General features: G+C 45.2%; 1 protein-coding gene across 4 annotated transcripts; it reads left to right on the forward strand.

Moving 5' to 3' along the window:
* Positions 1–20827: 20827 nt before the first annotated feature.
* On the forward strand, positions 20828–114802 carry LOC118785533 (FERM, ARHGEF and pleckstrin domain-containing protein 1-like). 4 transcript variants are annotated; one of them, XM_036540254.1, is made up of 27 exons: positions 20828–21010; positions 31671–31863; positions 74452–74556; positions 75506–75548; positions 76708–76786; positions 81454–81551; positions 83214–83328; positions 86264–86411; positions 87302–87397; positions 88510–88676; positions 89114–89182; positions 89763–89838; positions 90421–90640; positions 97578–97765; positions 98386–98475; positions 99933–100066; positions 102422–102503; positions 102974–103211; positions 104448–104578; positions 105113–105181; positions 105814–105903; positions 107845–107927; positions 108411–108523; positions 109195–109358; positions 111818–111925; positions 112312–112463; positions 112901–114802. In XM_036540254.1, the coding sequence occupies exons 2-27, from the start codon at positions 31693–31695 to the stop codon at positions 112980–112982; spliced, it is 3111 nt and encodes a 1036-aa protein (XP_036396147.1). In that variant the 5' UTR covers positions 20828–21010; positions 31671–31692; the 3' UTR covers positions 112983–114802. The 4 variants fall into 4 exon arrangements, with proteins under 4 accessions (XP_036396147.1, XP_036396150.1, XP_036396148.1 ...); XM_036540257.1 differs by having other exon boundaries at positions 97578–97753; XM_036540255.1 differs by having other exon boundaries at positions 90424–90640.
* The last annotated feature ends 10145 nt before the right edge of the window (positions 114803–124947 follow it).

The raw sequence follows: 124947 nt of genomic DNA on the forward strand, positions 1-124947 counted from the left end.
TAGCTGGCTGAGAGATTTCTTTTTTGAGAAACCTCTGGTAACTCGCTCACATTTTTTACCTACTTTGTAGCCCTCTCTTCCCAGTCCTAACGGCCTGTTCAGTATCTTACAAAGTTCAGAGATTTTGCAGCTGAAGACATTGAGGAAATGGTATCAGGTCTCCTACATTACATTATATTCATTTAGCAGACATTCTTATCCAGAGCAACTTCCAGCACAATAAAACATACCCAGTAGATGTAGCCCTGATACTTGGCCTATTTAGCTCCTGAAAGTAAAGTTTGCAACACATGGCCCAGTAATAACTAATCTACTGGACTGTCTGCTATTGTGCCACTAGAACTGAAAATGGCACTGAAAATAAAAAGTAAACTCAGATTTCTTTTTAAAAAGTCTAACTTTTCTCCAGGTACGCTAGATAATTATCACCATGTCCTTACCCCTTCCTTTCTGACGATATTGATGAAGATATTAGAAAAAGTTGTTGCTAAAGTTCTCTGGCAGCTTGCTCAAAAGCAATTTCAGAAGAAATTTCAGTCTGGGTTTCTGTCAGGCCATTGCACTAAGACTCCCTGTGTGTCTGTAATGATCCCCATCTAGCTACAGACACTACCCTGTTGTCTGTTCTTGTTGTGTTGGATCTTTCTGCAGCTTCCAACACTATAAATCATCACATCTTGCTGTAGACTCCAGTCACACGTGGGTTTGTGACATGTTGGACGTCCACGGAATGGTTTGCTTCATGCCTTTCCCGTCACGTCTTCTTCACCTCCACAGATGTCATTAAATCAGCACAAAGAGTGTTCATCGTTCAGTCATTCTCAGGGTTCCATGAGGATAATAAATGCATCTCAGTGCGTACATGTTACGTTACCATTGGTCTACATCATTGGGAAGCATAATCTGGGCTCCTCTCCTGTACTGATGATATGCAAATCAATGTAACATTTTCTGATTAAACTGACATGGCGGTACCTGCGCTTACAGAGGGCCCAGCAGGGTTGATGGATGGCAGCAGATCAGCTGAAGCTTACCCCTGATAAAACAGAGATACTGCAGGGATCTGTCACAATCGGAGGTGTTTAAACTAATTTCTGAAGGAAAACCAATTTCATTATCTCCCCATATAATGACTTTGGGTGTTATTTGTGACTTTTTTTTCGTGCTATACACCAGCTGTAGTTGATAGTGAAATAGCTGATAGTGAAAATGAAATAACTGATAGTGAAAACGGCCTTCTATTGTTAATATCACAACACTTATCCTACTTGTGAGCAGGAAGGGAATGGAGGTGCTGGTTCATTACTAAATAATGTCCTGTCTGGATGTCTTTGCTTACTGGATTACCAAATAGTACTTTAAAAGGTTGCAGCTTGTTTCAAATGTAGCTGCCAGGTTATTTATTCACAAATGTCTGAACACATCACCCCTGTTTTGAGATTGCTGCATCAGCTGAACATCATATTTGAAGCAAAAGATACAGCATTCCTCGATTATTTAAATGTTTTCCAAATATGTAAGTACTGACATATGTCTCTGAAACCACTGTGTATAGATACGCACTTTGTCGTGTTCTTTATATGTTAAGAAGAAACTAACCAGATGACTTTGCGAAAGACAAAGCCAAACAAATGTACATGAAAACAGAAACCTACACACAGTGAATGAATGAAACTAGGACACACACCAGTTGTAATCCCACCTTCACAACACAGAGTATAATTATCACTCAAGATTTTTAGGAGACCCTGGATGATCATAACGTTATACGCCAGGTCACTGTGTTCAAAACCACCCCCGAGTTCATTTTAGGGGAATAACACTCGTCGGCTTCTCCGCTTTGCCTCTTCGTGAAAGTTCGTTTTGCCAGATTAAATATGAGCGGCTGACCTTTCCCGGCTTCTATTTACAGCAGGTCGGAGCGAGGCGCATTTGCATATGTGGACGCGGGTGAGGCGGGAGGAGTCATGGAGCTGACAGCGTGTAAAGTGTGGACACAGCGTTCGTTGCCTGTGGAGCTGTAAACACGGGGGTGTGAGACGGAGGTGAGACCTGCAGACATACAGCTGCCGCGGCAGTCCGGGGGCTCATCTCACCATGCTCACATACCCCTCCAAAAAAAAAAAAAACTGTCAAAAGACTGCCAAGGTTCATCCGGCTGTACCTTTTTGGGATTTTATTTGAATTTTAAAAACATAACACCAATGGATGCAGTTTGGGCATTGTTACTCTTGACTGGCTAGTAGAGTGAACTGGAATTGGAAAGGAAATCACACACCATTTACCATATGGCCCTCTCAGCAATGACATCAGCGGTAACTCCGAGCCTAACCTTTCTGTATGCACTTTTGGGAGTCACTCTGGATAAGAGCATGTGCTGAAGGATTAAATGTAATGTAATTTAAATGTAGGATCTGTTTCACTGCACAGAAATGCTTTTAGTACATGACATTCCTCCTCCCTAATTAACAGGTGATAAATGGGAAAAAAGGGAAGTGTTTTTATCTACACATGAGCCTTTAAAACGTGCAGATGGCTGCTCTGAACCATTAACCCTTTAACTCTGTAACAGAATACAGATCGTAACGTTTTAGTCGACATAGTGTAAAGTCCAGATCCATAGCTGTCTGTCTCCAGTCCTCAGAATGCATTGCGAAACTGTCTGACCTGAATTTGCCTGTTAATGCATACTGACTAAATGGCCATGGATTCAAATTCAGCACACTAAGACTCAAACCAACTTGGTATACACATGCAACAGAAGACCTCAACAACTTAGCTTCGGGGTGTTTTTGTGATCAGAAATGTTATTTCAAAGAACAAATTAACATCATTTGCAGAAAATCTATGTGGAGAAGTAGCTTCTACATTTGGTGTGTTTGCTTGAATGACAGCATAGAATAATTTCCATCATAATTTATTAAAAAAAAAAACAACACAAGGGATATGCTTGTGTTGCAAAGACCAAAGGAGTGTACCATAATAAATCACAGAGAAAAAAACATAAGTGTGAAAGAAGACGCTTTTAAAGGGTGCAGCATTGTAGGGTGATTCACAGAATAAACATTCTTGGCATTTTGTCTGGAATAAAGAAATAACTAGCACAGCTACCATGGATAACATGGATATGGACTAGATTCTCTGACATTCATGACCCAAAAAAATCACTCCGAATTTTTTTTCCCTCTGAGCCATTGGGCTATAATGGGGAGACAGAAAATGATGTTGGTACTGAAGAGCAGGCGTGCTGTCTTGCAGCATGCTGCCAGACTCCTTACGGACCGAGGGTATTATGGTTTTGTGCCAGCACTGCTTTGAAGACTCCTTCCTGAGCTTGACAACCTTTCATTCATCTGGGGAGTCCTCATCACACAGTAACACATGCACGGATGAGACTGACACTGCTAACCACATGCACAGAGAGATTAGAAGTCTGTGTGCTGCCATCCTGTGAGTGATTGCTTTTCTCCTTCACATTCCACCATCCGCCCTCCCCCCACACATGCATACAGCTACGTTCACACATTTTCTTCTCAAGCAAAGAACAAGAAGGCAGATGACTGATTCGTGCAGGGCACAAAGACATGGATTTCGGTTTATGATAAGCAGAACGGTGATTATGTTTGCCGTGTTGTTTACCGTAATCAGAATCTTCAGCAGTAGGATCGGCCCAGTCGAGCATTAAGTAGCTGGCAACACTTCACAACACTTCAGAAGAAAAAAATGAAATTGCATTTCATTTAAATGGTCATATCACCATAACACTTGAAAATAATGGTTAAGCTCATTCGATCTTTAATCACCACGATCACCTACAGTACAGTAGATGCATAAAAAAGTCATTAACCGTAAACCGTCTTACAAGTTGATACAAATATGCTCCAATGCCTAGTCAGGGAAAATGACCTCAGCGCTCCGAAGAAAAGTTTGGCGACCACTTGGCACAGGAGCTTGTTTTGACTCGGGTTAGTTCAGTTAAATAACACCTGAAGTTTTGCATTCAGTTGCCATGGGACCATGGGGATAACTTCCAGTTTTCCTCACTGACATTTTAGGGGGTTTGCTTGTTTTGTTTTCTACCTCTTGAGAGCAAATTGGCTATGCATTTTAATATCTACACCTGTAATGAATTCAGCAGATATTTCTCACTTCTTTTGGTTATATCCACTTCTGCTTGTGTTATTTATATTAGGTTTGACCTGGGAAGTAGTCTGGGAAAATCTGTTTGCTTTTGTGACGTTATATCAAATAAAGTTTGTTTTGGTATAATACACATTAGAATTCAGAGAAAAAAAGTTATAGGACAGAAAGAATAAATGAAAATAAAACAAAAAAAGTTTTACTCCATTTACAAGTAATATATATGTATATAGTTTACAAATCTGCAAATCCCACTCTACAACATATGGAAATAGTTTATTTACCTAAAACTGTGTTCCAGAACACCACTGTATTAATTTTCATTAGAAGTGTTTTTCTTCAATATTCTTCAGTATTGAAATCTCACTGACTAAAACATCTATTTGATATTGTAGTTTATTGACATTTATTCCGTAGAAAGACAGGAAATTTATTCCATGGCAATGCATTCTTCTTCCTGTTGTAGAGCCATATGCATTTTGATTGACGGCCACCCTTTTTCTTAGTATATGGCCAACTTAAAGTTGAAGTCAAAATGCAGTTTGAAGTCTGATGCCTGGATGGAACCGAGTCAACATACAGCTTGTGTCCTATGAATTAGTACATTAAAGCTCAAAGTATAAAGTATAAAAATGATTCCTGTTAAAAACACCAAGTCCACCAAACTATGACATTGGCAGTCAAGCTGTCATTCAAACAGTTAAATATGTATTAGTTACTGTGGGTGTACACATAATGACTAATGAGCTCTTGTAGAAAAACTATGAAAAGTGCTCTGTCTGGGTGAGAAACCACAACCAAGACAACGCATTTCTGGCTGGGAGAAGACACTGAGTGTAGCAGTGATTGAAATGCCAAATTGCCCAATTTGTACTCAACTGAAACAAGAGCTGTGCTCTCACTTCAAGAGATGGTCTTTTCACACCATTTAAAGAACATCAGCACCCCAGTGTAGGGGAGACATATGTACTCTCAGAAATCCCATTTCATTGATCATCTGAAATTGATGCATTTGCCGTTTGATGCAAATGCCATTTGTTATGCATTTCCAAAAAATGCAGTTATATTAACCCAGTAGTGTATTTACGTGGATATGCCCAAGCTCCTCCAAGCCAGCAAAGTTTGTTATATGATTTTACCTGAAGCCCATCTTTAAAATGGCATTTGGAGTTCACTGGAGCAAACAGCAGCCATAGCGCTCTCTGTCAGTCCAAGTCATTTACATTTACATTTATTTATTTAGCAGACGCTTTTATCCAAAGCGAACATTTAAACAGTCTAGTGAAACATTAAACAGTGTGGTGCATGTGCATTCAACTCAATGACTGAAATCTTAAAAAATGCAGAAAAATGTGAGGTCTCTTATCCTCAGACCCTGGCACATCATACTCTTTGGCAAAGCAACACACATTTACACTGGCATGTTCCAATACATTAAATATTACTCAGAACAGCCCCAAGGGTACAGGCCTGTAATTTATGTGAGCTTTTATCCGGGAAGGATAAATGTAACTGCATATCGACATCATGGGGCTAACAGTCAAAATATAGGTCAGTTGTTTTTGTGATTGTTCTAATTTATCTGGAGTTGAATGAAATTGTAATAAGAAGTAGGAAGAATTGCAGTAATTTTGTCCAGTATTCTTGCATTTTCTTTCAGCCCTGTTAACTTCAAAAGTATGTTTTTGCTGTTATGTTTATTGTCAGGGTTTCTGCTGCTGCTGGTTCCCAGACTGACCAACAGGTGGCCTCATAACTTCCTGTCAGGGGTCCGAGCTGCTGTTTCCTAACACCACCACCAGATGGCCTCACTTCCTGTTTGTTCCCTGTCTCGTTTAGTAAAAGTTTTCCACCTGTGTTGATTAGTTATTGTTGTCACCTATGTTGTCTGTTATTTAAGCCCTGCACTTTCCCTGCCTTGCTGCTCAGTCTTGAGTTGCCATGTTTTTATGTATGTACTCTTGTACCAAGCCTGCTTTTGCTTCTTAAGCCTTTGTGTCTAAGTCATTTGTGTGTTTTAATTCACCCTGTTCCTTGTAATGGTTTATAGTCAACAAAGGATATACTGTGTAAATTAATCAGTCCAACCAGAAGGTGACCTAAATTGTATCTCCATACAATTTATTTATTGCTCAGAAGTTTCCTGCTCCTTCTGCGGTACTATTATAACTAGCCTTTAACTAGCGAAAATATGTATTGCCATATTTGCTTGTATGTTACCAGATAAGTTATACATTCTAAGTGTTGTTTTAATGTTTGCCTCCCATTCTCAGAATCCAGTAACCAAACTCCTGCCTCTGAATTTTGGCCCTCCCATATTACCAAAAATAAGGTCACATGAAAACAGGGGCAAAATGGTCAGCGTTACTAACCGGCTATCTAGTCTTAACTGCCATATGACTGTTGCAAATTTCACTTGCCTGTGCCTCATTGGTATCTGTTTATGATCCAAATTTTCAGATGGACTTTATTTTTTTCTTATTTCTCACACGATCTGATCTACAATTGATTTTGAAACATTTACATCAGATTTCATTTCCTCAGGTTTCATGGAACTGCTTCAGCATCAGAAGCTTGTGCACCACTGAGTACTGTATTACATGTAATAAGTCAGCCCGAATGTATTTTTATTAGAGGATTACTTGATTCTTACAAGTGGAGTTGCATTAATACAGGAATGATTCTATCCAAGTGATTTTGTTCCCTATATGTGCTTGAACCTCATATCAGTATTTCTTATAAGTGGAATAAAATGTACAAAATTTTTTAAGTGTAAAAGTATAAAGGTGTATCTAATTTATCTGAATTTGTCCTGGTATTTAAAGTAGTAAATTTTCCTAGAAATCATGAACTTTTTTTCATATAGCTCAGTACAGCAAATTTCAGTCCTTGCTTTTTTTTCTGTTTTTAATTTCATTTTTCCAGAGGCAAAGTCATATCTCTAAATTTTGAGGAGAGAGACATAATGACTGTGTCAAATAACAATCATAAAAAAAATCTGCATTGACATGTATGCTGTATGTGATCATCGTGATTTAATGAGCTACTGTGTGTGTGTGTGTGTGTGTGTGTGTGTGTGTGTGCGTGTGTGTGTGTGTGTGTGTATGTATGTGTGTGTTTAGAAGACCTCTGCTTTTTAAAGCGATTAAAGATTTGATTAATTATCTTAAGAGACCTGGGATGAGAGGAACACCCTGCTCAGTTGTGCTTTGCTCTTTGCCTTTCAGTACATCATTAAAAACAACAAAAAAACGTTGACTTGCTTCAGTATCTACTCCTTTCTGTTCTGCAGAAAAGAGGGGTGGTTGCGATTGAATATTGCTAGGAAAAAAAGAAAACATTTCCAACTGCTGTTTTTCCTATTAACCCCAGACCTGCTTTCTAAAGCAGTGGGTCACAGAGGATGCAGTGCATGTTAAGGATTTATGAACATTAACAGTGTGCTGAAATAAAATTTGAATAGGTCCTCATTGTGGGAAAGAGGCATACATTAGCGCACAACAGACTGGTAATTTCACTAATGACCATCATAAAAATGTGAGACTGTCATATTCGAACAATTTGGTGAAAATTCAAACAATTTTGAAGCAAGTTATTCAAATGGAAAGAGGAGCTCTTTGAAGATTTCATTATTTAATATAGCTCCAATTTCAGCAAGTTGGTGAATGCTGGCAGTGAAAAATGAATGGGCTATCTAATGAAATAAAGAGGGTGAGCACTTATTGAGGGTTTTCAGGGAACGCCTCATCTCTCCTAGTGTATCTCACTGGTCTTCTGGGAATTTGAGGTATAATAGTGTCCTTCACCAGTCAGAGAGGACTTTATCTTATTTGTGGAGTTTATTTCAAGACAGCAGGGGTCTAGTATGCTCTCTCTCTCTCTCTCTCTCTCTCTCTCTCTCTCGCTCCCCCTCTTTCTCTTGCTCTCTCTCTCTCTCGCTGTGTGTGTGTGCGTGTGTCTGTGTGTGTGTGTGTGTGTGTGTGTATGTGTGTGTGCTCCTCTTTCTGGCAGTCCCTATTTGAAAAACCAACCTTACTACAGAAACATTTTTAGGTACAAGAATAGAAGATTTTTCAAGAAAAGAAGCAAAAGAAGCAAGACAAAGCCAACAGTTATCTCTCAAAAAAACCCAACAAAGGTTTAGTCAAATCTCAGTAAAAGGTTTCAAAGAATATGTTTGAGGTATAAAGGTGGTGACTACTTAAGAACTAGAGCCTATTTTAATTCTTTGTGGATATTCTTAAGGAGCACTAAACCTCAGGCTAACAAAAACATGATTATGCCACAGCAGTGTGCCAGAACCTAAGAATGTCATTCCCTACTTTACCACGTATAAACAATGGTTTTAAATTAATTGATTGAAAGTAATTTGGGCTAAATTTAATATAAATGCCAGCCTTGAAAAGGTTTAAAATAATACCTGCATACAGAAAGAATAAAAACCTGTCAAGTCTTTGTTTCATACTAATTTACACACAGCCTTCACCAAAACAAGTTCACAGTAAATTATTATAATGGTACGGACGCCCCCGTGTGGTGAAAAATTTACCAACAAACTAAAACTTGCATGCTATGGAACTTTACATTGGAGAAACAAAGCAAGACTTGACACATTAACGATATTTCCAAAAATTAATCAAAAACTAATTTAAGGGAAAGAGAAAGGGACTGAAAGATGGCAGATTGTTTCAATACTATTATTCCCCGTGGTTTAAATGAAAGATAAATGAAAAAGCTAAGAACCTGACAGGTAGAATTACATGGGGTCAGAAATGCGCTTAGCCCTTAGCGCTTAGGCTCTACAGCGAGTACTTATGCATGCTGCGTGTACATCTTTCAGATGTTTTCAAAAGTGTGGTAGAAAGGTCTGATGTTTTTCAAGCCGTTGTCCTATTTCGGATGTATTGTGAAATCTGACTCAATGTAATTATCTGATTGGAGGGAAACGCTGCATCGTCGGATTCGGTTTCCTACTTTACGATAGAACCTGAGTTCATTAACTCCGATTTACTTTAGATTGGAGGGACACCCCAGAACATTTTTGCTAAAATCCTAGGAGATGTTTTCTTCTGTATTAAAATACTATGCTTTCTATTATAGCTAGCAGCTAGGCGATAATGCTATCAATTTAAAATAAGTTTTTTTCATCCAATGCTTAAATCTTACCTTAAACCCTTAAATCTTAAATCTAAACCCGTACCAAAAACCTTAACCCCCGTAAACAACACAGTCCTCGTTGATCGAACATAGGGGTGAGGTTAGCCACGTGGCGCAAGGATCTGTGAAAAGTAAGTGTGTTGTCATGCGTAGTTTATTAGTTGTCTGGTATATTGGACTTATTCCCATGCCACAAATTCCCACGAACACGGCTATGAGCTTGCATCTGCGCTCTGCGAGTATTCAACGATCAGAGGCGCCCTCTACACCGTTCTGATTTGGACCGCAAGAATAATTTATGTTATTATTACAAGAACTATGCTAATCTGAAACTTAAGTGAAGCTTCCTATCACGGAAAATCAGTGTTAAAGTTCGGGCGACGGGTAAGGTCTGCTACAGGACATGATTAAAACGATTTAGTTTTAACGATTGATGACAAAGTTCATTCTCCATTGGTTGATATGTTCATTAAAGTTGGGTGCAGGTACTTTTTTGGTCGCTAGAGGTAGCCGAATGACCGTCTGCTGAAGTATCGTAGGAAAATACCGGACTTGGTTCAAGCCCACCCACAGAGCAGTATAGCAAATAAACGAAATTGTCGGTTGTGATTTTTCTTTTTCCTCTCAAGCTCTTTCATCCTCCATAAATAACTTGTCTTTAACGATTTATTTTTAATCATTTTTATGCTGAGGTGACGACAACTGTTACCACCACAGCCTGCCCTTGGCCCCAGACGCAGGTTACAGAACCACAGACAACTCTTCGGCCTTTCGTCAACGTGCACGTTTGGGACTAGGCAAGGGTGCATGGCTAAGAAGGTGCTCCCCTATTTATTTGGGAATGGGAGCAGGGGAAAGGGACTTGTTCAAGCACAGTCTTGGGGAGAGGGGAGCATTGTGCGGTAACTGGGGCAGGTGCTTCACTATCTTCATGCACGTATTGGCAGGGGAGCAGTCCCATTTCAAGAGTGTCTCATTTGGATCCCACATTTTGTATATGGATAATAGCTCATGGGTCAGGTCATAGAACAGATTAAAAGAAATTTTCTCTCTTTTTGAGTTCTTCATTGGGCAGCACCCCTTGTGGCCTGAAATTATTTTTGTGCCCACAGCAAATGTGCATAGAAATAGCTATTATTATTATATCTTAATAGATTTCAATGCACTGATAACCAATCATGTAATCATTTTAATTGCATGATTAAATTAAATGGTTAATCATTTAATTTAATCATGCAATTAAAATGATTACATGATTGGTTATCAGTGCATTGAAATCTATTAAGACATTTAGCTAGCTAGTTAGCAACCTGGCATCAGTGAAGCGCAGGAAACCTTACACTGTGATTTTAATGTAGTCTTTAGTCTTTAAAAATGCATCCATCTACCCTTGTTCTGAAGACATTTACAATAATTCTATTCTAACTATACTAGTAAGTGAGCTGAGTAAACTCTTGCCATGGTACAAAAGATTATGCACACATATAATCTACATGTGTTCACGTTGTCTGACATCTTTCTTATATGGTTTTCTCTGCTGTTTTACATTATATATTTGTATTTCACTATAAAACACACTATCATATTTTAAGGAATTTATATTGCACTGTACTAGGAAAATATGGCTTGCAGTAACTTCTATTACAACTACTCCAATATCATTTTGAAAGAAATGCATTTCCTGTTTTGAAAATTATGTATTTATGGGCTGAACTCTTCTGACAGTGATTTCTCAAATGGGTAGTGTACCCTGTGGCCTGACATTTAAATTTATGTTTAGCCATTTAGCAGATGCTGTTATCTAGAGCAACTTACAAAGGCACATACAGAAAGGTTACGCGAAGAGTTGAGACGATACTAAATCATGTGTCACAATCCGATGGTAGGATTCATTGCATAACATGCCATGTGTTTGTGCTGCGGTATGAATTCTCAGACTATGAGGTTAGTTGAACTAAGATGCAGTTTGAACAGATGAGTTTTCAGTCTGTAGCAGAAGATGGTCAGCGATTGGCAAGTTCTGACTGTTGTGGGGAGTTCATTCTATCACTTGGGGTCCGGGGTAGGGATTTGTATGCCCATGTATCCAGACATTTGTGCACCCATGTTGCCAGTGATGTGAGATTAAACCCTCAACTGATGAAGTTATGACTGATGATTCCATTCATAAATAGCAGAACACAAATACAGATTGCCTACATTAGGGCCTTGACCCAGATTACATTGCATTACATTCAGCAGACACTTTTATCCACGGTGACTTCCAGCACAAGAGAAGTGTATTCATTCAAATTAAATGAGCACTGTTAGACCAAGCTAACAACACTCCCAGACCGCTGAGTGTGAGCACAACACTGGTACAAGTTAACCTATGGTAACTGAAATTAGACAGCCTGGAAACAAAGGGAAGCCAAGTATATGCACTACCATATATCACAGTCACTTGATCGCAGTATCCATAACACATTGCAGTACTACACGTAAAATAAGCTGCAAGTATTACCAATAGCAGGTGTTGGGGGTTGGGAGGTGGAACCGAGATGCACTTTGAAGTGGGTGGGTCTTCTTCGGTCTGCATTGGAAGATGGCCAGTGATTCTGCTGTCCTGACCCCTGAGGAAAGTTCATTCCACCAACAAAGGACCAGCACAGACAGGCGTCGTGGCTGAGGGGAGCCATTCCATCAGCGAGGAACAGTCAGTTGCCCCAAGGTTGCGGAGTGTAGTGATCTGGCTGGCACATACAGTTATGATTGATTATCATAATATCCAAGCATTTATGCCAGTTTGCTCACAGAGGGTTACAATGATGTTTCTCAGGTACTGCCCAGGCCCAGTCCTTGTAGTCGTGAGATATCTGGGTGAATACTGAGGTCCAGGAGTGGCTAGATGTTTTCCAGAGAGAACAGAGGGCACAGACTCAGGCCAGGCTCACGGGTCCTGTGAGACACATGAACAGGCTGCTGCTCTGTCTCAGTGCACTGTCTTCAGATAGATAGTGTAGTAGCCAACATTGATCTGTGTTTGATTCTGTAAAGTTCTCACAGGAAGAAGAATAAGTTTGTCTTTAATGTTGTGTCTCCCATGGGTAAATAATTAGTGCTGCTATGGTCACTGACTTTTCCCTATATGGTGTGAATAACATTTTTTTATTCCCTGGAGACATGCTCCTTTTCTTTTATCTAGGAACTTACAGTCTATAGTCTGGTTCATTAAAATTTCCAATATACCAGGATGGTAGCCAAGCTGCAGACATACAGTCTTGCACTTTTGTCTGTAAGCTTCCTAGAACCAGTGACTTAAAATTTTGAGACCATGTCTTTGCCACGCTCCAGAATTTAATATAACATTTATCAGAGTGATTGTTTTTTTATAATCTTATTCCTGTAACAGCTCATCACTCTGCTTCAAATACCACCTTCAAGACTGTTCTTAAATTTGGATGCTAGATAATGTTTATCCCCAGGTCAGCTCTTGTGAAAAAGCTTACCACTCATTATGACCTTTATATCCAGGTTTAACTGAAACCTGGCTCAGGCCTGATGAGTTTTTTTGCACTCTGTGGAGAACACTTCTCAAAAAAATGAACAAAAAAAACAATAATTAACTTAAAAACCACAAAGAAAACCAGCCTGTGCAAACAGTCTCACTGAAAAAAGAGCCCACAGCTCTCCAGCCACACACCTGTATTTAATAAGCCTTTAATTAGGCAGGTGTGGCTCATTAATCAATGGGCTGGGTTACATAGACAAAGACCATTATCACTTCAAACGGAATGGAATTGATCAATGTGTTCAGTTATATAAGGCTGAAAATGGCAAGACGGTAATCCTTAGACATTCAACAAGTGACACTTATCAAACTTTTTTTGGGGAAAGGTGAAAGTTCTCCTTCACACAATCAGTGGGGCTGCCCCATGAGCTACTCACATTTCTGGAACTTTCTGGTAGGGGTGGGCCTTTCTGGTAGGGGTGGTGGTGTTGCAGTTATTCATGAGTCTACCCCTTCTGTAATGCCTAAATATAGCAGCAAATTCACTTCTTGAAATTCTTGTCTCCTCTTCACATTGCTTTGTTTCAGTGAACATTTACAGAGACCCCTGACCTTTCTAGTGTTTTTCATTCTGAATTTGCTGTCTAACATGTGGCTGGGCTTACTCCCTGTCAAATCACACTTCAGGTCTAGTCTTATCATATGACAATGAGGTTATGAATCTCACCATTGCTCCCCATGACACTTTCTTTTTACCTTTGAATCTAAACTGTCATGGCCCATTAAGTCTAGAACCTAGGTTTTTCATACGCTGTTCTTTCAACTCCACTAATGCAGAAAAGTTCAGAAACAAGCTCCCAGAGGCAGGGCCGTGAGAAGTATGGCTGTAGCAGCACCCCCTGTTGGAAAAGGCAGACATCGCAGCACTCTCTGCCAGATACAAAAACAATAAACATATTAAAACATTTTAAATCATTCTCCTGCTGTTATTTACCTAAGAATTTAATGCTTGAGGAAGTTTTGAGAAATAATTAGCAATATTACTAATTATTAATTATTAAAATAACGCCAAGCATCGTGGTCAACAGACGTCACGTAGCCTAGTCATCCAGTAGCTAGTAATGTTGCATCATTCAAGGTAGCTAGCTATCACAATGGCACAGAAACTGGCAGATACTTTTGCTTCAAAAATGTATTTGGCTATGTTGTTGTGTGCTGTGAGAAAATGGGCTTTTGGACCGGTTAAAATATTGTGTGTATTTGGATATGCTCTTGTCTACTGTGTGCAATAGGCTTATGGACCTGTTTAAGTATGCGTATGCTATTTGTGTGTTTTTGTCCGCTGTGTGGGTGTGTGCACCCGATGTCTGCGCCCTGTCACAGAGCCAGAGGTTTAAATAATGTAATGTAATGTAATGTATTTGTGCTGTTAAAATATTGTGCGTATGTGGATATGTTCTTGTCCACTGTGCGCGACAGCCTTTTGGACCTGTTTAACTATGTCTTGGCTATTTGTATGTTCTTATCTGCTGTGTGCAACGGGGTCTAGTAGTTGCTACTACATACGTTTGATCCATATTACAGTAGCATATGTTACATTAGAATGTGACACTATGAATGGAATTTTCACCAAAAAAGCTTTCACTCAGACTTGTTAAAATAAAAATTAATTTATGTGTATGAAGTAGCCTATAGCCTATTCATCGCAAAATGCTAATCTTAATACCCCACCCCCCAGGCTGGACATGCAAAAAAAGCACCTCCCACTACAGCACCCCCTCTTCCCACGGCCCTGCCCAGAGGCCCTCTTAAGTATCAGTTCCAGCTGATCCAATGACACAGTGATTAAATTACATCCTGAGACATACTTTTGATGAATTTTCTCCTCTTAAAAGGCAAAAATGCAGCCAAAAGAAGCTTGCAGGCTGGTACTACTAAACCAATACTATCCAACGCGTGTCCTTGAAAAAGCTTCTAGGAAATGGAAATTGTGGCATTCAGGCATTCAACAAAATTATTACAATAAATTATGAATGTTTTTTACCCCTTTTCAAGGTCCCCCTATTTTTCCAATTTAATTGCACAGAACAAAAATAATCCAAACTTTCTTTTCAATACAGTTTCCAAATGAAAATCAGTTGGAGAATAGTTATCCTATAAACTGCAGAAGTGATGACTTCTATAGTTTTTTTAAGATGTCTGAAAAGATAAAAATGATCAGAGTCCAGATTATAAAACTAGATTCAACTAAAAGTAATTCTGCCTTATGTAATTTCACACACAGACACTCTATCCAAAATTCTTGAGAAAGCTGTTGCACAGCAAATGACTGCATTCTTGAAATTGATAATGAAAATTATGTTGTCCAACAAGCACTCCAGTGAGGTTTCCAATCACTTTACAGTATTGAATCGCTGTGTGTTAAAGTGCTAAATTGTTCACTAATCTCATCACAATATGGTTCTGTCTCTATTCTGATGCTATTGACATGTGCTGACTTTGTTGCTGTTGCCAATTAAATTTTACTAAATAGTCAGGAAATTCTTGTTGGTTTTCATTGACAGGCTCTCTTGGTTTCAATCATATCACTAAATATCGATTTCTGCAATCAGAGACAGAACTGTTTCACCAATCTTAGGTTAAGTATGGTGTTACACAACTCCACTTCTCTCTTTATATATGCCACCTCTTGGTGACATTATTCATAAGCATGGTTTGAACTTTCATTGCTGTGCTGACGCTACACAGCTGTATTTGTCAATGAAGCCAGGTGAACCGCAGCACCTCTTGGCTAGAAGCATGCATTACAGAAAGAAAGGCTTGGCTAACTGCTAATATCCTGCTCCACTGATAAACCTGAAATGCTGATATTGGGTCCCAAAACCATCACCCTGTCTGATCTTGAATTTGGACAGTTACTCTGCTGCACCAAGCTAAACATTTGCAGAGCAGCTTTCTTTCAATTAAGGAGCATCACCAGAACCACACAATTTCTATCAGTGAATGATGCAGAAAAGCTGATCCATGCTTGTATCTCATTGAGACTGGATTACTGCAATGCCCTATTTTTTGGCTGCTACAAAACCTCTTTGAAGCCTTTTTTAATGCATGCAGAATATGGCTGCACGCTTTCTAACTAGAACAAAAAGATTTGAGCATACCTCTCCTGTATTGGTGTCTCCGCTGGCTCTCTGTCAAGTACCGGGCCAATTTCAAGGTGCTTCCAATTTCCAATTTCAACCTTCAAAGCTCTCCATGATCTTTTACCTTCTTATCTCACAGAGCTGCTCCTGTATTTTTAGCCCACATGTCTGCTCTGTTCTCAACATGCTTGCTGTTCGGTTGTTCTTAACATCACCAAGTGATAAACTCTTCTGCGACAGAACCACACTCATGTCGAATGATCCGCCCAAGCACATAAAGGATCTCAGTCACAATATTTAAGTACGGGCTAAAAACTCACCGATTTAGTCTGTGCTACCATGAGCTGTAGTCTATATGTGGTCAGACAGCCACAGCCCTAGTGCTGCAGACCTTCCTTAATGTCATTCCTCATTGTTCAGCCACTGTGAAAGCCACCTGACTCTGATGGGCTGGGTTGATTTGAGTCCTCCTTCATGAGTGCACACATTCTCCACTTCTCTCCCAGTGGTTATGCTGCTGTAGCTTGTAACAGGTGAGCATATGTGTCCATGATGCTGCCTCTGAGCTTTTTTGTCTGTTATTGCTCTTAAAAACTGTGGTGGGTGTGCTTTAACTGTATGTATGCATTGTCTGCTGCCATCCAAAATACCCCTGGGGCATTGCCCAGAATTCCCTTCTGATGATTGACATACACGTAATTAGTGATGTTCTTTGTGAATTGTTGAAAGACACAAAGAAATGAAATGAAACAAGTGTAATCAGCTTTATTTGCATACAGATAGAATTTTCCCAGTGAAATGTATATGCATATCACAAATTAATTATTCACAAATACCCACTGCCCACTGTTTACATTTGCTTGCCAGCACAGTTAAGTGCATTTTCATGCAGGGGTAGGCGGTTTGTGAATTGCATATATTTTTCCTGACTCTTACACTTGCATATGTCATGACAATCCAGACTCGAAGCATGACAGCAGCAGTGGGTAGCCAGATATGCCTTGGACAGCATTGATCTCTGGTACATCCCTAGTGCAAATAACAGCTGATGCTTTCAGCTGTGATCCTTTTCCTTGGTTAGTCCGCAGAAGTCTTATTCAAGAACACTGGAAGAGGCTCACTGAAGAACCTGAAGACAGAGGATCAGATTGGGTGTAAGAGGCTCTCTGGCTGAAAGTACAGAACCAAAGAGAGAACAGAAAATACAACCATGAGTGTGTCACCTCTTCAAATGCTCAAATTTCAAACAACAAAACAGATGTTCAAGCTATCTTGGGTCTTCACACTTATTGGGACAAAGTGACAGAGAGCAAAGCAATTCATTTAAGTCACCATGATCAGCAGCTACAACCTCTGAGTCAAGAAATGCTACCAGTCTTTAACACTACGACAACTTCAAGACCACAATTAACCAAATGCCTTCACCTTTAAAGTCATGCTATTCTTCAATCAGAGGAGAAGACCTTCCAGATGAGAACGATATGATATGGATTCCAAAGAACTGATACTGTTGAAGCAATGTGTTAAACCCAGAATCATGAATGTACAGAAATGAAGGACCCAATATGTAGAAAGAAGAGACTTGAAATAGTCTTGTCTGTGAGCTTGATGCATGAGGCCATGAGTGGAATTCATGACTTAGAAGAACATCAATGACAAGGGAGAACACCTCAACTCTCAAGACAAATATTCTTCTGGCCGGGTCTGGAGAGAAATGTGAAAAAGTACATCTGTTACTGTAAAAGGAGTGTCCATGCAAAGACCACAACCTGCAACGTAGGCACCACTGGAAAGTATTAAGACCGTTGGTTCCAAGGAACTGATCTGCATTGATTTTTGGTCATCTGTAGAAAAACACAAGAGTTCTGCTAAGTCTAAGTTGTAAGATGGCTCACGATTTCCCATGCAGAGGTCAAAGTAAACATAATGCCAAAAAATTGTTGGACAACATCTATGTGTGTGGCTTCCAAGGGAGAATGAGGGTGGAAAATTGAAATCAAATTGATCTCAACTGCTGCAATTATCTGGAGTTACACACCACTGTTCATCATCATATGGGCAATGGGGAAACCAAGAAGTGTAATATAACTTTTGGTGTTACCACTAAAAGCCAGTGAAGATTGTCTATAGGATAACATTTGCCTGTATTGAAACCATCACTGCAAATTCTCAAAAACCCCTTTGTGACAGACTTTAGTTCTCATTCAAAGACACTCCTCTCAGACTTGACCGAGGCAGCCAACATTGCACAGGAACAGGCCGGTGAAGAACAACGGCAAACAAGACAGTGAAGGGGCATCACTCAATGAGGGAGATTGAGTGTTTCTGGTAAACAAAGGAGAAAGCAGTAAAAGAAAGCTGGCTCTAGCTAACAAATGGGAAGCAGGGGTGTATACAGTGATTGCTGAAAATGCTCAGATTCCCATCTATAGGATCTCAGATTGACCAGTGAACACAAGGGTGGTATACAAGAATTTACTTTTATGTGTCACATCCTTACCTGTTGAGATGTCCCTCAGATGAATCTCATGAAATCCTTTCTGAAAAAGGAACTTTGTGGACCTTTGACGATCATGCAAGATCTTGTCAGTGACCTGGAAAGGGAGACTGCTTTGGATCATACAAGCTCTTATCTCATCTTGATCTGGGCAGAATAAAGACGACCTTGCAGTGACCCTGGCAGTGACCTTGTAGGGCAAATCCATTGAAGATTCAGAGGACTCTCTTTTCTTGGACTAACACGTGAGTCGATTGGACTGTGGATAAGGGACAAGCTGGACAAACACCAAATGACTAGCTTTGACATCTCAAGATCAATCCAAAATTCCTTCTGATTCAAACAGTCCACTCATTGATCCATAGTTGGCCCACATGACTTATTATGACAGTGTTCAGTTGTCCTAACCCAGACAGGAATCAATTGGTCTGGATCCAGTTGTAACAAGGGCAGGAAGGGTGATGAGGTCACTGAATTAACTGACAGAAAAAAAAAAATTAACTGGTTCAGAGACCTTTCACACTGTGTACTAATGAGGTGGTCAATGGGGAAGAGTATATCATTAACACATGATGAATTATTTTCTGTTTTTTTATAAACAATGCATGAAATTATGTATGAAACTCTAATAATATAAATGAGAATAGCCATCCTATTTTGTCTTTACAAGAAAATATTTCTGTTTATTTGTTAAGGTGTATAATGTTACATGAAAAACCCTGAATGACACTAATATCATTAGCATCTAAGTTAGCACTACAGTTGTTTTTTGTGACCTTGTGGCCTCTTTGTTTGCTGATGATACCAGGTATACAGAAGTATACTACAACTACCTCTTTGCTTGTCATCCTGCCTGTGGCATCAAACCCACACAACTAATCCAGAATGCAGCTGCACATCTTCTCTACAAACGTCCCTAAATGCAGTCAAGTTATACCCCTCCTCGTCTCACTTCATTGGCTTCCTGTTACCACTCGCACCAAGTTCAAACCTTTGGTGCTGGCATACAGGACAATGAATGGGACAGCCCCCTCATACCTACAATCAATCTTCAAACGTATGTTCTTCCAAAATCACTGCACTCTGCAGCCATGTCCCACCTTGACAGGGTCTCTCCTCTCAGCCACGATCCCTGTCTGTACTGGTCCCTCATTGGTGGAATGATCTCCCCACAGGGGTCAGAGCAGTGGAAACAGTGGCCATCTTCCAACTCAGACTGAAGACCCCCCCCCCCTCCTCAGACTGAATCTTGGTTCCACCTTGATCCCCACCCCCATAACACCTGCTACTTGTATTACTTGCTGTTTTATTTAATGTTTAAAATCACAATGTGTTTTGGATTTTGTGATCTACTGACTGATGTATGGTAGTATAGTTGGCTTCCCTTGTCTACTCAGGTTTCACAAGTTAACTTATGGTAGGGCTTGAATAGTATTACTCTCACACTCACTGGTCTGGCAGTGTTGTTAACCTGGTCTGACACTTGCTCATTCAGCTTGAATGCACACACTTCTGTTCTTGTGCTGGATGTTGCTCTGGATAAGAACACCCACTAAATGCAATGTAATGTAATGCAATGTAAGTAGATAAAATGTTTGACATTGACATACATTTAAATAAGCCAGCTAGCAACAGTAGTCAGCAAGATGATGTTGGTGAAATACAGTTAAATGCAATGATGTGAAGTTTGTCTAATAGTTCATCTATTTATATACGTTCTAAAATGTTTATCATATTACTATTCAATCAACTATACAATTAACTGAGTTGGGTAAACTCCATTCGAAATACAATGGTTATCCACACTTAAGAGAAAACACATACAGGTGGTGTCAAATGTCAGATGAGATTTGAATTTCACTTTACAATCGATTGTTACACTGTATGTTAATGCATTTATATTACACTGAAAGTAATAATACTGTTATATTGTCCTGAAAAGAATTTATGTATTATGTTTTGTTTTGAAAATTGTATCTTTATAGGCAGAACTCAATTAACTGACTGAAAAATTTCTCAGAACGGGCAGTGTATTCTGTGGTATGAGATTCTTCATTTTTGTGCCAATGTTACCCGTGACTAATGAATAAACGCTTATCTGGAAAAAAAAAAAGAAAGAAAGAAAGAAAACACGGTTGATGATTCCGTCCACAAGTGGCAGAACACAACGCACCCATACATTCAGGAAGACCGGCTGCATGTGGACGTAGGCGCATGTCCAACAGCAGAAATGGAGGAGAGCGGAGTATTCTTCCTAAGTAGCCACTAGATGGTGCGGTGCGCCTTATTTCCTCCGTCGAATAAAACAGCTTCCAGTAGGTGCAGTGCCAATTACAATGGCTGGAGGCAGTGTGCCTCCCTTATTGTTAGGGTAACAAACTCGATGTGGATCTGCCGCTAGTTTCAATGTAATCCTGTATTCACAGGCAGTCGGTCCGACATGGCGACGATGAAGAAGCCTCGCTTTGCAACAAGCCGCATCTGATTTGCCGAGCGTTGCGACTGAAATTCGCGAGGGGGGAAAACTGTGTAACAACCCCGGGGAAATTTACACGTGGAAGATTTGCAGATTTTTCATTAAAGGTAAGGGAATCGACGCGGCGGATATTGCTGTTCCCAAGACAGCCGAGTACAAGTTGTTTGAGAGAACGATTAGTGCTAAGTCTTTGATCTGCAACTACCTGGGATTGCTCTCTATAGCGACCTTGCCGGTAATTGTAAATAATCGCTTTTGAAAGGGGTCGCTTCACTGCGTGGTTGGCATGTGATATGATACTATGATTGCCAATGTGTGTGTAGTTTCAGGAAAGCAAGGTGACCGTATTTTGCCGGTTCAAATTCCATTTAACGCGTAGCCATTCTGAACCACAAAATAGATTACCATAAAACGAAAGCGGCAAAGCAAACGAGGCACTTTGAATTCACGTCAATCGCAGGGATCACTAGGGTAAGTAAAAAGTCCGCAAAATGTGCGGTTGTATTCAAGCTAGGGAGACGTGACATGTCTTCTGGAAGGAGACATGCAGCTATAGACAGCAGATTAGCTCAAACCGCGTCAGTTTTTACTACTGTCTTACACTAACATGTCATTTTTTACCGCGTAAACCAAGACATTCAGGATTGAAAATAGCTCAAGTGAAGTATTAGCAGTTGTAGCTGGTACGGCTGCATCAGGTCGTTTGACGTTGTATCGGCAACGCCATGCGCGTCAGTGGGCAGTATTACAACCTCAGGTAAACGATTTGACACTGATAGTATGACTGTCCGTGACTGTAATGTAGAATATTAGTCGTTTTTCTTTACTATAGGTTATACGGCACACATAATATGTCTCTACACTTAAGTGGGTGTTACATGCTGAATATGAATAGCAATCTGAAATGCAGCGCCCGCCCTACGTGTAAGAAAGTTCCCAGCTTGCATGCAGAATAGTCTGTCCAGATAGTAACCTTGCAGATACATCTGTTACCACGCCGGTTTACTCTAGCCTACTGACATGTTAACGGGGGGATTACTCTGCTAACCTATATCCCAAGAAGGCGTTACTTAAAATATCCGCCGCATTTAGATTTTGTCGGTGTCTCCGGCCACTGTATTTCACTGGAGGTTACATATTCCTGGAAATTGCACGGATTTGGATACGTGGTTGGGGGAATTGTATCCAGTCAGTTGCGCAAGGTGATCCGAAAACATCGGCGTAGTCCATGTTTCTTTACCACAATATGACAATGTCATATATGTAGTATATGTATTCGCTTATACTAAGCGTGAAATGTGTTGTTTTGTGGTTACTATACCTAGTAATTCTTGGCTGGTGGGGACAGAAACAGGCTGTTTACGAGCTGCTTGTTATATTTTGGCGGCATTCACCGACATTTCCCCGTTACTGTTAAGTGTTATCACTGAAATAATTTCGTCGAAACGCAGTAAAGAATGCATAAACGAATGGGTGTTTTCACAGTAGTATTTCAACGTCCTGGTTTGCATGGAGGGGAACCCTAGGGTCGAAGGGTCAATTTCTCGTCACCATGGGGACAGTCCACTGTCTTCCTGGTTTCAGAAGTCCAAGTGATTTACATAGTGAGATAAAAATCCGTGCTACTGACCTTAAGCTAATGATCAGTTAAACTTATTTGATATTCAAATAGAATTTCGTATCATTTTATATGCACGTTGGCGAGATCTAATGTGCGGCTGAAATAAATCCATATATGTAGCCTAGTCATCAAAATAAACAATTTATTAAAATAATTAACGGGAACCAAATTCCCGGCTGAAAATGTCCTGGCCAACTCTTGGTGTGTGGTACCTGTGAATGTATAACGCACAGCTGAATTAGAAGATAGCTAGGAACATGAAACAATGGTGGTCGCACATTGTAATGTATAACCTGCTGTATGCAAGTGTAATGACATTTTGTAGTGCTTTTACGTCGAATATATTACGTCGTATACCCAGTCCATGGTCCTTCTCTTTAATGTTGATTAAATCATTTTAGCAGCTGCTTCTTTTGGTTCAGTTTCTCACAGCATTTAGACTGTGTGGATTAACCACAATGTTGTGCAAGAGATGTAAAAGCTCTCTAAATTTATTCACTTCTAAAATATTACAACATGTTGATCCGCAGAATTTGGGCCTGAAAGTCTGAGTGCTATTGCACTCACTCTTGTCCTGAGCTGCATCTGAAACTTATTGGATTAACCATGTGGACAGATCTTGTTCTTGTGTGCAGGACAGTTTGCCATTAGTTGTTTAATGTGTTGCCCCCTCAGTGGGATTGTTTAAACAGAGGAGACATTACTATTGCAATACTAGTACAGTTAAAGTGAGTTCCTGTACTGTGTTAATTTCAGTTTAAGCCTGAATTTCACTGGGTGGCAGTTTATGTTGGAGACATATAAGGATGTATTTCCTCCTTTTTATGTGTTTATGATCCACTGTTAATGAATAAATCCCTGGGGTTGTGTTGAATGATTTGAAATGGCTTACAGAGGAAGCAACATAATACTCTGAATTCTTTCTGCTGAAGAATTGTGAATGAATTCATGGCCATGGGAATGGCGAGACTTGGTGTGAGCAAAAGGGACAGGTTCAATATGCTGAGATTAAAAAGCATTCTGGCTGGAGAATGGAATTCCACTTAGTAACGGATAACCTAATGTGTTCCCGATTTATAGTGTAGTGCTTGGTTCTGTTTTGAATATGAAAAATGCTCAAAGTATTTGTCTTCTGTGTGGTTTTTTTTTTTTTTTTGGAAAACCACAGCAGAACTCGCCAGTGCTTTGGGCCAGATTTAAATCTTTCTCTTTCCTCACTGGAAAGAAAAACAGACCTTCCACATGTTGATGAGGAGTTTGCACTTTTGGGGGAAAAAAATGGGGGAAACAAGTGAAAAGTCGATTAGTATGTCATCCGTTTGGGATACTGCGTTAACTCCATGCTGACAGTGTGCACTAGTCGCTGTAGGGCTGCATTTTCTTCTTCCATTTGCACATTTGCATGTTGTTTCATGACAACAATGGCCGTCTGTCAGGCAATGGTGTCGGTGTGCTGGTGGGGTGTGTCCGCTTTGGCTAAACCTGGGTGAGGACGGGCATGGCCCCGAAACTGAACACGTCTCGCGGAGGCTGCAGGCTGCAGGACCCCCCCCCCCCCCCCTTTCCCGGAGACCTTCAGCTGGCCGCAATCAAAGCCAGCTGTGTAATTTGTAAGCGTGTGCCTTTTGTGGGGCTCGGCACTGAGGGAGCCTGTGCACGCCTGCTCCACAGTGGAGTCTGTGTTCCGACCTAAATGCCTAGCTCTCCCCGCACTCCCAGGCAGGCCAGGTCAAAGGCAGGTTAAAGCTCCAAAGTGAACAGAGAGCTGGGACGGACTCCCGCAAAGCTGGCCGGCCCTGCTCCTGGCTCCTGCTCCCTGTTTCAGATGTGGAATTCTGACCTGTGAGCTCTGGCCTTTCCCATTCAGCTGTCTCCCCTCTTTCTCTGCCAGATCTTCCCCCAGAATCCCCCCTCTAAAAACTATGGCGGAGACAGGATGGAGGCTTAACTGCCCAGTGCCAGCCTTCTGAGTGTTGGAGACATACTAGTGGATCCGCTTATTCATGAGCTGGGGGGGGGGCATGAAAGGCTGAGCATTGCCCAAAATAAATCTCTACCTTTGGACGGGTCCGCTCGCGCGTCAGCCAAGGTTTCCCGCGCTCTTTTGTCTTCAGCGAGCTGAAAGCTATGCGGTCCAGGTGCCAGGGAAATCAGCGGGTTGAAGCCGCTGGAAAAGAGGCCAGGCCGCACGGACAGGCCCAGGCCCTGCGCGAAGCAGGAGTGCCCCCATCGGATCCTCACTACGCCGGGAAGTGAGGCGGCGTGCCAGCTGCTTTGACGGGGGCGCTGCTCGCCCTTTATTTATTTTTATTTTATTTTTTTTTGGAAGAGCTGTTTGCCCGCCGGGTTCCAGCAAATTATCTCATCATCATCTCATCACCTCATCATTGCTGTGAAAGAACAGCCTAATCTGTTACAGCACATTTAACGCAGGTGCTGCTCTTGTGTTTGATGCCGGGACTCGTCGCAAACGCTAAATATTTAGGGTTGTTTTCACGGAATAAGACGCTTCCGCTCACGTTGGAGCAGAATCGATTTGCGCCCTCTTTGGATCAGGGTGCCTTTTGTCCCCATTAGGAAATGGACTGGTGGCGATGGAGAATTGAGTTTTTCATGAGCAAGACATGACCGTTTACCTGAGTGCTTTTAATAGACTGTTAGACTACGCTCTCTAAATATAGATGTCATGCTCATGCTTACAGATAATTAAAGGTCATCTTTGATCTCTCGGGATTTAGGGGGTACTGAGCATTTATTGATCATGCTTGTAAGGACCACCTGCTTGCTATGTTCAGCTAAACACTTTCCCTGTGTTTCATTTACACGTGCTTGGCTTTTAACTTAATTTGAACAAAGTAACAGTTAAATTCAAAATTTTATTATATGTGTGTGTGCATGTGTGCTTATTTGGTCAATGGTCATAGTTGTATCAAAAGTAAACACTGCGAGTAAATGTTAGGAAGCAGTTGAAAGCACTGCGCTGCAATGATCATGGTTAATACCCTCAAGCACAGTTCAGTCAAGCCCGTGTGAGTGAGTTTGGATTGCATGCTACTGCTGTTACAGGGGCGAGTGGAACAGGTTAGGGAGAGCACCAAAGACGCCATACCTCTCTCCATGTCTCCCATGAAGACTTCCGTATCAGTTAGCAATCAGTATTCCAGACTTCTTTGCCAGCATTTACTGAATTTGGTCGATGGCCAGGAAGACTAACCCAGAAAAGCAGAGCAGCGGGCCACAAAGGAGCAGTCGACAGGGTGACCAATGTGCTTCGTCCTCTTTTTGGAGGCAGAGAGAGGCCGTTCTGGTGATCTTCCTCTTCTCCCCACCTGCAGCTCGAGCATGGGTTCAGAACGAAGGGTGGTGTTTAACTGAAGCTTCAGTGCGCTCTTTGTGTTTATTAGTTGCTGATCAACTGGGTGGTTGGGAAACCTGCACAAACACCTAAGGACTGAGCTGTCACCCTTCCACATTTCACTTTCATTAGAAGTCTGACTGCAATCAAATGCAGGCTGAAGAATTTTCATGGGAAGTGACACTCACTAGAAGATAAAAGCCGACCTACTGTAAATGCAGCACGACGAGTGGAACGTGTATATATATTTCTGCCTCAGGCACATTACCATGTAAAGGTTGTGTTCACAGTCAAAATGGTACAGTAGTTGTACAGGAAATGATAAAGGTGTTGATTCTAGCCAAGGAGTGTCTTCCTGTCTTCCTCTTTAATCTGAAATGGCAAGTTTTTCTATCTGTCACAGAGGCTTTCTGTGATAAACATTGGAGGCGGTTTTTGTTGAGGGTTATTTTTCTCTGGAGAGCACTGAGTTTAAATGAGCTGTTAAACAACTCACGTTCGTGTTTAGGAAGGCAGATCTCAAAATTTAGGATTAATTAAAGACATAATTTGTTCTGTTGTAACAATGTAGTTGGTTGAGAGAAATAACGTTTTAGTACGCCTCATATTACAAACAGAAGTTATTGGCACTGGCGTGTATTTTTAATCTCTCGTAAGTTTTTACTAAATCTCTGAGGACAGTTTCTCATCTGCATTCATTTCAGGGTAAATAGCTCTGTACAGTCTGTGTGGAGGACAGCGGGCTGGGTATAAATTTAGCAAACCATTAATTGTGGAGGTGTATGTGTGTAGCAGGTTGTTGCTTTTTTTTCCCACAGACTTATTTTCGTGTTCGTCTCACTGACCTGGTTTACCTGGTTTCCAGAGGGAAGGGCACAGAGAGGATATTAAGGTGGTCACAGTGGAGGTCATTGTGATGGGCCTTTTACATAGTACTTTGATTCACTTTAGTGAGCCAGTCCCATTGGTGTACCTTAGTAGATCTATGGGTTTCATGTAAACCAGGGCAGTTTGTCCGGTGTATGTGAAACCCATAGGTGTACCAGGGAATAATGATCTTGGAGCACTTGGAGGTGACCCACTGTGCAAGCTTGCTTATGTCATTTGATACTAAGCAGAAAGTGCTCCCGCACGAAGTTTGACACACAAAGGATTGTGAGTACTTAGCTGTCAGAGATGAGCAAGTTTTTGGAACATATAAAGTTAGGGGAAACATAAATGGCTTGTAAAAACAGGTGCATTGTATGCGGTGTGATATTAGAGTGCCACTATGGTGGTTAAGGAACACAGCTTGGTGCACAAAGCTTGCAGGGTCCCTTCCCAGATGTAGATGCACTATTTATGTTCCCTTGAGCAAGGAATCTGACCTTAATAGCTCTGAATTGCTCTCTGAAATGCCGGTGGAAATGTTGTGTCTGTTTGTTATTCACAGTGCATTAGTGAAATGCATTATAGTAGTTGTAACACTGGGGGTGTCTTTGTCGTGTCATCTGTAATGGAGGTTTGTTGTGAAAAGTGGCACGTAGTTGCTAGCAGTGAAAGTCCTGATGAGGCTAGAGGGTGTCCCAGAGCATCACTTAATCCGCAGCAGGGTGACGGGAACAGTGATCGATTTGGTGTCGCAGCCAGAGATTTGTGATCTGGAACTAGGATTGGGAGAGGAATTAAAAGACCTCTTTTTGTATTTATTCAGTGAAAAGCCCGAGGGCCTGGACAGAGAGGTTGAGAGAGTGTTTTTCCTCTACCTCTCTGTCTGTGCAAGGGAACATGTCTGCTCTCGGTAAGCTGGAGGCCTCGGCCTACCTGCCCATTTACTGGAACCTGCAGGGAGGGAGTGCCGTTTTCCCACAATGCCCCTGGCGCTGCATGCAGGTGTGGGTTTTTAAAAGCCATTTGCTCAAGTTGAGGTGAGCCATTACGGGAACTGTTCAAGAACACCGGTTGTGATGTGTTGAATATTCAGCGTGCGTGCCCAATGCGCCGATCTCACATTTATGCTGTAAACAGACGGCTTTATTTCCTGGTCAGGCCTGATAAAGGAGGCAGACAAAGGCCAGATGACTGCGCATTGTGGCAATCACTCGCTCAGCGCCGTCCCACATGCGCTCTTTTATCACCATAATCAATGCTTTCATTTTCAAAGGAGGCAGATACTGACAGGCTGGAACATACTGTCACTGTGTGAGAGCCTGTTTGTATTTAGATGTGCTGCTGTCCTGCTGGTGTGTGTTTATTTCACACCAGCCCATTAACAGCAGTGGCTAGTTCTTAGCGCTGCACATAGCACACTCACTGGTTCGCAGTGTCCTCCTCGTTTTGCGTTAGCGTTAGCATCTGTTGCATGCATTCCTTCAACTGCATTTGACTCATCGCCTCTAAACGTAATCATTATCGATATGGAATAGGTTTTGCGGGGTGGTGATGGGGACAGTCTCCAAAGTGATATCCCGCAGTGGCTACCACTGCACACTGTGTCAAAAGAGGCGTAATTGAAGAAACTCGCAGCAGCGTCCCAATGTCTGTGCTTCACTTTTTAGTCGGATGGTCAAAGTCCCAAGGGGGCTTGGCTTCTTTTTTGCCTGCTGTCTCTTAGTCCCCCAATGCACTACTCCCTGGTTTAATGAATACATTAATTTGTATGCATTTGTCAAATTGTAGTTGCCATGAAATATTTCCCAAGTGTAGGGCACAAGTGTGATCTTACTCTTAACTGAGTGATGGCTATGCTAAATAAATCATTATGAACAGAAGCTGGAGAAAAATCAACACACACACAGTTCTGATGTTTAGTCAGCAGGGTTTGTATGGGTAAAATACCAAGGCCTGTAGAAATAGTACATTTCCAGAATTTAGATTCTTTTGAGTTGAGTGACACAATCCAACAGAGTATTGGATTTCTGCGAAAGTCTATTCACTTAGTTTAGACATCAGCTCTCTTTTGGCATTCAGCTTCACTCTTGCCTGCAACATTGAGCAAGCCTAATATCTTGGGAGGGCCAGAACAGTAAATCTCACATTAAGCACGCAAGTCTTTGAAGGGTTCTGCTGACTCTCGACGTTTTTTGGATGGGGGAGTTGAATTCCCCTCACTATGAGGTTCTGGGATTCTTGTTCCACTGTTTTTCCTCAGTATGCGAGATGGCATTTGTGACTCTGAGCAGGCCGCTGCCACCCCCCCCGAAACACCCCCACTCTCAAAGGCCCTCACTGTTGCCATGAAGGTTCCCGGGATGACATCACCACCATGGAATGTGTAGTAAACACTGTGATCTTCTACCAGCCCGCTGGAGGGGCTGGGTCATCCCACAGGGAATGATTCTGCTGCAAGGCCAGCCGGCGGGCGCTACCTGGGTGCACTCTGAGGTTATGTTGCAGTCTCCGTGTCACGGCCAGAGGCGGTGTGGCAAGCGCAAGCCTGAACAAGCCCAGTGGGCAGTGAGGAACCTGAGGAAATTCCCACATGTTCACAGAATTTATTTTTATTGGTTTCTTCCCTGTTTCTAGAGGGCTCGACTGTTGACATGATGCGTTTTCCAGATTCTGAAAAGCCTTTGTACAATCCCTGTTCTGTCCAGTCGATTGCATTTCCAGTCTGGGCTCATTTGGAAAGAGAGGAGGCTGGATGTTATTGATTTTGTAGCTGCTGTTGGTGCTGCTGCTGCCTGGACGCTCATCTCTAAGGCTGTTCTGTTGCCTGCTGCAAAGCAGATATCGACACGTTGTCAAAAAGTGGCCTGGAGTTTGAAAGCTAGTTTAAGAGAGTTCAACTTTCTCCTCCTTTGTAACATCTCACTATAAAAATAAAACTTTCACCTCAGACACTTGACAGAAAGTTCCCTGACTCTGGAAAAATTACCTTCAGCGTTCAACTGTTGAAGGCCTGCCCTGGCTGCAGTTTCTGCTGTGGCAGATGTTTTGTAATTGCTTGTGATTAGTAATTACAGAACAATTGTTTCTAATTGTAGTGATTTGAGTTCTATTTTACGCTTCATTGTTAATGCTAAAACTGAACATTCAGCAAATTATCTGTTACTTCATTAAATTGACCGTGAACTGCTGTAAGTCTGCTGATCCATTATTTTTTAGACTAGATTCCAAAATATTTTGTCTGTTAATGTTTATATGTAAGTGATAAGTGATTTAGATAAGTTAGGTAAATGTTTTTGAAGATTTTTTGGCTAAAATTCAAAACCAGCAAGGGGTTGTCTTGGTCTGGCATGAAGCTATAAGTATTCATCTTATTATTTTTATCTATCCCTGTAGCCACAAGTCAGAGGCAACGCTATGGTAATGTTTTGGAGCCCTTTCACATTTGACATTAAGGATCCGGCCTGTCACCATCTAATATTTTATTTAGTTGCAAAACTAGTCGTTTGCTGCCACTTGCTGTATTGACATGCGGGTTGATTGCCCCGGCGGTGCAGTAAACAATGTTTCTTCGGGTTAAGTTGAGGGGCAGTGTGCTATGGAAGGACCTCTTGCCTCATCATAGTTCATAGTCCAACCATTAGCAACCAGTGTAACTGGTAGTTAGGTAGATAGCTGTTAAAATGGTCTGACAGATTTCGATATGTTTCTGCATTAATAATCAGTAGTTCTCTCCTGTCGGTATTGGAAAAATGAGATGAAGAAATGAGGGATGGTGGACTATGCCTTGCCCACAATGGTCTTTCTAGCTCCCAATGGGCTTTCATTTGAGGGGGGTTTCACATCAGCAATGAGTGACTGTGTTCTGAGCTCAAAAGGATAAGCATTTGAACTCTGTGGGTTAGATGTGAAAGGGCTCCCCAGATGATTTGGTGCCTACTCACTGTCACGTGGGTCTTTGCCACACCCCCTTTGCTGGGGAAAAGAGTTGTGCTTCTTTTCACTCCTCTGGCTTTTATTCTGAAATTGCACTCTTTCCTTTCATATCAAGCTCTCTTTGTGCCACAGATAATTTTGTCCACAGATCCAGGAATAGATGCCCCTTCCCTAGCTTTCATGGCATCCTAATTGTCTCTGAGATATGGCCTAGCTCTTTTTCGGTCTAGATTCTCAAATTGCCATGGCAACAGTCCTTCTGTGCAGTAAATAGGCCGTCACTGGCAGCATTTCTGAGCCCCACCTCTCTTTAGATGCTCGTTTGTGAAACTCGGTCCAGCACCTTGGAAATCAATCAAGGTGACAAATTAACAAAGGCTGAATTAATTGCGCCTCCCAACGGTAACATTCCTACCAACTGGTTTGTTGAGAGTGAAACTGTTTCCATTCCTAATGATGTAGAATTGCAAAAGCGCCAGCTGGTCTCTCCCACTTCTGGGTTTTGATTTTTCCCTGCTTTGTAATCCAGCCAGCCTCTGTTTCGTGTACATCTCAGATGAAAAGAGGTCTACCTTTCCTTCTGTCAGGGGTTCAGTTTGGTCTCCTGTGGCCAATTGACTTGGATCCGAAGCAGTCACATGGTTTCTCATGAAAATGTCATGTCTGGCAGGGAAGCTTGGACATCAAAAGGCGTCTGCAATCAGCATTGCATATGACCTTCATGTAATCAAAATAGTGATTGGCATGCAGCGACCGGGAAATAAGAGCTCATTAAATGTGAATGTTCTCCATTATCTTGGACAAACAAGAAGTAGCAAAACTAATCCGGTGTAACTAGAGCTGCAGTGATTGTTCAGTGATTGCTCGAATGCATTGATCGACAGAATCGTGAATGTTTGGATCGTCGCAGTCAGAGATGAAGGAGGGAGGGAGAGTGTGGATGTCTCTGTCCGTGTCTCTACTGACCGTGTCTCCTCCCCCGCCGCAGAGACGAGGCCGCCAGAGGGACAATGGCGGAGCCGGAGCCGAGATCGAGCGCCGGCCAGCGGCTGGGCGCTCAGGAGAGCTTTGGGATCAGCACCCTGGACCCGGGACACAGGCTGCCTGCCATGCCCCCGGGCCGACACGTCTCCGTCAGGGTCCACATGCTGGACGACACCGAGGAGGTCTTTGACATTTCGGTGAGTCTCACTTTGACGCCCTTGGGGGGGGGGGGGGGGGGGGGGGGTTGGTGCTGGTGCTGGTGCTGTGAGCGTGGTTGTGACTCGCATGGAGTCAAGATGGTGATTGGAAGGCAGTGAGTATGAAATGAAGGGCGCGCCCCAAGCAAACCAGAATGGAATTTCATCCTTTTAAAAGACACCCTCCACCACCACCCTCCCTCCACCACCAGCAAAAAAAAAAAGTAAAAAAGTTTTTGAAAGCATGAACTGAACTGCAAAAGGAAAAAGAGATAAAAAGACAAATTGAGCTTGGCTAATGCAGGGCTCTGTCATTGCGTTTATCTCCTTCCTTGCTATAAGGAGGGAATTTTATGCCGACGGCAGCCTGTTGTTACGGGAAACTGGTTGGCATGGCAACCGAATTAAACTTCAAGGTGCTCCTTGCATGAATGGGCCCAAAGAGCGATTAGTCTAATTGTGTAAGAATGCCGGGCACCCCGGCTCGAATGGCTTTTAATTTCATCTCCGGGCAGGGAGGTGTCAGGAGGGATGGAGAGGAGCGACCTGCGGTTTCTTTTGGTGAAGGACGCACAGTAGACAGGCCTGTTGCTGTGTGTTTTTTTTTTTTTTTTTTCCCTTGTATTAGCCGAGATTACCTTCTGGTCACATGGTCACTACAGGTCTGAATCACCTGTGCCCGTAGCAGGCTTGCAGGGCCTCTCGCCCGTTCATGCTGCTGATGTCATTGCCTTATCTGCTGTCAGCGCATTAGCTGAAGATGATCTCCCAAAGTGCTCAATGGCACACGTGTACGTCACAGGCTGCTGGGGAGGGAAGGTGTGAGGGCAGACCCGGCGGGGGGGGGTGGGGGGGGGTGGGGGGGCGCTCCTAGAGTTTGTCGTGGCCTCGCTCCAGATTGTATCTGTTTGGCTTCTGTTGGTGACCTGTGTGCTTGCTGTCCTGCTGTGCGCTCAGTGTGACCTGAGCCGTGAACTTGGAACTTTGGGCGGAATAGTGAGTGGTTACCATGGCACCAATGACTCTGGGTAGGAGAGATCCACCTGAATAAATCATGGCCAATAATGGGAGCTTCAGCGTGTTTGCTGCTACTTGATTACACTGCCTGTCTAACCAGCTTTTGAACAAAAATTTCTGTCCATCTATGATCGCTCCTTGAAGCGGTTAAAAAGCTGATATTTTACAGTGTTTCTCTCACAGTGTCATACTTCCATAATCACACATAGCCAACAAGCACACCAGCTGCTGAATTGCTGCATGTGAAAGCTAGCATATTAAGTGAACACTTTGGGGACTGTTAAGTGGTAAAAGATGAGGGGATCGGGGAATTGTTGTGAATTAGCAGGGACATTAACAAAGCAACAGGTTTTTTTTTCCACTGTGGCCTGGGAAGTGGTAAATGCACTGCAGGGAGTCAGGGAGCACAATGAACAGAATGGAGTCCATATTTCTCAGGATTTAAAGGTCTGTTTGGGCATGATGGCTTATCTGAAAGAGGCTGGGGACTTCCTGAAAGCCCCTGCACTCTGTGGCTGTGAGAGGGCCTGGCGAGCTCAGCTGTAGGACCGGGTAGTCAGTGGCAAGCCCTTGCCATCGAATGTGTGCGGGGGTTATGTTTATGCATTGGTCTGCCGATTTGATGCAAATAATGGGGTTGAGCATTGCACGGTCACGCTCCTGCTTATGTGCCTGAACTACTTCACCCTCACTCATCAGCTCACTCTCTTAGGTCAAACAAGCTAAATTTACTGTCTATCCCACGTACCCGCCTAAAGACCCGTGGCAATTGGGCTTTCGAGGCCCTTGCACCTAAACTATGGAATGCTCTGCCCACACCCTTAAGGTCTGCTGATTCTGTGGATTCTTTTAAAAGGCAGCTAAAGACACATCTGTTTAGACAGGCGTTTGTGTAATTTGTATACACCAGGTCTGCATTTTATGTATTTATTGTGTATTGTGTATTTTTTATTATGTATTGTGTTTTTTAGTTTTTAGCTTTGTTCTTTTTAAACACGTGGCTTGGGTGGTCATTTCGTCTTCTGTGTTTTTCTCTCTTATATTGTTTAATGTTCTTGTAAAGCACTTTGTGACTTATGTCTATAGCTCTGAAAAGAGCTATACAAATAAATTTTACTTACTTACTTGACTGAAAGAGTGAAGAGTGGATTTACGCCTGTAGTCAATAGCATTGTTTCAATGCACACATCATCTTTAAATTTACATATGACACCAGCCCACCTATACGCTGAAGAAGGTCTGTGACGGAAACAAGTTTGCTGTGTCTGTTTGTCTCATCTTAAAACCAGTAAGGTCTGTGTGACGGCAACAAGTTTGCTATATCTAGTAGTCTCATCTTAAAACCAGTAATATAATGTTTTCTTAAATACAAATAAATTTTCCCAGTTGTTGTGGGAGTGTATGTTGTTTCCATGAGATGTGTTACTAGATCTATTTTGCATGTGTGCATCCCAGTAAGCTTTAAATAAACCGCTAAAGAATGAGCTCTTTCCATTCTGCAGACACCTTCTGAATGTGCCGTCACACCCGTGTCGGCAAACTGACCCGCGGTGTCACTGTTCGCTGAAATATACATGGAGGACGAAGGGCGATCCTCTGACTGCTGAATATTTCAGCTCGTCACCTTGGAGGCATTCCGCCGACGGTTAAATCCACCCCCCTCCTCCACACACACACACACACACACACACACACACCCCTCAGCGGAAGAACTGGAATGCCTGCTTTAGTGCTGACGTGTTGGAGCAGGGCCCATCAGCTGCCCCGCCACCGTTTGGGCTTTACGTGCTCCCGTTCGTAAAAGTAAAGAAGAGCGTCCCGATTCATTTTCGGCTGCTGGCCTCCTTCTCCCCACAGAGCGCTTTGGTTGCACTCAAGGCGGAGAGGCAACGGCCGTTGGCGTCACTGGTTTTAATTGAAAGCACCTTTGCTTTTTTTGTGCCACAGCCGGTGTCAGCAATTTGCTGAGAGTAATTGATGGCATTGTTATGACACTTGTGGGACTGGCAGAGAGCTGAGAGTCAAAGAGCTTCCAGATAAGAAAGGGTGGGTGACGATCTGTCAGATCGCAAGAGACGCGCCGTTTGATCAAGCCGTCATTAAAATTTTGATTCTTACATTCTTGTACTGCTTGCAACAAAGGAATTGTCACAGAGCACTTTCACGGAATGTGTTAGAGAGAGACCGTGGAAGGATAGGAGCAGTGATATTGTGACAGAGAACCAATCACCTGAGTGGTGTCAATAGAACCTGTCACCTAACTTTAATAACTTTAATAATCTCCACACTTTCAGGAAAATAAGTGATGAGATGAGATGTTTGTCTGTCTCTTGGGGTGATGGGAATGGTTTTTGTTAGCTGTTCTGTACTGTGTCTGAGACATTCTCTGACTCAGACATCATTTTGGAGAGTACCATTTGGCCTAAATACAAGGTGGTTCTGATTATAATGTACCGCCCCCCTTCCCCTTACAAAGAAGGGAACTACGGAAAAAGCAAATGAGTTTTCTTACTCACCATAGAAGGCATCAGCAGTGCCTTGTGTTTGGGGCAGTACGGTCATAGCAAATTTCCCTTATTGGTTCAGTCCTCTCCAGCATTCTGCATGAGGCTGGTAGCTACTGATCCCAGTGCCTTTGCGTTATTTTCGTAAAAGGAGATTGGTTGTCAGCATTAAAATAACCAGGTGTAGGAACACTGGACCAAAGAAGTAATGTATTTTTAAATGTGTCTTCCTCAAAAAAGGCCACTGATATCATTGTACATGCCATTTATGTTGATGTTAGATTTTTGGTCACACTTTATGTGAAGCATAACTTCACAAGACCCTTGTAAAACATGCATAATTCCATTATGAGCATGAAAGCATTACTGTATGAAGCATTCATAAGCCACTACATGACTGACACAGAGCAATATATCGAATGTTATGTAAAAAAAAAAAAAAATATTAAATCACGGGCATGACAGCATGTGCTATAAATACTGTAAGCCATCAGACATGCCAACATTTACTACTAGCTGTTTTATAAAATAATGTCTTGCTCGTGCAGAAGTTATGTTTTGTGAAGATCTTATGGAGTTACACTTCTTATAAAGCCTGATGCACAATTTAACCTTTACTATCTTACCAGTGGTTAAGTGTGCAGTGGAAATCTTTTGCATCAGAAATAACATTACCACACCCACTCTTGAGGAATTCAGAACTATTCTAGCCATTTTCCAACGAGTCTCTTCTCTGTCAGCCAAAGCTGAATTTAAGATCAAAGTGGTTTGTCACTCTAGTTAACTGCTGTGCTGTTGTCTAGCCAAGCCATAGATGGATACTGTTCAGGCAATAAAAGGGGAAAAAAAATCTAACGTAAGATGGATGAAAGATTTTGCTTTTTCTCTTGGGACTCTGGGGAGTGTAGTTGCAGTTGAGGGAAATCATAAATGTGTAAACAAAGCCCTCTGGGTCTTCAAAGTGTTGCTGTCTTAACCAGGCCTGCTTTTCCCTGAGATAACACGTAAAGAAGGGCTGTGCTCCGTTGAATTAATGTCACTGCGGGATAAAGAAACCATACTGTTTGGCTCAGTTTCTCTTGTCAGAATGTCAAAAATCATTATTATTTTTTATTAGCGTAGTGTACACTCTCACATGGAGATTTTCGCATTCTTTACGTTTTTTTCATGTTAATGTTCCTTTATACAGCTGGAAGTTTCACTTTATGTATAAAGGTGAAATCTCTTGCTCAACTGCATAACTGCATTGGGCATCAAACCTGCAACTTTAGGGTTACAAGTGTGGCTCCTGAGCCACTATCTGAACAGTTGTATATCCAGTTGAAGTAAGTTGTGCCTACTAAAAGAGGCAAGGAGCTGCACTGTGAGGGTTGTTCAGCCATATGGTCCTGTGGGCTATGTTTGGAAAACACGTCAAATATGGACAACAAGTAATGCCGTCTGTGCTTCCTCTGTGGTTTCTTCTGCATTCCCTCAGTGTTGTGGAAGTTCAGCGGGCCCTGGGACACTTTGTGTCCTACTGCTGTTTCGTGAAGTGCTCTGTGGGGTTAAGCAGGAACCGGAAGTTTGTGTGATTCTGCTGGGAACCAAAACCTACTGATGCGGTCTACACGTGGTCCTTCCTGCCTGGAATGGGTGGGTGAGTGAGGGAGTGAGGGAGTGACTCAGCACATGAAGGCAAGTGAAAGAGAGAGACAGAAAGTGGGAGTAAAATGGAGACATATGTTGGGAGATGGAGGGACACAGAGAGAGAGAGAGAGGCAGGTTTGGGGAATTGGAGAAGAAAAGACTTCCTTATATGGAGGCTTGAAGAACACATCTAGTAGCTGGTGGAGTGCGGCCGCCACTGTCCCGTATTGCTGGGATGAATTTGGCAGGTGCCCAGCTCCAGTCTTTTAAGCTGGGTTCACACAGCTAACGGGGGCTGGAGAAAGACTTCCTGTGAAAACCTTGCAGCTTCTCCCTTAGGGAGCCACTCTGTTGCTGCTTTTCCCAGTGGACACTGCAAGTACTCATCTTTTACAGCAGAGCAAAATTCTTTGAGACTGTCTGTTTAAAAAAGAGAAAGAAAGCACAGCTTCATGTTATAAATATAAGTGACCTTTTGTACGAGATTAATTTCATATCTTCGGGATAAAGTGAATCATTCCTGCACGTTGACACTATTCTTGTTTGCACTTGTTTTTGACTCATTTAGCACTGAATGCAGAGTGTCTTTTTCATTATTTTTTTATCCTGCTGCAGTTTTGTCCTGAAGGAACAGGATCTTCTGTAATTGAAGAAAAGCCGATTCCCTACTGTGGAAAATTTTTAGAACAGAATCTCCTTTTGCAAGTTGCTCTAAAAAATTCTTGGAACTTTGCTTTAGTGCCATTTTGGTTATCTTTGCATCTTGGAGACAAGTTGACAAGCCTGCGAGTCCCTCTTCAACCCCAGCAGACCAGCCAATTCTGAAAGAGTTTCAGACAAGCATGTGACTCCAGAACCTTCCAATTTCACATCTCCCCACCAGACAGCTTGAAAATGCGTCAGACTGTGAGGGATAAGGCTGAAGGCGGTGCTGATCATGTAGCGCTACTCAGCGGGTGTGCGCTTGAGGTGCTTGCGGTGTCGCTGTGCGGCTTTGTTTTGGCTTCTTAAAAGGTGGAATGTTTGGGGGGGAGGTCACTAACCAGAGTGTGAGGGGGTGGGGTTCTGCTCGGGGGGGTGGGGGGGGGGGGTACTTGTACTTTGTGTGATCTGTGTGGGATTAGGGTGGGCTAGCGGTCTGACCGCTCGAATGACGCTCATGTCACAGTCGGCTTGTAAACATTCTGCACTGGATCAGATACCAGACTCCAGGCTCGCAGATGGCAAAACCAGCCAAAGGAACCCCCGTTTTGGATTCCCAAGGCAGAGTACATTTTTGTGTCTGTCTGGGTGTAGACCTTTGAAAGTGATACAGCTGCGGGGGGTGTGTGCTCAGCCTTGCTGAATAGAGCGCGGGGCTTCGGGGTCGTGGCGGGGTGACGGCTTTACACGCTCCCATCTCAGGGGTCGCTCAAATCTCAGGGACTGACACTCGATAGCAGTCCGGACAGATCTTTGATCCTCTCCCCTCGCTGCGATCCCGGGCGCCCGGTGAGGGAGGTCTTGGGACTTTAAAACCAACAACACTTCATCTTGAGAGAAATTCTCTGCTGAAAGCGCAGCCATTGTGAAATATTTCATTGAAATTCACTCCGTTGACTGCAAAGGCTTCATAGATGAATGACCCTTAAATCCAGGCGACCGAGGCAGAGCTGCAGCTCTGTAATTCCATACGTATCAAAATGGATTACTGGTGTGTGATTGAAAGGCCTCAGAAATCAGTCTCTCAGCTAATTCTGGTCTGATATTGAGGGATATATGCTTTCAGGTGCGTATGTGAAAAATTCCCCTAATTCAGAAATGCTTATAAAGAGCGTGGTGAAATCTAAGCCAAGATTCAGTCTAACAACCATTCAACTTGTCCTTTAAGTAGCATTTTTTTTTTCTGTCACCACGCATTTTAATCTGTTTCATTGACCTTTTAACATGACTTTTGGCCTAATTAGGCTCAAAGCACATTTCGGGTGGGTCATCCTGGGGCCTGTATTTGATGCATGCACCCTCACAGAGAAGTGTCCCTGGGCCTGCCGCAGCACTGGGTAGACACAACATTGTCAAGGTTATGTAATGGCTTTGCGGGGACAAAGGCAGTGTTGCGGCTGCCTGCAGAAGGCAGCTCTGCCAGGCTACCTGGTGGCTTTTTGGGACTGAGGGTAGCGTCGTGACAGCCTGTAGAGGACCGCTCTCCTATTGGGTGGAAGGGACGTGCAGGGGGCGAGGAGAGGCACGTTTTTACCTCCAATTTACTCTTTCGCTTCCCTCAGACTTATTTCTGCAGGAAAAAAAGAATGACAGAAAGGCTTGATTTTGTTGTTGGGTTAAATCTCGAAAAGAACGCCAGGTTGATATTGTTCTAAGGGGTTCTCAGAAGGGGGTCTTTTCTTTGCGGAAAGGGAAAAACAAGGGGGGTGCCCCCTATATCTGGGTCAGGATGATTGAGGTCTGTGAGAACTGCGGAGGGGAAATTGCTTGTGCGTATGTGTGCACAGGCGTGTGTTTGTGTGTGTGCCTGTGGGGGTGGGTTTGCTTTTTGTTTTGTGCTTGTATTGCAGACTGGGAGCAACATGTTTTGATGTCTGCGACAGGAACACGTGTAACCCTTTCAGCTTGCTGCACGCAGACTGAGACATGAAGGAATCATTACCGGTGTGGTGTCTGTGCTGCTTTATTGAAAATGTACACGCTTCCTGCTGTGAGGCAATAATGAAATTCTCTCAGCATGTACAGTACCGCGCGCCATGTGCAGACTGTATTGATTCAGTGGCTGGTTCATTGATTATCTCATCAGCAAACAGAAATGAAATGGAAGAATTGTAATTATTATTATGAATATTTTCTCTGTGAGGATTTGAGGAAAGACAGATTTGGAACGGGGCTTAAAAATGTGTCCCCTTGCTCTGATAAAGCTGTCATGCATTTTCACCTTGGAAAAATACTCTTGCATGCCGAAAGCCCTGAAAGTAGGTTGCCTGAAACCTCAGCTGTTATTTCAGATAGCTGTTTGTGAAGCAGGTAGTCCAAACAAAATGAGATTAAACCAGTGAAAGATGCAATGTCACTCAACATGAAACTTGAATGAGGTCTTGTGTAGACCCTCTTTTATCAGAATACATTGATGTGAATGCACAGAAAGAAAATATGTGCTCCCCCAGTCTCCCATGAACTCAGTCAATGCAGTTTCATCTCCGCACAATTTGTAGTTGTAAAGTCCGTGGTCAGTGCACTTCTAACTACATTAGTATTGTTTTCACAGTCCTCTCTGCGGGCACTGGTTTCTGCTGTCTGTGTCTCAAAAAGAAAAGAGTTTAATGCTGTCATTGTGGGACCCCAAAGTGATTTTTAATTGTAATAAACCAAGGCTGCACACTGCTGTCATTTCATGGGTCCTGGTTTGGAGCCATCCAGTCTCGGTCATTTGCCAGACCTGGAAAGTCAGAAGTCAGTGCATGGGGTTTCCTTCATACACTGTAAGTGACATAATTAGTCCCCTGTGTTCTTTGAAGGTAGAAAGAGGCTCCCACACATACACTTGCACAGTCCACAGGAGTCCCCTCAGAGGGCAGACTGTTAGCCTCTGACAAGACCAGACATGCTCGTTTCTGACCCCCAGTGTAATTAGACAGACCTTTGTCTGATGTAATTGTCTCTGAAAATGGTGTGCATTTAAGTTGAGTGTTTTGTTTATCTCAGGCCTTGAGAGATGTGTCAAAGAAGGGGGGGGGGGATTTGGTGGTGCCTGGACACAGTGGTTACGTCCTTGATAGTGAGTGTGTGAGGGTCTCTGTGACCACAATGTAATGATAAAGAAAATATTAATTTTTGTGATAAATATCAAATAAAATTGTTCATGCCAAAAACAATTTGGCGTGAATGCTCTGAGTGGTGTGTCTGATCATAGTGAATTCAGCTCAGTGGCTTTAGTTTCCTGTTCATTCCACTTGCCCTTTTAAAGATTTGTTTTGCCATATTGAATGCATTGTTCTGTATTTCATTTTGAGTGCACCAGCCAAATGAATAAATGATGTTTCTCTGTACTGGTTATCACAAATAAAGCACTCCAGTCTAAATTACTGGAGATTGTATCCTCTAGAGACACTATTTATTGTGCTTGACCCTGGCCCTCTACCTTGGCTCTAATTAATGCCCCCTTCCAAGCTGTCAATCAAAGCAATCAGACCTAAAATACAGCCCTATGCTTCTCTGTCAAGTATGTAACTAACTCCACATGTCCAGTAGAATTTAAAACCAAATCCAGCCATGTTTGTAATGTTTTGTCTTGTATTCACTGTTTAAGCTTGCTCTCTGGAACATTGCTTTAATTGCCTGAGGAGGAAGCCCTAGTGTTGATTTTCTAAATCCATTATAGTGCTGTTCGAATGCGGCGGACACAGCTGAACATCTGTGGGCTGTGGTCGTGCGTAACCCTGGAGTTATCCTTATTGCTGGAATCATTATGAAGCCAAAATTGAATCTGTCAGCTAGCGGCCTCCCTTTTGCATGCGAAGGCTTATTAATTTTGGAGGAAGGAACAGAGCCTAAATACTCTCATAATTGGTTGCAGATTTGCCAATTAAAAAAGGGAGGTTGCCCATACCAGGTCGCCTAAAGGTCAGTCAGGACAGCAGATGACTCTTGTTTGCGCGGTTATGGATCTTTCCGTGGGCCCCGCCATTGGCACGGACATCAAAACCAGACCCATGTTGTTGAATGACCTTCCGCTTCAAAGCAGGCTTGTTTATTTAGCTTTCTACACACGAACGTAAAGGCTAATAGCTTTTGGATTTGTTTTATTTTCCGTGGGGCCTGTCAGCTCTTTCCCTTCTTATTGCGTCCTCCGTGTGAAACGGGGCTTGATGTGTAGTGAGAAACAAATCCCTCCTCACCTCTCTACACATGTCAGAACAGACTTGCTTTCTTGGCAGATTTATGTACGAACAATTAAGCCTCCGCCACTGGGGCTGCCGCTCAGGTCTTTGAGAGTGAAGAGGGTGCTCTTTATTCACTGGTCATATGCTTAATGTTGGGGAGCTGTGGCCTTTCTTAATCAAGATAAAGCCATATTCCAGTGTCTGCTTTCCAATCCACAAATTGAAAAAGCTTTCTGTCCTATTTGTAAAGTGATTCATGTTGAGCAGCTCTTTGTCTGGGAGTATTTAGGCTCTGTTCCTTGTTATTCTTTTTTTAAGCCACATGATTGTTTTCCCTCTGCATTCTTCTAAAGGTCAGTCTGTTAAAAAAAAAAAAATTAATCCATATTTCAAAAATATTTGGTTGCAGGCCGGCGCTCCCAGGCTGAGATTCACTCCTGATCCTCACTCACACGTCATTTTAACGCCCGTCTGATGGAAAGGAAGACAGCTTTTTCCTTTCAGCAGTTATCGTAGATGGCAGAACCTCTTTCTCAGTGTAGATTGTGCTGTAGTGGCTCAAAATCTTTTTCCGCTTCCAGGCGCTCACCTTTCCAGGCGCATCACCGAAGCTGATGTGAGATTGGGCCGATCAAGACAGAAGCCCCACGGGAAAGAAAGACTGGCCGTCACCCCCCCCAAAAAAAAGCCTTCTGCCCCAAATAGTTCAGCTGGTGGGATCATGTTTACATGATATGATTTAATGTGATTGCATGTTTGTGGCAGCCTCTTTTGGCTGTGAGGGGAAAACAAATTCAATAATGAGGAGTGGGGTGACCCTCCTTTGCCTACGGTGTGACACACAAGGCTGTTTGGGAGAAGTCTGCTTTCATTATTTATTAGCATTATTTGCTTAGCACACAGTCTCATCCAGAGCGGCTTGCGCGGTTTACACGTATTCCATTTATACAGCTGGATGTTTGCCGAAGCAATTCTGCGTATTTGCTTAAGCGCACTCGCAGCAGTGGGAATCAAACTGGCAGTTTTTGCGTTACAAAGCTGGATGCTTAACCTCTACGCCGTGCTGTTTTTCATTCAGGGCCTGTGAGGTGCAGTTAGGTGACGGACAGGCGGTCCACCTCTCGTTCGGTTTGCCGGGAGCGTATGCTGGCACTGTGCCACGCACAGCTTTTGGTGCTTTGGAGCGATGCGGGACCGATTCTGAGTTTGGGCACTGCTGGCTTCTGGGACGTGCTGTCACCCCATGTGACCTACTTACCGCACCAGAGCTGCAGACTATTCCACACAGTTTCACAGTCTTTCACAGTGCCCATGCAAACATGACTGTCTCTCCAGACCTTCACATAATCTTTCACAGTGCTTTGGAAATCTGTTCGTAATAATGTATTTTTGATGAACAGGCTTCAGCCAGGTCTAACAGTCAGTGTACGCCTGAAGCCTGCTTGTGCTCTTGACTATATCATATATCTGTCTATGTATGGTATTTGGGTTTTCTTCTCGGTCTCTTAGCAACCAGGCCTCAAAGCAAGGGGAAAAACCAGACACACGCCACCCATTTCAACATTAAGTGGATGTGTAATTAAAATGAATTAGCCTGTTCATTTTGACTGCATAGAAGATGGGATTTTAGCTTTTGCATAAAATGGTATTAAACATGTGATTTGAACTTTAGCATGCAAGGCTTTTTTTTTTCAATTTCCATGGAGACTTTGTGTCAATGTTTGATGTTTATTCTACCATATCTGCCATTTTGATTGGGAGAAAATAATTCAGTGCTGAAGATCCAAACAGGCGATTACTATATACTGCGTAGTGATGTTTGAGTATCTGAATTTCAAATGTTATTCTTATATTGAAATATTTTTTTTATTTGGAATGCCTCACATGAAGATTTATTTTCCTTGGTACATGCCTAGACTCAGTGTTCTCATAGAGTCCCTTTTTTGTCACTGGGCTGAACCTGTGGCAAAACTGTATAGCGTGCTTACAATTTCTCAAAAAGGAACTTTATCAGAATCCAAATTTGGGGAGAATATCCCTGGTCTGTGAGAGAGCTCGAGGCCAGCCTATTGGATGTGTTCCATGGATCCTCTGCACGTCCTGGTATGAATACCAGGAACAAGTTGGAAGCAGGGGGGAGCTGGTGGTGTTTTTTTTGGGGGGGTGGGGTTTGGTTGTGGGGGGGGGTGGTGTGAGCTGGCAACCTGTGACAGTTCCACTGGGAGCAGATGTGACATGAATGGCCTGTACCCCTCCCCCCGCCACCCCTCCTCTCTTCACAATGGCCCTTAATATAATTCAACATTTCAGGTATCGTCGAGAGGATTGTGCTTTTTTTCACCAGAATGATAATACCTCATCCATTAGGCACCTTAGTGACATTTTAATGGATGATTACATTTCTTTCCACATCAATGTTGAAAGGGTACAAAAGCTTCTTGTTCTTGCCAGGAGAGCGGCCTTGGTGGCAGTGATTTGGATCACAGGGGCTGCAGTGTTGTTTTGGCTCCGAGTCTTGGTTAGTTTGGCTTCATTCACCCAGCCTTCCATGTAGCTGCTGACTGCATAAACTGTGAAGTGTGTAACGACCACCCCAGGGAGGAATATTGGCCATTACCCCCTTGTCCTGTAAGTAATGAGGAACGTGCACTGCACACTGATGGGAAAGGTTAATCACCTGCCACCTTCGATTTGTCAGTCTTCATGTATACATTATCTCAGTTTGGAGCGCAGTTACCACCAGGCGTGTTGTGGGCCGACCGCACGGCTGGTTAGGGAGGCCAGGTCCCAGATTCCAGCTGTAAGTCCCACCGTATCCTAACCTTTTCCCTTACCCGCAGACTGCGCTGGTTTGTACAAAAGACCCATCACGCAAGTCGCATAGGGATCACCGCATGCAAATTTTCCCAATGTTAATGCAGGGAAAAGCTCATTTTTCACCAAATCCGAAATGCATAATACATAAGCTTATTTCATGAATGCACTAATCACACAGAGAGACCATACAGCGAGAGGGAAGCCGCTGTCGCTGGGAGATAATCCTTCGAGCAGACACAGCGTCCGGTCAATCTCCTGGCCCCTGCGTTTGCGGATCAATATGTAAAAAGGCGAATTTAAGACCCATGGGTCACATTTGTGTCTTGTGTATTATAAGCTGTATCAGTTTAATCTGTAGGGTTTATTCCTGTTTTTTTTTATCATGGCTCCTGGATGTAGTTCATTTTGTATTTAGTGCTATGAGAAGCAATAAGCCCTTTACAGTGGATTTTTATTGCCCTGATGTTGAGGTCAGTGTTTATGATGTCACAACATTAGTTGTTATGATGTCATTCATGGGTAGCACTGTGTCTCCCTGGCCAGGCAGTGTTCTCCTGTCCCTGTTCCATTTCAGGTGATGTAATCTTATCATATTTTTCTCACTCTCTGTAGCAGCTCACAGCAGGTCCCAGTGCATGAAGGCTACACCAGGCGCCTTAGCGGGCGAATTCTTAAACCACCATCCCAAAGCAACCAGATTCCCCCAAAATGTATATCTTTTTCCACTTTCCCTGAGTTGTTTTTTCTCACTTTTCTCAATTGTCCTTGACAGTAAATGTGCTCCAGCTTTTTTTTTTTTCCGAGCCGTGCTGGGCTGAGGAAGCGCAGACGAGTGGATTAGAGGCGGCGCGGTTGTGAAATCAGGAAAGTAGGGCAGCGGTGTGGCAGGGTGGCTAAGGAACTGGGCGTGCGACCAGAAGGCTGTCAGGTGGGAAGCCGCTGCTGTACCCTCAGGCGAGGCGCTTAACCTGAATTACCTCAGCAAATATCCGGCTATATAAATGGATCGTGTGTAAAACGCACCTTACGTAAGCCGAGATAAGGTTGCCTGAGCAAATAAATAATAAGTTAGGCACCTATTTTCCTCTGCACCTAGCAGCTCTTCCCTGGTTTTTGATGGCAGTGCTCTGCGGTGGCAACTGACACCTGGTCCTTTCCGATTATCAGGAAAATTTGCACTGTCAGACCCGCAATCTGTAACCGCACAGCAACGTCTGAAGTTTCATCAAAGAAAATGTTAACCTCACTCGAGATCAGAGAAAGTCCGATGTGTCTTAACTGGATCCAATTGAATTTCATCCTAAATGAATTCATGTTCTCTTTTTTTTTTCATATTATATTCATGGTTTAGATGGCTATCCCTATTTCTGGCAACAGTGGATTTTAATAACATCTATCTAAAATCAGACCAGACGGCAAATTTCTTTTTCTTATTTGAAGCTCCCTGGACTTCATGATAAGGATCTGTAATAAATAGAGTTGCATTATCTATAAGAGGCGACCTATTGCAAGCATGTATGTATGTAATTTCACCACATGCACACACACACACACACACACACACACACACACATACTACACACATCCATACATATACACAGACTCCCACTCAGGTACATAGGACACACACAAGCACAAACATGTGTTCATGCATACACGCGCACACAAACATGTAGGCAGTGAAACTTGTATACATACAGGTACTCACACGAATGCGCACACAGAACCCGAGCCTAATGGCTTTGTAAATGAGCCACCTGATCACCCACCGATCCTCCACCCAAAATGTGCAATCGCTCGCTGGAATGGAAAGCAATTATGGCATTAACTGGTTCTTGTGAGCTTTTTTGGTCATGATGAATGGTAATGGGGTCCCAGTTCGCTGGTGGCTTAATGAACGGAATTATGATATAGAAAATGTGAGCTCCGTCACCGAGGGCCTCCATCGTTGCCTCGTTCGCCTGCTCCAAGCCAGCTCTGACACACCGAGCGGGAGAGAGGGGTGTAGCTGTGGACAGAGAGACGTCTCGAGAAGGGCACGTGTCAACTGGTGTCAACCATTCTGTCCACAGGTGGGTCATGCCTGACCATAGCCCACACCCAAGCTCTAACCCTGACCCAGTGCTTAACCGCAACTCTGACCTGAATGTTACACAAGTATGTCCCAATCATACCAACCTGAGCCCAGCCTCACTTGAAAACTGTGCCTTCATAGTAAAGCTGCTAATGCGGATGGGCTTGTTTCCTTGTTCATCAGCTGACTGGAAGGAACGTTAAGTCTGTTGACAGGACGGCTTGCCCGTTTTTGCTCAGATCTGCACATTTTTGTTGGACAGTGGCCCTCGTTAGCCTGAGCCGCTGTCTGAAAGCCCGGGCTGGCGACAGGACGCGCCCGCACCCCTTCCACCCCACCCTCACCTCCTCCTCCACTCTTCCCAGCAGCACGCAGACCTATTTATTATAATTAAGAAGTAAGTGTGTGCGGTCTAACAATCCAATTCAGCCACCCCGGGTTCCATTATACTGGAATAAATGTGGCAGTGTGTAGTCCCAGGCCAGCTGGCTTATTTGTCATAGTTTAGTCTTTTATACAGAGTCTATAATAATGATGTGAACAAAGTAGCCTGTCTAGGAATGACTAAGAAAGAGAGAAACACATGAAAGGATGGGTGATGTGCGACGATGATGTGATGTGGGTGAAGTATTTTTGGGGAACTATCGGATAATGTCAGACAAAATTCAGCCTTTGCCTTTTTTTGCCCCATTTTTCCTCCTCTGTCATGTTGACTAATAACCTGAATCAAAGTCTTCCCACCCACATCCTCAATCTCATTTGTTGTCACTAGCTGACATGGGCCTGATCAACAGCTAGGAGGAATTATTACCAGAGGGTTGCTTTAGTGCTTTAGTGCTGGAGTCTGTACCTGTCTGGTCATTTTTTGTTGGGAAATTTTATTCTTGCACATTTTCTCTTTGGTTTAAAATGACGACTCTTACCTTATGAAGATTTCCTGAAATCATGGCTCTCTTCAAAATTCCCCCTTTCTGAAGATCCTATGTGTAGCCACCTCCCCTGGCTGGTTGCCAGGTTACACCAGAAAATGGCAACTGTTCTGTTTCCTGATTGCAATTGTCATTCACTGACACTCCCTGCTGAACTGGAGCATATGAATTCTACCTGGCCTGGTGGCCAACAGCAACAGCAAACCATGTGGCTGCTCCTCTCGCTCAGCATTGTCTCAGTTTGCCCTTGTCCATAGCAGCTGCACTCAGTGCTGGGTGACTGGACTGCCTGATGAGAACGGGCCGAAAGTGTGTCCATAGAAGGCAATGCAGGGCTGTAAAGTGACCAAATGAGTTGTGTGTTGTTGCCTTGAGCCAAGAATCATAGATTCAGATTGCTCAGGCAGTAATATTACATTACATTATTACATACTAACATTACATTACCTTACATTTGCTTAGCAGACATTCTTAGCCAGCTGAGCCGGTGAGTTTTTAGGTAATCTGTTTTGACTCTTGGATATTCCTGAGGGTATGACAGCAGTGCCCCTCCCCCCGGACTGAAACATGTAGAATTTATAGCATTTTCTTATAAATGAGGGATCTAAAAGACTAAAGGTACATAGGTCAGGGAAGACAATAAAGTCCTGGCGGTGTGGTTTATATGCTGGGTTTTGTCCCAGTCACTCACCCTGGATTAACTGGTCCAGTTAGTTACTGTGTTGCATTCATATCAATTAATTTCCCCCAAAATACTCTAGTAAAATATTTCACTGTGGGGCACGCTTGCAACATTTAGCTGTAGTGCAAAAATAAAAAAAGCATAAATGAGTAAAATTATTGGCCTTGTTTAAAAAATTATGAGCAGATGGTGAAGCGAAAACCAGCATACACACCAGCCTGCCCAGATCTGAGTAATGGTCCTCCAGGAACAGAGTTTGACTGGCCTTCTAAGAGCGGAGTTTGACATGCTGCCTCTAGAGCAGTTGTATCCACTGTTGGTCCTAGAATCCCATAATCCTGTGGGTTTTAGACTTTCACCAACCATCTGCTTGACACCAGGACAAACAGGGGATGAATGCCCCTGTACAACCAGTGTGTCCAACTGACCAGTAAAGGCCTTTGTGGGGATCACCATCAGAACCATTTGGATCTCATAGAGTACTGTGGAGCAGTACTGTGGAGTTGAGTCGGGTATGCACAGCACAGTGTATGGTTTGACCATAGACTCCCTGGTTTGACCACAGTGGAGCATTTCAGAGCTTGGTTAGTATTTTAGCTGTGAGGTGGGGTCAGCTTTAATGGCTGCTGGATTATGTGGTCAGGCCAAGCAGCCTGTATTGCCAACTTGGAAATTTTGTCACCAGATCTACAGACTTGTAGCACAAACAAATGATGTTCACATACATTTTAAATGCTGGCTACTCAAAGAAAATGAGCATCTTTTGTGCTGTCATACCAGAGTCCCCCAAAATGAAGGCAGTGCAGAGAAAATAGGTTACTCCAGATAACCTCTATCTGCTAGAGACTTGACTCCCCAAAAAAAAAAAGCAACTTGTGGAGGGTGACCCAGCAAGTTGTTTGCAGTGAAGATTTTGCAACCAAGAGCAAACCTGTCACAATCTAGTGCACCCCCCCCCCCCCCCACGCCATGTTTCCGCCGTGCTGCTCTTTTTCAGGCCATCCCAGCGAGGGAGGGCAGCACCCCTAATCAGGGGACAGCTTGGTTTACCGCGGTACATCCTGGACAGGCGGCAGCGCAGGAAACAGGAGACGCCACACTCAGCATGATTGGGTATCAGTGCTGTCCCCCCCCCACATGACAAACCCCAGCCTCTCTTTGCTTTAAAAAAAGATGTCTTAGGTCAGGTAAATTTCTGTAGATAACCTTTATAATATCCTGTTTTCTTCACCCTCTTGGAATGTTATTCTGGGTCTTTTCCACACGTTGTTTTCCCCCATCTTTTAATTGTGTCCTTGTTTGCTCTCTCGTTTCATTGTACCTTCATTTAGCAGTGCTGTTTCCCCGCACTGCACAGCCAGCTGTAATGGGCTGCAGTCTTCAGGACTTAGCTGGTATACATCTAAGGCTGTTAATATGCCAGGGTCAAATGCACGCCGATGGTGACTGTGATTAATAGCTCTGTGGCCATTTATCATTACATTTTCCATTTGCATTTTTCTTTCTTCTTTCTGTAACAATATTAATATTGCTTAAGTGACCCCTGTCTCACTGTGTTTATAAACTCAACCCCATGGTCATAGGTTATGGATCTGAAGCTAAAGCTAAAGAATGCATTGACAAGCTAGTATGTCAGTCTTTTGAACTTTTGAACTCCATCTCAGAAGGGAGTGCGTGTAGCAGTGGTGGCTGTACACACATGGGTTTATGCACATTAAAGTGAGGAGTTGTGTATTACATCATGGCACATATCTTGGCCTTTTTGAGCAGAGATATGAGTAGCGTAGTGATATGAGGATGTGTAGTGACCTGAAGAACACAGCAGTACTCAGCCCTTATGACAAACATTCCGAGCTGCTGAGCTACTGCAGGCCGGTATGATTTATATGGTATTGATTGGGTGACTGAATGTTAATGCCAGATAGAGTGATTGGGTGATTGTAACTCATGATAAGGCACGCATTACCCAGACAACCTGCTCTGGGTGGGGGGGGGGGGGGGGGTGTTAGGGATGGTGGTGGAGGGAGGGGGTCTTCACTCTTCAAACATTCCATATTCATGCTTCAGATTGGATTTTTTTATATCTGTCTTAGGTTGGGATTTTGCTTCAGTTTTATGTTTAATTCATGTACCTTGTGAAGTGGCGCAAACGGGAGGCATCGGACACGAGCGCGGTGACGATCAGCCTTGGCTTTGCAGCATCTTCCCTCCGCAGGTGCGCTTCACTCTTCGCTTCCTCTTACAGTGATCCGGAGGAGTGAACCGCGGCGCCATTCGCACGCCTCTAGGGCTCTCGCATTCCTTATTAGCCTCTGCGGGAAAGCGGGCCACTCTCTAAGCGAGGAGTTAGGATTCCTGCACTCCGCCGTTTCTTTCCATCTACAGCACGTATAACCTGTAGCTCCCTCTGGCCTGGCATTGAACACACAGTTTTGTTTGCTCTTGAGGAGCGCTCTGCAGACATGCCTGAATGAGTGTGTGCGTGCTTACATGCTCTGTGTATGTGGGGGGGGGTATATGAATGTATATGTGTGCGCATGCGTTTGTGTGGGTAAGCGTGTGTGTGCATGCATTCATGCAGTGTTCGTATGTATGCGCAGTCACATATACGCCTCATCCGTACGTGTGTATTTTGGCAGGCTCCATATGTAAATTCCGCCCTTCCAATCCGTCCGCCGGTTGCTATGGTGATGGAGAAGGACGTGTCTCAGGGTTCTGTCTCCGGGTAGCCCCTCTCCGGAGCTGTGTCTTCCACTAACATTAGCTGGAGGAGTCTGGCCAGTGGGGGCAAAGCGGGCTTTATTGTACCTCTGCAGTGTTTCGCCACACCGGATAAAAAAAAGAGCTGAGATTTGGCTCCATTACGAACCGATTATGCATAACCCGCCTGGAATACACAGCAGGCGACCCCTGTGTCATTTATTGCTTTTCAATTGCCTCATCCAAGAGAAGTGCCTCCCGGTATTTACAGGCGTTTCACTCTTTGTCTTCTTGGCGGGTTTGTTTGACCCAGTTTCACTCAAGAAAAGCATTGTTTTCTGGATCTGGGGGGTACCCCCTTTGTTAGTTCAGCTTCTAGAGAGCTCCAACACATGAGCTCCAATACATGAGTGAGTTGATCTTCTTGGAGGGGAATGTTTTTGTTGTATGAACACAGTATGACATTACAGTGAGGTGCTTTACTCAAGACGGCTCTATTCGGAACTGTCTGTGTCTCAAGCGTGAGAATTCGTTGTTTTATCGTTCCTAGATAGTCAGCGGGAATTTAATATTAAGGACCGAAAACTAATCCATTAGCCCTCTGCCACTGCAGTGAAATATTTTATTCAGGCAAATGATATTTTGGACCCCTTTCACCCCTCATTAATTCTTTGTCTCTGTTGAGTAGATTCTTTTGAGATGCACATCAGAGCTCCACAGTTTGTATCTGTGCAGAATTATTCATAAGCCATAAATTACTTTGCAGCTACGACTCTTATCTGCAAAACTCATATGCCTACCGAAGAAATTAGCTGCTGATGAAAGACGTGAAGCTAACTGGTTATGGTTTGGTTACAAAAGCTGTGATTGTGTACATTGTGAGTGTCACTTGGTAGAGCGCTGGATTCTCAGGTTATCTTGATGCCTCGGTGCTTTTTCTTCCCCTTGTCTGTTTTGTAAACACTTTAGCTGCTCGTTGCTAGCAAGCGGTTCTGAAAGGAATGTGGAGGACAACAAATCTCTTCAAAACTCTCAGAGGGATGCTGCGTTCTCTGTAGTTTCTTTTCATGGAGGCTTGAGGATAAGCACGCATCACTACACACTGGGGTGGGCTCTTGAACAGAGTGATCACAGCATTCCTGTCTCATTTTGATGATGTCATTGAAGTACTACTCTCCTCCTGGAAATATTAGACTAGACAGCCGTTTGTGCAAGTTGTCTGTGTTTTCACAGTTTTACAGGAGTCTTTTGAAGAAAAAGAGGACATGTGTCTGTGGGCTTCTGAGGTGTTCCAGATGTAATTCTGTAAATCTGGCATGTGCTGTGGTCATGTGACTCCTCAGAAGCTTAACTGTCATATTTCCTCAATAGACAAGGTTTTCTGAGGACGTCTGATACTCAACAGCCCCCCATGTTTTCTCAGGTATTTAAATGCCTCTTCTTTTCCTGTTAGCTGAAGAGCTTGGAGAACATGGGTTTCATTGGGAAGTTATAAAGGAAAACATTCTTGCTTAAGGCAGATGTTTCCATCATAGTGTAACCTCAGTGTAACAGCATAATGTAACCTTCAACCTTTGTGGTTAGCTGTAATTGGCTGTGGAGATGTCCAGCAATATCTAGCTGCACCAGCTACTTTTTCCTGAAGGGCGCACACTGTCTCAACCTGAAAGTGGTGATAATACCTTTAAACGTGAACGATAGGTTGTAACAAGCCAGTAAAAGACAGTCTGCACTACATAACTCTGTGTATCATGGGCCACATAAAGGCACATAATGCTGGAATGAGCCCGCAGTAAAAGAAGCGGTCCTGCGATAGGCTGTGTCGAACCGAAGGCCAGGCTCCCAGCCCCTTACTTCATGCTTTCGGTATATAGCGCAGGTACTCATAGCAACAGCATGCCTGTGTTTTATGCGATGCTGAGCACGATCGCATGCACATCCCAGCGTACTCATGCACCATTGTGTCCATCGATGCCGCGGCAATGCTGTTCCTATGGAAACCGGGCGCAGACTCTTCTTGGCTTATCTCCTCCAGAGGGACGTGCTCCGCTGTCTTGTGTGAGGCGTCATTATATAGGGTTCGGTTCCCAAAGATCTAAACAGGAATTTGAAATGCAGGTTTTTTTTAAGGGACTTGTTCATTTCTGCGGAATCATATTTTCACAAAGTCAGATCCTCGTTTGATCGTTTTTTTTTTTTTCGAGGCGAGCACAGGAGCTGCTCTCCTTAATTGGGGTCTGTTCCTGGGTCTCTCGGCTCCTGGTACAAGCGCGCGGCGCTCCCTTTGAACCCGGCACCCTAACGAGCCCATTACAGGCTAATCGCTGCCACGTGCGCTAATGGCCGCGCCGCTGAGCAACAGCTGGGAGCCTCCGCCCCCACCTGGCCCTCGGAGCGGCGGTGGCTCCGGGTAGCCCTCAGCCGAGTGACGCGGTGACATGCGTCGTTATCTCCCCCGTGGATCGTTCAGGTCCGTGGCTCCGTCGCCATTGTGTTAGTGCTCAGTGTGCCTCTTGCCCCAGGGGCTCATGGGGCAGCCATCCGCTGAAATGAGTTAACATAAGGACCAGGTAAGAATCTATGAGGATAGTAAGTGTATTTTAACGACAAAAACGATCATGTGAAAAAACAGCACCGTTACTGAAACTCTTCTTGTAAATCGTTAACTTCATAATCGACATACGTAACCCGTAATCAACCAAGGATATAGAAAAAACTATGAATAAAATAATTACTTTCTTAGTTTGAGGTACCAGCAAGCTGAAATTGAAACATGAGGTGTGTGTGTATATACTTTACCCCTCGTGATAATAACAGTCTGCTTCTCCATCTTTTTCTTCCCAGGCAATTGTGTTTCAGAATGATGAGGATTCAACGTGCACAGCAAAAAGTAGTCACAGCTAACCACATTTGAATATCAATCTCAGTGGCGCTATTGATCTGACAGGGGAGGGGAAATGGCAGTTTTCTTGTTTCCTTGTATGTGTGGCAGGTTTGTGTTTCCTTGTCCAAATGCTGTGGATTGTCCAGGTTGAATAGTATGGCCCTCTGTAATTGAGGCCTGCCATTGTGCCGTGCTCATGATGCGTCAGGGGGAACACTAGCACCGGTGGAGTGGTCCTTTAATATTTTTAACTTCTTCCGTTTCAGAAATTGGAACCTCTTGCATTTGGTGTCCACTGTTAACTGAAGATGTTGAGTTGAGACATTTTGCATTGCTCTTTTTACATTATTTATGTGCTTAACAGCAGCCCCATCACCCAGGGTGGCTCTGCTTACCTTACACTTTTCGCATGACACAGACAAATGTTTTGACGAAGCAATTTAAGTTAAACAGCTTGCGCAAAGTTGCTTACTGCAATGCCCTGTTGGGGAATTGAACATGAATCCCTCTGGTTACGAGTGTATTTTTATGAAGCACTCCACTCTGCCTCGGGCATGCTCCAAAGTTAAGGGGAGTAGTCCTGCAGCATATTGACACTCTGTTAACTATTGGTTTAACTTAGTTTTGCCCAACATTCCTGTGTGCACAGCTGTTCTGTTGCACGGGTCCTTTCCTCAGCCTTGACTGCGCTGTGTCCCAGCACAAGGCTCCTCTGTTGTAGGGGGAACTGGCACAGACCAGTGTACCCCGATGGCATGGATTTTCTCTTAGATCGTTTCATAGGGATTTAGGCAGGCTAGTTTCTTCGCTTTGGAGAGGAGCATCAAAACATAAGCCTGTTACCCAGTCTCTATTGCCCAGAGCCCTTGCCCCCCACCCCCAACACACACACTCACACTTATGAAGCAGTGGTAATCCCCACCCCCCCCCACACCACACACAACCCCCTCCCCACCTTCACCAGCAGCACTATCTCTACCTTTTTAAAATTCGAGCTGTCTGCCATCCTCTGGGCTGCGGCACTCTCTTATCGTGATCTGTCGCCCGTCACAATAAAATCCCTTCACTATTTCAGACATCAAGACTGTTTTTTTTTTTTTCTTTTTTTTTTTTTTTTTGAGAGGAGATGCAAATGTAACCGTCTGAGAATTCCCCCCCTATCAGGAGTGGCATATGCATATTTATTCAGCTTTCTTCATCATAAAAAATGCTCAGCCACGTCTGCTCAGAAACCCTGATTACAGGAGCTCTCTAGAGGCTCCAACCCCCCTCCCCACCTTCATGTCTCTATCCGTCGCACGCAGCAGGAGGGCGGCCATAAAAAGATCAGACCGTTTTGAAAAGTTTCTTGATGGTTTTTCCGTATGCCACTTTTGCTGTCGTATTTACCGCCAGTGAATCTCAAAATGTTACGTGGTGCCACTCCTTTGAGGTGGCGCGATGGGTTAATTCGATCATCTCTTTCTGATGGGTTAGAGGAGAGTTCCAGTTACAGCATTTCCCTACGGCTCTGACTCATCCTCCGTCCGATCCTTCCCCGCTCAGGGCTGTAATTGAGTTTGGAGGCCCGTGGACCCAGGGATACAAGAGGTCAAGACTGATTCTGGTTCAGTGCTGTTGTGTGTGTGTCTCTGGACAGCAGGCACAGAAAGAATGGCATCTTTCCTCCAATTAAAAAAGTGTTACGAGGCCTCCCATGTGTCTCAACTGGTAAAGGCGCTTGCTCTGAGCGCAGGCTGAGCCCTACAGCCCAGAGGTTGTGCGTTTGAGTCTGCTCTGTGTCATTAGCTGAGAGCAATCAGGGGTCACTGGAGCGGAATATAATTGGCTCCATTCTGCTGGTTTGTGTCTCCCGGGGTTTCTTGTCATGCCACTCTTAATCGTCCTCTAGGGACTCGTCAGGAGTTATTCAGTAGTCTTCAGTGAGAGATGCTCCTATCCTCCAGTCGGTGTTGCCTGTTCCGATTGTGCTCTATGCAGATAGAGCCGATTGCACTCATCGCTGTTCAGTGCTCCAGCTGACTGTACAAGCATACAGTTGACGATTCCAAAGTCAGGGTAAAAAAAGGAGGTACAAAAATGTTGCATGAGTTGTGAAGGAGAACAAACGGTGACAGCTAAAAGTGTTATTTGGCCGGATGCACCAGACCTGCCAGGATCCTGGACGTTCCGTTTCAGAGGAGCCCTGGTTTTTCTCAGTGAGCCTTCCTTTGAGTGATATGCTTTTAGGGAGCCGAGCACCTCCTTTGTGATGGCTTCCTGTCCCCCCAGCCCTGCTTTGAGACCCAAAATAAATAGTTTTATAGCCTGTAATGTCATAAGAAAAGTCATTTCACTGACTGTTACACAAACGGAAACGATTCCACAATGGATATTGTAGCATCGGTGGATTGTGGCGCTGGATTAGACTGTTGAATCATTGTGTTAGAAGCTCAGGGCCATGGCCTGCTCCAGACTCTTACCCACATGTGTGAATGGCCACAGTGGTCTCAGGCATGTGATGTCACAGGTTGCCAGACACGGCTGTTGTGCCTGGCCGTCGATGAGTCAAACTGCAGCCACAGGATGTTGCAAGCGTTGTTCCATAAAGCCAGCTCCTGCTCCAGAAAAGGGGAGCTCTGCTGTTGTTGGTTACCTTTCAGCGGACTGAGTGAGAGCGGAAAGCATAACTGTATTGTTACTATTCTTTTGAGAAATACTTTTTTAAAAATTTGAAATGGATTGTCACGCTCTAAGGGTGTTCACACATGTTTGAGGTCGCATTTGGTGTTGCCTCAAGCGCTTCTGTGTGATCTTTACCTTTGAATGCTTCCTGTCAAGAAGCGGCAAGAGCAAACAAGGATTTATCCATCTATTTGCCTTTATTTAATGCTGCAGGTAATGCATCACGTAGCCCATTGCAGTGTACTACAAGTTTTGGTGTTGCTCTCAATTATGGAAAGAAATCAAGTGAAATGGAACCAGCATAATTCCCTTTTCTCAGTACCACACAGACACAAACAAAGACAGTGAGGGGGGGCAACAGTGTGTCTGCATGATGTGTTGATGGTGGTGACTGGGTAGAGGTTGTGTTCTGATTTTAATCAGGTTATATTGGAGTTACTCCACATTACCACTGCCACCACCCCTGGCAGTCAGTCTCTAGGCAACCCCAACGCTGGTGCCTACAGGGGCGCCTTCCAAACCCAAGCGTGACATAGCGGAGGAGGCTCCCCCCTGGGTCCCTGTCTTTGGTCAGTTCATTTCAGAGGAGGGAGGATAAAGAGCGGAGAGAGAGAGGGAGCGGTGGAATGTGTCACTGGGCTTTACAGAAGATGAAAGTCTGCTCTTTCCAGGCAGGGACCTCCCTATGCATTCCTGGCTTCTGGGCCGCTCTTTGAATACGAGTGATGTCACTGGAGCCAGAGGACGTGTGCCGTGGCTGCATTAAATGTCAGCTCGGGACGTAATTACCGAGTGCGTGTTCGGAGTGGCGCTTCCATGCGCTCGAGACGTCGCTTCTCCCAGAACCCGGGTGTACCCGCGGTGACCGTGCGAGTCACGGCGACCGCATTCCGATCAACATGCAGTCCTTGTAATTACAACTGCTTGGATTTTTTTGGTGCTATTTCAATATTGGGAGAAATATTTCTCTTCCCATAAATCTGCCACTTCAGCTTGATGAGTTTCTGAGAGAATGCGGAGAGATGTACACAGGACAGACTTGTTTTCTTGGGGGAATTCTGGGTAATTACCAACCGCAGCTGCGTGGTGTACTCTGACCCTGTATTGCTAACGATTTAGGATAAACTATTATCATTCCTCGGGCTTAAAATTCGTTCAGACTTGTGTCAAGGGATTTTAAAAAATAAACCCCTTGTCAAGTTACCATGGTTACTTGTTTGGCCATTTCTTAGGGTGTTGCTGGGGCAAATGCATGAAGGTTTGTTCGGTGACGTCAAAGCAGAGCAGACTATTATTGCTCATTGTCCCGTAATGCTGTCACAATTATCTAACAACAATTAACAGTAAATTACTTAAATACAAAGAGAGATTGCTTTTACCCAGAATTGGTGATAGAGTGGGTCACTAAAGTGGGTCACTTGGGTAACTAAACAAGGATGCAAAGCAGGAGCACAAATTAGATTGTACTCAGATTTGATAAAAAGTCTTCATTTCAGTAGTTGTACTATGGAGGGTGTGTGGAGAAATATGTTGGGCATTTGTTAGGTGCTCTGAGGACCAGTGAGAAAACAATTCCTCATTCTGGCGATGGCAACACTGTTACGTTGCCAACAGAACCTTCATATATCACCATATGAGTGTTGAAATGGTGTTATGATGTCACAAAAACCAAAATTCTGCTTTCAGTAAGGAGACTAAAGCACTGGAAGGCAACCCTACATTACCAGAGGGGCAGCAATATGTTATGCCCAAGAAAAAACAAATATGAATGTCCACCCCCATGCTGTAGGATCAGTTTGGGGAATGCTTGCGGTCTCTACAAGTACCACCACCCAGTATCACCCAGTGCTTCATGCCAAATCTAGTCTGAAATCAGCTAGTCCAGTTGGGCTGAATTTCAGGTCTTGCACATGGCCTACACACGTGAGGTCATCACAGACTGAAGATGTCTCCATTTGTGCTCCATTTGTACGCATGAATATTTCAAACACATTGCAGCAGCAAGATGCTCTGTGTTGCCTGCTGGCATTTAAATGCAGGTCTCCATGGGTCAGTGTATTCTGAAAGGTTCTGTACCAAGGAAGTGCCTCTGTATTTTCATTGTCAGAATGAAAAATGTCTTAATCATACCAGGTTGAGAACCAAAACAAATTGTATTATCGTTCATTTGCATAACAGACATCCTTGCCTATTTATATGTACGTATACACACACACATACACACACACACACACACACACACACACACACACACACACACAGTTACCTATATCTACACACTTACATTTATCCTTTAATGAATCTCCATTGCAAATCAGTTTGCTCTCTGCATTTCCACTAATCTGTACAACCTTTTTGAGCACCTAGTTTATTTTCTTCTTCTTAATACCTGCCAAAGTAATGCAGGTTGATTTCCTGAAGGTGTACACCAGTGTCCCTACCGGGGTGTGATGTCAAGCTTCTTTACCACCTGCTGGCTTGGCCACCTCAGTGGCAGACGGAAGAAAAAGAGAGAGAGAGCGTGCGAGAGGGAAGGAGAGGGAAATTAAATAGGACCAAAATGAAGAAGTAGTATCTAATGACAGAACCAATGCTGTTTTTTGTCAGTTTACCGAGGCGTAACACTGCTTGTGTCACGGTTAAATTCATGAGCCTTTTGGAGACCTGAAATAATTTGGGACTAAAACTAATAACATAATTTTGAATGAGGACAGCAATAGCAGTGTTTGTCAGTGCTCCATTAATACCCCTTTCCCACTGTAGAACCTGAATCAGTCTGGATCGGTATACCCCTTTCCCACTGTGGAACCTGAATCAGTCTGGATTGGTATACCCCTTTCCCACTGTGGAACCTGAATCAGTCTGGATTGGTATACCCCTTTCCCACTGTGGAACCTGAATCAATCTGGACCGGTATACCCCTTTTCCACTGTAGAACCTGAATCAGTCTGGATCGGTATACCCCTTTCCCACTGTGGAACCTGAATCAATCTGGATCGGTATACCCCTTTCCCACTGTAGAACCTGAATCAGTCTGGATCGGTATACCCCTTTCCCACTGTAGAACCTGAATCAGTCTGGATTGGTATACCCCTTTCCCACTGTAGAACCTGAATCAGTCTGGATCGGTATACCCCTTTCCCACTGTGGAACCTGAATCAGTCTGGATCGGTATACCCCTTTCCCACTGTGGAACCTGAATCAGTCTGGATTGGTATACCCCTTTCCCACTGTGGAACCTGAATCAGTCTGGATCGGTATACCCCTTTCCCACTGTAGAACCTGAATCAGTCTGGATCGGTATACCCCTTTCCCACTGTAGAACCTGAATTTTTGTTTATGTGCATTTAAAATGTGCCAGCCTGATATCCTGTGAAGTGGAATGATGTTTAATACATGCGTAGCTCAGCTACATGCTACATGTTAGGCCTCCCTTATCCAACACTGCCTGAGTGTAACTGAAAATAGCTGAAAGGATTTTATCGGTAAAAGGCACTGTATGACCCAGTGTCTATCTGTGGAGATGAATGGGAGAGTCTGGCTTCAACAACCCCATCATGGGTGGAGCTACCAGTGCGCTGTCAATCACTGACTTGTGTGAGCCAATCAAAGTGATTGGTTCAGATGATTGAGTCATAGCTCCGTGATTTCAGAGTGCATTTCAGGGGAGTGGCGCACTCTGAGTGGATATGTGGGGTGGAGCCCTTCACAGAGGAGGCTTGTGGGTGAAGACAGGCTGAGGATGCTGACAGTGTAGATGATTCATCAGTGGAGCTCAGAACCCTCCTACGTGCGGATGGGGTGGAGCTGTGTGGGTGTACTGCACCTACCCTTTCACTCAGCTGACTCACTGGTGATGTCGTCATACTCTCCCCGGGCACGCTCAGCGCGGCAGTCTGAGAGGGTGGAGGCTGTGAGTTCAGCAGATGCCCTCAAGTCAAACCCATGGAGACCCATCCTCCCATTAATTAATGTTTACTTATGAGAGCGATAGCAATACTTCTAAACTAATTATAATCTTCTATCATTTTCTAGCAGTCGCACCAGAGAATGTTTCGCCCTTCTGCGTACCTGTCAGTCAAACACTTTCATGCACCCTGTCTCTGCAATGACCTCTGAAACAGTGATTTGTTATAGATGTGTTTCATCATTGCCAATAAAAAAAAGAACTCTTGCCCTGAAAACAATCCCAATGGCAGCTGCTGTTATCCTTCATGGTCATTTTCATAGTTATTGTTATGACTCATGAGAGGCTCAGTTTGTTTTTGCTGGGGTTTTCAGAGTTATTGTTTTCTGGGCCTCTTCTCCAAACCAAATTCCCTATGATTGAGATTTGAGTCTCGCACCCAGGGCAGATGGAAGCGGATTCACCACTCGCTTGTATCTGGAGTGTGGGGAATGTTGGCGCGAAACCCAGAGCCGTATTTCTGTCGGCAGGCCTGTCCCGCATTGACCGAAACCACTGTTTACATCTCAGCATCTCGGGTCAGGCTGTACGAGGACTGTCAGGGTAGAACGCGATCTGAGAAGCAGGGCGGAAACACTGCAATCCGTCCTCATCTTTATTTTGAAACATGCTGTACATCTTGATAAAACCGTGGCTCTGGCTGACACACGCAGGTGCTAACTATGCAGAGAATCCATACGTGTTTACAGATCCCGCTAACAGACATGCATATTGCCAGTGTGTTCCACTGCTCATATTTTATTCTACAGTATGGTGTTTACTGGGAAAGTATGAGGTAACAATTTGAACTTACTGGTAAATATTTTAAGAAACGCTGTTTAAACTAATGAGTAATTACTTGGCAATATCAATATTGCTGTGAAGTTTTCATAAGGGAACTGCTTGGCAACAAATGGTGATTATTGCAACTAATTCCTATGCAACAAATGAATAACTGCGTGGTAAGATCATCACTGTTATTGGTAATTACTGACTGTCTACACATCAGCAAGAATACTCGGTTTGCATTCTTACCAAGTAATTATCCGTAATTCAGCAGGTAAGCTTAATTAAACTAATATATACCCAAATGGTAACATTATTTCTGTTACCAGCAATTATTTTCCACAAAATACCTTATAATTATCTGAGCAAAATGTTTCTAATGCTGTATCAGGTAATTTCCATGAAAACTCTATATATATGTGTGCATGTGTGTTTATGGCAGCACACTTATTTCCACAGTACATATTTTAGTAATTAGTGATTTACTGCATTTCAGTATCATGCAACAATTGTACTACTAACTGCCATTTTTCTGCGATACTTACTGTACTTTTACTCTTAGCTGGTAAGTTCAAATAGTTTCTTTTCAATAGGTACTTACCAGGTAAAGTGTAACCAAAAACTCGTATGACTAACCTGCTAAGACTATGAAATGATTTTGATGGACAATTCAAGTGTTTATGGGGATAAAAACAACACAAAAGGGTGTCGCCAGGCAGCACGCTTGGTCTGTGCCCCTGTTCCATGGTTCTGCCCCCGTGTACCCAAAATAGTTTACTGGTTAAACTGTCAACAGGTATTAGATCCACGCAGATTCAACTCTGGAGCCTCAGTTTATGTTTCGGCACATAGAGCTGGTGGCTTGGAGCAGAACAGGCTGTTTTCACGAAACGTGTCTGCAGGTGTGGACACGTCCCGCATCGTTTCACCTCGTGTAACTTGACCCTTGACCCCAGGGCAGCTGGGTTTCTGCACAAATGAGGCGTGTTGTTGTGGCTCTGCTTGCCAGGGTTTGTTATCAGTGAGCCCTCTGTTCCACACTTCATGTGGTAGGGTATAAAAAGCAGGAAGTTAGGTTACAGTTGACCTTAATCCCCTGTTTCAGGAAGTCAGAGGACTTATTAAGTCCTTTTTGCAAATGCAAAAGTCTGTTGCGTAATTTGTCTTTTTTTTCCTCTGAAGTCCATATTCAGCAGATCGGTGCATCTGAGAGGTTTTTTTCTGATTAAACCTTATTAGTTCAGTGGGTGATTAATAACAAAACTTGGAAAGAATGAAGGAAGAAAGGTTTAAAGGGAAATACTTCTGTGAACATTTGTGCAGCAGTGGTGTCAAACATTACTGATTTGTCAGAATTTAACTTCTTATTCATCTCAGTGTTTTTTTTGGGGGGGACAAACTATGTGTGGATATCTAAAGGGGACAAAACAGCCATTTTGACAACCCCGTTTGACCTTTAAATTTTCAGAGCACCAAAATCTGAAAATCACATTGCCTGTGAAATTTAATTTTCCATTTTTACAGTGCACCGCTGCTCCGCGCTATGTGTGCCGTGTAAATTAATCATGTCAGCTGCCCTGAAGAGAGGTTATTTCTGCAACATTTTAAGTCAGAGTTCAGTCTGGTTGAACAGTCTGACGCTTACCTCAGCTCGGTGCATGCGGTACGTTCCCTCAGTTAAACAGGCGGGTTACTTTACTGAAGTTTGTGGGCGGTGAGGTGGAAAGCCGATACTGGCGCTCGTCAGGATGTCTCCACTGCTTGCACCAGTGTTGGCCACAAAACTCTTCTAGTCATGTCTTCTCACTGCAAAGGATGCATTTGTGACCCAGAATCAATGTTCTGACAAAATTTAAAGGTGGTGTAAGTTTGACTCACTCTGTGGAAACAACAGTAGCAATCTCTATGATTATTAATATTATTATTATTATTATTATTATTATTATAATAATAATGATAACAATAATGTTGTAACAGTTATAGTAAAACACGGTACAGATTTCAGGGACTTCAGCAATCGTGTGCTGTTGCACTGCCCCCAGCTGTTATCCTGTAATGAAATTAAGTGATGATAAATTGACGGATTCACAGGGGGGAAACGTGTTTCTCTCACCTTGCAGTTGCAATAACCGCGGCGCTCTTGAGCGGCGTCACGTTATTCCATTACGCTTCATTTGCAGCTGATGTAATTAAGCAGGTTTCTGAGACCAGGAGGACCCGCGATGACAGATGCAGCGCTTTAATGGAGACGAACACATATAATAATGAGGCGGCTCTGAATCTAATCAACAGGCAAGCGTGTGCGCGCACGCCGGCATAGACGGACAGGCGTGCACACACACACACACACACACACACACACACACACGCACACACGAACGTATAGACACACCTTCCTGTGCAGGCATGCACGCATTCACAGATGTACAGACAGCCATAATGACACACAGGCAAACACACACAGAAACATACACCTGCAGGCAGAAACAAGCACACACACAGACACACACATAGACTTACACGCCACACACACACACACACAGACTCATGTGCGCGCACGCAGTCTGTCCCTCAGTTAAGGACACTGCTCAGATCCTGCCGAACTGCATCACAGTGTGTCCTTGTCACAGGCACAAGCGTGTGTTTACCTTTAAGTAATTAACATTCTTCCTCAATTTACTTTCTTCCAGGACAATTTTCATCGTAGCTGTGGGCCATCTGTTTCATATCTGGTAGTGGGCAATGGCATTCAGTGCCGGAGCGGTGCACGTTACCCAGAGAGCAGTTCATATTTCTTCTGAGGACTTTAAACAAGCTGCAGGTCCGGCAGCAACAGCAGCAGTAGCTTTTCACAGGCCGGCATGCCTTCTATTGCGGAATGTAGTGTGCACTTTGGTGATTAGGCTGTACCCACCGCAGCACTTTCTCACCTTAGAAAAACACGGTCTGGCAGAGGGCTAGAAACCTCCCACCTCCCTCTCTGTGTAATGACTGCACTGTGTATTAACACAGCCGCCAGTGACAACCAACAGAAATCTTGGCCTCACTGTTGTTTTATTTACATAAAGATCTAATGTTGAATATTGCACCTGCCTTCTAAGTTTTCTGGTGTAGGAACAGGCAGCACTCAGAAATAGGAGATGAGAATGAGATTTTTTTTTTTTTTTGGGAGTTGGGGGGTAGGGGCAGAAACTTTACTGTTGACTGGGTTTTGCCTTACCATGTTTTTATGCAACTGCTTCAGTGGGAAGCAATTTAATCTCTGACTATTGGGTATAACAGTCAATAGAAACATTATGCAAAAGCTCTTGTTTTGGCCAGTCTCAGGCCACGCTCTTCCAGTTTTTCCATGGTGCCAGGTCCGTGTAATGTTCTGGTCTGTTGTAGGGGAAGGTTTTTACATTTTTAAAATGGATTAGTAAAGTGGATTAGTACAGAAGCTATTTCAAGTTGTGTTCTGTCAGCAGAATAAGAGGGCATTGGTGGGAAATTAGTTCAAGGTAAATTTCATGCTGACACGAGGAAGTATTTTTCTTATTAATGCGCAGACACGAAATGGAAGCAGGGACACTCAGAGTGCTCGAGGCTCGGCTTGACACCGTGCTACTGTAAGATGCACTTTAGACTGCTGGCAAAGCGGCAGGCTTAGATGGGAGTAGAGTGGCCAGCTCTCATCATTAAATTTTATGCCTTTATGCTGTAAATCTGTTACCGCTTGGCACAAAGATCCAGCTGGTTAACACTGGATGTTTTTCAACAGGAAATGACCTTGCTCTTTTTTCCCCCCACTACGCTCTTAAACCTCATACAGATTCTTACCTCGTCAGTTGGATGTGATGAAAGCATCCATTTGGTGATCCTTGCTCGGCACCACAGAGCAAGAAGCCTGTTCTTTCCCAAGTTCTACTCATTTGCCCCCTCCTCTCACATCTCACCCTCCTCATTCTTCTACATTGTAATTTGGTGACTTAGAGGCTTCCAAACACTGATGCAACTCAAGTAATCAATTGGTGACCTCATGGTCAAATACTCAGGAAATCAAATGTCGTGTCTCATCCCTAATTCTAGTGTGGTGTGGATGTTCAGGCTAAAGGGCCTGTGTTGTAAGGTTCAAATTCCCAGGTGGGGCACTGTTGTGCCCTTGATCAAGGTACTTAACCTGAGGTGCCTCAGTAATTGTCAATCAATCAATAAAATTTTATTTGTTATATGGTATCTTTAAGTTGAATTGTCAATAAGCTCTGAACATTGGAGCAAAGCCTGATTCGCTGACCCTGAGTAAAGGCAGTTGAGAGACTCCTAGAAAGCAGTGGGAAAGGAAATAAAGAGTGAAATGGTAACACATGAAGACTAGTGAATTCATCAGTGTCCAACGCTTCAGTCCAGACAGCAGTAGATAGCCGGAGGGATGGCTGTGATTGCTAGCTGTATAAATTGATAGTGTGTTAAAATGTAAGCTCTGTAGGTCACCCTGGATGAGGCTGACTGCTAAGGAAATAAATAATCCATGCCATGTGGCATTTTGGCTTTTTGTGTGACTATATTATGGTCTGCACCAGGCTTCTTTACAAGCATGGGATGGATGCTTTGCCAGTTTGGTTACAGAGGAATAGCCCTCATCACCTCCTTCCAGGATGACACTCTGATCATGCTGAAGTTTGCATCCATGAGCCAAGAACATGCATAAGATCAGCATATGCGTTTAACACCCTAGAAGAGCAGTGCTTGGAGAAAGAACCATTCACCAGGGGAACTGAAAGGTCTGATTGTCAGTGGTGAAAGTATCCACGTGTCCACTCAACTAATACAGTATGTTGCCTGGCAACCACATAATCACTGCAGTGCGTGTGATGGAAGGGTATTTTTATTCTGTGCAGTGTGCTATCGGTGATGAAGATCGCAAAGCACTAGACCTGCGTGCACTAGTCCTGACAAGCAGACTCGGCGGTCAAGATACAGATTACTCATAATTTCACTTCAAATATTTTGTAAAAGAGCAGGTCTTAATTTCTCCTAATATCTAATACATGGCAAAATTATCATAGCATCAATTATCAATACCTGTATGTCTATATATGTATGTGTGTATGTATGTATGTACATGTAAATTGTAAGTATATACACACACTGATATTGATGATATATGTATATGTGCAAACACATATTTGTCATGTCCATAGTTTTGCAGGTTTTATCCTGAAACACACATTAGATGTGCACCTGGCATTATTTTTATTGATGCTTTTGTATCAACGTTTTTTTGTATTTGCATTATAAAAATATAGAATAGATTATTCTGAGAAAACCTTCATTTAAGAAAACAACTGAAGCATGACCTAGCATGGAGTTGATTGAGCTGTACAATTAGTGTACTGATTGATTGCCATGACTCGAGTGTATATTATATGTGAAGCAGGACTGAAGTCCCCTGGAGACATTACTGAGGGAAGAAAAGGATCATGGGAATGTTGGCGGCACATAGTCTTTCCTCAGCTTCTCCCCTCACAGCAGTGCAGTATCTGTGGCACTAGACCTCGGTGGACCTTATTCACTTCAGCACTTCTCAAGAATTCTCAGGTAGATCAATTTCCTTTTGTACAGGTAACCTCCTCCTGTTGAGGTTCCATTAATGGGGAAAGTGTTTTTTTTTTTTTTGTTTGAGTTGGGAGGTTATTTTTAGCAGTAGGCTTGTTCTGTGTCCTCAGACACAGAGGAGTTCTGTGCTTGACAGCTGTCGGTTATCCCTCTGTGTGGTACTGAAGCAGATACTCAGTTTCCTGGGGAGCAAGCAGTCTCGACAGACATGTGTGTCAGTAGTAGCTGTCATCGAGAACGAGTTTTCGATCTTCTGAAGTCTCATTTCTGTGGCGTGTCTCCGTCTCTTCTCATGGGAGGTGAGAGGAGCTTATGGTGACTGCCAGTTAAAGGCTGTCAGGAAAAAAATAAGCTACCGTGAGGTGTTATTCTCTCCTATATTACACCTGTAGGACTGAATATACCTAGAGGATTATAAACACAGGCATAAGTTATAGGTAGAGCTCACCCTAGTGGCCAATTAATAGCATTGAAATTAATTGCCCCTGAACTACAGCGTGACAAATGCATGAATCATTTTTCCTCAGCTCTACTGCACAAATGTAGTGTAGTTCATAGCCGCATCTACTGCAGGGGAAATCAAAGCTGTTTTGACATCTTGACTGTAACTGTACAAAAACCCTTCTATTTGCTTAGTGTCGCTCGCAAACTGTAAAAAGATTTCTCTTCGGGACAACCTGAGTTTATTATTAAGAGACGATCCGCTCATTGTCTTTTGAAGCGGCGCTCGGAGCCCTCCAGATTCTGGTTGAATAAAAAAAAGGGCGACGCAATGGGTTGTCTGGCTGGAGCGGCGCTCGCTGTTTGGAGTGACAGTAATCCCCGGCTCGCCGAACAGCGGTGGGAAACCGTTTGAGCCGAGCAGCAGGAGGCTGGAATTTTGAGAGAAGTTGAAAAAGAGGTAGAAAGGAGGAGGAAAGCACCATTTGGGCACTTTTTTTTTTTAAGACTTAAGGGGTCTTTGGGCCCTCAGTCACAGTTTATCTGAAGCCTCAAAGCCAGTGGCTTTAATAGACTCCAGCAGCGAGCTTCCCTCACAGAGGCACTGTAAAGCAGCCCCGCGGCTGATGAATGCCGCCGGTCTCCCGCTGTTGTTTACTCCCGGAGGACTTTTTCCCCTTATAATAACGAGCTTACCGTAACCCCTGCTCCCAAGCCAAAAGGGCCCCAGCCTTTCTCACAGTCAGAGCCATTATGGGATGTAGCGAAGACCTGTTTTTTTTTTTTTCCTGGACGTTTCATCAGGAGAATGGCAAGTTCATTGAAATTCCGCTGAAACGCATTAGTCACAACACTAAATAACACAGGCACGTATACGTTCATGTAAACTGAATGCAGCTCACACACACATACATATAAAACGGATGCAGTGAATACACACTCAACACATATCATGCAAACGCACATACACGTACAATGCAAAAACAGCACACGCAAAGCAAGCACAGTGTACACACAGGCACACACACACCATACGCATAATACACATACAACAAACATGATGCACACACACCGTCAGTGATTGTTGGGGTTTGGGTTTGCTGCAAATGAACATGCCCTTATCAGTATTGGGGTCACCTCAGACCCGGCTGCTGTAGCTGTAGCGGTAGCGGCTCTGTACAGAGCAGGCCGCTGATGACGGTTTCAGTAATAGAGGGAAGCACTCCACTTTGTCAAGTGCTCTGCTGTTTACTGTTCCGCAGTACGATGGTGGGAGCAGGATACTTAATTATGCTCCCTGTCAAATCAATACATTTCCTGTCACCCGCTATGCATTCACTATGGGCACAAGTGAAGGTGAGGCATTCTGAGTGTGTGTGTGTGTGTGTGTGTGTGTGTGTGTGTGTGTGTGTGAGTGTGGAGCTTATGGGAGCTTATGGTCTAGCTGCCAGTTATTTGTTTGAGGTTATGACATGGAGGCTGGCCCTTGTTTTCCCATATGAAATCTAGATGACCTTCACCACCTCCACTTCAGATTAATTTAATTACTTATGCAGACCATTTCTGATTTCCTCAGACCCCCTTCCCACGCATACACACACGCAATCACACACACATATGCACACACACATCATACACACCACGGCGGGGGTGGGGGGGTCTCAGGTGGTGGCGCCGTTCGGGATGTGGGTGTGGGCCGCGGGGGGTCACGCTCGCCGGCCTCTGGGGAAGGTCGCGGAACGCTCCCCGTCGGGGGGCTGTCCTTGCGCCTGTGTTTGTTCAGGTGCTTCTGCTGCGGTCCCCGGTGTGCCGGCAGCTCACTGGGGAGAGTTATGCAACCTCTTTTGTGTTTGTCCCTCTCCTCTCTCAGAGAGGGTTTCACGAGCACGTGTGTTTGAGGCTGCAGTCACCAGGTATTCATTACAGTAAGGGGAACAACATCGATCCTACAGAGACCCGACCTGTGTGACAGTGAGACACACAGAGGACTGTTCTCTATCATCACAGCTTCTTCTTCAAAGTCCCAGGAAGCTGGGAAGCTGGGAAGCTGAAGGAAGGTTGTGAATAAAAGAGGCACCGGGAGGGGGGGGGGGGGGGGGTGGCGTGGTGTCCCTGGTTTATAAAGCCGCTCCAGTTTTAGAATCAGGATCCTGGCACGGGGCTTCCCACTCGTCTCAGAAGAGGAAGTTCCTCCGTAAACTGTGTTCCCGCAGCACAGGAAGCGGAGCTTTTTGTTGGCCGCACGTCACCAGATCCAGGCCCTGCTGTTGTTTTCTTCTGGGACGGAGGGGTTATAGGCGAACTCCATACACAATGGCAGACGGGTGTAAATACTAACGTGGGGGGGGGATTCTATAAATACGCGAGTCCGGAAAAGACAGACGAGACAATGAAGCCGCTTCCTTTTAAGTCGGAGGTTAGGGTGAGAAGCCTGGTTCATGACCAGATATTTGAATTAATTTCTTACAGTGGTTCCTGTTAACTTAGATTGGTGTTCAGAAAAACACTCAGAATGAGTGTGTTGTGTTGCTCAGTGGGCAGGGAGGGGGAAGACTTTACTGACTTCACTGTACAAAATAATAATGATTAATGTCAATATTAGTTTTAACAGTATTAATAAGAATAAGAAAAATATGCAGTTACACTGCACATCTATTCATTCTGATGTGCTGATGCACTGTGTTCTAACTCGTTTCCTTGGCCATATAAACAGTTGAAGATTGTGCCGGTAATTGTCGCAGCTTGCCCGAAACATCTGTTTCTAATGACCGCTCCACATGTTAGCCAGAAATGGAAGTGAATCTGCTACTGAATCCAGCCTGGAGAATCAGCTTACGAAAGTCATGGCAGAACCACCAGTGGAAAAGAAAATTCATGTAGCGAGCACTTTCAGGGCCCGTTTTTCTCTCTTTTTTTTTTTTTCTCTCCCGTCCACTTCTGGTGGTGAGGTTTCCCAGAATGTCTCATTTTGGCCCTGGAATGAGCACATGTGCAGTCAAGAAGAACCACTTGCCCTGAGGGAAACCTGATTATGATACCATTCGTGACGCTGTCCATAGGGTTTGTGAGTTTAAACATTTGCACGCGCCTCTTAGGATAACGACAGCTTCACACCTCCTTTGCATGCTGTAGATCAAGGTCTAGGCGTGTGCCTACAGCAGTTCAGAGCTCTTGGCAAACTCCCACCTTCTAACGAATAGAAGTCCCACTCCGCAACAGGCCCAGATCTGGGGGTCAGGGGGTGTTGTGGGCACCTGCGGGAACAGCGCAGTTTGTGGTGGGGTCTTCCGGCACAAGCAAAGAGACCGGCAGACATCCTTTTAGGATGGTGTTGAAAAGGGGCGGAGACTGAAACAGCAGAGGGATTTCTATAGGCTGTTCGCAAACGGGAGGCGTGCAGGGAGCGGAGGGGTACAAAGCTCGTGTAGAGTGATGGTTTGTGTGTGTATCACCATAGTGACGTTTGCTGAGAGATGGCTCATGCATTTAGAGTAATGGTGACGTTTACACTGGTGATGAATCACTCGGTCCTGGGTGCCTTAAATCCACTCTCATATGGTCAGCCTACCGTGTCTGTGAAGTGTGCTTAAGCCTTGTTAATCGAGCGCAGATTCATCTGGGGATATCGCATCATTTGAATGTTGGTCCGTGGGATTATTGGATCAGTACTCAGACACTTGTTAGATGGCAAATAACTGAAGTCTGAAGAGTTTTGGTCTTTGTCGCATTTCTGAAGGAGTGTAACAGCAGCCACGCATACAATAGCAGATATTGACTTTCCTGCTTTTGAGTGTGGCTTAATGCAGATTACACCCAATTAGCTGGAGTTTCAGACAGTACTTAGAGGGGAATGAAACAGAGCTGAATTTTAACATTGGAGTATTCCAGGATTTCAGATTTAAATGCTCGTCCCAAGGCTTGTCTCTGTGCTATGCCTTAAGCATTACTGTCTCCACTCTCCTCCTTCGCTGTCTCCACGCTCCACACTGCTCCTCTCTGTTCCAGAAAATTCTGCGTTAAAGAATTAGCCTGAGTGTGGCTCCGCGAGTAACAACAAACATCACTCTCTGTGGAACAGACATGTTCTCTTTCATGTGCCATGAAAGCGCCTTTGTTTTCCCATGAGGGAAGATGAACGAGCATCATGGGAAAGTTTGAATGGTCTTATTATGGCAAATGAAAATATTAGTTGCCGGTTTCAGCAGCTGTCCTTTGGATGTTTTGATGGATATCTTGCTGGATATCTTGTGTTCACAGGTTTGGAATTTAACATTCTTTCAGCATTGCTTCTTTACAGTGGCTCTTGTCAGGCAGTGTAGGTAGGCTTTCCAGTTGACCCACGCCTGACCTGGTATGTCTGTGGTCAGTGTCGTGAATGTTCAGTGGCCCTGCCTTCCTCTCCCGGGGATCTAGCGGTGTAGGTCAGCCAATGCCAGGCTCCAGGAGGGCGTGGTCACGAATGGTCAGCTCTGGAAATTGCTGGAGGCCTGTTCCCTTCCGTTTCTGTGTGACTCCCCTCACTACCCTGCTGCCATATGCAAACCGCCAGTCATCCAAGACACCAGGGGGCACTGTGGTGGGGATGGGCCCCCTATGGTGTGATTCACATGGGTCTAATGAACATTCCAGAGATAACCTCCTGTTATAAGCCTACCAGTGACAGTCAAACATACCTTCATACCAAGTACAGTGCATAGGACCAGAGCTGCTACGGGGTATAAAAGCTGGATCAGGTTGGCAGGGTCATGGAAATGGTGATGCCCTCTCGTGACATACAGACATAGATACAAGATTGATACTCACACTCATATGGGATCTCTTTACAGAGGGTCCATGTGGTGTGTGTTGCTCAGCTGCTGTGGGTGACCTGTATGGACAGGCAGTGTTGCATTGTGGGTGAGCTTGGGAAAAGCAGGCCGTGGGGTTGTAATCCAACGTGTGCCGTGGTTGCTGTGCCCTTGTGCACTTGGTGGTTAACCTGAATTCCTTCAGTCAAAGTTTGGCTGTAAAACCGTTCTGTCACCATAGCTCCCAGCGTTAATATTTGTCTTGGGACACGTTGGGGTGCCCCTGTGGTCATGCCCAGCTCAGCCAGTTACAGGTCCACCCTAGTTTTGGAATCTGCTCCCCCTCACCCCCAAGGGAGCATCTGGGCTGAGAGAGAAGAGGAGGAGGAGAGACAGAAAGGAAGCTGAAAGTGCAGGTCATTATCCAAGCAAGGGCAACAACTTTGCTGTAAACACACACGCACGCACGCACACACACACACACATACAGTACGTGCACATAGAGACCTGTTACTGTCTGGTGAGTTTGGGAAGAGCGAGGCCAAACAGTGCAGTCTGGCAGGAGGACAGAACCACAGTGTCTGAGCCCAGCCGTGCTCTCACTTTATAATGCGGCCTCGCTGACCAACATATGATTTAGAGATACTAAATAAAGAGGTGCGCTTCTCCCGAGCGTATATACATAGAAAGTCATAGTAACTTTTTCCTACTAATGTTGTACAGCAGTGAAAGCTGCATATGAGAAACCCAAACTGTCAGAGCACGAAATGTTGTTTTGCTTTGTCTGTTTCAAATCTGAAAAGGCCCAGGAGGAAGGCATTTTGTGAAAGGAAGTGCGTTTTCTTGTTACGTTATTGGCTTAGAAGTTGCTTCTCTTGTGCTGTCCGTCCCATGAACTGTATGACGCCAGTAGGACGGAGCTGTCCGTTGTCTGCGTGAGGGTCCCTGGAGCGAGTGTTGTCTTCAGTTAGCGCCGTAGTAACAGAGGGTGGAGGAAGCAGCCCTCACGATTCCTGCTTCAGACAGGGAGGACCAGGGTCATGGCATCAAGGAGCACAGAGCCAACATCGCAATATGAAAATCACCACGGGAAACACGGGAGAGGATCCCGGTCTGCAGGGCAGGGTGTCATTTCACCCGTGGCTTGCATGGCATACCTCCAATGTAGAGACAGTCAGCGATCAGCTTGAGTGTCCATCTCTTCCTTTAATGTCCTCTGTTTCTGCCCCCTTCCTCATTATAAGAGAATTTAGCACAGCAAGGACCCTCAGCATTGTATGTCTGAATCCTGAAGCATTTCTGTGCAGTACGAACTCCATCCCAGAGTCAGTCAGTGATCTGCAATTGGCTCCCTAACTGTAAACGTGTAGTTAGGTCACGGTCCTGTCCGAGCTGTGAACCATGAGGCGTTCCTGTGTGTTCCTATTAGCGCACGGTCCACCTCCCAGCCAAGTCCTGAGTGATTCCCCGCAGGGGCAGCGCACTGCTGGGGGTGTCAGTTGGTCAGAACAGGGCTCAGATCTCTGACAGACGTTTGTCAAGCCGCCCGCTGATCTGGGGTCAGCTCGCAGATGTGCTACGCAGCGGGTCGGCCGAAGCAGCAAGCCCCCCGGCAGGCCTTTCACATGTGGCACGCATCTCACTCCCGGGACGTGAAACTCAATCCAGCCTCGTATCCCTTGGTTTTACAGAGAGTTTACGGCGCAGCCTTCACTCGGAGGTCAGAGGGCGCTGCATGAAGCAGGCTCGTTAAAACCATGCGAGGAGCAGGGGGGGAATGGGAACGCCAATTAGGAGGGCCTGCTTTTGTTTTTACAACCATGTTATGAGTTATGAATGACCTGCTCCGCTTTGCCTCAGCTGGGAGTCTTGCACGAAGAGGGCTCCTAACCCCAAGAGACTAGCCGCGGTGTTTACATTGCATTTCCCAGAATCACGCAGGTTGTTCAGTTTTGGAGGCGGAGCCATGGGTTGGTGTATAGGCCTATTGATGGATCCCTACCCTATTATGGTAAGAAAGATGCCCTTAGCTTGGCAATCACACTGAAGGACACAAGCTGTTTAGGGACAGCAAAAGTGGTTTGGAAGGCACCACAAAGTATCACAGAACGTGACTGTGTCGTTTTTTAACCCCAGTGAGAAGTCCCCACCAGTGTGGAAATTGAAACTAAGCTGGAAGCCAGTCACACATCTTTTAGTCACGACCCTGGTCCCTTGTCCCTCGTCCCCATGATCCAAACCCCTGCTGTTTTGTCTCGTTCACAGCAACGCGCCCCTGGTAAGGTGCTGCTGGACCTGGTGTGTGCTCACTTGAACCTCATCGAGGGGGACTATTTCGGCCTGGAGTACGACGACCACCGCAAGATGATCGTGAGTGAACTCAGTTGACTTACCCATTGACATGAGCACAGGACAAAATGAAATATGCAGAGTAGCCTGTGACAAGTATGGCTCAGGTCACCTCCTCAGCATTGACTACTGCTCCTATTCAAGGCAACATTCATATGGGGGAGTGGAAGGACAATACAGGTATGCCTCCATTTTGAAAAGCCCAAATAACCAATGACCTCCACAATACCTTTGCTGAATAAGCACAACACTCATATAAATGTTAATATGATACAATATTATTGTTATATTATGTAGATTTATAATGTGAAAATTTCACCATAAGGAAATGTGGTGCAGCGAAGAACCAAGGTTTTAATTTGGTCCCATAAAATAATTAATCTTTTTCTGCTCATGCGACACCTTTTTTTGAGGAATGCAACCACTTTGTAAACGGGAGTTTCCCCCTTCATTATTCATAGCTCATTAACCAATGGCATGATCAGAGTCGACAGCCTGCACCTATTCAGATCACCGGAGTGTCTCAGTGGCTGCAGGGGGGGCTCGGGCCTGTTAGTGGGGTCTAATGGGGCTGCCTTTGTGCTGTTAACAGACTCCGCACAGTACAGTACACATGCGGTATTCAGCCACCTCTGAGGCCATTTATAAGATGGGAATTAAGAGATGGAATGGGTCCCTCTCCCTCAATACACACTTCCATTGCTCATCCTTTTTTTGTTGTTGTTCCTGTGCGATGAAACTCACTTAGTCTTCCCAGCGAATGTGTCTGAAGTCAGGCACCCGGCCAAGAGCCCCATCCAATTCGGGCTTTTCCACTGAGGGCTGTAACCGCACGATCCAGGGGGATGTATGAAGAGCGTGGTGGTTGTGGGGGGGTATTTCAGAGCTTCTGGGAATGCCTCTGTACTTCAGCTGAGAAGCCTGACCGCCTTGCTTGGTTATGTTTTGTTTCGTTTTTTTTTCCTTGCAGGTCTGGCTGGATCTCCTGAAGCCAATCATGAAGCAGATCAGAAGTAAGTGCCTCGCGTGGGAGTGGTCCGTTCCGCTGGGCTGTAACCGCGCACAACATGTGGGGAGAGGTTTCGCTTTTCCTGTAGCAGAAGCTCAGACTCGTGTACACATGGGGAGGATGCATGGAGTCTGATACTGCGGACGAAATGTGCTTGCCAAAAAAGTTCCCCTTCCGATTCCCAATCAAAATATCAAACTAGTAGTAGTAATAGTAATTAAAAAATAGTTGTTTTACACACTGGAGAAGGACAAAATTATTATTTCCTCCTCAGCTATGAGGCTGCTTGAAGTCACTGTTTGATTTCCTCTTGTCTAAATTCAGTTAACTTTAATGGGCTGTTCTCTGCTGCCGAAGGTGGAGAGGGAAGTAATTGCTTTAAATATCACGTAAGAGCAATTCTCTGAAGTAAATGGCCCTCATCAAAGTTTAAAAGCAGCTTAAAGGAGATGGCTCAAAGATTGAGCCGTGGCACCTTCGAGAAGTCATCGCGTACTCTGTCAGAGGCTTAAACTCTATTAAAAACAAGCCTGATGTGTTTCTCGCCTTCCAAGGCCTTTTTTTTTGGCAGTATTTGTTCAGTGTGAAAGCGCCGAGTTAAACTAAATGGCCTGTGTTTTCTGTGTGTGACAGCAGGCTAACACTGTTTGCTGTTTTAACTCTGGGGTCAGATATCCAGCTGACTGGAGTGCTGAGTAGCTCAGTTGCTGAAGGCACTCGCTCTGCACGCCGGCTGAGCCTTGGAGCCTACACATCGTTAGCCTGAACACAACTGTTGCCTTGTCTGTCCATACCAGAACTGCGTAGCTCACTCTGTTCGGGGGTGGCTCTGTGGGTTACATGGCATCTAGACCCATGGGAAATTTGATTTGACTGGGTTTAGATGAAAGAAAGAGTCACATTCCATTGCTGTCAGTAATGTCACTGTCGCTTTGTGACTTTCGCCCTTTTGCGTGATCACCCGGTTGGTGCGATTTCTGTTGCGCCGCCTGGTGATTTCTTTGTCACCTGATTAGGGGTCAGTCAGCAGCCTCACCAAAGGCCCCAAGGGCCCAAAGGACTAAATCACCTGCCCCAAAATCCCATAATCAGTCTGACTGTTAGACCGTGGCCGGAAATTTCTGGAATGGTGTAAGACCGGAGTAACTGTGTGTCCTTCGCAGGGCCCAAGCACACAGTCCTACGGTTCGTGGTGAAGTTCTTCCCGCCGGACCCAGCCCAGTTACTGGAGGAGCTGACCAGGTAAGGCTGCAGACCGAGCCGACCGCATCCCGGCAGCCTAGCACATCCGCTATGCTCGCTGCTCTCTTTCAGAGGGGCCTTTTTCCACAGTTTCCCTCACAGCCGTTCCCACAGCTTTATCCTCATCCGGCTGCGCTCGGCCTGGACGGGGCTGTGCGGTGGATTTACGGCTCAGCTGTAAGCCAGGGCTCGCTGCAGCTCGTCCCGACCTCGTTTCCCCCCCTGGCAGCTTGATTTACAGACCAGAGTTTTTCCCCTCGCTGCTCTGGAGCGTGTAGCCCCTGCCTCCGTGGGGGGTCCCTGCTCTGAGACGATTGGCCGAAACACGCCAACACACCTGGCGCCCATTTTCGATTATAAACCCACCCATAAGCCCTTGTTCCCAGAAACACCCCTGCAGATCGGATTGCGTCCCGAAAGAACGACGTTTTGTGCAGCGCGGAACATGAGGGGGGCGAGGAATACACCTACTGCGCTTGGTGTCGAGCGGCGCAGCAGGTTGTCCGAAATTTACGGTCAGACTCGGCCGAGCTCGGAGCCAGAATGGCTGACCAGAACAGTTTGTTCCCTGAACCGCCGAGCGTTCTCATGAAGCTCAGGCCAAAACAAGCCAGCCAAATCTGCGCTCAGAATCGCGCTGGAGGAGGACAAGCACCTCCCGCCTTTGTCTGAGTGTCAGAGATTTCCTGACGAGCTGTTTTTCCTTCCCCGCAACACGTCGTGTTCTGGTGAGGAGTAGGTGAGCGTGTCGTTTGTTGCGAGGGTGGTCTTGAGCTGTGAAGTTCCCTCAGACAGCCTTTTTGAAACTTTTGCCAAGTTTGCTGAGTAACCTCTGCCTGGCTTTGCTTTCCTGAAATCTCAGATTCCACTCACTGGCGCTGTGAAGTACTCTGCCTTTAACATCTCCCTCAAGCCATGCACTGAGGATGTGTTGGAGGAGACAGCGAAAATGTGCTATCAATTTACTGCGCTTGATATTTTGCATTAGCCGTGCACTTTGTACACTGCTGCTACCAGCAAGGCATGAATATCCAGTTAACATAATCACCCTTTTAAATAATATTTATGCACATAATGCATTACTTCATTTAGCCTGATGCAAATTTTGACTTCATGGTTATTTTCGTTTCATGTCAGTAGTACAAAGTGCCCAGGGTAAGATGAGATCATCAACTTTAAGCCATGTAATACTGTTAGAACAGTGTTCAAAAGCATGGATAAGAGGCACCTATTGAAGCCAGCAATGAAATTCAGTTAACACTTTCTTTTTTTTTTTGTTGTTGTTAATGTTTTTTCCCTGCTCAGACAGGTCTGATTAGAGCCCTCCAGTTTTATAACAGTTCCTGAACAGGAGGAGAAGGGGGTTGGGATAATCCTCAACCATGAAATAAAATAATTAACGTACAAAGGAGAAGCATCGTTTTCTTTCTCACATGAAAAATTTTCTGGCTGAAGGGTTAAAGTGGGAGTCCCTGTGAGCATAATCCACATCGTCAGGACTATGTGAATTACTTAGTGCAACTTCAGTGAAGGTGATTGGCTGTCTACAGCGAACCATGGTACGTGAGTTAATGGGGAGAAAAGGCAATAACAAAAGACTGGCTTTGAAGTAGCAGGCTGTTAGCGGCGGTGCTGTCACATGTACACTGCAGTCCATGACATTCTGCTAGGCACGTACGAGAAGGAAAATGGCATTGATTGCCTAAGTGTGTAACTGTGCTGCTGAGAACCCTCCCGCTCGATCTGATGGTATGTGACATTGTGACATCACAGCCAGGCCCCTCCCAAAAGGTTACGTTCATGTGATGTGCCGGTTCCCAGGGAGATGCTCTCCGGCAGCTTCAGTTATAATGACCGTGTGACCTCCCTGGTCACATGACTCTGTAAAGTAAATAAAGTGGAGAAAATGGATTGTATTGCTTTTAGGGCTCCATTAAGAGAAATTAAGATGTTTTAAAAACGATGTCAAAATAAATCTTCCATAAATCCATTTTCAGCCGCTACATTATCCTGTAGAAGGTCATTTCAAGTCAGAAACAAACACAGCAGGAACAGGGCGCACCCTGGACAAGAGGCTAGTGCATCACAAGACACCACACAAGCAGTCACACACACACATACGCACACACTCACACAAAGACAGGTCAGATATGTAGGTTGACCTAGACAGCATGTCTTTGGTCTGCTGGAGAACACCGCAGTACCTGAAGGCACCCAGGTGGAGTCTAATCTTGACTATGACAGCATAGAAATCAGTTATTTCTTCTTTCATGTATCGTATGCTGACAACATAGAATATGTTTCTAAATATATGTAATATTACAGCATATGAAAGAGTTTGTGTAAAAACAGTTATAATTAGAGTTAAGGACCTGGGCTTGTAACTCAGGTTGCAGGTACAGTGGGTATTTTGGGGTAGAGCACTGCTGTTGTGGAGAGTAACAGCCGTGGAACAGTGGAAAATCTAGCAACCACAATTCATTGCCTTTCTCCTCAAGATGGCTATGGGCAATTCACATGTGAGAGGGGTTTAAAATTTAAACCCATAAACTCCCTCTAATTTTCCTAACTGTGCCTTTTACTTTTTCCCAATGTTTAGCCCTTCCATTTCACAGACTAATATAATTTTGCTGCGTTAAGTAGTATTATGTCATCATTAGATAGGTTTTGGATTTTAAAGTGAGCAACACTGTCATCTTTAAGTCTCAAAATATCACGCAATCTTTTAAAACACTAGCATCTTCTTCTTTCGACAAAATTATAATGTGTACCTTATACTCCCTGTATGAGACAAATCCTGTGAGGTTTTGGTATGCCTTATGGAAGCAAGGAACACACACATATCATTATGATGAGAAATATTTATTTGCTCTGGAGTTACCCTGGATTACACAGCATGTACAGGATTATACCTTTATGCAGCCTCACAGAAGAAAACGACTGGGAAAGAGCAACAATGGCTGGTATCTTAAGCGGCTGCCTTTTTTTCCCACCTGTGTAGCTTCTGCAGCGAGGGACAGGGGCTTCAAAGGGCCTGCACAGCCATAAATGTGTCTGCTAGGATTAAGCCAGGGACCGTGTCAGCAGGAATTTCACATTATAAGAGCCGGAGCAAAGCGCCAGCTTCTTAAACAATGTTGGCAGCGCTCTAGTGTGGATTCTAATGGCACCTTAATGACCTCTTTCAGATTTGGCCGCCGTGGCGTACTGTGGCAATAGGCACGTGTACAGTGTGGCCTGATGCCAGTCAAACTCTCTTTGGCAAACCTTAAAGGGATGTCTCGGGGTTGGTTTGTGCTGGAGGTGACGGCCTGTACAGCCCGTGGTAGCTTCAAAGGCGAGGGTTTTTCTGTTCGGTCTGTGCACGGTTTGCTCAGGAGGAGCATTGGCAAAGGACGGGGCGTCGGTCCGCAAACAGGTGAAAAAACAACGAAGGCTTCTGCAGTCCATGCCAGCTCTCCTCCCAGTTAAAGACTGGAATGATCTGCATTCGTGAGTGGATAAGGCCTCCCAGCATTACAGCATGAGGGGAAATCACTGCCGGGTCTCATGCGGTCGGAGGCACAGTTCACAGAAGCGTGGTGATGAGTCAGCCCGGCGATGTCACCGAAATTCCTCTGTTCTTACCAGCAGCCATTCCCTCCAACACACGAAGCATTTTCCATTAGACAGCTGGCCAGAAAAAATGCAATATGTCATGGTGTTCCTGATGATTCCCAATGATATGCCCTGTATGTTTGCATTTGCACGGTCCATTTGATTGCATGGTGAGCAAAGCAGCAGTTAATCAGTGGCACTAACATCCAATATATTAAAGTCATTTAACTGACATTTTACTTGATTAGGGTATAAAACATAAGAGAACCTAATTAAGTCTAATTTAAGAATTCAGATCCTCAGCCGTTGCATTCAGCCTCTACCCCTTTTGGTAAAACTTCATCGTTTTGCCCCCCTGATGTGTGAAGAAGGGTGCACAGACCTACATAGCCTAATGTAACCCCCTTCAGGTTGAAGGTAAATGCCCTGCTATCCCCAGCATGTGGCGTTTATTCCGTATTGTTTTCCCTTTAGTCATACCTGATGTGGGAGCACACCTCCAAAGTTCAGTGAAATGCTTCTGGGGCAAAAAAATATCACTTGTATCTATATGTTGGTTAACTTACCTATTAGCTTTGAAAAGCACATAGCATATGTTTTCGCTCTTTATCTTTGTAGCCATGTGTTTCAATCTACCACATGGAAGCAGCATAGTGCTGTTGCTGTGATATCAGCGTTGAATAGATACAAGTGGCATTTTTTTTTCCCCAGAAGCATTTCACGTGGCCTCAGAAGACTGGAGGTGTGCTCCCGCATCAGGTATGACTAAAGGGAAAACAATATGGGAATAAACCTAACGCCACATACCGGGGATAGCTGTTATTGCGCTAAAAATAGCTATTCGATATATCGCGACAGCTATATCGTTCCGCCTTATAATGTAGCGCTCTTTCTGAAGCCAGACCTTGGTCAGCAGCAGTCAAGGGAATGGCAGGGATCTCATTTAGGAACTAGGAACTAACTATCAGGTTGCTGTCAGCCCTGTCAGTTAGTCTGCAATAACTGGTGTATTCTGGGATCTGCCAGGCTGTAACAATAACCATTTTTAACATCTTGTTGTCTCCCCTCAGGTACCTCTTTGCCCTGCAGATAAAGAAGGACCTGTTCTCCGGACAACTGACCTGTAACGACAGCAGCGCCGCCCTGCTGGTCTCCCACATTGTGCAGTGTAAGTCTGTCTGCATTTTCACATCAGACGTGTGGGGGGGAAACACTCACTCTGCTTGAGGGATCGCTCGAACCCGTCCTTTGCGCTGACTCAAAATTGCTGCTTTTGCTCTGAACACGAGCAGGTGGTGATTTTGAGGTTTTATGAGAACGCAAATGAATTTTAATTTAACAGAGAAAAATCCTCAAGGACGTTATATTGAGCAGTACTGCGCAGAAGCTGATGACAGGCACCAAAGTGAAAATCATAAAATCCTGTGCCGACGCCTTCCTGCCTCGCTAAGTCTGAGGGCCGATGAATTGAACAAATAGATGGAGCCGGGTGCACATCGGGCTGTCAGTCATGCAGAACCACTCTCAGATTGTGTCAAACAAGTTGCAGTGCAACAGCACAAACTGAGAATGGCTTAGTTGCCATGGATACCTCCTTGTCTTCCATACCAATGGAATTTGGAACGCTGCTTTTAGAATGTCTAAACAAACCAGAGGCTCACCCGGAGAACACAAATATTGAATTTCTCGCGATTAGTTACCATAATTATTCATTTACACGGCAGGGTTTTTCAGGCCGACTCATGCAGTTTGCGTTTTAGTCGTGTAGTCCATTTATGTAACTGGGCTTACTGAGGCAAGAGAGAGAATCATTGCTCAAGGGCACAGCGGCTATGCCCCATCCGGGATTTGAACCCGCAGCCTTTACGTTGAGCTTGCTAACCTCAGCACTGCACTGCAGTCCCACTATATTACATATTCGGTTAATTTGAACGTTATAACCTGCCGTCAGCCTCGGTATGCACATAGGGGGAAAAGTCATGGAAACGAGCCATCGGTGTAATTGAGGCGCTATATTTCTCATCCTGTGCCAGCGTTTATTTTCTGAGCTGTAATCGGCCCCTCATTGCTGCGGATGCTACATTTCTGTGGTTACAGACAGCCCCGCCCCTGTCGGCTCATTTCACTCCAGACAGAAGGGAAGGTGGGAGGGGCTGTCTGGCACGCTCCTGCATTCCCAGTCCTTTTAGGGACGACGGTGCTGAACCACACTGCACTAGCAAAGCACAGGTGTCACCCCCCAGGTGTATCGCATCTATAAGTCCCTCTAATCAGCAGGTACTGTCAGAATTCATAACGGATTGAGGTAACCAACTGCGGTGTCAGGAGTGAGTCCTCCCGCCCATCTCTCTCTCTCTCTAACTGTTTGTGAAGGATTCAGACTGGTTTTATTAGCGTGATGGGAGTTCTTCATTGTTGCCGAAGCACATAAAGCAGGAACTTATCAGATCAGCCCTCCCTTCCTCCTCCTTTCAGAGGACCTCAGGATGGTATAAATAGGAAGGAAAAAAATCAACTGAAAAAGCAATGAAATAAAAATGGAGAAAGTACAATAAAAATAGATCTTAAAGAGAAAAACACTGTAGCATTCACCCACCCAAAATAAGTTAAAAACAAACAGCAGGCAGTGTGAATACACTAGGTCTTTGCACTGTGTACTCATGTTTTTTTGACAGGCAGTCGTGTATTGCACCGTTAGCCTTGCTGCCTCTGCCTCCTCTTATTGCAGGGTCTGCAGGTTCTGTCTCTCTCTCTCTCTCTCTCTGTCTCTCTCTCTCTCTCTCTCTGTCTCTCTCTCATCTTCATTCTTGCATTCCCTCTCTGTCTGCAGCTGAGATAGGGGACTTTGACGAGGCCCAGAGCAGGCAGCACCTCCTCACCAACAAGTATGTTCCTGACCAGGAGGCCCTGATGGACAAGATCACAGAATTCCATCGCAAGCACATGTGAGTTGGGTAAAGCACGCACGTGTGTGTGTGTGAGTGTGCGTGTGTGTGTGTGTGTGTGTGTGTGTGTGTGTGTGTGTGTGTGTGTGTGTGTGTGTGTGTGTGTGTGTGTGTGGGCGCACGCATGCCTGAACATGCGTGAACATGCGTGTGCGTGCATGTGTGTACATGTGTGTGCATGTGTGAGTGTAAGTGTGAGTGTGCGTGTGTATGTGTGTTTGGTTTTGTGGGCCTGATGGTATACATTTATCTGTGTGTGTGTGTGTGTGTGTGTGTGTTTCCATGCATGTGATTGCAGTTTTTTCTCGATTTGTTTGTGCATCCATCCATGTAATTGCATGTGTTTATCTATTTCTGTGTGGGTATGTGTGTGAGTCCATGTGTGCGTGTTTGTGTTTGTGTATGTGTGTGCATGTGCGTGTGTGTTTGTATGTATTTGTACCAGTTTCCAAAAACACCAGACTTCACAGGGTTTCCAGGTTGGTTTGGGTGCCGCCTTGGTTTTTTAGGGCTAGTTCTCAGCAGTCTTGTTACTTCTGATATCATACAAGCTGAGAGTGGTGTGAATCGCTGAGGCTGTGGAGAGAGGTGTAATACAGCATTAATAAAACAGTAACAGCCAAGGCTTTTAAAGCAGCTCGGCCACATCGCACGGGAAGTGGCTGCCTGAAAAGTGGCACATGCACTGAACCCGCTGCTAAATAATTCACCGTGACAAATGTGGTCTTCTTGACCAAGTTCAGACCTAGTGAATGCCCTCACCCCCCCGCCTGCAGCAGTGGGCCATGCCAGAGGGGAGTAGAGTGACTGTAAAGTTTTTCTGGGCTGTCTCACCCGTAACAGAGTGGAGGGGTGCACCTGGAGCACTGCGGATTTCTAAGTGGTCTCACTGTAATACCACCCACACATCTCATTGTCAGTGTGACAGCCAGGGTCACACAGGTGAGACTCAATCAGCCAGACCTCCCTGCGTTACGGGTTGCTGCCCTCTGTTGTGCAATCTGTACCAAAATGGCATGTCTTCCTGCCAGCGCATTGTGGTCTAACTTGGTTTTTTTTATAGAATTGATTCTTTTGTAGGTAAACCATATCTGTAAAGGATCTACTGATATTGCAAAACCCATGGGGATACCGAAGATGATTTACATGGTTCACTGCTGTAAACCAAACAGGGAGTTTTAAAGTAGAATGACAATGCCCAAACTCAATTAACAGAATATTGAATTGACTCATTTAATTTGTGGACAGAACAAAATGTAGTAGAGAGAAAGATGGATGTTTCCTCTCCCTTGTATTCTGTGTTTTGTTTTGCATTTTATTGTGTTTTCTCTTTGTTTTGCATTTTATTTTCAAATTATAATAACTTATGATTTAATTTAGCGTTTAGTTTAGACCTTTTCAGTCAATGCATAATGTCTATTGTAACTGCACGAAAAGAAGCAGCTGCCTCTCCCTACAATGTAAAAAAATCCATTCTTTAATAGTTTGAAAAAAAAACCTATTTCTTTTCCTGCAGTTCCTACAGTGTCTTCTCTGAGCTGATCCCATTTTTAAAGTCTGTCAAAGTCTGACCCGTCCCAATCCCTGCCTTCCCCAGCACCGTGATTTTGGAGGGAAGAGAATAGAGCCTTGGCTGGTTCTGTTTTCCCCTCCCTCTCTGAGATGATAACACTAACTGCTGCTGTTCTAGCGGGAGGCCACGCTGAGAATTAAATCTCTAATAGAGCACTTCATACAGGAAACAGGACGTGGTTTTCGGAAATGAGACAGAAGGAAAACATTTGTCTTGTCTGTTTCTGTTTTTGCGCCCCATCACCGATAACGGTTGAACTTGTTAGCTTTAAGTCACCGCTTCGCCCTTGCTGTTGCATTCACGCTCCATGGGTCTTCACTGAGTGGCAGAGGCATTTTAGGGGCACCTCTGGCCATTTTGAGGAAATATCAAATAGTCTTATTCTGGTCATTATAAGCAGACAATTGAAACTTTTACATTAAATTACATGATTGTCTTTTAACAGACATTCTAATCCAGAGTGACTTACATACAGTTGGTTACAATTTTATCCATTTATAAAGCTGGGTGTTTATGGGTTAAGCACCTTGCCCAAGGGTACAACAGCAGTGCCCTAGTAGGGTATCAAACAAGCAACCTTTTGGTTACAAAGCACGCTCCTTACCTCTACACCACACTGGTGTCCGCTTCAGACATAGATATTACTATATCAGTCAGGACCTATTAAGGAAGCATTTATTAATATGCAAGTTATGAAAGATATAAATGGACATTTAATATTTACATCATCAATCAATTTCTGTATATCCTAAGGATAGCGTAGGGAAATGTAGATTTAAATAGTGGAGCCAAAAATGAAATAGACAGTAGGTTTCTCAAAGTTTTTTACATTTTTAATGTGCAAAAGCAGAAAACCCACTGAAGGCTTATTTTTGTGAATCTTTTTGTGAACCTTATCAATGTCTTTATTTGTTTTGTGGAGATTCTATAGAGTCAGAGTATTTATCTTGTTTTCAGTGTGCCTTGTGGTTGTTCCATTTGTCTAAATAATGGAGGTATGCTTGAGGGCAAGGCCGGAGACTGTTAATCAGGAAAGCTGCATGCTGTGCATTTTTTCCTGCTTCAGATAAACAGTGCCAGTTATGGAATGTCTGGTGGGCAGAAATATCAGTTGCACTTTACTTGAAAACAGAGTCATAATATGGCAAAAATGCGGTAGCATTACATTCTCAAGTTTCAGTTACCTCAACCTCTCCCTACAGTCTGTGGCTTGTCACTGTGGCAGGTACACTGAAATAAGGCGGCATCAGAGTGCTACCGAAGTTTCATAAGGTAGTAGGGTGGATTATCTTGTTACAGTAGAGCGTCTTTGTTGGGGCCTCAGTGTGAGGTCATGTGACTGTATGTGATGTCATTCCACAGAGGGCAGACGCCGGCGGAGTCAGACTACCAGCTGCTGGAGATCGCACGCAGGTTGGAGATGTATGGGGTGCGGCTCCACCCTGCCAAGGACAGGGAGGGCACCAAGCTGAGCCTGGCAGTGGCGCACACGGGCGTGCTCGTCTTTCAGGTGACCAGAACCACTCCTCTACAGACACCCACGTTTCTGGGTCACATGGGGGTCACATCCCTATACGTGTAGAAGCCTCCACTCTCCCATCTATTAAAAGGAAAGCAAGATGTGAAAAAAGTGCTTTTATTCATGTACTGTAATATGATGTAATTTGTTTTATATATGGGAGAGTGAGGCTTTGCAAAGCTCAAAACAGGTGTGGCTATCATGTTCATATTGGAATGAATCAGTGCTTTTATATGGAGACCCACGTCTTTTTATGGGTCACAGGAGTCTGTGATTGACACATGGTAATCCCACCCATTATGGGCTGTATGGGGCCTCAGCCTCCCATAAGTCCTGTGTTTAACAGCAGTATTAGTGTTGTTAAAGACAAGCCCGAACATTTTCCTGCTCATTTTTTAGCGCTTTAGATATTCAAGCAACCCCATTCAGAGTTATTGACAAGGTTTTTTTTTTCCCATTGCTGGCACCAAGCCATGGGAAAAGAACATGCCATTTATGTATTGTCATGGGGACGAGATTAATAATGCAGGTGTCTGGGAAAAAAAGAGGCATATTTACCTAACAGGGAGTCAATTTAATATCCTGAAATGTCACGTAAGACGGATTTTCTGTTATGAATATCCAATAGGTCAACGATTAGATTACAAGTCGGGGCCAGACAAACGAAACATTTCTACTTCGGAGAAGAAAAAAAACAGACTGAACTAAACTAAGTTTGTTCTCTTCAGCACGAACCCAGACACAAAATAACAGTGCTTTCCCTTTTTAGAGTTATTTTGAAAAGGTAAGGAGCTGATGGCCAAGATATGTGTTTGCCAGAATTTCCCAGTGTTTCGCCAGTGGTTTAAACTCTTGCTGTTATGATGGAATTTCTTTCTTAGGGCCACACAAAGATCAACGCCTTCAACTGGTCCAAAGTGCGCAAACTGAGCTTCAAGAGGAAGCGCTTCCTAATCAAACTGAGGCCGGACCTGAACGTAAGTTTGGCCCGCAGTGAGCTTCAGGGGAGGGGGAGCATGGGTCAGTCAGCTGTTTGTGGGCCTTCCTGCCAGAAACTGCTCGATCTGTCTTGTAGCTGTTATTTCTGCTTTAATGTGTTTCCTGTAGTTTTACTTGGATCTGGTCTTTGCTCAATTGAAATGCAGTAGTAAATTTTGCTGTAAAGAAAAAAAAAAGATATATTCCATACATGTATACCTGCTTACTGGACAGGCTTGCAACCACAGTGGTGCAGCAGCAAAGTGTGGGATTTGAACCCATAACTGTCTGGTTCAGGTAGTATTATAGCTTTACTAAACCACACCACTGTGAAGAAAATTCAGTGGTATTGAATATTTATATGTAGTTCATTTGCCTCTTGACCTGTGAGATGCAGTAAGATCTTTCTTTTCTCTTTTTGTGTTTGTATTTTAACGGTCGCCTTCCTTTTTACTCAGAAGCATGTCATTCTACATCATGGCAAAAATGCCACAGTGATTAATCTGAAGTGAAAAATACTGTGTTTTCATCTGCGAAGAGGTCAGATTTTGTATCATGCGAAGTTTGATGTTATGATGTGGTGATGGAATTTTCAATCATACCTTTTGCAAGGACATTGTCAGCACTATCCGAGATTACCTGTGTGTGAAAGTGTTAGCTGAGCTGCTTTTCGCTCATTCCTCCCAATCCTTCTCATCTGATAACTCCAGAGTCTACAGAGCCGGGCTCGAATCAATGCAGATAAAATCTCTTTCATCTGCTCTCCCTCATTTTTCAGTAAAGCAGATGTCGATGGCTTTTAAAATGAGTCCAGTAGAAGATGAAGTCTCCTCCATTCTGTTACCTCTTGTGATTATCACAGGAAAACAATATCACCTTAACAACTGATCTCTGAGAGTATAGATACTTTGGTGGGAAGAGTTTGACAGACATGATAGTTAATTGGTTGATTGGTTGTCTGACTGGATGGCATTTGTTTTTTGGTGTAACTATGGTACTGAAGTAGTAAGATAAGGAAAGACATAGAAATGTAAGGAAGAAAAATGACAAACACTTTCCGCATTCTCTGAGATGGCTAAGGTGTGTCTCTGTGCATCACTGCCCCCTACAGCAGAGCACCTATCAGGACACCCTGGAGTTCCTGATGGGCAGCCGGGACTGCTGCAAGGTGTTCTGGAAGATCTGTGTGGAGTACCACGCCTTCTTCCGCCTCTTCGAGGAGCCCAAGCCCAAGCCCAAGCCAGTCCTCTTCAGCCGGGGCTCCTCCTTCAGGTTCAGGTAGGTCCCCTACCTGGTGCTCAAAGACACAGGAATAGTGGACCTCCACCTGTCCAGACAGGGAGGAGATGACCAGGATTTGAAGAAGACCTTTTTGTAATTTGATCTGATTTTTTTTTTTCCCTGTGATCCTTAATACAGGATGACTGGTTTATAGTTCTTATCATATGACTCGTTATACATTTGCATAGCATCTCAGGTGGCTTGCATCTGTATTGATTGTCTTAAGCAATTTACATATCTGGATGATACAGTATATTAAAGCAGTTCAAGTTTGCTCAGGGGTTATGCCTTGTCTAGGAGTGTAATGGATGTGTACCATTTGGGATTTGAACCTTGAACCTTCTAGATAAAGAGTCAGTTCCCCAAATACTACTCTAAAACGACTTTGCTGTTGGTTCTTTTTTCTGTCTGTCATCTACTCCTCCTCATCCCAGCGGACGGACGCAGAAGCAGGTGATCGATTACGTCAAGGACTCGGAATTCAAAAAGATTCCCTTTGAAAGGTGAGTCTCTGTGTTTTAGGCTTTGCCTCTGACCTTTATTCCTTCCTCACGGGCGTCAGACACTGACAGGTCATTACCCATCATCCTCCACTAATGGGTACGTGGTGTCCCTCTGGAGTGCTCCTGCTCCCAGCAACATGAAAGGAACAGCTGTCAGGTGTGAGGAGGCTGCAATGATGCAGGCCCTTTGAGACCTTGTGTGTGTGTGTGTGTGTGTGTGTGTGTGTGTGTGTGTGTGTGTGTTTGTGTGTTTGTGTGTTTGTGTGTGTGTGTGTGTGTGTGTGTGTGTGTGTGTGTGTGTGTGTGTATGTGTGTGTGTATGTGTGTGTGTGTGTGTGTGTGTGTGTGTGTGTGTGTATGTGTGTGTGTATGTGTGTGTGTATGTGTGTGTGTGTGTGAGAGAGAGAGGGAGAAAGACGGGGGAGAAAGAGAAAGAGAAATACCAAACAATCTGTGGTCAACAAGGCAGAATTTTTCCAGGCAGTTTCTGTTAGTTCTGTGCAGTCCAGTGGAGAGGCATCCGTTATGACTCTGACCTTGAGGATGCGTTTTCACTTCCTTCTCTCCTCTGTTCATACAGGAAACACAGTAAGATCCAGTTCAACAGCGGCCTGTCTCCACTGCCCTCCCAGCAGCGCTCTCAAGTGCCAAGAGAAGTGAGTGGCATTGTCTCTGTGCTCATTCATACCACTGTAGAGCTGGAACCAAGCTGATTCATTTCACCTCTTTCCCACTGTAGAGCTGAAACCAGACTGGCTCAGTTCACCTCTTTCCCACTATAGAGCTGGAACCAGGCTGATTCATCATAGCCCATGTCCACTGTAGAGCTGGAACCAAGCTGATTCATTTCACCTCTTTCCCACTGTAGAGCTGAAACCAGACTGGCTCAGTTCACCTCTTTCCCACTGTAGAGCTGGAACCAGCCCAGCTCTTTTTACGCTTTTCCACTGCAGAGATACAGGCAGGCTGGAATGAGCTGATGCCGGCGCTGCTCAGGCTTACCTAGTACAGCAGTATTGCTATTACACTGTAGTACTCAGCAGTACATGACATCAATTAAATGCTTTATTCCTTTATTGATACATTGTCTTGATTGTCCCTCTATTACACTTACTCCACTGTTGAGTGTAGTGGGTCACAGATGGTCAGAGGTCGGCTAGGCCCATACCCGTTTGCAGTTTAGCAGTGGGGCATTGTGGGTGGGGCTTCCTGACCGCCGTGTCCGTCTCCTCACTCAGCAGAGTGCTAGCTGTGCTTCGGCAGACGAGCTGGACTCCCCGAGCAGGCCAGGCTGGAGGGAGACGGTGTCGGTCAGCGTGGAGGACCACTCGCCCTTGCGGAAACGTGGCAGCCCGTCCGCCCTGCTCAACGGGCGCGAGGAGAGGGCAGGGCCTTCTCCGGAGGAGGGGAGGGGCCAGCCGTCGCCGTCCCGGCAGCAGGCGGAGCATCTGAGCGCAGGTCCAGCATCACGAGCCGCTAAGGGCAGCAGCTCCTCTATCCCGTACATCGACTGTGACGTAGATAGCGAGTATGACGTGGTCAAGGGCCGCGTCACCAGGTCACGCGGCCGTGCACTCAGCAGAGACGAGGACGGGCTGGGGTTACGTGGCGCTGATGCCTACCGCCGCGATCGGCGGTGCGATCCTGGAAAGACCAGGTACAGGGAAACACCCCCTCTACCCATTCCGCCGCTGAACGCCAGCCAAGGGTTTGCGGACAAGGAGCCGACACACACGTCAAATGCATTGGTGTACGGGCCCCGCTGTGCATCTCCCTTCTCACCCCCCCGCGAGCCCCCCTTCTCACCCCCCCGCGAGGCCCCCTTCTCACCCCCCCGCGAGGCCCACTTCTCACCCCCACGAACACGCCCCTGCTCCCCCCCCCGTGAACCCCCCTTCTCATCCCCCCGCGAACCCCCCTTTTTACCCCCGCGAACACGCCCCTGCTCACCCCCCCATGAACCCCCCTTCTCATCCCCCCGCGAACCCCCCTTCTCATCCCCCCGCAAACCCCCCTTCTCACCCCCCCGCACACGCCCCTGCGAACCCCCCCGCGAACCCCCCTCCTCACCCCCACGCACACGCCCTTGCGAACCCCCCTTCTCGCCCCCCCGCGAACCCACCTTCTCACCCCCCCGCGAACCCCCCTACACACCCCCCCGTGCACGCCCCTGCTCGCCCCCCAACAGCAGTTTGGTGGATGAGATTTTCCGTGCCTCTGCTCAGCGCTGCCCCCCGGTGGCCCGCCACAGCACAGGCAACCGGAGCTCTGACTCCAGCCCCGTCATGAGCGCACACTGCCGGACCGGCTCGTTCAGCTACACCGACCAGAATGGCTATGGGCCACGGCCCGGTCGCTGGGACGACAGCAGCCCCGGTTTTAGCGGTAAGGCGGTGCACCGCAATGCAGCCCAGCACTACGGGAGGCAGTCGCCCGTCCCTCCCCGCTCGCCGCACTTAAACAAGCAGGGCACGCGGAGCCGCTCCGACCCCGACCCCTTCATCCTCACCTCCGCCCCCGTCTCCTCCCCGGCCCCCGCGCCTGCCCGCGAGCCGCGCCCCACCTTCACTCGGGCCGAGCGCATGGCAGCCCTCGAGCGCCGCATGCTGGCCAACGGCCTCTCGCCCCCAGGCCAGCCCAAACCGAGCCCGGTGCAGCATCTGTACGGCCGGCCCGGCGTTGACCATGTTGGGGCGGTGCAGCTCATCGACGGTTCCACCAGCAGCGGGACAGACTCCAGCGACTCCGAGGCGGAGGCTGGAGGCTCCTATGGGCAGGCCCCCGCGAGCAGCAACCCGGGGCCCAGCGGCTCCAAGCCCCTCCCCCGGAGCAAGATCTCCCTCGAGAGCCTGCAGCTGGACGAGGAGGTGGAGGGCGGAACCTATTTTCACTTCGGTGACGAGGACGGGGGCCGCGTCTTCAGCTGCTAGCGTAGCGCCCCTCTCCTGTGGTGGGGGGGTGTGCTTTTAGCAAGGGGGCGAGCAGAGAGGGGCGTGCAGCGTTAGATGTCTCCCCCCACGTGTCTCAGCGAGCACTCTTTGAGTGCGCCGCCCTGGCTGGGGCTGTGTCACTCCAAACCCAGGGGTCATGAGCATACAGAGTCTGTCTCCACCCCCCCGGGAGGAGAAACAGCTGTCCAGGCACAGAGGGATTCTGGGAAAGCAGCTCTCCTCCAGGTCGTACTGAAAGCGTTATTGAACATAAACGTTTATGGCTGCCCTTTGGTCTGAGGTGTGTGGCTGTGGCAGCGTGACAGCGTTTGACTTGACGGATGTCCGTGCGCTCCTGCGAACAGTTGGCGGCCCCCTCAGATTGAGGCGGCCATTCCCGCAGGCCACGCCCCCCCTCGGTCACTCACTGCCCGGCCGTGCATAAATCAGTAACTGGAGAGGCTGGGAACACTCCACATGCCCTGCTGAGGTCAGAACCTGTCAGAGCAGGCCCAGTGAAGCAGGGCTTTATTTCAGCTGAGGGCGGAGTGGGACTAAACGCCTGCATTTCTGTATAAGAGCAAGGGCCAGAGACTCCTGCTCTCAATTTATGCATGTTGTGGCTAACCTGAAACAAGTAGCCTTTCACACTGGCCTCCATTAGTGATTGTAGTCTTTAGTGCTCGCGTTGTGTTGATAACTTAATCCACTGAATCAAAGGGTAGAATCCCAGTGCTCAGTCCTATGCCTTTGTGACTTGATTGAAGAAAAGACTTAACTTGATGATCCACCATGTGAAGGGATTCCTGTCTTTCTCTTTTCATAGACATATGGAGACTTACATGAACTGTGCCCTTGTTTTGCTTTTCTGAAGATCTTGCCGATCCTAGTCTTGCTTAATAGGTTTGGGATATTCCTATAAGTGGAGCACATTTTTTACAGACTACAAAGAGGGTGTAGTGATGTCGTCAGGTGACATTGTGAACTTAAGTAGGGCAGATGGCTCAGTGGCTACTTTCTTCAGTGTTAGCCGTTCTAACTTTGCTCCCCTAGAGCAGGTTTATGTTTTAGGCCTCTGTGTTCATAAAGTGCAGTTTGTCTCTCCCTCTCTGGTTAATATGCGGTGATAGTTTTGTTTACAGTGAACTTTTCTAATGTAGTAACTGTCATTTTCAGGAACGTCTGGGGTCTTGGCTGACCTTACATTACTTGACTTGTAATATATTTTGTTGTACATGTGTTCATTCAGAGTGACTATTGGATTAGCCGTGTATCATATTGCTAATACTAAGAATACGTTTCAGTGTAGTGTCCAAACAGACATATCTAGCATACTGTAGGAGTACAGTGCACACCAGTCAGTGACAAATTGACTCATCTAGTTTCCAGACTCATAAGCATCTTGTTGCTGACCAATATGATGGCTGTTTGGCCTAATGGCTCAACACAACATGTGCACGCACTAAGAATGACACATTCTCCACAGAGTTCATAGTTCAGTTTGGTGTAGGGTACTCCAGACACATGCCAGTGGTTGCAAGGACCGTTGTAGCATGATCTCCTCATCTCACATCTTTAGCACATCTTATAATGCCCTCAGTCTGTATTATTCCAACATAGGATACTAAAGCACTGACCTGGCAAGTGTCTGCGAATGTATGACATCCTTCTCCATCCCTTTTCCCAGAATGCACTGCAAAATTTCTTTGGTCTTTGCTTTTCATTTCTTGTTCATTGTGTTTTTTATGTCCCTGCTTTCTTTTCCTTGGCCAATTTAAGCATGCTGAGACTTTATGCTCATTATTCCTGTGTTTGCAGTTTGTTTGCGGTTTTTTTTTTTTTTTTTCCAAAGAAATAATTGTGTCCATCATATTTATGAACACGGTGGTTTTTTAGAAGGAGCGGAATTTGGCCGTTGTAAGCTGTGTTCTGTCCGCATGTTGAACAGCTTGTCCCTGTCAGAGTGTAGGTCTCGCCTGTGTCAGCTCCTCCGCTGGGGAAGCGTGTACGCCTGTTTTGACACCGCACTGCCCTTTGTCACTCTGTCTGTGAAGTGAAGGCCTGACCACACTGAGAACAACAACGATAAACCAGACACAACCGAAACAATCTGCTCTTTGCTACGAGTCACTAGTCACACAAGAGTTCATATTGTTTAACACACCTGTCGATCATTTAATCATCATGAGCTCTCTCGATGCCATGCCCTGTTAATCTGTTAGTTTAAAATGGCAATGATGTGGGGGGGCAGTGATATACATGTTTTGCTGTCTGGGTGCCTGAATTAAAGTATTTCACTGAAAGTGATCCCGATGGTGATCTTGTTGTTATGGTTAAGAGCCCAGTGTCTTACATAGACATTGTGGTGTCACCAGCTCTGCGCATGTAAGCCAGATCAATTTACATATTTATTTTGCAGTTATTGTTATCATTGTCATTCTCAGAGCAGGTCCTTTAAACTTGGTTCCTGATAATGCAGCAATCCTGTTACCTGGTGCTGAGTGGGGGTTTGGGCTGGAAGTCATTTCAGGGCAGAGTGGTGAAGGAAGAAAGAAAGAAAATAAAAGTGTAGTGAAGAGCAGGACTCAGAAGGTGCTGTGCGTTTGTGTCAAACAGGCAATTGAACAGAACGAGAACATCCCACACCACATTGTCCTCATAATTCATCTCTGTCATGCTCCTCCACTGGCTTCTGGGCCTCTCTCTATTTATAGCACTGCGTTTACTGAACTTACTGAGTTTCTCTAATGTATTTTTTTCTGCTCACTTTACTTGCTGTTTTTTTTTTTTCATTTGAAAAATGTACTGCTACTAATGAGTGGCAGCAAGTTGATTGATTTTAACTTGATTTTCAGCTAAAGGGAACAGTAAGTTACTTGAGCAGTGTGTCTCGGAGCTTCTGGTTCAAATACAGTTAAGTAGGACGCTTTCTGGGAAAACTGTTGCTCCACTTTTTTTGATAAGATGTGAGAGACGATAATTAAACTTGTTCTGGCTTTGCGTGTCTTCCTTAACTAGATTTCGCACCGTCTGAAAGGGCAAACTGTTTATATCACACCAGTGGAAGAATATGTCCCTTCTGACACACTCTCGAGATTTGCCGTGTCTCACCAATTGTACCATGGGAAAGTCAGCAGCCAGATTCTCAGTCTGAGATTCCACACTTAGAGAGTGCGAGAGAGAGCATCAGGGCAGTGTCAGTTACCGGATCACTGCAGTTCCCAAGAGACACCTTAAGGAGGCGCCAAGCCCTGTCAGTTGGCTTTCCCGGGGTTTCCCAGCACACAGCCAATAGAATGCACCGCTCCTTCCAGCGGTCGCCTCGTTAGTGTCAGCGGGTGCCGATGGAGAGCAATTGATGTCCATTCATTGTTGTAAGTGCTGTTCATTACGGTTCATTGTGATTTATGTGCTCAACGGACGCCCTTATCCAGGGCTCCTTGGCATGGCTTATATTTTTACACATTATGCATTCATACAGCTTGAGATATGCTGAAGTAGTCTGGGTCTCATACCTGGCTTGGCAGTGCCCCGCAGGGGAATTGAACCTGCAGCCTCTGTTTCTTGGCCTCACTGCCGTCTTCCTTTATTCTTTTGATTTGTGCCGAATCGCAAAGGCCCTTGCTGTACTCGATGGCTGTGCTGGTCACCCTCCTACCTACCACCATGTTAGCCAAACACACGGGCTTGTGTGTGCTCTCCCCCCTTGGATGGACTAGGGGTCCCAGGGTTGGTCGCCCCCGATGGCTGATACTGTACACATTTTCACCAGTGTAACCCTGGTGACTTGCATGGTGCCCCTTCACTCTGTGCCCTGTCTGCCGACACCCCCCCAAAGCACCCACAGTCCACCTCTCAGTTCTGTGTCACCTGACATCCACCAGAGTAGCTCTTTCAGTAGGTCTTGCTGATAGCGGGCACAGATGATATATTTTAATTTAAGCCATTTTATTTATATCAGTGTTCTCTTTCTTTGGTAACAGGCCTTTTAAATCGGCTTGTTCCATTTTATGGGCGAGAACGCTTAATCGTCTCACGTAACGCTTATTTTCAGCTATATTTTCCTGGTGTCTTTGGTAACCCATTTGTGTTTTTGTGGGGACATTCCAGCTGCAATTTGCAGAGACCCAGAGTGGCCCCGATCTGCTGAATGTGCTACTTAAAATGTCAAAACCACTTGAATTGGAACAACACCAGCTTATAAACGAGACGGCCTGACTGTACCTTTAACCTGCGATGTGTTTCCACTGCAAATGACTGCTGTAATATGTACCCCGCTAATACTTGAGTATCGGGCAGGTGCAGAAGCAGTGAATTAGGATTCAGAGCAGGCACTAGTTTCACAGTGGCAGGCCACCATGGCGCATCTCTGGTCCCGATCGAAGGTCCGACAGACGCTGTCGCTGAAGGGGGGTCTGGAATGTTCCGGCACAGTCACACAGCTCTGGGGTTTCTGTGCTGCTCGCCCCCTCTCTCTCTCTCTCTCTCTCTCTCTCTCACACTCCTGTACCGCTGTGTAAATTCCACTCTTATGTTGGTATTCCTTTATGACACTCACTGGATTTTTTTCTTTCGGAAAGATTTCTGCACTTTTTAACATTGTATACTGACGTGCACTAGCATCAATAAAGTTGACCTCTGTGAAGTGAGACTCTAGAATCATCTTTGAAGGCCCTCCCAATGCCTGTTGATAGCCCTAGTTGACCCCCACCCCGCCTGCCCCAGCCTTGTGGTGTCGTAGATAGATAAAGCATAGTCTGTCTAGTTGTAAAGTACGTGTCATAGAAAGTGTATTGCATACATGCATTTGTTGCGTGTCTGTTTGTGTAGCGTTTTTTTCAGTAAGTTCCGTAGTTTGTCGTCCGCCCCCTCAGTCTCATAGTGTCCGCTGTAGACATAGGCAAGAACTGAACCAATTTAATGACCGTTTTATCCATGCCAACGTACAATCAATGCGCTCAGAGGATAAGAAACAGTGGCCGGCAAGTATGCTCTTCAGCGTTGTAGTAGATGTAGCGGCTAGTTAGTCAAACCTAGTGTTTGACATTTCTCTGAGTTGTTTGTTGAATAGAGTTGAATACAGAAGGAAATCTGAAAAAAAGTAATTGTATAATGTCTGTCTGAAGTCAGATTTCTAGGCTGTCTGTAGAATGACTCTGCTATCAATGTCCTGACCAACTTGTGGATAGATACCTCTGTGGTTTCTCCTGTCTGTTTGGCATATTATATAGAATTGGCTGTCTGTGGTGGACTTAAATGTATGGTATATCTAACTTTCTTTTCTTTTTTTTCTCTCCCCCCTCTCGCTCTTTCATTTGCTGTTTCCATTTGTTTTGTCACTCTGTCCTTTATTCTCTTTTGTTTCAATCATTCTCCATCTGCCTGTCCCTCTCCCTCTCTTTCACTCTCCATCTCTCCCTATGTATTCTTTCCCTTTCTTTTCTGTCTATCGTTCACTCGCTCAGGATTGGTGACCAGCAGCCCGCGGCTCTCTGACTCCTCCGGTCACTCTCAGGTCACAGTGAACGGTCAGAAGCAAGGCGTAGCCCCCGGCCAGAGCCCGGACGGCCGCCAGCCCTCCCCGCTCACCAGCCCGCTGCTGAACGACGCCGGCTGCGTCCGGACCGACGATGAGGACGAGGTTCGCAGGAAGGTTTGTGGTCCAGACAGGGGGCCTGTTTCTGAGGTCTTAGCTGTGGTGAAGCCACCTCTTCTTGCGGTCCTCAACACACTGAGCAGTTTGATCGCAGGTCCCGGTAGAGCTCATCTCACTCTCCCAGAATAGCAGAGGACCTACATTACCCAACCTAAATTACGCTCCATGTGGGTCAGTGCTGTGCACTCCACCACTGGCTATTGAGGCATATACTTATATACCAAAAAAAGGGTTTCAGCAGAATCATACTGGAGCTGTTTAGTAAAATTCCCCATAGTTTACTCCATAACATGAACTAGGTCAGCAGCAGTTGAGAGTAGTTATTAGTAATCAGTCTTAATTTTGTGCTCTGTTCATTGAGTACTCTCTTCATTGCATGCTCACTTAATTTTGCGCTGCCTTAATTGTGCAATCTCTTATTGAGTTATCTCTTAACGGTGTGAAGTATTAATTGTGTGGTCTCTTAATTGTGTGCTCTTTTAAATGTGTGGTCTCTTAATTGTGTGCTCTTGTAATTGCATGATCTCTTAATTGTGAGATCTTTTAATTTCAAGATTTTTTGATTATGTGATCTGGTAATTGTGTCATCTCCTAATTGCATGCACTCTTGGTTCCAGAGGTTCCCTACGGACAAGGCCTACTTCATTGCTAAGGAGCTGCTGACCACTGAGAGGACGTACCTCAAAGACCTGGAGGTTATTACCATGGTAAGGCTGGCTGTGTTGGAGGATATACTACTCCCAGCCCATAATAACCGTATTACTACTCACAGCTGTGACCTATGAAGTACTTTTCTGATTTCTGATTTGATCACCTGCTTCATGCAGACTGGGGACCCTGACTGCCAGCCCGTAGTTGCTTTTCGATTTGTTTTAAAAAAAAGTTATATCTCAGTTTTCCTCAGCTGAAGTTGTGTGAGAGATTTAGGGCAGCAATGAAAGTATCACTCAGGGCATGTATGATTTAGTTTGACTTCCCGCCCTGTTTGGACTGCACCGTACGAGAGTCTGCTTTTGGATACGGGTTTGACGTGCGGCTTTTGACAGATTCCGCTCTCCCGGGGTTAGTCACGGCTAGGCGCTCCTTTCACGCACTCGTTATCTTTATTTATGTGCGCCTTTTTCCCGCGTGCTCTTTGGTGCCTGATAGTTTCCTGCTGGCTGTTTACACACAAACACACGCACGCCTCTCCCTCCCGCTCCCAGGGGGGGCCTGCCAAGGAAACGAGGAAACGAAGGGGGAGGCGCTCGTCGAATTTTAATCAGTCAGGAAGTACCTGTGAGCGATGGTGGGTGGGGGGTGGGGGGGCTGGGTGTCACTGTGGAAGCCCGGCCCGTACCAGAGTTGAGTTGTGAGAGTCCTGCTTTCCCGCCGTGTGTGTGGCTGTGCTTCAGCGAGTGAGGAGAATGGTCCGGTACAGTGAACGAGGCCGGGAGGGAGAGATCAGGCGTAAGCACAGCTGATGGAGAGAGGTCCCGGTACGCCCTCTCTCTCACCACTTAAGGAGCTGCTTCTACAGAGGCTCTCATGTCCAAGAATGGCTTTCACACATCCTGTAAATATTTGTGTTGGCTGTAGCGAATGAAGCCGGTGCACCCAAAGCCCCCCCCCCCCCCCCCCCTTCCCCTCCGTGAGGCCCCGCCCCCCTAAGGCTGTGTCCCTGTGCAGTGCAGAGCCATCTGAGAACCAGCTGCTCCTCACCCTCTCCTTTCAAGGCCTTCCAGAGCGCCACACCGCCCCGCCCCTCCCAGCTGTCCCACACCTCAGCGGACCGGCTGAATAAAGCCCACACCTTCCGCCCCCCCCTCGCTCCGGAGAGGAAAATGACACGTTTGACAAACCCCCCCTCCAGGGGCTGCAGTCGGAATGATTGCGGTATTGATTTCCCCATTGATCACACAGTTGTTGTGGGGTTTAAGTCGTGCTCCTGTCACGCGGTCGTTAGATGCCGGTGCAGAGCTCCTTTGACAGCGGCTCGGCCCCAGCGCTGCTATGGCGGACGGCCCCTCCTGTTGAAGCAGAACCGGTGTGTCCTCCCCCGTGCTTAGGCATCAGGTCTCTTCCCAGACACTCTGATTTGGAGAGCATGTGCTTTTTAAAACTGGCTGTTCTGATGCAGAATGTGTGTATGTGTGTGTGTGTGTGTGTGTGTTTGCTGTCTCAGTCGTTTCAGAACTCGGTAGGCAAAGATGAGGCCATGCCCGAATCTCTCAGGAACGCCGTCTCTTCCAACTTCGACCCTCTGTACAAGTTCCACACAGGTTTCCTGAAGGAGGTGGAACAGAGGCTGGCTTTGTGGTGAGACTCTGGGGGGGGGAGTGGGGAGGTGTGGTGGCGTGCAGGACTGTGTGGGGCTGCTCCCGGACGAGATTTAGGGGGAGCAGGGGGCAGGGCTACCAAGCTTATTGTTGGCTGAACCAAAGGATTTGGGGATGGACAGATAAAATAAAGAAAGATCTTTACCTGTGCACTGATATACAGCTCCCAGTAACTGGTGGTAAGTGAGCAGACTAGTGCACATTGCTTCACCCATAATGAGGGATACAGTGATCAAATTGCTATGAGCTTGTTTGCCAGTATTATAAAATCTTTTATTGGTAATACCTGTATAATATATGGTATACAGGTATTACCTGTTTTTTCATATTTCAGCTTCCTTGCAGGTTCATTTTGAATTGAGAAGTAACATAAGAGATACCTTTTCAGAACAGTATGTCCTTACTTCCAATACAGTCAGTGGTTATTTGAGTACGCTTATGTGAGACACAACATGGCAATTACAGGGTGTCAAGTTCAGGGCACCTGTAAACTGGTCGGTTCAGTGAGATTGTTTAGCGTGGAACTGACAGACCTGCCGCAGTGTCACAAAGCATTCTCCATGGTGGATGATTATCCTGTTTCCTCTGACGTAAGAGCCTTTGTGTTTGTTTAAATGTCAAGCTTAAAGACCGTAATATAAGGAAGCAATAAAGATTTCCCCAGAAAGCCCCGAGGGCTCTTGGGAAGGTGAATCACAATGCAGGGACGCTTTTCTCTGCCATTTATCTTTCCCTCGTCACCTTCCTGCGAGCGAGCACCTTCTCAGGTGCGGTTGAGTTCGCCTGGCGGATGATTTGCGCTTCTTATCTGTAAGGCGTTCCTGCATAATCACGAGCGTGCTTTGCTCAGCTAACCGAGTCGGTCTCCTCAGCTGTAGAGCTGTGGTTGTGCACTTGCAGCCTGGGCCCGGCCTTGTGGCGACTGTATGTCTGGCATTTGGCAAGGGCGATTTGAGGGTCATCCAGTGGACAAACGCATCACGCCGGATGACCCGAGGAGCAGCGGTCTCCATGGCAACCACCGAGCAGCCAGGATGGCCACCTAGCCCCCGGGCTCTAGCTTCCTGTTTCTCCTAGATAGGGCCTTTTCTATCACATCCCAGAGCAGGGGCGACATTCTGGCAGCCTGTCAGAGAATGTGTCACACCCTGAGGGACTCAACAACACCCCCCTCACCACCACCACCACCCCAAATCCAAACAAAGATGGTGATAATCACCAGCTCCATCTTCACATCAAAGCTCAAACGGTCCAGCTGGGACCCAGAGAGCACAGAAGCTTGCAAATTTCTGGCCCCAGCTTAGTCCCAACTAGATCACAATGCCAGCACCTCCAATGGCTAATTCATATTTCAGAAAGGCAAAAGGGTGAAAAGAATGTACAGCAGCTAGCCGTCTCAGACCCGCGTACATCAAAAGCATTCCAGGCTGTTAACTACCCTCTGCTCTGCGCACATCTGTCCAATTTGGATGTAGCTCTGGGGCCGGGGACGCGGCATAATTTGCTTTTAAGCATCCCCCCCCCTCCCCAAAGACATCATATGCTGAGCTGCCTCCATGTGTTTGATCTCCTTTTGCACATGACAGCTACATGTTGTGCGTGCTAATGAGTCTCGCTTCAGGAAAGCAAGAAGGGACTTTACGCGTGAAGAAGACAGGGTGTTCATCTCAGTATCCAACTGTTCAGGCAACTCTGCTCGGGGGTGACATCTGCTGGTTGGTGCACAATAGTGCACATATGGAATCTTTCTTTTTTTTTTTTGCATTCATTGTGAATGCATTGCTTTAGTAATCAGGGATGTATGTTAGTAGCCTTGCATGCATGCATGAAAGTATGTCTGAGTTATTTATTTATAGTGTTCCTGTTCTATCAAGTTAGGCTGTCATCACTTTTCAGGAGAAATGAGGGATTCAGGAGAAATGAAGGGAAATGAAGGAAAGTAGGAAGTCAATGACTCATTTTTAAAGCTAATGGAGAAAGGAAAATTAGTGATTTGTTTTGCCAAGTAAGGCAAAGTAAGTAATAAGTCATTCATTTTTAAAGTGAAAGAAAAAAAGGATTTGTTTTGAAAAGAAAAAGGGAAAAGAATGAAGCAGTAATATAATGAAGTGGGTAAGGAGTGATTCGTTTGGAATCACTGGAAAGGTGTAAAGTAAAGTTGGAAAGGTGGGAGTGAGTGATTGATTTTGAAAAGTAAAGGGGAAAGTGATTTCTTTTGAAAACTGAAGTGGAAAAGGGGAATGTGATTCAGAAGATGAAGGGGGTAAAGAGTGATTCTTTTGGAAAGTTGGAAAGGTGATGGAGAAATGGGTGAAATTTGCTGTGCCCTTCGTAGGGAGGGGCGCTCCAACGCTCACATTAAAGGAGACTACCAGCGCATCGGGGACGTCATGCTGAAGAACATCCAGGGCATAAAGGTGAGGGGAGACACACAGGGTGTGAGACAAATACAGTGACTGCCAGTTCTGTCTGTCTGACCTGCTGCCCCCTCTGTCTTCAACAGATTGTCTGTCTGTCTGCTTGACTCACTATCTCAAGGAGATTTTCTGTCTTTTTCTGTCTGTTCCTTTCTGTCTGTCTGATGTGCTGCCCTTTCTCTTTTTACATCAGTCTGTCTTTCTCATGCGCTGCCCCTTATTTCTCTACTTCTGTCTGCCTGTCTGTCTGACGTGCTTCCCTCTCTTTCTTCATCTGTCTGTCTGTCTGTCCGTCTGACATGCTGCCCTCTCTTTCGTCATCTGTCTGTCTGTGTGTCTGTCAGACTCGCTGCCCTCTCTGTTCCTCTGTCCGTGTGTCTGTGTGTCTGTCTGGCTCTCAGACCTCTCTGTTTCTCCGCCCGTCTGTCTGTGTGTCTGCCTGACACGCTGCCTTCCCTCTCTCCCTGCAGCAGATGACGGCTCACCTGCAGAAGCACTCGGAGGTGCTGCTGGAGCTGGAGAAGGCGTGCCGGGCGTCCCGCAAGCTGGAGGCCCTGTGCCGCGACTTCGAGCTGCAGAAGGTGTGCTACCTGCCCCTCAACATCTTCTTCCTGCGGCCGCTGCACCGCCTCATGCACTACAAGCAGATCCTGGAGCGCCTGTGCAAGCACTACCCCCCCACGCACGTGGACTTCAGGGACTCCAGAGGTACAGAGGCTACAGTGTCCAACCCCTCCCGCCGGGCGCTCATACTAGCACTCATCCTTGCGGTTTTTGCTTTGAGCTATTCCACACTTTCAGTCTTTCAAGTCTATTCCCTGAATTATTGAACTCCTGCTCAATTATGACTGCGTTATAGTTGGACTCAGAAAGCAGGGGCTGCTTTTAACAGGACGCCCGGTCATGGCGGGTACGAGGTCAGATTTTGGCGGGAATTGCTGCGGTGTGCAAACAGCCCGGGTGATAAATGTTCAGGGTTGCGGCGGCGCCCCGTCTGACCATCTGGCAAAGCTTCCGGGCCGTTCCGCAGAGCGCGTGTTGAGCGGTGTGATTTAATGAAGCGCTGCGCTGGCCCCCTGTCCATTACGCCCTTAATGATCGCCCCATCTGTGTGAATCCCGTGCGGAAGATCTCTCATTAAAAAGCAGTGTCTCCGCTGCCTCTGCGCCCCCAGGCTGGAAAACACTCCCACCTGCTCTTCGGCTCGGCGCTAAAGACATTGTTTAAGGCCTGCGGAAATAATCTTCCTTGCACTCATGCGGAAATGTGTCTACGTGTGTTATTGCTACTGTATCCTCTGACATCCTTGTGCTACTGCACTTCTTAAGCACTGATATCAGTGTACTGCTGTTGTAGTGACATCAATGTGCTGTTGTAGTGCTGACATCAGTGTAGTGCTGTGCTATTATATGTTCCTGGTTATATATTCAAATTCTATATTTTCATTGAGTTTACAGCGATGATCAGCTGCTACAGTGTGGTCATGTGAACTCTTGCGTGGGTACTAGGGCTGGGACGATATGCTTTTGTCACGATATGATATTATCACGCTACTTTGGTGCCGATTCGATTCGTATTGCGATCCCGATATATTGCGATTCTACAAGTATTGCGATTGGATAGTATTGATTATTGCGATTTTTCTGGCACTATTTTTATTCGTGTCACAGTATTCAGCAGCCCAAGCGTTTAGAAGCGCCCTCTACAGGCCTGGTGGAATTCTCGGCCACTCTTGGCTCACATGTGTCAGTGAAAGCAATACAGCAGTGCAGCACCACTATTATGCATTAGACGTCACAGAAAGTATAGATTCTGGGAAGAAGTATCGATATTTAGTATCGTGCTATAAAAAATCGCGATATATCATGATATATCACGATTTTTTTCCCCACCCCTAGTGGGTACCATATTTAAATAACCCCCCCCCAACCCCCACCCCCTTAGCTGCCCTGGCAGATGTATCTGAGATGGTGGCCCAGCTCCACTGCCCCATGATCAAGATGGAGAACTTCCAGAAGCTTCTGGAGCTGAAGAAGGACTTGATCGGCATTGACAATCTGGCGATTCCAGGACGGGTGAGCACAGAGCATCTTAGTCAAGGGTACAACAGCAGCACCCCACCTGGGACACGAGCCCTCCACTTTTTTATTGAGTCCTGTCTCCTGACCGCTGTGTCCCACCATCACTGTCAGGATGAGCGTTTGAGTAACTCTCTACACCTTAATTCTAGGAATGTCCTCTTTACTGTTTGAAATGAGCTTTTAGTTTAGTCCCAATTGCAGGTACAGTGGTGAACAGTAGGTAGCTCATACTATACTGTGGGTATGCCAGTCAAACAGAAGTACAGATATCCTGTGATAAAGATTTTTTTTCTCAGAAGCACTTCATAAGCACATCATATTACTGGAAAAGTTACATCACGGTAAATGCAATATGTTGCCCTTGCTTTAGCATGAGGCATTGGTCTGTTTGGAAAAAATGTACAATGAAAAAAAAACCTGCAAGTTTAGGATGTGCTCTCCCTGCTGTGCTGTCTCAGTGTAGCCGCCTGTGGCAGAATGGACAATATCTCTTCCTGCGCTCTGACATGAACGCTCTTTGCCTTTCAGGAGTTCATCAGGTTAGGCTGCCTGAGCAAGCTGTCCGGCAAGGGCCTGCAGCAGCGCATGTTCTTCCTGGTAATCTCCCCCTCCTCCCCCTCCTCTTCCTCCTCCCCCTCCTCCCCCACCTCTTCCTCCGTGTTACGTCAGTGCAAACTGTGAGTCAGACGCATTCCAGCGGCCTACGCATCACCCAACCACCCCCCCACCACTACCCACCCCCCCCCCAGCTCCCCTGCGACGACACAGCTCATCAGCCTCCGTGTTAATGCCGCGACAGGGCTTTCTTGTCTATGTAACTCATGACTCGGCTCGCTGCAGAATATTTTACTCCTGTCTTCTGGTTTGCTATGGGTTAAGTTAGTCACACTTGTATTAGAGATGCTGGACGCACCAGGCGTCTACAGTGAGGGATCTGTAATCCCTGTGCCTTGGCCTCTTGGTCCGCGCGCGTCTGGCTGTTCGCTGTGCAGTTCATTAGAGAGAGTTCTGCACTGTAATTGGAGTGTCGTCCGGGGCAGTAGGTCCACACAGTGCAATGCATGTAAAGTAGACAGGGCTTGTATTTACGGCTGGAGCTGTGATGTTTGCTGAGAGATGTGCGCACGTGTACAGCAGAGTCCCTGTTTTTGTCTCCTTCTGGAAAACCCCTAAAATCATGTTTTGTTTTGTCTCTTTTTTTTTTTTTTTTTCATCCCGCCTGGTGACAGTTTAACGACATCCTGCTGTATACGAGTCGAGGGATGACGGCTTCCAATCAGTTCAAAGTTCACGGGCAGCTCCCTCTCTACGGCATGACAGTGAGTGACGCAGTGATGCAGGCACAGTGACACAGTGCTGGAGACACAGTCCTACCGACACAGTTACACAGTGCTGGAGACACAGTCCTACAGACACAGTTACACAGTGCTGGAGACACAGTGCTGGAGACACAGTCCTACAGACACAGTTACACAGTGCTGGAGACACAGTCCTACAGACACAGTTACACAGTGCTGGAGACACATTCCTACAGACACAGTTACACAGTGCTGGAGACACATTCCTACAGACACAGTGACACAGTGCTGGAGACACATTCCTACAGACACAGTGACACAGTGCTGGAGACACAGTCCTACAGACACACTGACACAGTGCTGGAGACACAGTCCTACAGACACGGTTACACAGTGCTGGAGACACAGTGACACAGTGCTGGAGACACAGTGACACAGTGCTGGAGACACAGTCCTACAGACACACTGACACAGTGCTGGAGACACAGTCCTACAGACAGTTACACAGTGCTGGAGACACAGTGACACAGTGCTGGAGACACAGTCCTACAGACACAGTTACACAGTGCTGGAGACACAGTCCTACAGACACAGTTACACAGTGCTGGAGACACAGTGACACAGTGCTGGAGACACAGTCCTACAGACACAGTTACACAGTGCTGGAGACACAGTTCTACAGACACAGTGACACAGTGCTGGAGACACAGTCCTACAGACACGGTTACACAGTGCTGGAGACACAGTCCTACAGACACGGTTACACAGTGCTGGAGACACAGTGACACAGTGCTGGAGACACAGTCCTACGGGCACAATGACGTGGTGCAGTGCTGCAGATACATTGGGGCAGGGCTGTAGACTGTAGAGTATGTGACTTATTGTGGATATGGCCTTTGCTTCCACAGTATTCCAGCTAAGTATAGTATCACACAAACAAGAGCAGCATTGTGCCCCAGTGTCCACAGACCGGCTCAGACCAGCTGGGTGTCATCTTTAATTCATCTGACTGACTCTGAGGAAGGATCTCATGCTTTCAGCCTCACTGTAGAACTCTGTTTGCCCCGGATGAGTTTTCCCTGACATCCCCCATTGTGTTCTACCTTAACCTGACCCATAAGAGCATTGCTTTGGTGAGGGGATGGGGGCTGCACGGCTGCACCATGTGACTTTCATCACATGACACTGGGGAGATTTACAGCCATAGATTTTGTGTGACAAGTGAATGTTTAGTCACACAAGCATTGGATAAACATAAGTTAATGCTTTTCGGTGCCAAAGACACAATGTGTACCTTATAATCTGAAAGTTGTGACACACTGACTATTTTGACTTTTTCTTTTATCTACATTGAAAAAGAAGGCTTACATTATTTAACTAGTGGAGCTTCTGTGTGCCTTACTGTGTGTGAACTGTTTTTCAAGTCCACAGCTTCAAATCTGATGTTAAACAGCAATCCAGCACAAGCCACAGAAAACTGCCCTCGTTTGTTGGAGGGTCTCCTGAGACGCACTGGGGGGAAAAAAGCAGGCCGGTTAAACAGACCAGGCTAATTTGAGGAAACTCAGTTCACACGGATCTGTCCTTAGTGAGAAAAAAGTCAATAAATACAACGGGAGCATCAGGAAAATAACTCTGGGGAATAAAGGTTGAGCATTAAAGATGCAGTGTGAATCCTGCTGCTTTCACAACAGAGTGAGGAGGTCCTGCAAACAGCATTGTCCCAGGTCTAGTGCTCTCAATATCTAGCTGAATGCTACATATTTATGTCGTGATTCCAGCCTGGGGCACTCCAGCATGATACTCTCCACCTCTGTGTGGCTGGAGAATAGTGTTGTTAGTGAGTTATAGTGTTACCACGTCTCTATGACCAGTAGCAAATGAAATTCAATCCTTGTGGAACCTCAGGTCATTGTATGGGCGAGTGTAAAAGCTGTCATCTCCGTCTCCCACTGTTCTCAGATCAGAGAGAGCGAGGACGAGTGGGGCGTGCCTCATTCCTTCACCCTGTCAGGACAGCGGCAGTCTGTGGTGGTGGCAGCAAGGTAATGAGGCTGTAATAACGTAGCAATGGCTCAGTAATAACTTGATAACGACACAGTAATAACGTGATGTATGAGGAGCAGACTAAGCTAACAGACTAAGCAGCACGCTGTTTGCGTGACCACACCAAGCCGTTTCATTATTGAAGCTGGATTTGTACTTATGGAAAAATCAGTGCTTGAAATATTAATCAGGCAAAGGCCATTTGGTGGTAGAATTTAAAAACCTTTAATGTTTATACTTCTGGCAATTGTCTCACATGCTATTCGATGTAATAAGAACTCTTGTTATTGTGTTTCTGTTGTGCAAATTCCAAGAAAATGCAGGCTTTGCAACCAATCAGGTCCAGCTCCGCTGGTTCACTTATTGTCATTGTCATTTTTATGGGGCATTCAACAAAATAGATGGTTGCTTGTGCCTTTGGTTAGCCTTAGCATTAGCAGGAGCCCTCTGAGTTAGTGATGTTTCCCCTCTCTGTCCGCCAGCTCTGTATCAGAGATGGAGAAGTGGATGGAGGATATCAAGATGGCCATTGACCTGGCTGAGAAGTGCAATGGGACCTCCTCTGACGCCCTGGCTAGCAGCCTCCCTGAGAACAGTAAGTCTGCACTACCAGGCTCTTTCAGCTGGGAGCCCCCTTTGAACACGGCGGAAGAGTGATGACCTTTGTTCCTCATAGGTGGAAAGGGGTCACCTAATCCTGGAGTTTTCTCTCTGCGTTTGTCCCCTCTCCTGTTGACCCTCGGTTCACCTGCTTGGAAATTCCACTTCTCTGACTTAGTATGGGGCCACAGAGAAACACAGCCTTGGTTTTGTGTCTCTATGTTCTGCATGGAGAACAGCTTCCAAAAGGTCGCCCTTGAAGCCTAATCCCATGTTTCACATGACCTATCACACATGACTGCACACGTGTCACGACATGTGCATTGATTTTTTTGCAATGTGTGTCCTGTACCAGAAGGCATTCAGATGTACCTGGTAAAGGACTGTCATATGAAAGTGTCACACATTTGCTGGGGATGGGGTTTGGAGGTGGGGGTGTGGAGACATTTGCAGCTAACTTTTAGATCCTGTCTAATTTGATTGTGCATATGGCAAGAAAGGCTGTAAGTGAAGAGGTGCTTCTTCTACCCTGTGGGTACTGAGATCTTGAATAATACTCTCCGTCAAGCATAGACATGTGTGGACACTCTGACTGCCCGGGTCCTCCTTCTGTGTTATTCGCAGAATACAAGTTTCTTTAATGGCTCGTTTCACTGAATTTCCCAGAATCCTCTGAGGACTCGACTCTGGACCAGGAGTCGGAGGACGACCTGAGCGCCTCGCGCACGTCGCTGGAGAGACAGGCGCCTCACCGTGGTAACACCACGGTGCATGTGTGCTGGCACAGGAACACCAGCGTATCCATGGTGGACTTTAGCATTGCTGTGGAGGTACCTCCCTCAGCCCCGCCCCCTCTCTCTCTCTCCCTGTGTGTGTGTCTGCGCGCACTCGTGTGTGTGCGTGTTTAACCAGGATTCTCTCCCCAGGGGCCAGCATCTTCCAGTCCTCCTCCTCTCAGATGTTCTGATCTGTGGGATTTTAATAAAAAAGCTCCCACCTTACAGCCCATGTTTCTGGGTTTACATTATTTATCTGCATAGGAGAAGTCCTTCACCAGCCTCGCTTACAAAGCATACGTTTTATGTATTATCAGTTGTAGAGCTGTTTTCTACTGAGCAAGTTCAGGTTAAGGACTTTGCGTGAATGACAAACCGTAGTGTCCTACCTGCGATTCAAACTGGCCACCCTCTAGTAAAGAGGTCAATGACTACCCCGCACAATAAACTTTCACTGCCTCGCCAGCTTTCACCTCACTGGCCTGTACAGCTGGCTGAGTGTTTGTTTGTAGGCAGCGCTGAATATTTCACGCACCTGGTTTACAGTGTGTATCCCGCGAGTGTAGTGGCACAGCTAGAGTCAGATTAAATGTGTACAGTGCATAGTAACTGTAGCTAGGCGTGTGTTCCATGGGCTGTCCGATAGTGATGGCGTTTCTGGGAGGCAGCGCTGGAGGATGCTGGCATCAGCCTGCCTTTTAATTATTTTGAACCTCCTCAGGTGTGACTCTCTCTGGAGCTGCCCTCTCCACTCTGACCCTGTTGCCGGTCCATCCGTCTATCTGTCTCCCTGTCTGTCTGTGCCTGTGGTCACAGCTGCGTTGTTGCTCCTGAGGATATTGTCATGTCAGAGCACCCGTGTAAAATACTAGTTACTACCATATCTGTATTTACTGAGCTTTGAGACACACTCTTGCTACACACCTTTTGAGATTCCTGTTGAAAAGAAGGGTAGTCAGAGAGCAGTAATGTGGACCGGGTCGTAATATTGCAGAGGGGAGACAAAGTGCACAAATACTTCAGCCTCTGCAGAATTTATGATGTATGACTGTCTCTTCTGTCACCAGCAGAGATAAGGGTGGGCAGGGAATATGAAAACACTGTTGTGGGGTAATCCCATGTTTAATGTCCTCAAAAGCAGCAGTCTGTGACGAGCTGTGTGTCCTGCAGGGGGCGCACTGTTTGGACCGCTGGCGCTGATCTCTCTCCCACAGCGAGCGGCCCTGAAATGGGGCAGGCCCCTGTGTGTAACCTGCTGCTGTCTGCGTGTGTCTCACCTACTCAGTCTCTGTCCCTCTTCCTCCTTTTCTATCTGTCTGTCTGTCTGTCTGTCCGTCCGTCCTCCGGTGGTAGAGGACCCTAGTCCAGTCAGTGCCTCAGAGGTGTCTCCTTGTGTGCTCAGCAGTGGCCAGGGACCCCCGTCTCTCTCTCTTATCTGCTGGTACCGAGTTTGCAGCCTGTCCTTTAGTGACACCTGCAGGAGTATAGAGGTAACGATGCCAGGACGCAGGGCATGACCAATCGCATGGTGTCACTGAGGTTTTTTTTTTTCATTGCGATGATTGAAATTGCAAATGATACACTCACACAGTGCAACCACAGATGTTTCATACAATGACAAGATATTCCACTGCCTTCCTTCCATAGTGTCAGAGGCTCTGCTTGGTAACCCGGAGGTTTGGTTACTCTGCATCACCGTGCAAGCTGTGCGTGTTCTGTTTATAAACCAAACCCCTTCAGGACTATGCACAATGAGTCAGCTAATCAGAACACTCATAGCTTCAACGGTGGCAGAGACAGGACCTTCTGTGAAGGGAAAGTTTCTGTGCTTATGTGAAGCACACAGCACTGACTATCTGGTCAATGTATAGAATATCTGTGACACAGCCATTTGAAAAGATATGCAGCCACAAAGACAGGTTAGGGGCCAGGGTGAGTGGAGTCTGTAGCAAAAGCAAAGAGGTACCACTGCTTTTGTTCATGAATATAACAAGTATCTCCACTAGATGGCAGTAGTGGCCCAGTTCAGTAACATGTCCACAGCCAGTTCAGTTCAGTCCTTTGTTGGAGGGCAGGTGACATCCAGTCTGTCCTCTATATGTAGGCAGTGTCATTCAGTTCAGAGAGTAACTCCCAGAGAGACCCTGCATCTCTGAGACAGCAGTAATCTGAGCAATGACTGCACTTCAATGTAGCTGCTGACAAAGCCAAAGCAGATCACCTCTGGTGTCCTACCAAGAGAAGGGTCTTCTACCTGCTCTGACTTATAAATGTCACTCTTAGTTTATTTATGTGTATACCTTCCTTTTCCTTGCTAGCAGTTCAAATGTGTGTGTTGCATATTTGTAGCTTGCACTTGCAGTTGAGTGTGTTGTCAGTGTCGTGTGATACTTGTTTCACCTTGAGGTGTTGTTCAAAGTAAATGAAAGTAGGTCAGAAATAGATAAAAACTGAATGAATACGCATCTACAGCTCCCCATCAGACACTGTTTCCCCCCTCCTCTCTCCTCTAGAATCAGCTGTCGGGCAACTTGCTGAGGAAGTTCAAGAACAGTAACGGCTGGCAGAAGCTGTGGGTGGTGTTCACGAACTTCAGCCTGTTCTTCTACAAAACGCACCAGGTGATGGCAGCCCCTGTACCCTCTGACCTTGCCTATATGGCAGTGCGCCACCCATTGAACTCACAACCCAGCATGCATCAGTCTCTTAAGAGTTGCCACATGGGTGGCTGATCTGTATGAATTCAGCATTTGCTTTGAGTTACAGGACTCACTGTCATTTTCCCACCCACTTGCAAGGAACATTATAACTGTACATTCCTCCTAAAGCTGGTTATAGCCTTTGTGTTTGCAGGCGTGTTGAAAGGGATGAGTCAGCATACCCCTGTGCTCGTGAGACCACACAGGTTGTGTGTTAGCCACGTGCTTAACTGAGTTGTTTCCATTCTGGTCTGTGCTAAGAAGGGTAAGTTTGTCTGAAGCCATCTGGCCCCTCTCTCCCTCCCCAGGATGACTACCCCCTGGCCAGCCTTCCCTTGCTGGGCTACTCCGTCACCATCCCCTCGGAGTCGGAGAACATCCACAAAGACTACGTCTTCAAGCTGCATTTCAAATCGCACGTCTACTACTTCAGATCCGAGAGCGAGTACACCTTTGAGAGGTACCGTGCTCCCCTTTTCTCTCACTTCCCATCCAATATCCTTTTCTCTCTCTTTCTCCTTCCTTCCCTCTGTCTTTTACACTGTTTTTCTTACTCTCCCCTTTATATGCAGAGATCAGGGTACTAGGTCATATGATTAACGGCATCTGTATAAATTAAGAGTGAAAGTACAAAAGAAGCTGAGTCATTTGTTCTCTCAGTTTCTAAGGTGTCTTGTTTATTTTTGCATTGGGTGTTTGAAATGGAATGCAAATGTGGAAAGTCAGCAGGATCAAATGATCCAGTCCGGCAGAGAGAGAGCCCACTTCCCCTTGCCCTAACTGGAGCTGTGTTTCTGATACTCCTGAGTTTTCCCACACAAGCAGCAGGTCTTTGGAAGTTGGGGCAGGAGGCAACAGATGCTTGACGTCCGTCTGTCCCTCTGTCTGTCCCCGCAGGTGGATGGAGGTCATCCGCAGTGCCACCAGCTCTGCCAGCCGCACCTGCTTCCTGAGCCGAAAAGAGTCCCACCCCTACTGATCCAAAGAGCCCTGGGGCCTACCGGTCCCGACCAGGCCCCTCCCACCCAACCGTCCCCACCCACCCACTGAAGTTTAAACCCCGCCTCCTCTCCACACCCCTCCCCCAACGCAGCCATTCTGCGTGGTTGTCAGTCCTGCTCTCTTTGGGTTCAGTCACTTTTATTTGTTTTTGTTTGTTTTTTTAACACAAATGGGACACTCCGTCATACTGTAGACCAGTGTCCATGCACAAACGCCCGTGCTTTTGAAGCGTTTCAGAGGTCACACATACGCTGGTATAAGGAAAAAAAAAGACAGCAGAGACTGCTTTCCTGCATTTTTACTGATCTCCGAGTCTTCTTTTGTAGGATGTCATTTTATACAATTTTTTAAAAACGGTCCTAGACCCACTCTCTTTCATTCTCGTTGGACATTTTGTCATTGGTTGTGTTTCTAAAATGCAGACCTGTCCATAGAGGTGGGTCTTAAGTTTTATTTTCATTTTTAAATTTCAGGTTCGCTGCATAGATAACTGCTACTTTTTTGCTACTCCAAAACATGTCTTTTGTTTTTTGTTTTTTTTTTTTGGTTTGTTTTGAAGGACAATGGCTGCTTTCAGTTCCAACAGCTTGAGTGCCAAACAGATTTTTACCAATATCGCTGTCTTTATAATGTGATTTTAATATGTTCGCGATATATAGGTTTCTAAAAATGAGATTTAGAGAATTGATGTACTTAAATAAAAAGATATAGGCACCTTTAAAAAAATTAATTTAACTATAAGATGTCCCTGGGAAATATATGACTTGAATTAATACTTTCACAGTAACCTTAAGATATATATTTTGGGTTTTTCATCATTAACATTTTAGGGATAATAATAAGTACAGGTTAAGGTAGTTCCCATTGCCAGTGCTGGCACTTACACAAAAGTGAAATTTCACAGAACAGTTCCCATTGACCACACTAGTTTGGGCACTTGTCAAAGCTGGTGTCCAGTTGCCTACTCTGCCCTAGGTACAAATGTGACTTTCTTTCAAACCTCATGTGAGCTTTCACAAATATTCATTCAGAGGAGATTCCAGCATGGATAGAAGCTTTAAAGACAATGTAGAAGAACCACAAAAAAAATACAAGGAGACTTTCAGTTCCATAAATACCACTGTCCCCCTCAGGCGGCTGAAACTAGCTGACATACTGTATGTGAACAGTCTTTATCTGTTTTTAAAGACCCTGTGCAGTAATGTTACTTTTTTATGTTTCGTTTTTGTATGAGGTGAGGTGGAGTGATCCTTCTGTCCACCCTCACCCCAGCCTGGTTAAATAAAGCCACCAAAAGTACATGAGAAATATGACTTGTGTAGGAGGATTTTTTAAGGGGGAACCCCAGTAAGTCTTACTATTCACCGTGTAGGTGTTGATGGACGGGTCTGTCAACACTTGCAAGGGGGGAAATTGTTCTCAATGGCCATGTGGCTCATGGGTATATTGGGTGTTTATTTATTTAATTTTATTTGTTGCCAGTCACATCGCAAGCAATGCGTTTTGTTATGGCCAAAATCAAGACAGAGATTATAGAGTTTGAATTCGTTCCTAATTTTTCACATGCTTACTTTCGGTAAAAAGACTGTACGAGTCTTTTGTAAAAAAATTTAATCTACTACTTTATTAATGAAGGCACCGTAACAGGATCATTTTGACTGCACAGGGACTTTAAATGAAATGCGTCTGGAAGGGTGCGTGGAGAGAGACTTTCTGGAAGTGTGATATCTGTCTGGATAATCGAATGCTTTGTGTCCCTCCAACAGCAGAGAGCGTTATGGAAATGAAAGCAATAAAACCACATTTTATGACACCGTGTGCTGGTGTGTTGTTCGGCAAACATTGTGGAGAAGCTGGGCCATTACGCATAGGGATTTCGCTTTTTCTATCTCATTTCTCAATATTAGCTAACTGGTAACTTGATAACGATGAAACTGAAGGAACACGAACACTGCTGGGGTTTCGTTCTTCTCCTGTCCTCTCTGAGGAAAGCGCAAACGGTGCAGTTTTCCTCCACCACTAGAGGGCGCCCCATCACAAGGCGTTCAGCTAGCAGATTGGCATCTTTTTGCTGCAATCGTTGCTGGTATGTCAACGACTTGTGTTTACATATTTCGGTCAACAGTTGGCAGAAACTACTTGAAGTTCAGGTAAGTTCATATTTATGGTGAAATAAAGGAAGCTAACCCAGCACGAGAAAAGTGTATGATCGTTGAAATGAGATTAACTTAAGCAGTGCAAATTAGAGCAAACTGCAAGTTTTCCCAAAACCATTCTTAATGAGATATGATTTTGTTTCAGAAATCTGAGATTTGGAAAATTGACGGTAGATGGCGCTATTGTTCAGGAAATTAAATATAGACACGTTAAATCGCATTCTATTTAGAATGTGCGTTGCCTTTTACTCAAAGCATACACAATTTCCCTGAAACGTATCTTGTTATTCAACGTAAATTAACTGTAATAACTGTAAACTAACAGGACGAACAACGTGCTGAAACATTTCCACTTTCAACTCTGTGATTTTTACACCAAGCATCATGCACATTTCCCCGTTGGACCCTATGAGCGCAGCACGGAATTGGTTTCGTTACTAATTTGTACTCTGTCTCTGACAGGCCCTACACACTATGGAAAGAAGTTAATTATGGTTCTAGTAAGCCGTGTCTCCGAGGGGTAGATATTAGTATAACATTCCGAGAGAGCCGAGAATGTACTCTGGGCATCTCTTATGGCGTTTGCATGAATTAAGACACAATCAAAAAGCAGTAATCGATTGACATCAGCACAAGTGGGCATAGAACTCATTGCTTTGTCGACTGATGCAAACAATTCGGTTCCATAACCATCCATTTCTGTGGTGGAGTCGGGGAACATTAAGGTGAATACCCTGGGTATAGAGAGCCTAATTACTCAGCAGCAACCGGAAAGGACACCTCGTTAGATTATGATTTTTAATACTCTGTGACCCGTGTTGTACCGCCTGAGAAACCAGCTGAAATCCACTGATAGTCGCTATCAAATGTACTGCATGAGGATTCCTCTGTGACCTCGTGTCCTTTTGCTCATTGATTGCTACCCACACTGACAGCGAGAGCTTCTAATGATTTATATACCGTGCATTTACAATCCCCTGCTGCCTCGTATCGTTTCGGGCACAGAGGTATTTCCCCCCTTGACCGTCTTGAAAACAACCGTATGGACTCTTATGTGATCTCAAACAGGGTCATTTGTGTTGGGGGAAAAAAGGAATAATTCTTAAAGGAATTCAAAACGAATGGTCTCTAATTTGGTACCCCGAACTACTCTGTAGAAGAAAATTCCCCATTTCTGAGATGAGTAAATAACCGTAATTACTAACTTTCGGTTTCTTTCCACACCGTGCGCCGTGGTGATCCCGGGGATACACAACTCAGCAAAGTGGAGGGGGTTACCAGATGTGTAAAACGGAACTGACACATACCATTAAAATCAAAACCCGGGTGCGTGTGATAGACACGTGGACAACACAAACATGATCGTTTTCACTTTTACAACAAGTCCGTTTATTCAGTTTCTACCGTTGCGCATCTTTCTTTTTCCTGGAATGAAGCTGGTGAAGGCTAGTAGCGATATTTATACGAGCTCTACACTGATGTACTATTTTGGGAGGAGTGGGATCAGCTATTCTGTCATTTAACCACCACAAATAACACTTTTTACAACAAACAACAAACTTTTTTACAACTACAATTTAACTGAGATTTTTCTAAGTATATTCTGTGTACATCACATTACTTTTAGTGTGCTGTATAACATTTGCTTAGCTAATGTCAATGGTGTATTCGACGTCTTAATGCACAAATTAATCTTGCTTTGATGTACACATTTGATCCTCTTACCAAACTATTTACTTTCAGTTATTTTGTATGTAAAAACCAAACACAATAATATGAATGCAACAGGTGGGCAGTTGCTCTGTTAAATTCACTCTTCAGATGCCGCTGTGGAGCATACAGTCCCTTTGATAGATTGCGAAATTATTCCTTCCATATCAGCGACCAGATAGTGAATGAGTGTAAACGTAACATTGAGTAGGCCTGTCTTCAGTCCGGGGAAACCCACCCTGCTGTTGTCTTTGGGTTTTAACCTGACGCCGACGAACATGCCGGGAGGGGAGTTTCACCATTGATTGTGTGGGAGAAAGGAGGGAGGAGTGTGTGGCTCGTCTCACATAGTGCGAGCCAGGCAAGCTTACGTTTGACGGCTGGCGCAGCATGGACTCCCGGGCGAAAGAGTGATAATGAGACGGTGACAGCGCGGAGGGACGGTTTGTTATGTAAACAATAACACAGCGGGCACGATAAACAGCCGAGGACTACAGAGGAGTCGCCCTAACGATAATGGAAATAATGAAATAAGGACTGTAGACTTTTATACGCTTCCAGGATGATCCAGTTTCAGACTCAAGGTGCGCTCTGTTAGTTCGGGACGGAGGAAAAGAATAAACCGGCCGATGGTTTCGGCACGGAGCAGCGCATATTTCTTTAAGCGATTCTTATGCACTAAATAGGTTTGGCGAAAGGTTTGCTCGGCGATGTCTCTTCAAAATCATTCGGAAACTCGGAAGTTCACACGGGGTCTTAGCAAACCTGGAACTGCGGCCGAGCTAAGGCAAAGCGTCTCCGAGGTTGTCAGGACGTCCGTTCTTGTGGTAAGTAAACTACTCGAATTACAACCGTACCTACGCGTGTTATTTCTTGTACAATTTCAGCGCTTGTCGCACTGATACTCTTGTGTCGTTTAAAGCCGCTATTCTCACGCAGTTGTGGCCTGTATGAGGATAGAGTAGGACAGCGTTAGTTACCGAAATGACTGCTGTTAAAACAAACATCGAGAATAAAGGCCAGCAGGTATAGTCTGAACCCGGGACCATTTAAATATGTAGTTTACCGTTTCCTTTTTATTCAGAAGATGGTTTAAACATGTTTGGGTTCAAGCTGTAACACAGAAACCTAATTCAAGTGACATTCATCACATTTCTATACGTTGAGAGTTGTTTTAATAGCTGAAGTAGTTTTATTTATTTATTATCAGAAAATGTTTTATGTTTATGATTATAGTGGCGTAAGGTAACGATTTCCTTGTCCATGTGATGTTAGCAGGGCCGGTGTGTGATAGTAATTAATGCATGCGAAGTACTTTATTCCAAAGTAAATCTGCATACGCGCGCAGTTACATGGCATCAAGCATACACGTGCCGATTTACCGACCAGTCCCTTGCACAGGTTGCACAGGTACACCAGCAGCATCATTACGTCAGCGCAAGGGGTGGGTGAAGTGCAGTAGCCTCATGTGGCTGGTGCGAACGGAAGAGGTCTAAACCGCGCGCTTAAACCTCTAGAGTTCTGGTGACTGGTCAATGGTGATAAAAGCGTTGCCATGCACATATTTGAGAGCAATCATGATGCCACTTTACGGAAATGTTTATGTAATTCTGCAAGGTTTTCCGATCTCTAATTCCCTAATTCTAATTCTACATTCATTCTATTCATAAGTGGTTATGTCTCATTTGGAAGCAGTGTCCATTCAAAACTAAATTACTTACAGAGAACCAAACATTAATTTTACTGTTTATTTATACAGGGTAGAGTTATGAGTGTTTGGGGAGATGTGTCTTTGGTAAACTGCCCTTCCTTTCCCCTCCCCCAAACCTTCCTGGGGACCACTTGTGTTTGGGTCCATTGCTGGACTCAGGGTTCCACTGTCCATTGTGCTGACCTCCTTCCTGACCATGCAGGATACACGTCTAATTCCAGCTTCACATCAAGGTGTCGGCCGATCTCTACAAGCGCACTCTGTTTGAGAGTGGAATCTGTGCAACAATCGGCTTTGTGTCTCGGGCTCCAAATCAAATCAGGGCTTAGGTGCAAAGTCCAGGGAAACTTCGCCTGCCAAATGGGTGAGGCTAAGCCGGGTGAGAGAGGAAAGACACGTTGCCACTGGAGGGCATATCAGTGGCTCAGCTGGGATAGCAACCAGTACTCCAGTGCAGCGATGGCACTGAGATTTAAATCTCACTCTGCAAAGAATATGGGTATCGTGGCAAAATTCCCAGACTCGCCCTAGAAATCATGCCACCTAACATGAAGGGAGTTAATATTAATATTAATATCACTGGGTGAAAGGCACCGTAGACATGCATACTGTTGTTATTGTTCTGATATTTGCATCCACTCAGACATGGAAGACGTGGAAGTACGAGGTAGAGTGCTTTACTCGCTCTGGGTGTCCAAGCACTCTGCCTTGCATCATGAACTTAAAATCTTGAGCTACTCGAGTGAAACGCCAGGTGCAGACACCAAAATGGCACTGTGCAGCAGCACCTCGAAGCAGATGGCTGCTGTTGTGAATGCAGAGAAGCTCAAATATTGATCTGTGATCTCCAGGTTTTCTGTAGCTTGCCAGCACCACACTGCTGGCCTGTGAAGGGAAAGAGTTGTTACTGCAATCATTTCTCCTTGCACAGGCCCTTGGTTTTATTGAATCATAAACTGAAGCATTGGGGGTTTGTGTTGCTACCTGTATGTCCTGACAAGTCGGTCAAAAGCTCTTATATAAGAGGCTGTTGGTATTCATACGTTTGGTGCTCAGATCATAAGTGCCTAATGAGTACCATATTGCAGAGCTTCAATACAGTTCAATGGAAGTGTATTGCACCATTCAGTATGCACAAAAATGTCTTTGTGTTGTGAGTGGAGCATAGACTCATTATAGACAAGTTATAGACAACCTTTGTTCACAGGGGCTTGTGTATCATGCTGTGATATCAGATGCTTAAGGCTGAAGAACACTCGTCCCCTTTTCTGTGTGCATGTGTGTGCAGTGTTGCTCAGGGGTGCTTGCTCCAACTTTCCCTAGAGAAGTTGCTAGGTAACAGAAACGGACACCCCTTCAGGCCCTCTGTCAGAGAAATGGAATCCTGAGCCGAGATCCCAGACACACACTGCTACACCCACCTATTATTTATTCATCACTTCTCAAGGAGGCAGTGCATTCTGGGAAGGAAGTGAGTACAGAGAAAAGCATTGGGAGCACATCAGAGGTCAGACCAGATGTCAGGCATGTCTGGTGCAGTCATTTTCCGGATGAAATATATAATTGTGTCATATTTCAACTGCACTTTGGAATCTGAATTCTGGGATTCGTTCAGCAATTCTCAAACAGGCAGATAAAGGAGAAAGTTTCCCCTTCCTGGCAATACTTTATCTGTTCGCATTCAAATGTCTCTCAACAGTGCAACATGGGATGTTTTTACCCCTGTGTACAGCGGTGTCCACGCACTGTCAGACGTGCTCTCGTGAGCTATGAAGAGCTTGATTTACAGAGCGCTGCTTTGCTCCACAGAAGTGCCTCTGAGGTTCCCACTGTGGGTCAGGAATGCGAGTGTGACAAGGACCACTGCGCCATCTGTAATTAATTCCTCCATGAAACATGTAAATTTCTGCCGCCAGGAAAATAAGGGTCTCTTTCAGGGACATAAAGGGGGATTGTAGTGGATACCTCCGAATCAGCTGGATTGTTTTTTACTGAGATTTCAAACACAGAATTGACTCACATGCTTTTCATGTATAAGCGAATAAATTGAAATGCAAATAATTTGAAGGGTTTTTAAAAGGTCTGGCCAGAAAGCCCATGTCCCTGACCACGGACTCGGCCACGTGATCAGCTCTCCCTTACTACCAGGAAGCTCGATGGTAAACGTGTCCTAATGCTTACCCCACAAGAGTGCAAGGGCATGATTGGAACTATCGATGTTTCCTTGTAAAAAGTCTGTGTGATCTGCACTCGAGTGCACTGCCCACAATTCTTTGCATTATTGTGATGTTTCAGTTTCAAAGCTGTAGAGTTTTGTTCTGGGGGGGGGGTAACAATAGGACAGACACAGGTAGAGAGAAAATTGTGTTATGAGAGTTTCTCATAACACAATTCACATAGGTGGAACCGATAGACAAGGCTTTTTCTCAGCATTGCGGATTGAATGCTTATGAGCAGTGAAAGCACTCTTCCAAGCGCTTGCTGTATCTATCCTCTTTGTTCTCCAATACCAAAGGCTGCACATCTTGTAATACCTCTGTTCAATTTAGAACCTTATTCAAGTGAATTGTCAATGGAAGGGGACTGCAGTCTTGCTTAAGTCCATATTTCAAAAACTGGTGTATAGATCAGATAAATATTAGTACCTAGTGTACATTAATAAAAGATCTGAACTCAACATTTTAAAAAGATGAGACTTCAGATGTTTTGATATTCTGCTTTTAAAAGATAAATGGTGATATTCTATTGGCAGCCTTTCTGTATCTGCTATAACCTGCATGCTTATGCTATGCTTTTGTCAAGGATAGCACCAGCTCACTGATGAAGGCAGTATACCGAATCACTTGAACCTTTTAGCCACATTTTCTAATATAAAAAAGCTGAGTGCAGGCCATTGGCTGGTAAACCCAGTTTTCGTCTGCAGAGATGACTGAATGCAGTCGTAACCTGTTAGTGTCCCATGTTCTACCTGAATGCTGTGTTCCACTGACCGTGGCAGCACCCTATCCCGTTCCAGTGAGCATTTTGCAAAGGAGACACACAAGCTGTGTACAGCAGCAAGTGCTGTCCACTCACTTGGCGCTTGCTCGTCGTGGACATCATAGTGTGAACTGAGGACCTTGCTGTGTGCCTCTGGGTGATATTGCTGAAGCCTGGTTCTGGGGCCTTTTTGGTGTCTCGCCTGTCCTGAGGGGGAACGGTCTCTCCAGGTGTTCTGCCTAAATTGTGTTTTCTCACGGTAGCTGCCACAGGTTCAGAGGTGGTTCAGGCAAATGGATCTGTGCGTGCTGGGCAGCGTTCCTTTGTTCATTGTTCCAGCACAGGGCCTGCAGCCGAGATCCCCCTCTGTCTCTCCATGTCCAGCCTGTGGCATCTGCAATCGTCGGTGTCCCCTTAATGACCTTTGTCAGCTTTGAATTTATTACAGCGTTCGCAAACGCCTGTCCGCTTTTTGACCAAAGTGTCCGCACTCTTGCTCACCCTCAATTGGATTATGGGCAGCGGCAGATTCTCTGGCCGCACACACACAGGAGGAATCTTTGAAAGTTTAGGGAGACTATTTTTGCTTTGGTCTTCTTCTTTCGTGTGATGTTTTCTGGTTCTGTTAACTTTAACACTTTGCACTGTGAGGGCAGAAGACCGGGTGACAAGCTCACCCCATGGAGCCTCATTTGGTGGCGGGGGGTTGAGAGGCTCTGTGTAGGGAAGGCCGTTATAGGCGGTGGTGTAATTGCAATCAATAACCCATGTTACATTTCAACTAATGGCAGCATACCCAGAAGGCAAGACTCCATGGTCCTCCTGCCACTGGTGTTTGTGCAGCTGGAGGGAGTCGTGAATCAGGGGGGAGAGGGACAGAGCTCAGATACGCTGCCTCTGGGCCTGGCACTGTTTATGTTTGCAGAGTCTCGTTTCGTGTGATCGGAGGGCAGCGTTTTTCTCTCTCTCTGATGTCCAAATATGTCTTCTGTAAACCTCTCCGTGTTGTGACAGGCTAGCCGCAGCATGTTGACGTGACTTCAGGCAGTGTTTTCAGCAAGGCATCAGCATGCTGAAAGGATGAAGAATCACGTAGAATGTGATTAGCGTGCTGTGCTTTGCCTAGAGCTGTCAGTTTTCATTATTTGTTCCAATTTGTTTTTTTTTTATTATTTGTTTTTATTGTTTGTTCCAAGTAAACCCAGCGTCATGAAATCAGTTGGTTTCCGTTCCTAAGTATGATGTTGAATCAATCGGTCACAGCTGTGTAATTCAACCATACTGAGGTTTGATTTTTCACGCACTTCTTCACAGATGGGTGTGAGAGAAAGTGACACCGCGGCCAACAGCGCTGAACACATGTAAGGTACTGCTGTGTCATGTTCACATGTCGTTGGTCATGTTACAGCAGTGACGTAAGGGAATCTGAGTGCCGTTTGATCATCTTACCACGTCTTGGAACGCATAACACTTGCATGCTTTCCGAGTCATTGTAGACCACATGAGCATGTTGTATAGCTGCTATATGTAAAAATGTTTACACATGCTAGCTGCCTAGATGCAGAGGCATAGACACACAATGTCGGTTTTCCCCAATCATTCCACTCCTGTACCCCCACTTCAGAAAGGAGGTACAGTAGCCTGTTGACCACATTCCCCAAGATAATGAGAGTGGTCATTTGGTACAGAACATGAATTCAGTAATGAGTTCTGACTGCCTTCCAAGAAAATCACAAACATTCAGACCATTAGTAGAGTGTTGGGTCACCGCAGTACAAAGCACAGATCATTCTGGGTTGTTAAATTCTGAACTCTGTCACTCAGACTTAATCCCGCCCTCTTTTTTTGTGAGACACCTGTTCGTGCTTCACTGCCTTTGAACTTCCCAGACAGCACAGATGTTATGGCCTTCTGCTGTGCTGAGCGGCAGGCTGTGGTTTAAGTCCTCCAGCAGACGGTGACTGTTTGGTCGGCCACAGGATTCTGGTGAATTGAGGAACCAGACCGCACGTGGGTAGCTATTGGTCTTTCATGGCTTTAATTATGTTCTCATTTTATGGAGGCCTGGTTGTTTATAGAAAGTGCTTTACTGCAACTCTTTCCTTTTTATTAAGACCGAATGTATGTTTTATGCATTTTATCCATACGCGTTTAAAAACATCTCGTTGGGCTGGTGTCATCGCCTGTGCACAAAGGGTGAACAACAGTTATGAGTTGCATTAAAATGACAGAACAGAGTTATTTTATGTAGAATGGTGTTATGTATACACTGCATTGATTTTTGGAGTCTTAAAAGGGACCAGAGGGAATCCAGTTTCTCACGCTCTTAGTCCCTGTTACACTGAGAGGCAGGCTCTAAGTTGTCAGTAAGGGTTCCATTTTGGCTCAGACCGTCAGAGGAAGTATGTAGATGCTGCAGTGGCTGACTGTGACAGATGACAAGTGGTGGAAATTAGCAGGCTGTTGGAAAGTTGTCCTGCCAATGAGCGGACTGCCTGCACGTGCTCCCATGTCAGCCAGTGTGGCCCTACCTGGCTCCCCGACTTCAGTAAATGGGCGGATGTGAGTGTGAATCCAAAAATGGGTGGAGCTTCTCAGCAGCATGCTCATCTGAACCAATCATAGTGCTGTGCTGTGGAATGTAAGGTGTTTTCATTGGCTCATGCAAGTCAGTGGTCGGCGCCACCCATTACTGCGTTTGCGCAGCTTCACTCCTTACCCAAAGACCTAGGCTGGTTGGATGTAACGGAGATTGAATCACAGCAGTAGTACAGGGCATTAGTTTGGTGATAGCAGGTGATCGGCCTCCATCTTTGTTCCTTTTAGTTGATACTTTTACCCAGGGCAATTTACATAGCTCTTTTAAATATTATCCTTTTTAGAATATTATCCTTATTTTGCTCAAAGGTACAACAATGCTCTGTCACTGTGCATTCCTGTCTATTGCATGTAAAAAATTCCTCTCAGATATACTATTCCCTAATGATTTTTCCCTGGCAGATGTCTTCTGTGTTTGGAGTAGGGAGAGGTGTGGCCGACGGCCACTGTGGAGCAGTGATGGCCATTGGAGAGCTGCTGCGGCTTTGTTAATAATGCATCATAATAATGCCTTACAAGGAGTCTGCAGTAATGGGGCTGCTTTCTCCTGTGTCCTGTCCTGAAATACACAGGACCACAGACAGTGCTCAGACCTATGGCATAGCCCTTTTATGACAACACAAGCTGTCGTCATCCACTGACCAATCCTGAAGCTTTGGTGCTCTCTGTGGTACCCACTGCTGCTGAAAGCACAGTGACCGGGTAACGCCCTCAGCCTTATTTGCTCATTAACAAAACCATGACAGTAACAGTAATGTGTGCCTCTTGTTTGCCGGAAACCGTGTTGT

The sequence above is a fragment of the Megalops cyprinoides genome, chromosome 11, assembly GCF_013368585.1.
Source record: "Megalops cyprinoides isolate fMegCyp1 chromosome 11, fMegCyp1.pri, whole genome shotgun sequence".
NCBI lineage: Eukaryota > Metazoa > Chordata > Actinopteri > Elopiformes > Megalopidae > Megalops > Megalops cyprinoides.

Excerpts from the sequence above, each read along its gene's own strand:
- LOC118785533 (XM_036540254.1), top strand. The coding sequence starts at position 31,693 with ATGGCGGAGCCGGAGCCGAGATCGAGCGCCGGCCAGCGGCTGGGCGCT. Across the intron at positions 74,557-75,505 it reads ACGACCACCGCAAGATGATC|GTCTGGCTGGATCTCCTGAA; the intron begins GTGAGTGAACTC and ends TTTTCCTTGCAG. Across the intron at positions 89,839-90,420 it reads GCTCTCAAGTGCCAAGAGAA|CAGAGTGCTAGCTGTGCTTC; the intron begins GTGAGTGGCATT and ends CTCCTCACTCAG.